We start from the raw sequence: 141951 nt of genomic DNA, 5'->3' as shown, positions 1-141951 counted from the left end.
TTTCCTATCGATACTATGGGCAAAGTTAACTTTGACGTAATCCAGATAAACCCCCATACGAGGAGTGAGACATCTACATACAATCTAATGGAAAAAACCACCAAGGGCAAGATTCATATTGTCTAATTCAGGAGCCATGAACGACCCGGAATAAAGTTTCTGGACTAAACCATATAAACTAGCAATTATTCTATGCTTACACTCATGACGAAACAATTAAAGGTGGTCTCATTTGTACAACAACCACAAATCATATGGTGCACTCCGCCATTTTGCTATCAATCTGATCGACGGTTTACACAAAAAGGGGGCATGTGTGTATACATGTGCGTACATGAACAGAGAATATGCGAGATAGAAGATGACACCAAAGGGTGTACAAACAAAAATCTGACATCTTAATACCGTCAAACCTGGCCGGCTGTTAACAGCTGTTCGCGTGAGGACCTGCGTTATTTGTCATACAAAATTTGAATTATATATATTTCCCAGAGTTGTCAACGTCAGATGCAGCAGTGGTAACACTAGGAGACGATGAAGCATACCTGGCATCACTTTTTCTGCCTTTCAACTCTCCGACACCGCCACCCACGTCGGAACTGCAACGTTGGCGAAAGCAAAACAGACAGGAAACGAGGTACTAATAGGGTGCGATGCGAACTCTCACCACATTTCGTGGGGTAGTACCAATACTAATAAGCGGGGCCAAGCCCTGGCAGAGTTCTTGAATACAAACATCATAACACTTAATATTGGTAACACCGCTACCTTTTTTAATAGGATTAGGGAGGAGGTATTAGATTTGACGACATGTTCGGAAAATTTAATCGATGGGGTTCAGAATTGGAGGGTCTTCATAGAATACTCTTTCTCTGACCATCACATCTGACGGCCAGCGCCGAATACGATAAGCTTACGGAATAAGTGAAAACCAACTGGACAAAACTCGGAAATCTACTCAGAAAAAGACTTGGGCAAGATTATTTAGATTGTCCAAGCATAGAAGACATTGACGAAAATGTCAACAGGATAACGACTGTAGTGGTGGGGTTTATCGAATATTATTGTTCGTGAAAGGAAATCAGCCCAAGAAAACCCCTGGATGACCGGGGAGATTCGCAATATTACAATAGGAAAGAGGTCCGCAGACTTTTTAACAGAGCACGTCGTAAAAAAACTGAAGTTTATTGAAATGTGTATTATACACTACTCAAGGAAAACAATAAGATTACCAGAGCGGCAAAACGTGGCTCCTGGAAGCTTTTCTGCCTTTCTCTCAAAAACCTATGTCCAAACTGAAACTTTAGGAAATAACAGAGACAACGGAAAACATTTTCCACAGGGTACGACAGGACTCACGGAGACACCGAAATCTTGGAATAATGATGTTGATCAAAGGTTTATAATTATGGAATTCATGGTGGAGGAATTCTTGAAGAGCTTCAAACCATTTAAGTCACCCGAACCTGATGGAATATTTCCGGCGCTACTACAGAAAAAAGCACCCTATCTGGCGCCCCACCTGGCCAATATTTTCACAGCGTGCCTGGGACTTGTATATACTCCGGTTTTTTACTCAAAACCATGGAACGTATTGTGGACACCATGATAAAGAGTAGAACATCAAATACAAACAGCATGACCATGTCAAGAGAAGGTCGGTGGAGACTTCCCTGCACGAGGTTGTGCATAAAATAGAAAAATCCTTCGATGTCAAAACGTACATACTGGCGGTATGCATTGACATCGAGTAGGGATCTAACAATTTGCGGACCGACACGCTGGTTCAATCCTTAGACCAGTACCGGGTGGACCCGGTACTTAGAGACTGGATAATCCATATAACCATAAATGATATATTACGGATGCTGACCGAGGAGGGATTTGAGCCCGTCTGCTACGCAGACGATGTTATAATACTTTTAAAGGAAATGGATCCGGACCAGCTATGCATAAGGGCCTAATGGGACTTGCATATGGTATATGACTGGGCTATACCCAGAGGTCTCAATGTTAACCCAGAGAAGACTGAAATATGCCTGTTCACGAGGAAGACGAAGGCGGGCCAATTTAACGCACCACATTTCCTCAATAAGACGATTTCGATATCTGACAAATAGTAAGGTGTGATCTTGGACAGGAAACTGAACATTCACATTCAGAAGCGTACTGAGAAGGCTCACAGATGTTGGGCACTATGTAGACGTGCCGTAGGCTCGAAATGGGGCCTGAATCCGAGGATAGTCCACTGGCTCTAGAGGAGCGTGATTAGACCAATACTTTCTTACGCCTCCGTAGTTGGGTGGACTGCTATGTAGAAAAAGTGCAACATAAGGACCATATAACAGGTTCAGAGAAAATGTTGTCTTGGTAAAGGCGGAGCGACGAGGACCACGCCCACATAGGCAGTGAAGACTATTCTAGATATCCGGCCCATTGACATAGAGATAAAGTGTGAGACAGCCACTGCGGCTATGAGACTTAAGGCAATGGAAGAATGGATAGAGGATGGGAGCAGCTTATACCATCGCGGTATAATCGAAGCGACGATAGGAAACCTAAGAGGACGACATTTCCGATCGGAAACCTGGAAGCTTCGTGCCAGCTTCCAGTGCGAGGCACTGCTGCCAGCGGCACAGTCTTGCATTGACGGAACCATAGTATTGCCATCTGGAAAATCATGTTACACGGGTGGATCAAAGCTAGAGGACAGATTGGGCCTGGGGGTCTACATTGAGAATTCAGGGACTGAGATATGTTTTAGACTGCCTTATACGGTCCTGCGTGAGGTTGTGTAGTGCTAACGCGAAGATGTCGAGTGTGAACGTCCTTACGGAAAGTAAAAGTATTCTGTTCAGCTTTTCAGGCGGAATGCTGTCAAACTCCATATAAAAAAACGTCGGCGAAACGCTGGAGGAAATAAGGTAAAAAAGAAGTACTCTGTTTATAGTGAGGAAATTGGCAAACAAAATTTTAGTGGCAACACTTGACATCATTGTCGTCATCATTTTTGTTTTATTGGTGACAATGGCTCGTTTTTTCTTTTCTTTTTTTTTATTTATTTGTGAAAAAATAACAATAAAACCATAAGTGCCGATAAAAAACGTTTTTTGATATGATAATAAAAACAAAACACAACTGTCAAATTCCGCTCGCTAAAAAATTAAAGATTTCCCCGACTATTCCGAAAGCAGAATAGAATAGCAACCCTACGAGATTTACGCCTTCTCTGAGGATCCGCATCGTTTGGGTGCCGGGCCATAAAGGAGTAAGGGGAAATGAAAGGCAGACGATTTGGCGGTGAAGGCCAGAGAACTGCCCATGACATAATTACCAGGTGGTGTACCGTAAACAGATGAGTTAAATTTTTTCTAACGAAGTACACTATCTGTCAACGAGTTTTTCTTGTGTGTGTGTATTATAGTTAAGAACCATAGCACACACAAACAACGAAAAATGGCGGGAACTAGTTACATACACACTTATCACTGATTTTGACAGATAGTGCACTCAATATTTTGTTGTGGGGCAATTACCACTACCTGTAAATAAATATATCTTGGAACTGCCGTCAATCAAGATATATTCATTTAGATAGTGGCAGTTGCCCAACAACAAAATATTGAGCCCACTGGCTGTCAAAACCAGTGATTAGTGCAACTCTGATTTTGTGTATGTTAATTAGTGAAAATCCAACGGGTGTGTTCTGCCAGATTAATTTGGTAGAAAATCAAAAGAAAACAGTCGGCAAAAAATCGGATCATTTATTTCAAAAACAAAACGCAGTTCCAATGAAAAAATAAGTAAAAACGCCTTTAGTTTGGCTTATTTTTTCATATCATTGAGAGCTCGGTCTATATGGCAGCTATATCCAAATTTGGATCGATCTAGGCCAAATTGAAGAAGGATGTCAAAGGGCCTAAAACAACTCACTGTCCCACATTTCGGTGAAATCGGACAAGAAATGCGCTTTTTTTGGGCCTAAGGCCTTAAATCGAGATATCGGACCGATCGGGGCCAGTCTTAGATTTTTACGACGATCAAGAATATATATTCTCGGAAATGGATATTTTGATGTGTTGCAAACGGAATGACAAAATGATTATACCTCCATCCATCGGTGGTGGGTATAAAAAGACCAATAAATCAACAGAATAATTTTTTGTATACCCACCACCATAGGATGGGAGTATACTAATCTAGTCATTTCGTTTGTAACACCTTGAAGTATTCGTCTAAGACCGCATAAAGAATATATATTCTTGATGGTCTCGACGTTCTGAGTCGATCTAGACATGTCCGTCCGTCTGTCGAAATCACGATAGAGTTCGAACGCGTAAAGCTAGCCACTTGAAATTTGGTAGGTCGTTGGGGATTGCAAATTGGCCTTATCGGTTCAGATTTATATATAGCTCCCATATAAACCGATATTCCGCTTTAACCTCTTGAGCCCTTACAAGCCGCAATTTATGTCCGATTTGTCTGAAATTGAGCATGTAGTGCATTGTTATGACTTTCAACAACTGTGCCAAGTATGGTCCAAATCAGTCTATAACCTGATATAGCTCCCATGTAAACCGGACGCCAAAGCCGTCATCATCTTCGAAAACATTAGGAGCATCACTCTCAATTTATTTTTTGTGGCATTAAGTATTAGTTTATCAACTTCCTCAGTAGAATTTATAACTTTTGCATTACATATCTCACTACGTTTGTAGAAGACACGGCCATTTCTCGCATAAACGAACCTATATCCATAATTTGTTAGTGCCTCATCATAGTTAAAAAAGTCCAATGTTTTCTTACACAGTGAGTTGTTGATATAAACACTGGTGGTAGATTCATTTAACTGGGGGAACTATTCCTTCTATAGCCTATAAACTTCCCTTGGTTACAATTTGGCAACATACTTTTGCCAAACTCGGATGGTCATGAATTGAGCCATTTCAACCTTTTGTCGGCCATTTTATTTCAAGTAACGATTCCATTCGATTGCTCCTGACTCCTAGCAGTTACACTCGTTAACGAATGCCATAATCTCGAATATCGATAGTGCTTATTCGTTAACGAATGTGGTAATGGCAAAACAAAAATTTTCAAACTATTTTACTCGTTCACGTATGCGGTAATTCGACCCCTGATGTCGCCGTACTGTCGTAAACTGACCAGGACATAGCACGCATGCCATTCTCGAAGAATTAGGGGTGGAAGTCGAGGTTCTCGAGTTGCTGAAATTATCATTTACAGTTTTGTATCCTTTAGCTGATCTGAAATTATTACTCGTGCCTTTGAGTTCGCTAAGGCATGTTAATTTCTGAATTCTTTCCGTGAGAAAGAGATCCATTTCCTTCCATGTTGACAGAGCGGACTGATTCCGTACACTTTAATCCCAAAGTGTTACAAAGCAATTAGACAAACGTTGAAAGCACATAAAAACGATTAAATGATCCCACATATCAACATGATAGACTGACATTGCAGATAAACGACTCTTAATACCGTGTTGGAAGTTCTTCAATCCCGACGTAGTTTCTTGATCCAAAATAGGTAAATCGAAGAACTTTCTCAACTGGCCGTTAACCAACACACGTAGTTTTCTCGAAGGGCATCCCAGGCTAAGGCAAAACAGCCGTTCGTAAGAGGAAATCGCGAGACGATTTCTCCGGCCTCACCACTTGTCTTTGTAACCAGATGACAAAGCATCTCTATATCGGATAACCGCGCGTTATTTATATAAACCGCAGTATTTATATAAACCTCTAGATCAAGCGTATCAAGCGGATATAGACAACATTCAAGCAGACACGGTAGCAGATACGATGAATAGCTACCGGGTGAATGTGGTCCTTGGAGAATGACCATCTCTCATTGCACCTGAAGAAATTGACCTCCCCCGGCAAACCAGAGAACTTCTGGCTCAACTACGATCCGGCAGATGCAGCCGCCTCAATTCCTACAGAGCAAGGATTGATGCCAACGTGTAGGATGTATGTTGCGATTGTGACCAGCGACCATACGACGCACGTCACCTGTTTACCTGTCCAGCCGGACCCACTCAAATGAGACCCAGATCCTTCTGGACGCACCCCATCTTAGTCGTAGAGTTCCGGGATCAGGTCACTCAACAGAATCAAGCAGACGAAAGATAGAACACACACCACACAGGCTGGAACAATGAGCTCCAATATATGTGGTGTTAATTGCTGTCACGAGAAGCTTGGTTGCGAGCTACCGGGCGCGTCCAGAGGTTGCGGATAGTGGAATGCTCCATACGGGGTAGCTGCAACGGCAGTCGCGGACAATCAGTTGCATCGAGCGGAGAGTCATTTAAATTTCCTAAAATTGAGAAAAAAAAGAATACAAAAACATATATTTTATAAATTATTTAACAATGGCATTTAAAAAAAAGTGCGCTATTTGCACCTGTCGTCGTTCGACCAAAACAGTTTGAGGATATTAAAAATTAAATGGAATTAGTCTTGTTGTGGTCATATAGATAAACACAAATGTAAAAGTTGTACTTTTCAATTAATATTTAATAGCATCAATCTTCCGAGAAATTATCAATCATCATTCTCAGCGGCACACATTCAAAATAAGAAATTACCGTAACGCAGAGGTTAGCATGTCTGCCTACGAATCTGTTCGCCTGGGTTCGAATCCAAGGGACAACATCAGCGGTGGTTATCCCCTCCTATTGTTGGCGACATTTGTGAAGTACTATGCCTTGTAAAAACTTCTCCCCAAAGAGGTCCCTTGTTATTGAGCTTAAACTTGAATCGGACAGCGCTGTTTATCTCTGTTCCGTAATGGAATGTTCATTGGCAAATTTGCACTTGCCATGTATGTAGATCGGTCGATTAGACTTCCAGAATTCATTTATTGTAGCAGGTATTTTTGCCTTAAAATACGGAAATTTGTTATACAGAGTGGTATTAGAACACTGACACCTATCCCAAATCCGATTTAAATCGGACCATATCTCGATTCATCTGTCATACGGATCTACCTCGCGATTTTATAAATGAAGCATTTTTATCTGATTTCGCAGAACAAATGGAAGATTGGGCTATATTGTGCCTCTCTATATCCTTGCTAAATATAGTCAAAGCTGGAGATCACATAAGGCGTATTTTATATCCTGATATGAAAAAATAAGCCAAACTAAAGGCGTTTTTACTTATTTTTTCATTGGAACTGCGTTTTGTTTTTGAAACAAATGATCCGATTTTTTGCCGACTGTTTTCTTTTGATTTTCTACCAAATTAATCTGGCAGAACACACCCGTTGGATTTTCACTAATTAACATACACAAAATCAGAGTTGCACTAATCACTGGTTTTGACAGCCAGTGGGCTCAATATTTTGTTGTTGGGCAACTGCCACTATCTAAATGAATATATCTTGATTGACGGCAGTTCCAAGATATATTTATTTACAGGTAGTGGTAATTGCCCCATTGTATTATAGTTAAGAACCATAGCACACACAAACAACGAAAAATGGCGGGAACTAGTTACATACACACTTATCACTGATTTTGACAGATAGTGCACTCAATATTTTGTTGTGGGGCAATTACCACTACCTGTAAATAAATATATCTTGGAACTGCCGTCAATCAAGATATATTCATTTAGATAGTGGCAGTTGCCCAACAACAAAATATTGAGCCCACTGGCTGTCAAAACCAGTGATTAGTGCAACTCTGATTTTGTGTATGTTAATTAGTGAAAATCCAACGGGTGTGTTCTGCCAGATTAATTTGGTAGAAAATCAAAAGAAAACAGTCGGCAAAAAATCGGATCATTTGTTTCAAAAACAAAACGCAGTTCCAATGAAAAAATAAGTAAAAACGCCTTTAGTTTGGCTTATTTTTTCATATCAGGATATAAAATACGCCTTATGTGATCTCCAGCTTTGACTATATTTAGCAAGGATATAGAGAGGCACAATATAGCCCAATCTTCCATTTGTTCTGCGAAATCAGATAAAAATGCTTCATTTATAAAATCGCGAGGTAGATCCGTATGACAGATGAATCGAGATATGGTCCGATTTAAATCGGATTTGGGATAGGTGTCAGTGTTCTAATACCACTCTGTATAACAAATTTCCGTATTTTAAGGCAAAAATACCTGCTACAATAAATGAATTCTGGAAGTCTAATCGACCGATCTACATACATGGCAAGTGCAAATTTGCCAATGAACATTCCATTACGGAACAGAGATAAACAGCGCTGTCCGATTCAAGTTTAAGCTCAATAACAAGGGACCTCTTTGGGGAGAAGTTTTTACAAGGCATAGTACTTCACAAATGTCGCCAACAATAGGAGGGGATAACCACCGCTGATGTTGTCCCTTGGATTCGAACCCAGGCGAACAGATTCGTAGGCAGACATGCTAACCTCTGCGTTACGGTAATTTCTTATTTTGAATGTGTGCCGCTGAGAATGATGATTGATAATTTCTCGGAAGATTGATGCTATTAAATATTAATTGAAAAGTACAACTTTTACATTTGTGTTTATCTATATGACCACAACAAGACTAATTCCATTTAATTTTTAATATCCTCAAACTGTTTTGGTCGAACGACGACAGGTGCAAATAGCGCACTTTTTTTTAAATGCCATTGTTAAATAATTTATAAAATATATGTTTTTGTATTCTTTTTTTTCTCAATTTTAGGAAATTTAAATGACTCTCCGCTCGATGCAACTGATTGTCCGCGACTGCCGTTGCAGCTACCCCGTATGGAGCATTCCACTATCCGCAACCTCTGGACGCGCCCGGTAGCTCGCAACCAAGCTTCTCGTGACAGCAATTAACACCACATATATTGGAGCTCATTGTTCCAGCCTGTGTGGTGTGTGTTCTATCTTTCGTCTGCTTGATTCTGTTGAGTGACCTGATCCCGGAACTCTACGACTAAGATGGGGTGCGTCCAGAAGGATCTGGGTCTCATTTGAGTGGGTCCGGCTGGACAGGTAAACAGGTGACGTGCGTCGTATGGTCGCTGGTCACAATCGCAACATACATCCTACACGTTGGCATCAATCCTTGCTCTGTAGGAATTGAGGCGGCTGCATCTGCCGGATCGTAGTTGAGCCAGAAGTTCTCTGGTTTGCCGGGGGAGGTCAATTTCTTCAGGTGCAATGAGAGATGGTCATTCTCCAAGGACCACATTCACCCGGTAGCTATTCATCGTATCTGCTACCGTGTCTGCTTGAATGTTGTCTATATCCGCTTGATACGCTTGATCTAGAGGTTTATATAAATACTGCGGTTTATATAAATAACGCGCGGTTATCCGATATAGAGATGCTTTGTCATCTGGTTACAAAGACAAGTGGTGAGGCCGGAGAAATCGTCTCGCGATTTCCTCTTACGAACGGCTGTTTTGCCTTAGCCTGGGATGCCCTTCGAGAAAACTACGTGTGTTGGTTAACGGCCAGTTGAGAAAGTTCTTCGATTTACCTATTTTGGATCAAGAAACTACGTCGGGATTGAAGAACTTCCAACACGGTATTAAGAGTCGTTTATCTGCAATGTCAGTCTATCATGTTGATATGTGGGATCATTTAATCGTTTTTATGTGCTTTCAACGTTTGTCTAATTGCTTTGTAACACTTTGGGATTAAAGTGTACGGAATCAGTCCGCTCTGTCAACATGGAAGGAAATGGATCTCTTTCTCACGGAAAGAATTCAGAAATTAACATGCCTTAGCGAACTCAAAGGCACGAGTAATAATTTCAGATCAGCTAAAGGATACAAAACTGTAAATGATAATTTCAGCAACTCGAGAACCTCGACTTCCACCCCTAATTCTTCGAGAATGGCATGCGTGCTATGTCCTGGTCAGTTTACGACAGTACGGCGACATCAGGGGTCGAATTACCGCATACGTGAACGAGTAAAATAGTTTGAAAATTTTTGTTTTGCCATTACCACATTCGTTAACGAATAAGCACTATCGATATTCGAGATTATGGCATTCGTTAACGAGTGTAACTGCTAGGAGTCAGGAGCAATCGAATGGAATCGTTACTTGAAATAAAATGGCCGACAAAAGGTTGAAATGGCTCAATTCATGACCATCCGAGTTTGGCAAAAGTATGTTGCCAAATTGTAACCAAGGGAAGTTTATAGGCTATAGAAGGAATAGTTCCCCCAGTTAAATGAATCTACCACCAGTGTTTATATCAACAACTCACTGTGTAAGAAAACATTGGACTTTTTTAACTATGATGAGGCACTAACAAATTATGGATATAGGTTCGTTTATGCGAGAAATGGCCGTGTCTTCTACAAACGTAGTGAGATATGTAATGCAAAAGTTATAAATTCTACTGAGGAAGTTGATAAACTAATACTTAATGCCACAAAAAATAAATTGAGAGTGATGCTCCTAATGTTTTCGAAGATGATGACGGCTTTGGCGTCCGGTTTACATGGGAGCTATATCAGGTTATAGACTGATTTGGACCATACTTGGCACAGTTGTTGAAAGTCATAACAATGCACTACATGCTCAATTTCAGACAAATCGGACATAAATTGCGGCTTGTAAGGGCTCAAGAGGTTAAAGCGGAATATCGGTTTATATGGGAGCTATATATAAATCTGAACCGATAAGGCCAATTTGCAATCCCCAACGACCTACCAAATTTCAAGTGGCTAGCTTTACGCGTTCGAACTCTATCGTGATTTCGACAGACGGACGGACATGTCTAGATCGACTCAGAACGTCGAGACCATCAAGAATATATATTCTTTATGCGGTCTTAGACGAATACTTCAAGGTGTTACAAACGAAATGACTAGATTAGTATACTCCCATCCTATGGTGGTGGGTATACAAAAAAATATTCTGTTGATTTATTGGTCTTTTTATACCCACCACCGATGGATGGAGGTATAATCATTTTGTCATTCCGTTTGCAACACATCAAAATATCCATTTCCGAGAATATATATTCTTGATCGTCGTAAAAATCTAAGACTGGCCCCGATCGGTCCGATATCTCGATTTAAGGCCTTAGGCCCAAAAAAAGCGCATTTCTTGTCCGATTTCACCGAAATGTGGGACAGTGAGTTGTTTTAGGCCCTTTGACATCCTTCTTCAATTTGGCCTAGATCGATCCAAATTTGGATATAGCTGCCATATAGACCGAGCTCTCAATTTAAGAGTTTGGCCCCATAAACGACGCATTTAAATCCGATTTCGCCGAAATTTGGGACAGAGGATAGTGTTAGTCCGTTCGACATCCCTCTTCAATTTGGCCCAGGTCGGTTCAGATTTGGATATAGCTGTCATAAAGATAAATCTCTCGATTTAAAGTCCATGGCCCCATAAAAGGCGCATTTATAATCCGATTTCGCTGAAATTTGACATAGTGACTTGTGTTAGGCTTTTCGACACCCTTGTCCTATATGATTTAGATCGGTCTGTATTTGGATATAGCTGCGAAAAAGACCAATATTTTATTCAATAAAATTTAACAGTGACTTCCAAATCGGACCATGGCATACGGGGGCATAAATTATGCTTTTTTTTCACCGGATTATGACGAAAGGTGGTTTACATATATACCCGAGGTGGTGGGTATCCAAAGATCGACCCGGCCGAACTTAACGCCTTTTTACTCGTTTTCGTTTTTATTTAACTTTGTTGCAGGAACTTTTTGAATTGAAATGCAAACTACATTTTGTTCAGCTATGGAATATTATTAAGTACTAGACTAAAAATAAAACCATGTATCTGTACTTTACACTTAAATTTCTTTTGAACAGTTTTTCTCTGAATCAATAAAACAATGTGGATATGGCGTAAAGGAAATTCTATGAAAATTAATATGGTGCTTTCCTCTTTGCTGATTCTAAACAATTGGGAATTTCTCCAAAGCCACTGACAACCTCAAGTGTAAATGTTTTTATTTGAATTGTTAATATATATGAAATACATATTCGCAAAGTGTATACACGAAAAATATTAATAAACAAAAGACAAGATATAAATAAATAAATGAATAAAAAACAGAATTTCAATACAGGTAAAAGCGTGATAAGTTCGGCCGGGCCGAATCTTATATACCCCCCACCATGAATCGCATTTGTCGAGTTCTTTTTCCGGCATCTCTTAGGCAAAAAAAGGATATAAGAAAAGATTTGCTCTGCTATTGGAGCGACATCAAGATATGGTCCGGTTTGGACCACAATTAAATTATATGTTGGAGACCTGTGCAAAATGTCAGCCAATTCGAAGAAGTAAAATAGAGAGATGGATTTATATGGGAGCTGTATCGGGCTATAGACCGATTCAGATCATAATAAACACGTATGTTGATGGTCATGAGAGAATACGTCGTACAATTTCAGGCAAATCGGATAATAATTGCGGCCTCTACAGGCTCAAGAACTTAAGATCCCAGATCGGTTTATATGGTAGCTATATTAGGTCACGAACCGATTTGAACCTTATTTGACACAGTTGTTGAAAATAAGAAACCGGGTAGGAATTGCGCCCTCTAGAAGCTCAAGAAGTCAAGTCCCCGATCTGTTTATATGACAGCTATATCAGGTTATGAACCGATTTGAACCATACTTGGCACAGTTGTTGGATATCACAACAAAATACTTCGTGCAAAAATTGATTCCAATCGGATACGAATTGCGCACTCTAGAGGCTCAAGAAGTTAAGACCCAAGATCGGTTTATATGGCAGCTATATCAGGTTATGGACCGATTTGAACCATACTTGGCACATTGCACACAGTCGTGCAATATTTCAATCGGATAAGAATTGCGCACTCTAGAGGCTCAGGAAGTCAAGACCCAAGATCGGTTTATATGGCAGCTATATTAAAACATGGACCGATATGGCCCATTTACAATACCAACCGAGCTACACTAATTAGAAGTATTTGAGCAAATGTCGCCACGATCAAGAATGTATATATACTTAATGGGATCTCAGACGAATATTTCGAGTAGTTACAAACAGAATGAGGAAATTAGTATACCCCCCATCCTATGGTGGAGGGTATAAAAATAGAAAATAGTGCATCTACAATTAAAATAATTATTTCGGGCGAATTAGTTAAAACTAAACGGAATAAAAGTAGAGATTTTGCAATTTATTTTTGCATTTTTTTTTTGCAATGCATTTTATTCCATCAATTATTTTGAGTTCAGTTAAAAATGTAATACACAATGGTTCATCATATGCACCGAATAAAGAATAGTTTATTTCCATTTAGTTAACATAACACCATCACGAAGTTCATATGAAGTAATTACGAACTGAAAATGTCTGAAGTTTAACTTTATTCGAAAGTAGTTTATTTTAACTCAACCATGGGTTCACTTTTTTTGAGTGTGGAAAATCCGCGGTGGTTTTAGGTGATACCAATATCCACCAATTTTCCAGTGATCGTTTTAAAAATCTGGAGAATTTCTTTTTGTGTTGTAACTGTCATAGTTGTCAAGACTTATAACGAGGCCTGCAAGTTTTACTTCTATTGATCACGTCTTTTGTAATGCACCCGATAAGCTGTATGTGGACGCAGTCGTGTGCAAACGAACTGATCATAACCTTATTATTCTTGTAAAATTAATCACAGATCGGAAAATTATGTTGAGAAGTCCAGTATTTACTGCGACCTGAATAGGTTTAGATATACTTTGGATTCCAGGTTATCTATAGACTTTAACTCTTTTGGTACAAATGACAGCATAAAGATATTTGTTAATATTTGGAGTACTTCTAACACTGAGGCGACAAAGGAAAGTACAGATACAGATACAGGAAATTATCGCAATTCGAATTGACTCCATGGGTTAATACAAATTTACGGAATTTGATACTTTGTAAACAAAAGTTACTTAGACTCAGAATGAAGACAAAGGATTTTAAGCACGGCAATACGTCAAGACTAGTTAGCAACACTGTGAGGAAGGCTTCAAAACGATCTAGAAAAATTATTATCGCGGCTGTATTATGAACAGGAGGTGGCTAGAAGAAATGTTGGATGTTTTTAAATAAGGCACGTGATACAGATCTATATTCATTTGACGGTGTTTCAGTTGATGATGACCAGGAGAAGGCATATTGTTTCAAAAGTTATTTTATAAACTCAGTAAGTGAGATGAGACAAAATATGTAGGCAAATTCTGGGGATCATTGGAATGGACTTGGGACATTACGTGAAACATGTTGTAGATTCATCTTAGATGAGGTAGATAATAAGGATATACTCGATATTACATTTTCGTTGGATCATTCCTCTTCGCCAGGTTATGACCTAATACGGGCTAACGCCGTCAAAGAATACAGAAATCTAATTATTTCACCAATGGTAGAAATCTTTAATAATATCTTTCAATCATCTATATACCCAGATACTCTGTAGCAGTTTCGAAGACAACAAAACCAAAGTTAGTGAAAGAATACAGGCCAATATCAATTTTGCAAATAGTGGATAAGATTTTAAAGAAGATAATTTATAAGAAATTAGTGACGATTTTAGATACGAACAATCTTCTGTATAACTACCAATTTGGCTTCATGAAAGGCTGTGGGACGGAAGAAGCTGTTGTTAATGTTGTGAACTTTATTTGCACGGGCTTGGATTGTGGAATGTCTGGAGTTGCCGGACTACTTAGATTTTTCGAGAGATATGATCTTGTGGATCACGACATACTGCTTAACAAGTTGTCATATTATGGTGTTTGTGGCAGTGAGCTATTATTTTTTAAAAGCTTTCTGTCAGGGTGCATTCAATACGTTGAGGTCTGTGGGGTCATGAGCAACATGGCAGCGGTGGATTGTGATGTGCCACAGGCAAGTTGCCTGGGACCACTGCTATTTTTGATATATTTGAATGACTTGTCGAATTTTAAGTTATCTGAGCGTCTTTTTATGTATGCGGATGATGTATCTTTATTCTAACCCTACAAGGATGTAAGGGCGTTGAAAATGTGTATGGAAAGGCATCTTTGATAACGGAATATGCCAGATTAAACAAGCTTGCTTTAAATACGACTAAGACTAAAGTAATACGTTTCAGGCCTAATTGTAATATCACGGGGTCACCATTTAGTATTGTTGTAGGTGGGGACACAATTGAAGAAGTTTGCATGGTGAAATGTTTAGGTTTAACGTTCCAAAGCAATTTGTCATGGGATACTCATTTTTCAGGTATAAAGAAGAAAATTGCACCAGCCATAGGTATCTTAAATAAAATGAAATACATAATGAATACTAAAGTGAAATTGTGTTTGTATCGTGCCCTAGTTCAAAGTCACCTTGACTACTTTGTATCCATGTACGGTTATAAGAATTCGAAAGCCGGGCAATGACAAAGGAAATGCTCCAACGTCTCATCATCTTCCCCGCGTGCCCTACACATGCTATCACTTGCCGCACCGATTTTACATACATAAGTGAGCTCGTAGTCGTATGTGTCTCGTTATGATACCAATAGCTATACTGACCTCCTTTTTGCTTCCTTTCAGTAATAGCCTCGTCTTCTCACGATCTGGATCCCCCCATAGGATTTTCGCCGTCCTACCAACCGTTTCGCTGTTCCACAATGTTGCATGCGTATTCGTCGCCCACTCCCTTAACTCGGACTGCGTCGACCCGAAAGGCTTCAGGTTAAGGCTTCAAGTTTATTGACGGCAGTCCTCTGGCCTTCACCGCCAAATCGTCTGCCCTTTCATTTCCCCTTACTCCGTTATGCCCCGGCACCCGAACGATGCGGATTTTGCCATCCTCAGAGAAGGCGTTAATCTCCTTCTTACACTGCAAGACTGTTCGTGACCTTATCGTCCTGGTTGTTATTGCACTTATGGCAATTTTACTGTCAGTAAAGATGTTTACAATCGACGTCCTCGCTTTAGCATCACACCACTTCACGCATTCTGTGACCGCCCGGATCTCTGCCTGTAGGACCGTATTATGGTCAGGCAGTCTAAAACTGATCTCAGTCCCTGGGTTCTCAATGTAGACCCCCAGGCCCACTCTCTCCTCTAGCTTTGATCCATCCGTGTAACATGATCTTCCAGATGGCAATAATAGGGTTCCGTCAATCCAAGACTTTGCCTCTGGCAGCAGTGCCTCGCACTCGACTTCTAGGTTCATCTCACGTATCCGATCGGAAACCTCTTCCCTTCCTTCCAGGTTTCCTATCGTCGCCTTGATTATACCGCGATGGTATGTCAGACATTGAAATCGTCTTACATATTTCAGTCTTCTCTGGGTTAACATTGAAACCTCTGGGTCTAGCCCAGTCATATGCCATGTGCAAGACCCTTTCGGCCCTTCTGCATAGCTCGTTCGGATCCTTACCCCTTAGAAGTTTTATAACATCGTCTGCTTAGCAGACGGGTTCAAATCCCTCCTCAGTCAGCATCCGTAATAGGTCATTTATGGTGGTCACCCACAGGAGTGGCGATAAAATTTGAGCAGTTCGCTGGATGTCATACTCTTTATCATGGTGTCCACAATACGTTCCATGGTTTTGAATAGAAAGGATGTAAGCTTATGGGTCTGTAGGCCTTCGATGTCGCATAACTTGCCTTGCCGGGCTTGGGTTTGAACACCACCCTAGCCTCCTGCCAGGCTTTCGGAGAATATGAAAGTCCTATGCACGCTGTGTTTTTGGTCAGACGAGGCGCCAGATAGTCTGCCTCTTTCTGTAGTAACGCCGGAAATATTCCATCAGGTCCGGGTGACTCCGGGTTTGAAGCTCCTCAAGGATTCCTTCACCATAAATTCCGTTATTATAAACCTTCGATCAACGTCATTATTCCAAGATACCGGTGTCTCCGTGAGTCACTTCGTATCCTGTTGAAAATGGGGTTTCATCAAAAGCCTCAACATGCCCTCCCTTGTCTCTGCTCTCACTCCCATGTCGTCTACTAAAGTTTCAGTTTGGACATGGGTTTTTGAGAGAAACTTTTTATCTTGGCGGCGTCATTAACGCTATCGACCTGTTCGCAGAAAAGCTTCCAAGAGGCACGTTTTGTCGTTCTGGTAATCTTATTGTATTCCTTGAGCCGTGTGTAATACACATCCCAATAAACTTCCGCCTTTTTACGACGTGCTCTGTTAAAAAGTCTGCGGACCTCTTTCCCAATATTGCGAATCTCCCCGGTCATCCAGGGTTTTTCTTGGGCTGATTTCCTTTCCCGAAGAGGACAACTGTCTTCGAAGGACCCCACCAGTGCAGTCGTAATCCTGTTTACATTTTCGTCAATGTCTTCTACGCTTGGAAAATCTAAATTATCTTGCCCAAGTCTACTTCTGAGTAGCCTTCCGAATTTTGTCCAGTTGTTTTTCAACTTATTCCGGAAGCTTATAGGATTCGGCGCTGGCCGTGCTATTCTAAACCTAATGTAGCGATGGTCAGAGGAAGAGTGTTCTATGGAGACCCTCCAATTCTTAACCTCATCGATCAGATTTTCCGACCATATCGTCACATCTAGTACCTCCTCCCTAATCCTCTTAACAAAGGTAGCAGTGTTACCAATATTTAGTATTATTAGGTCGTTAGTATTCAAGAACTCTGCCAGGGCTTGGCCCCGCTTATTAGTGTTGGTACTACCCCACGAAATGTTGTGAGAGTTCGCATTGCACTCTATTAGTACCTCGTTTCCTGTCTGTTTTGCTTTCCTCACCAGCCGTTGCAGCTCCGACGTGGGTGGCGGTGTCGGCGAGCCGAAAGGCAGATAAAGTGATGCCAAACTCACCACTGTTGCATCCGACGTTGACAACTCTGGGGACAGTATATAATTCAAAGTTTTATGACAAATAAGGCAGGTCCTCAGCTGAGGACCTTATGGTGTGTTAGCATAGAATAATTGGTAGTTCATATGGTTCAGTCCAGAAACTTTGTTTCGGGTCGTCCATGGCTCCTGTATTAAGACAATATGAATCTTGCCCTTGCTGATTTTCTCCATCAGAGCGTGTGTAGCAGTTTCGCTCCGGTGGAGGTTTATCTGGATTACCTCAATCATTGGTCCTCCAGTGAATGGGCGCCTTGGGAGTCGGTGATGACCTCATCGTCTGCTCCCTGTTCTCTAGACTGACTTTCCTGTCACTGCTTTGCCTGATGTAATCGTTTTAGGTTCTTTGCCTAGTCGAGTCTTCCGACTTTTTATAAAGTCGGTAATGGTTCCATCGTCGGGTCCCTGTTCGTTAAGCTTTATTGGGTTTCCATTCCCTGTACAGCCTGATGTTTCAATACTAGGATCTTTGCCCATCTTAGCCTTCCAAATCTTAAGTAAATGGGCTTCTTGGGAGTAGGTGATGGTACCATCATCGTCTCCCTGTTCGTTGGGATGCATTGAGACTCCTGTCGCTGCCTTATGTTTCAATTTTAGGATCTTTACCTATCCCAGTATTCCAAATCTTTAAGTCGGTGATGGGTCCGTCGTCGGGTTCCTGTTTGTTAAGCTGTGTTGGGTCTCTCGCCACTGCACTACCTGATATTTTAGTATTAGAATCATTGCTTCTCCTGGTCTTTCCAATATTGAGAAATGCCGTTATTGTCTCGTTGTCGGCCCCCTGTTTGTTGGGCGTTGTTGCACGGCCTGATGTCGCAGAACGAACATTTCTGCCTATCCTAGTCTTCCCAATCTTAAAAAAGACAGCTTTGCTCCCGTAGTGCGCCATGCCTTTAGTCTTAGCCAAACTTGTCACGGAGAGTTCCTTCCTCCTTCTCCTCCCTGTGGAAGACCTCCCACTTCTCTACGACCAAACCTTCGTTTTGCTTGCCCAAGAATCCCAATGAAGACCTTAGCCTTTGTGAGCTGTGGGATATTCATCTTTTTCACTAGGTCGAGCTTTGCGCCCTCCCAGGGAGCGTGAATACCTCTAACGAGCTGTTTGACGCGACGCGCAACGCAGCGTAAAGATGTCCCCTCTAAACTCGCAGCTCATCATTTGTATAAGTGGACCTTTTACAGAGTTCCACACATGTTCAAAAATCCGATCGTTAACCAGATCCTCCACTTGGGATAGAATCCTATCGGATGCATAGCCGATATTGTGCTTCCTTGCCGCTCTGGCGTAAGAGGGCGGCTCCTTACCATTCTCAGAGACTATCTTCCCATTTCGTGATGGCTGTGGCCTCCTTTTGGAAGTCACAGTCCTTCATAAAGACTCAGGAGCCGTGCGCGCGTCCTTCGTTTCTGTTCCAACTTTGTCTACCTCCGCTGGACACTGTCTGGAGTCTCCATTGCGGGATGGCTGGCTTGGTTTTCCCAGAGTACTTGAAAGCGGGGAGCTCTTTTTCTCTTCAGCATTTTTGCAGTGTTATGCTCTTCGGGAGATCTGATTCTTTTTCCAGCTTCCGTAGAAGTGCTTGGAATGTTAGTTCTATCCCTTCCAGCATCCTGCACTTGATTACGCTGCCGGTACATACTCCTCTGTCTCCTTCGTTGTGCATCGGATCGCTTTCTCGGTCTGCTTGTAAGCTTAGCAAAGCCATCGCTCACTTCTGCTGTCATCCCGATGCCCTCATCCTCGATTCGGCTGCAATGTCTGTTTCCGAGTCAGAAACACCACCTTTACTTAAAGGCTGGGGACGAACTGTGCATCCCTCTGGTTTGTATGTCTTTTCCTCATTAATCACTCTGACGACTAGTTGTGCGCTTGAAGCATAACTCTCAACTACAGGTGTCAAGGCACCCACACCTATAGGAGGGGAGAACAACACGCTACGGTTTGACGCCACCACCGCAGATGTTGAATCTTTGGAGTCCATTTCTAGCCTACTCCAAAAGGCTTTACAATTTTTTCGTAATAGGTAGTACCAATTCCGAGATACGGATATATATTTATTTTTTCTTTGAGGAGCGAAATAAAAACACGTACGCTTCATTCAACGGCTACCCCCGTACGCTTCACCCAACTGAACAACTATATTCTAATATCTGTAAATCTGTTTTGCCAATACATACCCTACATACGGTATAAGCTTATGATATATGTTTTTAAAGTTTTACACTCATTAAGTTATCATACTACGTTTTCTCAAAATCAAATTGCATTTGCAACAAGGAATCATCGTGATATAAGAGTAGTAAGATGTAGATAGGAGTTAGAGAAACAACGTATTGAGTTCACCGAATCATTTGATTTATCCATTTGCCACAGAATATAAAGTTTGATAGTTGCATATAAAATTTCAAAGTAAATTTAAAAGCTTCCTTACAAAGTAATTGATAATATGCTTCTGATGTGACATTGATAGTTAAATTTAATCTTTTATATAAACTTCCCTTAATTCTTGTAAATATATATTAATGTCTTGTAATAACTGCCAGCTTGCCTCAATTATGCCTATTGGGCGCTGAGGCCACAATTCTTTTGTACTTAATGTACAATAATTGAAATAGATATTGAATTACAATAAAAAATTACTATGGGCCAAGAATGGTAAATCTTGGGTAAATGTAAGAAACAGCCAATTGCACCTTTGGTGGTACCACGGTTGACATAAGCCCTTTGAAGTTTAGATCAAACCAAGTCGAATCAGCCAAAGCAAATGAAATTTGTTATCGGGAAAACACGTTGCTGTTTTAGACCCGTGGGCAACAAATATTTCGGTTGTAGACAATGGATCTGCCAACAAGACTCGGCACCGTCACATAGCGTGTTAACCAAGAATGGTTAAAAATTCATATTCCACACTTAATTTGTCCACAATTACGGTCCAATGCGCCAGATGCCAATCCGACGAAATGTTCTATTTGGTCCACTTTTGAGAGCAAGTTAAGGCAGAATGTGGTCAAATCAAGCAAAAGTGAATGGATTCAAAAAATATAGCTTATTTCCACACATTTTTGTACATTGAAACAATAAAAAGAATATTCACAAAAGAAAAACAAGTAAAAAAGCGTTAAGTTCAGCTGGGCCGAACTTTGGATATCCAACACCTCGGGTATATAAGTTAACTATCTTTCGTCAAAATCCGGTGAAAAATGCATACCTTATGCCCCATAGCAGCTACATCGAAATATGTTTCGATTTGTACTAAATGCTAATAAGTACAAGTCATTGTTCAATTGCGTATAACAAAATATTGATCTTTTTAGTAGATATATCTAAAAATAAACCGATCTGAACCATTTACGATACGGATGTCGAAAAGCCTAACACAAGTCAATGTGTCAAATTTCAGTGAAATCGGATTATAAATGCGCCTTTTATGGGGCCAAAACTTTAAATCGAGATATGGCAGCTATATCCAAAATCAGAACCGATTTGGGCCAAGTTGCAGAAAAATTTCGAAGAGCCTAACACAACTTATTGTCCCGAATTTCAGCGAAATCGGAGCCAAAACCTTAAATCGAGAGATCGGTCTATATGGCAGCTATATCCAAATCTGGACCGATCTGAGCCAAATTGTAGAAGAATGACGAAGGGCCCAACACAACTCACTGTCCAAAATTTCGGCGACAATGGACAATAAATGCGCCTTTTATGGGCCCAAAACTCTAAATTGAGATATAGCATCTATATGGCAGCTATATGCAAATCTTGATCGATCTAGGCCAAATAGCTGATATATGTCGAGGGGCTTAACTTAACTCACTGTCCCAAAATTCGGCGACATCGGACAACAAATGCGCTTTTTATGGGCGCAAGACCTTAAATCGAGAGATCGGTCTATATGGCAGCTATATCCAAATCTGGACCGATCTGATTGAAGAGGGATTTCAAAGGGTCTAACACAACTCACTGTCCCTAATTTCAGCAAAATCGGATAATAAATGTGGCTTTTATGGGCCTAAGACTCTAAATCAGCGGATCGGGGCCATATCAAGATATAGTCCGATATAGCCCATCTTCACAATTAAGCTTCCATAAGCAAAAAAAGAATCTGTGCAAAGTTTCAGCTCAATATCTCTATTTTTAAAGACTGTAGCGTCATTTCAACAAACAGACGGACGGACATGGCTAGATCGTCTTAGATTTTTACACTGATCAAAATTTATATACTTTATAGGGTCGGAAATTGATATTTCAATGTGTTGCAAACGGAATGACAAAATGATAATTTTTCTGCGAATAGTTATTGTCTCTTTTATAATCAGAGGACGAAAACCGCAACAAAAGGAATGTAAACATGTTTTCTAATTTACAAATTCATGTTGGTTTCCAAAAATTTAGATAAATTCACATTTTTTACAAAGGCCGTGTTGTTTTTTTTGGCACAAACATGTTGAAATCAACTCTGATTTGAATAATCGGTAACCATTTGAACAATTTCGATATAATAGCTTTCGAGTGAGATACAAAAGCGTACTCGATCACGTATGCGGTAAATCGGTCCCAGATCTGTACAAATTGTTTATCTCGTACGCATGAGGCTACAAATTGTAGAAGTGTATACAACATTCGATTTGCAATTGTCGCCATCGTATGCTTTTACACGAGCCCTCATCATTCGACCCCTCAGCAAGTACTTCGAGCTGGTCTTGTGCAACGTAATTGGTCGGGGGGAAACAGTAGTCACAATACTTCGTTCTCGTCACCTACAAATAATCGTACGGAGTCTCGGCAAGTGTTTCATACTTCTCAAAAACATCCAATACTTTTACCGCAAGTGTGAATATAAAGCATTGCGGAATGTTGTATCCGGTTCTTGCCTTAATTGACTCCGCTTCTGATACAACGGCTTAACCGGCATTAATGGTAACCGAACTTTCAGTTCAACTAAAAATTGTTCCTTTGACATATGCTCGCCTCTCGAATGACAAAAATCTCCGCATGTTAACGCGTTCGTGGTTCCAATGATTTCGAATAACATGCCAACTTGTCTAATTAATTCCGATATCATCTACAGTTTCGTAGATTTGCAATTGGCAGATAATCTGGAAAACCGTTTAGTTGATCTTTTGATTGGAGCAGATCTTTACGCCCATATTATAATGGATGGCGTTAATCGAAGTAAATCGGGTTCATAACTTGTGCAGAAAACAATTTTCGCTTTCAATTTTTTCACTGAATTTCCTCTTTATGGAGAAAACTTTAATGTGGATGAAACGCCCCTTACAAATACTTACATCTAATATTTATTTCTTTATTTCAAGAAGATTTCCAAATTTCTGATGGATGTTTGATCAAAAACAGAAATTCTGAGCTACACTATACAGAATCCCTTTTTCGAAGATTGGCTATACAGAAAGAAAAATGTTTATGACATTAATGATTTTGTCATAACATTTATGAAAAAAAAAAGTTTAAATACGTCCCAATGAAACTTTTCATAACATTACATATGAAACATATGAAAATCAAACATATAGTTTATGAAAAGTTGTCATAACATTTATGAAAAACTTTCATAAATTTTATGAATATTTTCCATAACATTTAAGAAACATTTTCATAAAATTTATAACAATATTTATTATAGTTATGGAACCCTGTTCTACTGTTTATAAAATGTTTTCATGTTTTCTACATGTGTTAAAAAGAAAAATAAAACCAAAAGTTTGGATTAAGTTAAATTTATTGATATAAAATTTATAGATAAATCTATTCCTGAGTTGTTGCATATGGGAGGGGGGCAGCGATTCTTGACCAGCCTCTGGGAAGGATGGAGCGTACCGATAAATAAAACCGACGCTTTACACGAACACAAGTATTCCACAGTTGAAAAAAATATTGCTTCACAGTTAACTTTTCTGATTAAATTTTGATGGTCTATCAATGGCTTCACTTCGTTCTAAGGTCTTCATTTCAATTCCACGTACAGGCGATAGTTCGCTCGGGATGATCCTAAAAATGTTAGATTATGGAATGAACAACACAGCACAAAAAACACTATATTATCGGCAGTACTTACCTTTTACCCATTTCACTTTACTGCAAAGTTAAAAACACACAATACCTTCACGGTTTTACGTAAAATGAATGACGCTGAGTAATGTCCCTGCAGGAAGTTTGGGGAAAATTAACCCCTATTAACACAAATTACCGGTCATATCACCAGTCGTTCTAGTCCATTGCGTACCTGCTTTGGCTTATTTTTCTTTACATAGAATAAACCGGTTAATACATCCACTTAAATGTGTCTATTAACACAATTTATCGGTCATATCACCAGTCATTTGAGTCAATTGCTTGGCTACTTTTGCGTTTTATCTTTTGTATCTATGTTAGGACAGTTCGTTTTTATACCCTCCACCATAAGATGGGGGGTATTCTAATTTCGTCATTCTGATTGTAACTACTCGAAATATTCGTCTTAGACCCCATAAAGTATATATATTCTTGATCGTCGTGAAATTTTATGTCGATCTAGCCATGTCCGTCCGTCTGTCCGTCCGTCCGTCTGTCTGTCGAAAGCACGCTAACTTCCGAAGGAGTAAAGCTAGCCGCTTGAAATTTTGCACAAATACTTCTTATTAGTGTAGGTCGGTTGGTATTGTAAATGGGCCATATCGGTTCATGTTTTGATATAGCTGCCATATAAACCGATCTTGGGTCTTGATTTCTTGAGCCTCTAGAGTGCGCAATTCTTATCCGATTGGAACGAAATTTTGCACAACGTGTTTTGTTATGATATCCAACAACTGTGCCAAGTATGGTTCACATCGGTTCATAACCTGATATAACTGCCATATAAACCGATCTTGGGTCTTGTCTTCTTGAGCCTCTTGAGTGCGCAATTTTTATCCGATTGGAATGAAATTTTGCACGACGTGTTTTGTTATGATATCCAACAACTGTGTCAAGTATGGTTCAAACCGGTCCATAACCTGATATAGCTGCCATATAAACAGATCTTGGGTCTTGACTTCTTGAGCCTCTAGAGTGCGCAATTCTTATCCGATTGGAATGAAAATTTGCACGACGTGTTTCGTTATTATATCCAACAACTGTGCCAAGTATGGTTCAAATCGGTCCATAACCTTATATAGCTGTCATATAAACCTATCTTGGATCTTGACTTCTTGAGCCTCTAGAGGGCGCAATTCTTATCTAATTTGAATGAATTTTGGCACGTAGTATTTTGTTATGATATCCAACAACTGTGCCAAATATGGTTCAAATCGGTTCATAACCTGATATAGCTGTCATATAAACAGATCTGGGGACTTGACTTCTTAAGATTCTAGAGGGCGCAATTCCTATCCGATTTGGCTGAAATTTCGCAAGACGTTTTTTTATTGTTACTTTTAACAACTATGTCAAATAAAGTACAAGTCGGTTCATAACCTGATATAGCTGCCATATAAACGAATCTGGGATCTTGACTTGTTGAGCCTCTAGAGGTCGCAATTATTATCCGATTTGCCTGAAATTTTGTACGACGGATTTTTTCATGACCATCAAAATACGTGATTGTTATGGTCTGAATCGGCCCATAGCCCGATACAGCTCCCATATAAATCGATCTCTCTATTTTACTTTTTGAGCTCACAAAGAGCGCAATTCTTATTCGAATTGGCTGCATTTACACAGGTCTCCAACATATAATTTAATTGTGGTCCAAACCGGACCATATCTTGATATCGCTCTAATAGCAGAGCAAATCTTTTCTTATATCCTTTTTTTTGCCTAAGAAGAGATGCCGGGAAAAAAACTCGACAAATGCGATCCATGGTGGAGGGTATATAAGATTCGGCCCGGCCGAACTTAGCACGCTTTTATTTGTTTTTATTGGTCTTAAAATCTCATTGAGATTCCATTGCAGGATATTGTCCGGCTTTAGACCATTGTTTAATGCTTTCTATTCGAAGTATACTATAGCAAAAAATATTTACAACTTACTATAGTTGGAATGGTTGCAAAGCACCTCGATCCGTTTGACAAATCCTTCTGATGTTTTTTCTTGGTTGAAAATGAAATCGCGATAAAGAAAACCATTCAAATGCGTCTAGCAACAACACACTGCTGACTTTTTAAATGTTTTTTGCTATACTATTCTTCGAATAGAAAGCATTAAACAATGGTCTAAAGCCGGACAATATCCTGCAATGGAATCTCAATAAGATTTTAAGACCAATAAAAAAAGCCTAAAGGACAGACCAAACGAAAGGCACGTCGCATAGCACTGGCAGAATCATCCGTTGGGCTATCGCCGTGCGGAGAACAAAAGAGTTTTGTAAAAGATGTTTGTGTTTGTTGCTATAAGCATCGATGGATTTGAATAAGGGAAGTAAGATTTGATTTGTTTTCTATTGCGCTTATGAAACAAGTCGATTTAAAGAGCCCTGTTGAAATTCAGATGTGTGCTTTACAACTTACTCTAGTTGGAATGGTTGTAAAGCAGCTTGATCCATTTGACAAATCCTTCTGATGATTTTTCTTGGTTGAAAATGAAATCGCGATAAAGGAAACCAGTCAAATGCTTCCAGCAACAACACACTTTTTGCTAACTTTTTAAATGTTTTTTGCTATACTATTCTTCGAATAGAAAGCACTAAACAATGGTCTAAAGCCGGACAATATTCAGCAATGTTATTAATAATTATAATGTGGATGGAATCCATGGAAAATCATCTCTAACAAACATGTACAATGTAATAATAGGTAAGTTATACAAAATATGTGTTAAATAATGCAATATTCAAATGTATTTTATTTTTTTTTTAATCCTTTGTAAAAGCAATTCCACCTTCCATACAAGACGAAAGGCCAGAGCAGCGATTAAGGAATGCAATACATTTGATGAAAAAATATACTTAAAAATAAAAAAATAACTTTAGATTGTAAGTTTTAAAATATCAGATTTTTTTAGTTCTGAATTGTTTTACATTCTTAATTAATTATAAGTTGTTTTGCTTTCTTTTGTAATGAATTACTTAATTTAATCAAAAACCATTTAACGAAAAAAAAATATTAGATTTTATTTAGTTCTGAATTGTTTTTCTTTTTCAATTAAATTAAGTTGTTTTGCGTCGTTGTTATGAATTACTTTATTTTTAATTTAATTTAATAAACAAATATCAAGAATTATAAGTTCAGGCGTTTTTAACTTTAAATTAATATTTGATCAGGTGATATGTGTTCGTCTAAACCGGAGAAATGACGGGTTTCTTTATCCGCTGAAATGACTGATTTTTGAAATGAGTGAAGTGGTTGGATTTTTTAGCAGGGAAAATGACTGATTTTTCAAAACAGTGAAATGACCGACTTTTTCAAACCGGTGAAGTGACCAATATTTCAAACCAGTCAAATGACAGATTTTTTTTAAACCGGTGAAATGACAAGTATTTCAAACCGGTAAAGGGGCCAGTCCAAAGTTATTGACCACCTCCGGCGACTAGTCCATGTTAAACCAGGGACCAGTCATTGATCACAAAAAACCGGTAAAGTCACTAGATTAGGACCGTCCTATGTCCTGCAGGAATAAAACCTGCATATAGGTATGCGTGTGTGCGTTTTTTCATTATTTCTTTTGCACACAACGAGCAAAAATGGACAACAAACGAGAAATTGTGGCAAAATGCTGAACCTCTTCCATGTATACATTAAGTAGTTTACTTGACTTAGAAAATTCCCCGCATTAAATTTTCATAAATGAGATATTTTTTATTGTAAACCTACGTGGACATATTTCAATAACATAATGTTTATATTTATGATTAAAATTATTAATATTATGAAAAGTTTCTTTACATGTATGAGACAAAGTTTTATAAATATAAGAACTTTTTTTTAATAAACGATCATATTCATACATTTTCTTTCATTAAGAATTTTCATAATATTTATGATTTTTTCATTAATATAAAAAAACTTCAAAATAATTATGAGCAAAAGGTTATGAAACCCGATCATTACATTTATGAAGGAAAATTCTCTCTGTGTATCTCCAAAACTAAAAATTGTTGCGGATTGTATAGCCAAGAGAGATTGTCAATGTCAAGTTCAACAAGTTCGAATTCGCTATTCAGAAGCGATTGCCTTTTACTTCATTAATTTATATGGAATTGTATTTTAAATTTAAATAAAGTTTGATCTTATTATTTTTTCTTATTGCAACATGTCAGGATGCTGCAAGGCAGGCGGCAATGTTTAGGTTAATATCGTATAGTTGATCGGTTACTAATGTATATTTGCATACTGCAAATCTCACAAACTCCTCGGTATTACATCCTTGCTCGAGCGTACCAGTTATGTCAATGTCATTGACCTCACAAGTAACTTTGCCGCCTTCCCCGTCCTTATCATTCGTTTGTCGTTCAAAAGCCGGCGATCTATAAGCATCTAATTGTTCAAAGGTAAAATTATTTACTACAATAAATACACCAATACACACTTTGCATATGTCTCCTCCACGCAACTGTACAGATGCAATGCCCGATGTTCCAGGCAGTGTGGAAAGGAGCCAAAAAAGTAACGTACCACTATACCACTGATAGAACCCATTGTATCTACAATGTCCCTGACAATAGAAGTTACACAGACTTCTATATGGATCGTTCCAAACTAGACAACCAGCTGGGCTTTGGGGTGTACTCTGAATAACTTGGACAAGGCAACGTTTATCAAGCGGAGATTCTTGCAATAAAAGAAGTGGTGGAATGGCTAGGATATAATGTCATTACGACGACTGGCATAAATATATTCTCAGACAGTTAGGCAGCCATTAAAACGTATAAACGTATTTCTGAATTCAAAGACCGCCCTCGACTGTTGCAGATCTCTCAACGAGATAGCTGAACCGTTCAAAATTCACCTGTTCTGGGTGCCGGGCTATAGAGATATCCCAGGGAATTGTAGAGCGGACGAGCTTGCGAGACTAGGAACTACCTTACACATTCCAGTGAAACTGGAATCTGTGGGTATGCCTTTAGCGACATGTAAGCCAATTTTTCAGGATCAGGATCGAAGGACAATGAATGATATATTATCACTTTTGTTTCACTTAGTTATAGAATCAATAAATTGAAACTAAATTAAACTAAATATATACTATCAAATAGCTGGCCCGGTGTACTTCGCTATACCCTGAAGTGAAGTGAAGTGAAAATATGTATTTTATATTTGCATTTAACTCTCAAATACCTTTCATTAGAATCCCATATTGCCCCGTTTGGTAGACATGTCCATTCGTTGCGAAATTTTGCGGTGGGGCGACCCCCTGGGAATTGGTCTAAATTTGTATATAAGTTTCGTATTCTATTCTCATTTACCTTTCGTTTGAGTCCCAATTGTCCCGTTCGGTGTACATGTACTTTTGGGGCAGGGTGACCCGCCTGAGAATAGACTCCAAATTTTTATGTTAGTTTCGTATTTTTCTCTTTGTTTGGGGTTGGTTTTGGGGTGGGTCGGCTCCCCTGGGACTTGACAGAAAATTTTTATATGAGTTTCGTATTCTACTTCCAATTACCTTTTTTGATACCCATATTGCCGCAATCGGTAAACATGTAATTTTCGGTCGTTTTTTGGGTGTGAAGTGGCGGCCTCCAACACTTGGGTTCAAATTGTTACATCAAGTTCGTACTTTAACTTTCATTTGACATCCATATTGTCCCAATCGGTAAACATGTTCGTTTGGGTGGTTTTATTGAGCGCGGTTATTTGAGCCCAAAGTTGTATACCAATTTTATGTTTTTGGGTTACCATAAGGGGGCATACAAAATTTCTATTAAATCGATGCAACCATTTCGGAGTTCTGTCGTTTTTAAAATTTGGGTTAGGGGACGCTTCGTCCCCCTCGGGGATATCGCAAAATGAAGTACCCGGGGGCCAAACTCTACTAGTGTGAACATTTCATGGAAATCGGTTCAGCCGACACTTTCATTTTTATATTATAGATAAATAAAGAAATTAATTGAGGATGTATATAAATGCAAATGTCCATTGTTTATTTAAGTTATAAAAAGGTAGTATACACATGTTTACCTTAAAACATTTTTATATCGGTGCGTCTTTCTAAGACTTCAATGCATGTTTTCGGTTTGAAATTGACAATGCCCAATTCCTTTAGAGCCTTCATTTTGTCCTCTAAGCAATTATCTTCGCTCTGCAAAGATTCATGTAGCAGAAGGGCTGTACCGCGAGCCGCATTCAACAGTTTGTTAGCGTCATGAATTCTGGTAGAGATATCAACAACAACAAAAAAGAATTAACTATGTGGGCTTTGTTGATCTTAAATTTGTATTTTTACAGTTACGCAGTTCGGCTTTAGGTCCGTAATTAAAAGACACAAATATGCGTTTAATTGTAAACTTTATTTAATATTTCTCAATAATTCGATTATCTTCCGTAGATCTGTTTACATAAATAACAATTAATAACTAATTCTCTTTTATTTCTCTTCGGAGGCGAGCTCAATGACCTACGATTTTTTTTGCAATGGAAAATAAAGTCTGCTTATGGAAATCCCATCGGATACTTTTAGCTGTGAAGGCTTAAAGGGCCGTACGTTGGTAGGTTGTACTTATATCGAAGTCATTGCGAAAACGCTTTTATGATATGAGCACGACACTAACCAAGCTCGGCACCCAGTTTGCTAGCTGTTATTTATTTTTCCAATGCATGTGTTTTTGTGTGATGTATTGATAGAGTTTTTGTTCACGCAACTAATACAATGACTCCCAAGGTATTCACATGTTTCTGATCCAAAGTACTTCTGGATCAATTACGTTCTGGCAGGTGCATCCGCCTCAACTACTACAGAGCAAGGTTTGATGCCGACGTGCAAGATGTATCTCCCGTTTGTGACCAGGAACCACAAGACACACATCACTTATTTAACTGCCCAGCCGGACCCACTCGACTCAGACCCAGATCCCTCTGGACGCACCCCATCTTAGTTGCAGAGTTCTTGGATCTGAACACTCAACAGAAGCAAACAGACGAAAGATAGAACATTACAAAATGTTACAACAGCAACATAAAACCGACACAAAAACACGCTCTTAGATGTATCGACAACACACCTTAAGCAAAGACGGACGAAGAAAGCACTAGTAGACATTTTCAATTTATTTATAAAATATTTCCGTATTCGTTTGGGTTTGTTACTAAACTTAATAATTGTTGTCTGTTTGCGCTCCTTTATTTTGATCTTTAAAATCTTTTCGTGATTTTTCGAATATCTTCTAGCTCTAGACCATATTCAATGCATTCTATTCAAAGAATAGTATAGCAACCCAGTGAACTAAATTTAGGATGTCAGACATTAATGTACTAATTCTGAACTCTTCTGACAAGATCTTACTGAAATCGTTCTGAATTCTTAACAAAAATTATGGAAATCTGGAAGGAAATTTAAATTGTCGTTAAGACTTCTTACGGAATTCTGATGTTGAGTCTTAATGAATACGGATGTGTTTTCCGACTTGTTTTATCGATTTCTGAACGAAATCTGACTCGTCGTATCAATTTTTGACCGAATTCTGGAATAAAAATTTTTTGAATTCGGATGTGCTTCTCGACTTGTCTTATCGAATTCTAACCAATTCTGAAAGAATTCTTACAGTATTCAAAAGTGTTTTCCGACGGTTCAAAATGCAAATTTGCTCTTGAACATGCCTTTAAGAATTTTCTTTTTATAGCCGAGTCCAAAGGGGTGAAGTTTTTACATGACATAGTGTCTCACAAATGTCACACACATGAGATAACCACGACCGAAAATGTTTTATGATGTTCTCGCCAGGATTCGAACCCAGGCACTTAGCGCCATAGGCGAGCATGCTAACCTCTGTGCTACTGTGGCATCCAATTGTTCACAAACAAAAATATGCAAACAAGCAAGCACAAAAAAAAAGACAAAAACATTCGACAACGAGTTCAGACATCGTTCAGAATTCCTTCCGAACTGTCGGTAAATATTTCTACCGGTAAAAAAATATGACACAAAAAGCAAGCACAAGAAAAAGAGAAAAAAATACGATATTTCCTATTCTATTGGGTTGCCCAAAAAGTAATTGCGGATTTTTCATATAGACGGCGTTGACAAATTTTTTCACAGCTTGTGACTCTGTATTTGCATTTTTTCTTCTGTCAGTTATCAGCTGTTACTTTTAGCTTGCTTTAGAAAAAAGTGTAAAAAAGTATATTTGATTAAAGTTCATTCTAAGTTTTATTAAAAATGCATTTACTTTCTTTTAAAAAATATACGGTCGAAAAATTAAAAAAAAAACCTCCTTCGAAAAGACGTTTAGAAATCGTTCGGAACTGTGGGAAATAAATCCCTTAGAAAATCAAACAGAATTCGAAACGATTTTGGTAAGATCTTGTCGGAATGTTTCACAACTTGTACACAAATGTCTGACATCCGAAATTTGGTTCACTGGGAATATGATCCGACTTTGTCTGACGTCCGACAAATCTGCACATAGTTAGACGAAAGATACAACAGTTCTTACCAAATCCGGAAAGAAATCGGTTCGACAAGTCTGACGGACTTTATTTTTTCTATTCCGACATTTAAGAACGAAATCGTATCGATTTTTGTACGGCGTGTCGGAGAGATGTTTTATTTGGTTCCTATTTAATTTTGCGTAGCAACATTTCGTTGCCACGTGCGTGGTACACAAGTGGTGGAGGGGGATTTTTTATTTTTGGTTTTTTGGAATTGCTTGTGGTGCCGTTAACTGAAACCGTCTAACCGTCAAGGAATCGGACCGATTCGTCTGTAAAATCATCCTCATTTTGTAAGACATTCGTCAAGAAATCAGTCCGAAATTGTCTCCGAATTCGGTCCCAATTCGGTACGACATAAAATTTCCCATCAGAATTTTCCTGAAATTTTGCTCCGACATCGTTACTATATGGCGGTCAATATATCAGATATCCGTCAGCCGTGTCGTTCCGAATACATGACAACTACTCTCCTTTTTAGTTGAGATGTTGGTAAGACATCGGATCCGATATTGGATGATTATACGATTGTCGGGCCGATGTTGGATCATGAGAATTAGAGGGCTTATTAAGCCCTGTTTCAAGATAAAAGCGTGGTCTACACCGTACCCCTTTGGGTATGCAGGGCACCTTAATCAATTTGTCAAAGGTGTTAATGAAGATACATGATGCACCAAACCAGTCAAAGTATTTTGAATAAAAACACACACTTGCTCAACTTTTATAAGTTCTTTGCTATGCTATTCTTTGAATAGAAAGCATTGAATGTGATCTTGAGCTAGAAGATGTTAGAAAAATCACTTAATGATTGCTGCTTATGTAAACAGATCTCCTGAGGATGATTTATGATGTCAATCGAAACATCGAGAAATATTGAAAAAAGTTTGAAATTTAGAGCATATTTATTTTAATTGTCCGAGAAATACAAAATCTCTTAAGGTTAGCATAAAAGTGATTCTATTACTTACCTTTTAAATAATAAATCTGGTCTACGACAATATTGGCCAAATAGGGCAAATAAATTGCGTGTCATATCATAATTGAATTGAGCCGAACCAGCCGGTGAAAATTTTGTATTCATTATCATGCTATCTAAAATATAAGTGTCGATTTGTTGGGCTATCAATCGAAGTGTCAAGTTGAATAGATTCGATGATAGTTCTCGTTCCAAATTGTGCAAGACTGTTACCATGACTTGAAACATTTCACCAGCACTAGGCGACAGTATGAAAGGCTCCTTATTGTTCTGTTCGGGCATTGTGGTCCAGCAGTCGTGCCTGTAAGGCATAGATTTTGCCTTAATCTCATTTACAGCTTTGGTGGCTAAATTCTTTAAGAGCTTCTCTGTCCAATGTTCGAGCTCTGAAACTGGATTTTCAAAAACTGAGTTTATTTCTTCTGCATTGGGCCCCACTAAAGCTGTGTGTAAGTGCAGATAGTGAACATTTTCACCCCATTCGCTTAGAACCATTTTTATGTAATTGATTGCATTCAAAATTGGTATGCTGTCCACCATCCCACTGCTGTGCAGCTGGACCAGTCTACGTCGAAAATTATCTATTAATTCCAATTGCAGACTAAGAAATTGTAGTTGATGACCAGGTTGTATTAGAGAGTAATAACGATCTTTAATAGCCTCCAGCAGACGTATGAATTGATCAGCACATTTTGGTATTTTCAACTCGTCCTCATATATGTTTGGGTCAATTAGATGCCATGGGTTTTCATCTTGAAGAATTGCATCCATTTTCTCCGAACAAACTTAAAATGAAAGTTTTGCCATTTTGCGATTATTACAAAGCTTCAACAAACTTACATCTTTCTTCGAGAGAAATCCATTTCAACAAATACACAGGCTGTGTTACAACACATATAGCACTGGGAAAGCTAGCTGGATAGCCGAAATTATCCCTTAATTCTGCTTCAAATGCCAATGTTTCATCTAACAAATGTGCAAACAGGTTTTCATCCCGACTTATCTCCTCTATATCCAAAGATAATTTCTCAATTGTCAGTTGCACCAGAGCTCGCATAAATTCAAGCTGTAAAAAACACTTATTATGAAAGACAGCTTGGAGATAGCTATAAAACGTACCCTGATATTGAAATCTAATTGGCCTGCCTTTACCGCAGATGTTTGGAATGTTTTGCCAACAAACAAATGAGATTCTTTACCCCAATTTAAAATTTGTGTAAAAAACCACTCTGGTTTATCCAAACGGTTTGTTTGACGCACCCCGGTAAAATGATACATAAATCTGAAATATCAAAAATATAGATTTATATAATTTGATTTTGTCAACATTTGGATAACCTTTGTCTATAGGGAGCCACCAAAAATGTTGTAACTGTTGATAGTGGTTGGCACACAATGCTAGGTGTTATCATTTGCAACTGTTCGGCTTCCTCAGCTGGCGATTTTAGCTAAAACATAACGCAAGCAAATACTTAATAAAGTCAACAAATCAAATTCAAGCAAGTCTTACTAAAAATAAATACTCAGCCAGCAGTTGAGCCTTGTTTACGTAATCAGGAGATGGTTTGTATGTGAGTGAATCTTGTTCCTTTTGTCCCCATTTTAGGGATTTTAAAGCATTCTCAAATTCCCTATAAAAAGCTTAAGTAAGGATTTTTAGTGCAATTGTATCATACTGACCGTACCTCGAAAATTTTTCTTTCAGCAGGCCATGCCAGTGGATGGCGGTTTGTGTGGCGAATGATTTTAAATATGGTGCTTCCACATTACTAAGACGTCCGATAACACTGTGTTCATAATCATTTTCTTCATATAGATTTAAGTAAAGATTAACCATTTTAGCATCATCCTTTCCCTTTATAATGTGTGAAAGGGAGCCACTGTAAAGAGATTATAAAAGAGAAAGTCGGAAAAAGTATGTTTGATGCCTTTGTGCGTTCAATAAAACTCATTTTTGGGATAAGATACTGTATGCTTGGGTAAAATATTGCCAGCACTTTCGTGCCTTGGCAATCCTATTACATTTAACCGAAAAAGTACAAATCATTTGAAAGGATTCCATATCTATACTTTATTTGCCCCGATTTGTCGAAGCCAAGGACGAACTCTTGGAGAGAACATATTAGACGATCACTACCACGATGGAGATGGAGCTTTACAACGTGTACATTAGGGTAATGACCTTTTTATAACCTCATATCCCTGTATCATATTTGGAGGAGCTTTTATTTAAGATGCGATCAAATCTTACTTATAAGGTGATTCGATAAAAGAAAAAATGTACCCACAAAAAGATTTTAACATTTTTATTTCAGCATTAAAGTCACTGCAAGCAGTTATATAATTGAACACAAGCTTTAGAGCCACATACAGATATGAAACATTATATAGGATCATCAAACACACAAGGAAGCTAATATTCACGTTGTCATTGAAGAGAAAGCATCTTAGTGCGAGGTTGTCCTTGTTGCGGAAGAAGTCGTTTAAGTTTTACATAACTTTGATGGCACGTTCACCGCACTGATTGTTTCGGGAAATGTTGGTTGGAGATTTATCTTTTTTCGAGTGGGTCTTCAAGCTTTACAGATAGTCCTTTGAAATCCATAGTGCATAACAATTGATTACTCAACCAACGATCAGCCCATGAGTCAGAAATTTATGAACAGATTTTACGCAACCTGTTCCGGGTTTCAGACTTCAAAAGAGCTAGAGATTGAATGGTACTAGAGTGCCAGCGTGTATTGCAGATATTTGGGATCTACTTAAACGTTACAAAAGGGATGCCACTCCTCTCAGACAAGTGACGGGAGACACGAGCGAGGTGGCCCGGCACGGGACAGCTGTGAGCACCACACAGGTCAGATAGAACATTGAGGTCCTATCCGTGTGGTGTTCATTGCTGCTACGAGAAGCTTAGCTGCGAGCTACCGGGCGCGTCCACAGGTTGCGGATAGTGGAATACATCATACGGAGTAGCTGCAACGGCAGTCGCGGACACTCAGCGGTATCAGTAAGAGGCCGGGGGGCACCGTCTCTTGCAGAAATACTAAGTGCCAATATGACAAGGCGGGTTGTTGGCGCCTTTAAATATCCAATGGCCATTGCTCATCTACAGGAGCATGAGCAATGGAGCAAATGGCGCCGCCGCCACATGCTAATGCGATTACAATAACAACAACGAGTGATGTGGAAGAGAAACTTTATGTCATCTCTTCAGCCCACGATGGCACCAATGACCAGTTTCAGAGGCATAAAGTCAATTTTTGAACTGGAATTATAACTATATATATACGAATGTATAGTGCATCGACAGAGATATAATAAAAAAAAAATGAATAAATAAGGTGTTAAGTTCGGCCATGCCGAACTTTGGATACCCACCGCCATGGATATATTAAACATTTAATTTTATTTTTATTTAATTTAATTTTTTATTAAAACTCCACTACCATATTCATAGTTATATCTTAATAGGGGCTGGTCTGGATCATATTTGATTGAGGTCCGGAGAACTCTTATACAAGTAACAGTTTCAGCGAAATCAGGCAATAAATCCGCTTTTTATGGAATAAGGACTCTAAATTGGAAGATAGGTCTATAAGGCAGCTATGTATAAGTAAAGTCTGATCTGGAGCATATTCTGGATGGATGACGGGAGGCTTAATAGCCACTGTGTCAAAACTCCAGCAACATCGGATAATAAATGCGTCGTTTGCCGGATTTAGGCACTATGTCGGCAGTTCGGTCTATATAGCAGCTATATCGGGAACTATAAGAGTGTTCAATGACAGGTTGAGGACAGTGGTAAGGTACTCAACTCCAGGTGAATCCAGATTCTTCAGCATCAATGTAGATTCCGTCGGGGCCCAACGCCTTGGAAGATTTGGCGCCACGGATGACATTCGTAACTTCGCCCACGGTAAATTGTGATGGCTGTTCATCGCCGTATTCGGAGACAACGAATACGGCGAATGGCTCTCCTCCTTGCCCTGTCTCTCTCGGGATGCACAATAAATTGACGGTTGAACAACCTGGCGCATCTCTTCGGATCAGTCACGGTTATCTCGCCAAAAGTGACTGAGGTCCTGTCGTCCCGTCTACCGGGGTTCGAGAGAGACTTAACAGTGGCCCACAGTTTGCCTGCACCGGTGCCTAAGTTACATTGCTCCAAGTGTTCCAGCCACAAATTCCGCTTATGTTCGTTGACTACCCTGTTTATTTCTAGATTCAGCTCGCTGATTCTGGGGTTAGCGGGGTCCATAGCACGAATCCCATCACGCTTATCTGCGAGTACCACTGCTTGCGCCGGGAAATTGGGCCGCACTTGGGGTATTCGACCGGCTGGTATAAAGCGAGCGGCTGCTGCGTTGATGATGTCTCGGAATTTCCTCTCGGCCACAAGCACATCAGAGGGGGGTGGCAGTTCATTGAAGCGGCGATTGGTATACTCTCTGAAGCCAGTCCAATCGGCCTTCTTATAATTGATGAACGTCCGGCGCTCAGAAGTTATGAAGTCGGGTGGTCGGTCGATGGTGAGAATTATGGGGAGGTGGTCTGACCCCAAAGAGATGTCGGCTTGCCAGGATACGTCACTCAGGAGATCAGGGGATGCAATTGAGATGTCTGGCGAGCTGCTGCACCTCCTCGTAATCCTAGTGGGGGCATCCTCATTCACCGTGCAAAACGTGGAGCTATCTATCTGCTCTGCCAAAGCTATGCCACGCTGGTCGTTACCTAGGGGAGAATGCCATGACGTGTGATGTGCATTAATATCCCCCAGAACCAGGCGACTATGGCCAGATAGCAACCCACTTATGTCGGGGTTGTAAGCCTGGCCATTAATCGAGACACAGCTACCAACCGGCGGTATATACACGTTGTATATCTCTATCTCGGCAGTACCAGACATGACTGCTACCCCCATACATTCCATGCATGGGTCACTAGCGTCAAGCGCAGGCGAGATGGAATGGTGTATAACGAAGGCCAATCCCCCACCTCCATTCCTTGAGCGATCCTTACGTAGCACATTGTAACCGTGACAACTGTGCAAGCTGCAGGTGTTGGTCAGCTTTGTCTCCTGGATCGCTGCGACCGATATGCTCTTCCGACTCATAAAATCTACGATCTCATCAATCTTGCCACGCAGTCCGTTGCAGTTTAACTGCAAGAACGATACACTTCCCGGCACTGGCCTGGCAATAGTATGGCTAGGGTGCTTTCGTTGCATAAATTGCCGTACGGGAGAGGTCGGGGGGGGGGGGGGGGGGGGGGGTCACATAGTCCGACGACGAGGACGCCGACGACGAGGACGCCGAAGGCGACTACGGCGACGCTTGTGACCCACTGCTGACTATGTTCGCACAGCACCTAGCGACATAGCCAGTATGACTATACTCTCGTAGCGAAGTTAGGCCAGAGCAAGAACGGAAATGTACCCACTCTATGCATCGGTTACACCTCACCGACACCGACCGATGATGAAGGCGGTTCTGGCAAACCGAACAGAACCAGGGTCCGGGGTTCTTTTCAATCCCGGCACGGACCAGAAGCGTACGGAGAAGGCACTCCGGGATGTGCCTCTCCCATGACGAAAAAAGACGAACACGGACACTGAGGCGGCAGCCCTTGCCGATGAGGATTCCATCGGGTCAATCCGGTGCGTACAACCGGCTGCCATGGGATTGAAGTTGTTGTAGCAGTGTGTTGTTCACTGCGGCGCCAGCCCTTGCCAATGAAGCACTCCATCGGGTCAATCCGGTACGTACAATCGGCTGCCAATGGATTGGGTTTTTTAAAGTAATCTGGTTTGTTCAACGGTAGGAACTAGAAGGCATCTTCCTTCTCCTGTTCCTGTGGTATCCAACGACGTCTAATTGAGTCTGTTGGCAGACTGCCCCTTAAACCTAACCTAACCTACCTCTCCTTCGCCTGGCGCGTTGCTATTGACTGTAATGTTGCCTTGTATTCCGCATTTTTGGCTTCAGTCGTTTTATGGCACTCCTGGTCGTGTCATGGTTTCCTTGGGGGAGGCTTTTGTTACCCAAGTACGGATGTTACTGCACTTTCCATGAAGTACGGATGTTACTGCTCTTTCTAATAACTCGCCCTTCACATCGAGCATCATAGGCGCTCAGTATTTATGCAAGAGCCGGTGCCGGCCGACTCGATACCGCTGATTGTCCGCTACTGCAATTACAGCTACTCCGTATAGAGCATTCCAATATCCGCAACCTGTGGACGCGCGCGGTAGCTCGCAGAAAAGCTTCTCGTGATAACAATGAACACCACACAGATCGGACCTTAAAGTTTCAGCCTGTTTGATGCTCATAATTATCCCGTGCCGGGGGAGTATGCCGTTGCCACCTGTTGTTTTGGCAGTTTTCCGATGTCTTTAGTGCATTGTCAGATCGTACATTTCTCGCTACACTAACACGGGTGCGAACCGTTGCTGCAACGAGGTAATGAACCGAATCGATATTCGCCCTTCAGATCGATCGTACATCGAACACGCTTGTTTAATGCCTTGCATCTATCACAACGTGATCTATTTGGTTTCTCGTATTTTGATCGGGTGATGGCCAAGTGGCCATGTGAATCCTATGATCTTGGAATCTGGTGCCGCTAACCGACATGTTCTTTGCCGCGCCAAAGTCTAGTACTCTCAATCCATTACCGAAAGTTTCTTCGTGTAGGCTAAATTTTCCAACTGTTGGGTCATAGTACTAAGGCTGATGTTGAATAATTTGGCCTTTATGGAGACCCAACTCGCAAATCCTGCCGGAGAGAACACCTTAAAAACATGTTTCCGCAGTGGTTACCTCCCACCAAATGCTGGCAACAATTGTGAGTATTTCAGCCATGTACAACTTTTCAACAAATATGTTGTTATTTTTGTTGTAGCAGTGTGTTGTACACTGAGGCGGCAGTCCTTGCCGATTAGTGATTCCATCGTGTCAATCTGGTACGTACAATCGACTGCCATGGGATTGTTCAAAGCCATTCAGAATCGATATAAAACAGGAAGCTCCGACTAACCACAAATCCACAGCCAAATTGATGCCTCGTTTCATGCCAGCTATAATAAAGGGCGTCACCCCTCGGTATTGTTGTGGAGCCCGAGCCATTACACTGCACCCTTTCTATAAAGAGTGCGGACATTCCAGGTGTAGATATGCAAATCATGGTCCGCAAAACTTTTGAGGGCGTCTTCAACATAGGGTGATCCGTTTTCAACCTTCATCGTTTTTCTTCTTCAATTTGCTGAGCGATGGGACTTACCCGACGCTCCAACCCATCTTTTTATTTTACTACAGATAAACTCGTGGCACAGACAGACAGACCTCCCCGCGGTGTCACCTGGGGGGAGGTCTTATCCACATTTGAGATGAAGGAAGATCAAGATACGCCTGAATTTTGCCAAGTCAAAACCAATCAGAACTGTTGCTTGGTCTCCAACATCCCCATCATGTGTTACGGGTCATTTATATTAATTATGTGAATATTTTATGTTGAATCTTACCTAATTTCCTGAATATCCTGCACAATGCGCAAATACTGGATTAATTGCTGCAGCTTCCTTACTTGTTCCAAATCGGGTTTGACGCCTTCAAGAACTTTGTGGGATTCTTTGATGCGTTCTGCCAACTTTTCACCGAATTGTTTTAGTTTGGCCATTTGAAAGTCAATACTATCACAAGTTTGACGCTCACATTCAAAGGCTGATTTGAAGCTGGTTATATTCTTAGGATCTTCATAGTCCAACTGTCAATAAATATATAAATAATTCATTATTAGCAACACTCGTAGAAATGGAATGTCGAACTACTCACTTTGTCACGCAACTTTTGAAGACGAGATTTGTATTCCTCTACAAGAAATGCGGCTCTGTGCAATTTCTTGAAGTCATTTCCAATCTCCTTGTTAATTCTATCAAGGACTCGTTGTTCTATTTCAGTTTTTGTTTGCATTTCACGATAAAAGGATAAACTTTGTAGTATCTGAATATACGTTCGTCCCGTCTCTAGTCGTGCGTTTACACTTGGGTTTTAGCAAAGCACCGTAAATAGTAGTCCTAAACCAAAGCCTGATGACGTCGACTTTCTATTTGGGTGTTGGTTTAAAGCAAAAGCGTCGAAACGTTGAATATCTTCTGTGGTGTTGGAATAATGAATGGATCTTCTGAGTGGTCTTACCTCATGCAATTATTATTTATAATTTTTTACTATTACTTTTAAATTCGGCTAAAGGATTTGATTTTGTTTTGGTTTTAGCTTCCACCTATTCAGGGGAATTGACAGCATTGCCCGGATATCAACTTCAGTGATTGCCCGAAAAGTCTGATTAATGGAACAATGGTTCGTTCACACGAAACATTTGCAAAATGAATGTTTTGTGTGGAAATTTCCATTCGGTAAGGTTGAAAAGAGGGTGCAGATATTAATCCGCCCCATGTCACTAAGGATATACACCTAAGCCAGTAATCGTCTTGTTGTGCGTTCTAAAAACTATATATATATATATATATATATAAGTAACCTCTAAAAAGAAATTTTATGTTAGAAATTCTGTGCTACTTACAAAATCCTTACTTAATTAATCCTTCGGCTTAACCAAGTTTATTGATGGCAGTCCTCCGCCCTTCACCGCCAAATCGTCCTTTCATTTCCCCTTACTCCGTTATGGTCCTGCACCCAAACGATGCGGATTTTCCCATTCTCATAGAAGGCGTTAATCTCCTTCTTACACTGCAAGACTGTTCGTGACCTTACCGTTCTGGGTGTTATTGCTCTTATGGCAATTTTACTGTCGGTAAAGATGTTCACACTCGGCGTCCTTGCTTTAGCACCACACCACTTCACCCATTCCGAGATCGCCCGGATCTCCGCCTGCAGGACCGTATTATGGTCTGGCAGTCTAAAGCAGATCTCAATCCCTGGGTTCTCAATGTAAACCCCCAGGCCCACTCTGTCCTCTAGCTTTGATTCATCCGTGTAACACGATCTTCCAGATGGCAATCATAGGGTTCCGTCAATCTAAGACTCTGTCGATGGCAGCAGTGCCTCGCACTCGACTTCAAGGTTCATCTCAGGTATCCGATCGGAAACCTCTTCCTTTCCTTCCAGGTTTCCTATCGTCGCCTCGATTATACCGCGATGGTATGAGCTGCTCCCATCCTCAATCCATTCTCCCATCGCCTTAAGTCCCATAGCCGCAGTGGCTGCCTCACACTTAATCTGTATGTCAATGGGTCGGATATCTAGAATAGTCTCCAGTCCTAAGTGGGCGTGGTCCTCATCGCTCCGCCTATGCCAAGACAACATGTTCTCTGAACCTGCTGTATGGTCCTTATGTTGCGCTTTTTCTCCATAACAGTCCACCAAACTACTGAGGCGTAAGTCTAATCATGCTCCTGTAGAGCCAGTGGACTATCCTCGGATTCAGGCCCTATTTCGAGCCTACCGCCAAGCATAAAATTTTTTAATTTTCGTCACTGTGCTTGTCAAACTTGTCATTGTTTATGTTTTTCTTACTTTAGAATTAAAGGTGGTCTCATTTGTACAAAAACCACAAATCATATGGTGCAATTCGCCATCTTCCCATCAAGCTGATCGCCGTATTTTCAACACAGGTAAAGAAATTTGTGTGCGTGTGTGTATACGTGTGCGTACATGAGCAGAGAATATGGGAGAAAGAAGATAACAACAAAGAGAATGCAAACAAAAATCTGACATCTTAATACTGTCAAACCTGGCCGGCTGTTAACAGCTGCTCGTGTGAGAGCACCTTATTAAATCCACCTAGGCACACAAACGCACAGTTTGTTCAAATTCAAATCCAAATTGAATTAATAAAATACAAAAAATTAAAATATTTCAAACCGTATTTGGAAAAGATGTGAAATAAAAAGAAAAAATAATGAGTGGATGTGCAATATACTTAATAATGTAAGAGAAAAAAAAATGCCTACTGACATTTTTTAACATTCACAATAGGCAGATTTTGACGATCTTAATGATTTTCATGGTTATTGATTGAACCGTTGACTGGAGCGGACGTTTGGTTATTTCGCTCTGCAAGAAAATTTTCTTTTAAGCCTAGTACTGACTTCGACATTTCTTCGAAACAACTGTCAAAACGCGTTATAAAAAAATTGTGATGAAGAAAATGCGAACACTTTTCGCGGAAGTGATACTGAGTTCTTTGAGCAAAATACCAGCGACACGTCGTTGCGTCAATACAATTTTTGTCTCAATTCAGTGCAAGTGCAATTAAATGCTCACGAACTGGTTCCATGCAACTCTGTTTCATCGTAGTTGCTTTTGTTGTGTAGCTTTGCTTGTGTTACGTCGTTCAATATAATGCGGCATATTTCACCATCAATTAATAGACAAGTTTAGTATGAATGAAGTTAAGGCGCTATTACACGGTATGTAGATGTCTTATGACATGTCACTTTTTGTATTCACATGTAATTGAAAATTTTTGTCAAAATCGTCAATTACATTTTAGCTATCACACCTGTATGTTATGCATTTACACACAACACAATTGTTAAAGTTGTGAGAAAGTTGGTTAAATCATAAATTTGTGAAAACAATTTAATTTGGGTTTTCTTTCAATTGACTAACAACAAAAAAAGCTTATTTCTTGTTTGTTTTTGTCAGAAAGAATAGAGCACGCTCTAATCGAAAAAAAATTACATGTGCTATTTTTAGAGCCTTTAGTACTAGGATTAAGGGTTGGTATTCTATTCTGCTTTCGGAGTAGTCGCGGAAATTTAGAATTGTTCCGCGAACGGAATTTGACAGCAGTTAAATGTTTTTGTGTCCATACCAAAACATGTTTTTTATCTGCACTTATTGTTTTCTGTATTTAATTTATGTTTTTGCAAATAAATAAAGAAAGACGAAAGACCATTGAAACCAATAAAACGTATAAAAATTATGCCGGCAATGGTTTCAAGTGTTGCCATTTGATTTTTTGTCATTTTCCTCACTATAAGCAGACTGATACTTTTCCGCTTATTGTTAGCCAACATTGAGTTTGAAAACATTTCGCTTGAAAAGCTGAACAGAATACTCAGCTTAATACGTAATAGGTCATAATTTTTTTTTTTGAAGAAAAAGTCACTCAACGATAGCTACGATAGTTTTATCCATTAGGCGGTTGATGATCTGCGTCTGTTTCAAGTGGAGCGGCAGATCTAGAGCCCGATAGTAGGCTTAGAATGGACTCCAAAAACCCTACAGCTGCGGTGGTGGTATCAGGTCGTAGCTTGTTGTCTGCTACTGAGACCTTGACTGGTGGAGTAGCAGCTCCAGGCTTCACTAGCCGACAGATGACTGGAACCAAACCTTTCTTCGCATGCCTATAATTTGCCTAGACCTTCGGCCTTTCCCGGCAAACCAACACGCTCTTTAAGAGGTAGGAATAATAGAAGGCGCATAGCTCTCAGGTTTATTAAGGGGCTTGGTGCGTATGATCCTCAAACTCTCACTGTTAGCGAGAGAGACTCCCTATAATAGGCTCGGGGATTCGCTGCACAGGCTTCTCCAAGGACTACTCGTCTAGTGTCGGAAACTGCACCGCAGTCAGCCAAAAGGCTGCGGTCACCTGGAAGGCATCCCATGCCTAAAAGGACTTGGGTGAACAATAGTAAGGTGGGTCCCAGAAACTTTTCTAATGTCGCTGGCGGTTGTCGACAAGAGAGAAGAACAGGGCTGCATACCTAGGAATAATTGGAGTGGGATAGTCAATCGACTGTCATCAGTATATTCCTTTTTTTGCGGAATTTCCTGGGACTCATTCAGTTTGTGACGATCCAGGCTGGTATCGGGGCCGATATAGACTAATTGCCTTCGGGGATCAACGCTCAGTTTGAATGGCGCGGCATTGGATTTAGTGAAGAAGGAAGGACCAATGGCGCATGCTGGGATACCAAGGATTCCCTCAGATCCTGAATCCATACTTAGAAGACTAAGGGAATGTACTCCCAATTTTTAATCACCGACTGAAAGATTGGTAGGTTGGATGAATCTGACGGTGACCGGAGACATGCAGTATTCGTACTTAACTCCGACTGTCTCGCAGACCCCAACAAGTCTGAAGGAGTTGTATCCTACGGATTCAACAAGTTGAAACTGAAGGTTTATAGAAGCGGTGGGGTTGGGGAAGCATGAGACTACCCAGCAGTTGTTGCTGAACACTTGCCTGAGGAACTATCGACCACATCGCTAAAGTCTGGCGGATTGCAGGAGACTGAACATCCCCCTGCCACAATCGAAACAGGAGGGGTAAGCATCGAAACGGACCCGACAAGCCCTGTTTGGGTGAGTCATCCAGTAGGACTGGGCTTAAGTTGTACGCCAACAGGGAAGCACGGAAATCACAAGATACTTCGACAGCAGCAGCTAGTGAAGCATCTTAGGAGGAATTGTCTGTAGGCCTTTGGTGTTGCATAACTTTCCTTGCCGGGCTTGGGTATAAATACCAGCCTTGCCTCCTGCCAGGCTTTCGGAATATATGCAAGTCCCAAGCACGCTGTGAAAATATTGGCCAGGTGGGGCGCCAGATAGTCTGCCTTCTTCTGTAGTAACGCCGGAAATATTCCGTCAGGTCCGGGTGACTTAAATGGTTTTAAGCTCCTAAAGGATTCCTTCACCATTAATTCCGTAATTATTAACTTTCGATCAACATCATTATTTCAAGATTCCGGTGTCTCCGTCAGTCCCGTCGTACCCTGTGGAAAATGGGTTTTTTATCAAAAGTTTCAACATGTCCCCCATTGTCTCTGTACTCACTCCCATCTCGTCTACTAAAGTTTCAGTGTGGATATGGGTTTTTGAGAGAAACTTTTCGCCTGTTCGCAGAAAAACTTCCAGGAGGCACGTTTTGTCGCTCTGGTAATCTTATTGTATTCCTTGAGCCGTATGTAATGCACATCCCAATAAACTTCCGCTTTTTTTTTCCCAATATTGTGCATCTCTTTAGTCATCCAGGGGGTTTCTTGGGCTGATTTCTTTTCCCAAAGAAGACAACTATCTTCGAAGAACCCCACCAGTGCAGTCGTAATCCTGTTTACATTTTCGTCAGTGTTTTCTATGCTTGGACAATCTAAATTATCTTGCCCAAGTTTTCTTCTGAGTAGTCTTCCGAATTTTATCCAGTTGGTTTTCAACTTATTCCGGAAGCTAATCGGATTCGACGCTGGCCGTGCTATTCTACACCTTATGTAGCGATGGTCTGAGATAGTGTTCCATGGACACCCTTCAATTCTGAATCTCATTGATTACATTTTCCGAAGATATCGTCCCATCTAATACCCCCTCCCTAATCCTATTAACAAAGATAGCGGTATATTGGTAACAACATTGTCGGAGAGTCGAAAGACACATAAAGTGATGCCCGGTATGCTCCAACGTCTCTCTGTCTCACCACTGCTGCATCCGACGTTTCATTTCATTTGGCAAAAGTTGGGGGTTTAGACCGCGTGTCATGCACTGGGTATATACTGCAGTTGTCAGACCTATAATGCTGTATGGTGTTGTGGTCTGGTGGACGGCGCTTTCAAAGTCCACCTACTGCGCAATACTAAACCGGATCCAAAGGATGGCTTGCTTGTGCCTCACAGCCCCATTGAGGACGACACCATCTGATGCACTGAATTTAATGCTACTTCTTATGCCTCTGGACATTGTGGCTAGACAAATTGCAGCGACCACTGCCGTGAGGATAAGGGAGCATTCTCATTGGTCATGTGGCGGTTACGGACACTGCGTTATCCTTGATACAATATCCGATGTTCCCGGCAGTTTTGAGTATATCCTACCTGAGCCGCTTTTTGATAAAAAGTACTGTACCACTATTCCCGATAGAACCGATTGGAACTACGATATCCCTGGTAATAGAAGTTACTTAGATTTCTATACGGAAGGTTCCAAACTAAACGATCAGGTGGGCTTTGGGGTGTACTCCAAAGATCTAGAACTGGTCATATCTATGAGGTTACCCGATCACTGCAGTGTGTATCAAGCGGAGATCCTCGCAATTAAGGAAGTGATGGATGGCTAAGATATAAAACCATAACGACGATTGGCATACATATCTTTTCCCTGGATAATGTATTTCTGAACACAAAAACCGACCTCGACTGTCGCAGATCTCTCAACGAGATTCAAAATTCACCTGTTCTGGGTGCCGGGCCACAGAGATATTTCAAGGAATTGTAAGGTGGACGAGCTTGCGTACACATTCCAGGGAAACTGGAATCTGTGGGTATGCCTCTTGCGACATGTTAGCTAAGCATTCAGGCTCAGGCAGAAGGGCAACGAATGACAGATGATCACAAAGAGGTAAGCATTCCAAAACTATGTGACCTAATCAAGACTTGAGGAGGTCAACCGCTTTGCTGTCTTTGGCTAGAACAGACGTCTCAGTTATTAAGTCCGTCATGACTGGTCACTGTCTAATCGGAAAACATGCTGACAGACTGAAGGTAGCCAATAACGACTTTTGCAGAAGCTATGAGAACATCGAAGAGGAAGAGACTATAGAACACCTTCTGTATGTGTGTCCCGCACTGGCTGTCAGAAGGAGTTCCACATTAGGTTCTTTTTTCATTGAGAACCTGTCTGATTTAGCGGATGTGAACATTTGCAAGTTGTTTGGTTAAAGCGATCTGGGTGGTTCTGCAATAGAAACTTCCTCCTTCTGTTCCTGTGGTATCACAATGGACATAAACGTCTAAGTGAGTCTGAAGGCTGCCAGTCTGGGGCCTATCCACTTATTGTTATTGTATTAGTGAATCCTGATAATCGGCTTGAAGTACAATCAAAATATTTATGAATGGAACTCGCCTTTGTTCATATGGCCACCGCGGGCACGTTTGCATCTGTCAATTAGAGGCCTGCAACAAATAACACTAGTGTACAACCGACTGTTTTTTATGTCATTCATAAATTGTTATGTTTTATTTTAGTCTTATCCACTGCAAGTCAGATGTTCTCGATAACATACAGGATTCACTAATAAACTGATAATTCTGTTCAGCTTTTCAGGCGGAATGCTGTCAAACTCCATATATAAAAAAAGTCGGCGAAACGCTGTGAGGAAAATTGCAAAAAGAAATATTAGTGGCAACACTTGACATCTTTGTTGGCATCATTTTTGTTTTATTGATTTCAATGATTTGTTTTTTCTTATTGTTATTTTATTTACTTGCGAAAAAGAAATAATAAAACTATTAGTGCAGATGAAAAACGACTTTTAGAATAAAAATAAAACATAACTGTCAAATTCCGCTCGAGGAACGATTAAAGATTTCCGCGACTATTCCGAAAGCATACCAACCCAAAGAGGGTTAGGTCACTTGCGAAAACATAAAGTGCTAGGCTTCAAGAACATCATTGAGGATGTCAAATCTGTCGGTTGAAAATGTAAAACGTAAACAAAGAATGAATGTAAAAAGAGAACAAGTTGACATCCTAAAAGCCAAGTACTGCCAAAAATTGTATGTCGGGTAATCGCTTAGCTTAACCTTATTCAGTGAAATCTGGATAAAATATTAGTGTAAAGTTGTACTGGTAAATAATCATTGTTTACAGATCTTGCTCTGTGAGAACATTTTAACATTTGGGTCGTTTTATATACCATTCTAGCGAATTCGCTAGCTTATGGATAAATAAAACACTCTTCCCGCTAAATGCTTTGTACTTTAAACGTTGGCTGCACTGACACACATCCAAAATAATCAAATATCAACAAAACAAGTCATTTTAATTTAGATTAATGTTTCTCGGAGTTCTTAAATGTGATTTTGTTAAAAACCTAAGAAATTTTTACATTCCGGAACGATGAATCATTGAATATATATGTCACGTTCTGCCTCGTTTAGTTTTGTCATTCAGATTGAATGTTGACACCACATGTTTAAATAAACGACGATAAGATTAGCCGCTTAGTCAATCGGGGATAACATTTTTCTCCATAAAAAACTAAGCGAGACAATAAATAAAACACAGCTATTATATTCAATGTCAGAATAGGTTAGTAGCATCTCTACATTCAATGCGTATGAGAACAAGACGATTATTGTTCTAAGAGTTATGTTAACAATTCGTGATAATACATTCTTACTGAATAGAAAAATACTCACATGGTAAATCCTAAAATCTTTGACCACAACCACAAATCATATGATGCAATCCGCCATCTAGTCATACAGATGCCATTTCAAAACCCAGTTGTGCGAGGGACTAACGAAAAGCTTGTATTTTCGCTAGCTCTTCACGCATTACCGCTAGTCCCAGCTTAATCCACTACCCACGCTTTTAGCGGCGATTGACCCCTTATTTCTTTAACTGTGACCACCCAAAGGGTCACCGACGTGCGTCTACATTTATTGGTGCCATCAAAGGACGGATGGTGCATAGTGTTGCCAAACGGATAGAGATATGCCCACGAAACTTTCTTTACATAGTCAATGTTGAGGACCCTAGTGGGTCCAGAGGATGATCCATGGGGCTTGAAAGTTGGACCGGTCGGATTCTTTGCACTAAAGGGGCAGAGGAAAACAGTAACGAATTGACTTACGTATGTGGAATAGAAGTTTATACAGGGTTATGCATAGAAAATTTTATCAAAGGAAAAAAATTGACTCTTTCAGAACACTGCAGTGGGGAAATGGCTAACGAATAAGGGTACCAATTTCTGCCATAAATAGTACCTACGAGGGGTTAAGCAAAGAGGTAGAAATGACGTAGCATACCATAGCGCACATCACAAGTATAAATCGTGTAAAATAGTTGAAGCTTTCGCCCATCCTTTTTGGAAATGTGGGAACTACTGGAGGGAAAAAGAGAAACACAAACAAAGAGAACGTGCAAAAAATGGGGCTGTTTGCTGTGAATGTTAACACAGAATTGGCATCTTAATACCGTCAAACTGGCCGGCTCTTTTCGGCTATTCATGTTAGGTAGTATTGCAGGCATTCTGCAGCCTACCGACGTCGTACGTAGTACTCTACTTATAGTGAGGAAAATGACAAAAAAAAATCAATGTGGTTGTAGCATACAACGCTAGGTCTAGTAAACCCCAAGATGGTCTGAAATGTTTGAGCTGAAATCAGCAGCACGCAGCTAGCTTCCGGCTTCTGTCTCGTCGGCAATGGGGAGGTTCTTTAAGGCTGAAAACTCAAACTATGGGATGTCTACACTATATTATTTTAAAAGTGTGCGTGCTAAAGATAGAAGAGAGGGAGAGAGAAATAGAGAGAGGAAAGTAAAAAAAAGGGGGAATTTTCAAGAGAGGGTTTTGTCTACCACCGATGCAGAGATGTTCACATCGTAATACGCCCGCCCATCCATGACCAGGACTAAAACCCAAAGTTATATCATATTTATCCATTGGTCCCACTGTACCTACCCTTCAAATGTTTGTAGCCCCGGAATCACAAAACGGAAATTTAGCTAATATTCATTATGTTGTTTATTAAACAAAATCCAAAATAATCCATTAAAATTCTAGAAAAAGCTAACTTGAACTTTCACATAACCTTAATCCTAAACAGCATTAATAAATTCATTAAAACAATTTCCAGATAATTAACGTTCATTGTGGCCTAGACCAAATCTAATTCAAGTAACAATAATTATTTAGATAGCAACTAGTCCAATAATAATTTAGGCAACAATGATTCTAAAAACAACTATCCCTTTACTTTAAAAACAGGAAACAAAACTAAAAGGCTAACAGCCTAGCTAAATGACAAATAAACCTAACCGGTGTATGTGCAATTTCAAAGAAGAAAAAAAAAAAAAAAGCTGAAAGAAATATATCCCATTCGGATATCATGGGGTTAATTTAAATCAAATGTGCATGCAAAATTTAAAAATAAAAGAAAATGTAAAAGAAAAGTTAATGGCAAAAACTTTAATTAAGAATGAAAATCCATTTAAATTTTCATTCTGGTTCGGGGATATGAACCTGCGACCCACTGTGCCGTGGTGGATTACATTCGAAATGCATTGGATGTATGTATGTAGCTTTAATCAGAATTATTTCTCTGTATGGTACATTAAAGTGCACCAAGTGCTTCCTCTTCCTCCCATATACTGCCTTACCCACGAGAGTTACCAAACAAATATCATCCAAACCAAAATGGAATTATTTAAAAAAACAAAAATTATTGATCTAATTAATTAATTAGACAAAAAAAAATAAATTTTGAAAAGAAAAATTAAATGACCGAACCCGGGCTCGATCCCACGACCTCTCACTTCAGAGTCAGCGACCCCCACCACTGAGCCAACCAACCACTTGATGGGATGATGGCTAAGCGGCCATTTGATCACTTTGAATGATATTTGCTTAGTTACACCAAAAAAACAAGGTGAATACCACGTTGAACTTCGGTGGGTATTAAAATCTAATCAAAAAGGGTGTTTAATTACTCACTTTGAAAAATGTCCCCCGTTGAAAGATCTTTCAAGTGTTCCGGTTCCGGGATATTTACCAACACAGCGATTCCAAGGAGGTATTTAAAAGCAGATATGGACAGGAAATTGGTGAAATCAGCAACAAAGCACTTACACACTCACGCATTCAATGTCTATGTTTTTTTCCTTTTTTTTTTGTCTTTAACCACTGTCTTTTACTTTCTTTTTAAAAAAAATTTTAATTTTTAGCACAACAGTTTTAGCTATTTTTCTTTATTTTATTTGTCTCTAGACTTTTTTTCTTTTTACCATTGAAATTGCACAACACTTACAAAAGTTTGAGTTCTAATTTTTTTCTATCAATATTTATAGCTATTTTTACTTTAAATAATACTTTTTTTTTTTTTTTTTGTCTTTAACCAATTTTGATATATTCTCCTTAAAAATTTTAGTTCTGGACGTTTGAGAGACTTAGTCAGCAAAATTTTACACTTTCTAAAACACTTCTTGGTCTGGTAACCAGACGCAGGGCCAAGTTTTCACAATCTTCACAAATTACTCGATGAAATGCCCAAAAGCCGTCGGCGAATTTCTCCCAAATTCATCATCGAAAGGATATGCGGGTTTGTCGATGAGGGTTTCCCGTTCCCAAAAAAAAGAATCGGCCTTTGATGGTCCAAACAGCTAACATCAATCTCAAACAAAGCTAGTCCAGCCAGGCGAATGGGGATCAACCAAAAAAAAGGTTAAAAGTTCCAAAAAAAAATTGCAGCAGGAGCAGTCAAGATGCAATAGTAAAAGGCTCCAATAAGTGCAGCAGAAAAAAAATATATTGCCCTTAAATGGCTCCAGAAAATTTATTGAAATAGCCAATTTCACTGAGCCTAACTTCTATTTATAAAATAAAAAGCCTTGGAAATAATGCGCTAATTCAGCTAATTTTCGTTAAATTGTTGCGGGAACTGCGTATACGTATACGTACTAAAAACCAATACAAAAATAAAACCTTCCTCAACACAATCAAGCCAATGCTAATATGGATCTCAAGGCCCAGATCAAGCCCCACGGAGGTCCTATACAAGCACTTAGAGGAAAACCACAACTCCGACAGACCCACCCACACTATAGGAATAGCCTAGCGGTTAGTGACGTCGCCTTGCAATCCGGAAGCCCAGGTTCGAATCCCGGACCGGTCGAAACAAATTTTATTGTTCTAACGCCTGATGTTATTCAAACGCGTGAAAAAAAAAATAAAAAAAATAGAAAATAAGAGAAAATATAACAAAATTTGTAGCTAAATTGTAGCAAAAAAATATAAAGCAGAAAGCAGAAAACCAGCGACAAGTCACCCTACAATCCCCCCCACCAAAATCAGGTTTGGGGGTTTCATAGAAGACCACAAAGCTGACAATGCCTGGAGCTGATTGAAATTTCTCTTACATACGAAGGTCCTTTGCATGATAAATACCAATTTTCTTCCCACTTAAGTCCTCTATTTCGTAGTAGCACGTTCCTATCTTCTTCCGGACTCTAGCTTTTAAAAATGGTGGTGCCAATTTGGAGTTATACCCCTTTTCAAAACAGCTTTGAGAAAAATTTCTCCTGTAGACCTCTTGACCTACAATGAAGTTAACAAGCCTAGATCGCAAATTGTAATTACGTTCATTCTGCTGCCGCCGTTTCTCCATATTTTTAGAAGCTCTATCTCTGATTATATCGAAGTTATCTCCACGATCAAATTTAATAGCCCTGTCTTCTAGCATCTCCAGTTTTCTGAGCAAAGAATAGGTATGCCCATGAGTTACCATGTGTTGACCGAAAGCCATAAAGTAAGGTGTAGTGCCTATCGAAGTGTGTATCGAAGAACGTAAAGAGCAAGCGATGCTGCTGAGGTACTCATCCCAATTACTTTGATCGTGTTTCAAGTAAGCCCTTATTGCGGACAGAACTGAACGGTTGACCCGCTCAGAGGCATTCGATTGGGGCGAATGAACAGCCGTAAAAACATGACGGATTCCGAAACTTGAAAGAAATTTGGAAAAATTACTCGACTTAAATTGGGACCCATTATCTGAAACAATTGTTTCAGGCGTTCCAAATACATGAAAAATCTTCTGCTCCAGATACTTGGTAACCACATCAGTGGTGAACTTCTTAACGGGTTCTAAAAAACAAAATTTGGACAAATGATCGACGGTAATAAAAATACCAACATTTCCAGACTTCGATCTAGGGTAAGGACCTAAAAAGTCTATAAACAGCTTTTGAAAACATCTTTCCGTTTCCGGTGTCTTTCCCATCGGTGGACGCATAACGATGTTCGGGTGTTTAGTTCCCTTGCAAATTTCACACTTATTAACGAAGTTCCGAACGTCATTTACTAGATTCGGCCAAAAATAAAATCTTCGAATTCTTTCCAACATTTTGTTTATGCCGCAATGAGACGATATGGGGTCGTTATGCGCTTTAATTAACAAGTCGTTAACCATTTCCTTGGGTATCCATAATTTCCAGGCGAAGTTATCCTGTAACTGCTCTCCGGTGCAGTGCTCCGCGCGTCTATAAAGGTAACCGTCAATAACTCTCAGATCCGGTGTCTTTACAATCGTCTTATTGACCGTTTCCAACAACCCGAGGTAATGTTCGCTCTTGAAGTGAGGCGATTCTAGATCGACAAATAATCCGGACCCATCTAAAGCCGTAGTCTCAATTCCGGACAGATCCTCCGTGTTGGCACGGGATAGTGCATCTGGAACTACATTTCTGCTACCTTTACGATGCTCTATATTGAATCTAAAGCCCTGAAGTCTCAAAGCCCATCTTGCCAACCGAGAATTGAGGTCAGTTTGGGACATGAGCCACTTCAATGACGCATGGTCAGTGATCACTGTGAACTCATGTCCTTCCACATACGCTCTAAACTTTTTAATGCTTAGCACGGCGGCTAAACATTCCTGTTCGGTGACAGAGTATTTGCGTTGGGCTTGATTGAGCTTCTTCGACATGAAGGCGATGGGAAACTCGTCGCCCTCCGCAGTTTTTTGCACCAGCACGCCTCCTATACCAGTACTGCTAGCATCACAGTGTATGTAAAACGGCTGTGAGAAGTCAGGACTATGCAGCACTGGGGCAGTGGACAAAATGGACTTTAATTCATCGAAAGCTAATTGCGCATTATCGCACCATACAAATCTACGATTAGTTTTGAGCAAATCAGTTAAAGGAGAGGTAATAGAAGCGTAGTTCCTAATGAACTTCCGGTACCAACCGGACATACCCAGAAACCGTCTTATTTGTCGGACCGAACGCGGCGGTGGAAATTCAACAATGGCAGATATCTTGTCAGGATCTGTTCGTATTACCCCGTTTCCTACGACGTGGCCAAGGTATTTGACTTCGGGAACGCAAAATTTCGACTTTTCAATATTAATAGTCAAGCCCGCCGACCGAATTCTATCCGCCACTTCCTTTAAAACTTCTATATGCCGATCGAAGGAGTCAGAGATTATCAATAAGTCATCCAGATAAACAAACACTTCCGTTCTCAAATGCGCCGGTATCACCTTGTCCATCAACCTTGACATGGTCTGTGGCGCGTTACAAAGGCCAAAGTGCATGACCTTGAAGTGGTACAAGGGTCGGCCAGGAACGGTAAATGCTGTTTTATCTTTCGACGACTTATCGAGGGGAATTTGCCAGAACGCATCTTTGAGGTCCAAGCTCGTTATGTACTCGGCGCGAGGAAGTCTACTCAGGATGCCGTCTATGTGGGGCAAAGGATAAGCATCCTTGACCGTCACTGAGTTTACCTTCCTGCTATCCAAGCACAAACGAACTTTCCCAGGCTTGCGAACTAACACCATTGGCGAAGACCAGGCACTTTCCGATTCTTCGATAATGTCCATCTCTAACATCCTATCGATTTCGGCATAAATAAGTTTTTCTATGGCTGGTGAAACCGGAAAGTGTCGTTGTTTAATCGGAGCTACGTCTCCAACGTCTATAACATGCGATATGACATTTGTTCGGCCCAAACCTTGCTTCGAAAACGATGGAAAGCTATTAATGGTAGATTGCAAACGACCACGTTCAATATCTGTCAAAGTTCCTAAGGTAGAAATCTCCGAAAGAACCGGTGAAAACAATCGGGTATTAATTTCCGATACGAGACCCATAGGTAATAAATCAAAAGCGCGCCAAAAATCGATGCCTAAGTACAAATCTTGCGACAGACCGGGAACAATATATAGTTTAATTGGCTTGGAAAGGCCTCTAAAAGAAATGGGGGTACTGATGACACCAGAAACAGGCTGACATTTGCCATCAGCTGTCTTTACAAAAGAGCTAAATTTCTTAATATCCTTACTTGACTGTAAAGCGTATAATGCAGCATTTGAACCTAAGCAACTAACAGAAGCTCCTGTGTCTAAAAGGCCGTTAATCATCTTACCAAGCAGTTCAACTTGCGCGTAAGGTCTTATATCATTAGGTTTGTCATATATGGAACTTAGCAGCAAATGCCGCGTATGATTAATTTGTCGCCAAAAATTCCTCATACGTCCGGTGGACCTCACTCTTCTAACAGAGCTAACTGCCTTACCAAAAATCTCGGCTCTTTTCGCATTATATTCCGCTAAGCGGACATGAAATGGTTTAAAATATGTTGGGGGATGTGGAGAAGATTTAGGTGGCGAACTGAGTTTTGAATCAGAACCAGAACGTAAAACTTTAACATTGTTGTTCGGGACTAAATCGCATTTTCCAGTCGGACTAATTGGACTATCATTCAGAGTTGTCAAAATAGAAGGTGTAGAATTGGGTTTAAGATCAGGTTGATTGTCGACAGTATTAACAGGGCTTAATCTGTGCTCGCACAAGGATTCTTTAGGGGTTTGCACGCACCTTTCGGTGCATTCGCTGAAGAGTTTTTTGAACTACAAACAGAACACTTTGGTCTATAAACATTTGAAGCACCGCATCCGTAGCAAAACACCCTGCGATCTTCCATACAATCGTGGTAGCGGTGCCCAGTTTTCTGGCAATTCCAACAAACCAGAGAAATAGCAGAAACCTGCTCCTCATTTTCCTCAGAAGATTCCAAAGGGGCATCCAAAATCTCGTTAATTTTGCCGCGATGGCCAACTGGTTTAGAAAAAGTCTGTTTCCTGGCAACATCTTGCATGAAAAACTCCCTACGGCGACAAATTTCACGTAAATGAGAAACAGAAGAAATGTGTAAATTGAGAATTTCATGTTGAATCTCCGGCAGAAGATTCCTTCTTAAAATTTCGACTAAAACATTCTCAGATAAAGGTTCAGATAATTTATCGGCAATGCTAACAATGGCCTCATAAAAGGTGTCAAAGGACTCACCAGACCGCTGCTTCCGGTCCCTAATCATCTCACGGAAGTCGACATCGGTGCGAGTGTCACGGTACTGTTTCCGTAAAGCCCTGCATAAATCCAGCCAACGAATCCTAGAAACCGACCTGTGGTACCGCCAGTAAAAATCACTAGCCTTAGCATCAAAAAGGGTAGAAATATGGCCACAAAGTAAGTCAAAATCACCATTCAGGGTTTGATTTGTCAATGCCTCAACTCTATATAAGAAATTGTCGATGGACATGCCATTAGAATCACCTGTAAATTTAATTCGCCAATTAAGAATAATATGTCCAGCCTTATCTGGACGTAAAGAAACATACGAATGGGATGATGGTTGTCGATCAGACGTAGGACCATGCCTCCTATCCTGGGAATGATTCAAAGGATTACCCCTATTATCGTCATTGTTATTCTCTGGCAAACCTAATAACCTTTCAATGGTTCGAACTTCAACAGGGGTTGAGGGTGGAGGAAAAACATGTCGGGACGAAATATTGTCCTGGGGAACAGTATTCAACCTACTAAAGCCTGCAGCCAAATTAGTCTCGATGAGACTCGACAATCTTTGACTAACAGTCGCCAACAGCTCATCATGCTGTGCCCTCACTGCCTCTTCAACCATGCTCCTAATTTGATCAGTCTGACCGGCATCAAAATTCTGGGAAGTAGACGGGTTATCACCCTGATTCATTACAGTCGCAGCTACATCTGCTTCCTCATTACTGTGAGGAGAAGTCGTATTTTGAATACCAGAAGGAGAAGTCGTATTTTGAATCCCAGCTCGAGAAGAATCAAATTCCCTAGCTCTTTGTGTCTGTGACCTGGTACCCATGGGTGATGGAGCAATTCCTGCATGTGCCGCTGTGGACATACTAAGTGAAGTCAAAACGGTGTCACAAACAGGGCAATTGGGGCACGTCTTAGTGTGATTTGTGAGACATGACTTATGAAATACGTGTCCACAAGCTGTAGTGTAAGAATAGGCCGCCTTAGCCACCGATGTACAACATATGCCGCACTCTGGATGACGACCAGTGTTCGACAAATCTTCCGAACTATGACGTAAAGGCATTATAAAAACCAAAATGTACGCAAAAAAAAAGTTATAGTATTGATCGACCTTCACTATTCGAATCCGACTACAAATTCTAAGTAACTGCCACAATATTTCGACTTCGTTCAAATATAAATAAAAAATATACAGTAAAACCACCAAGAAATAGCTCTTTCCTGATCCCGGGGAAATCAAAAAATTTTGAAGGGTATAAAAAAAAGTAGAAAAATCACCAATCTCTTAAAATTCAGAAGAAATAGAAAAGAAGAAGCAAGAGTTGAGTTTAGACGGTACTAATTTGAACTTAAGACAAATAGTCTATTCCGGACTAAACTAAAAGAATATTTAGGGTATCAACATCATTAACAGCACCCTAACCGGTCTGGCACTAGCAAAAAAAAAGTCCAATGACAGCATTTCCAGATTAAAGAGAAGTCAATGTTGAAAATACAAAGGGATAGATTGGGGGATGAGTTGCGTATAGGTCGGCCTGACAATAGCTTTCAAATCCATAGACAGCTTCCAAACCTATACAACAACCAACCGATAGATATAAACTGAAAAAAAAAGATCTCTAGAGGGAAAATGAAATATAGTTAAGGACCCACACTGCCTATTTGGAATAAAACCCAAAGATGGAAAAAAAAAAATAATGAATAATTTGTGTGTCGGGCCCCACGTTGGGCGCCAAAATATAATGTAGCATACAACGCTAGGTCTAGTAAACCCCAAGATGGTCTGAAATGTTTGAGCTGAAATCAGCAGCACGCAGCTAGCTTCCGGCTTCTGTCTCGTCGGCAATGGGGAGGTTCTTTAAGGCTGAAAACTCAAACTATGGGATGTCTACACTATATTATTTTAAAAGTGTGCGTGCTAAAGATAGAAGAGAGGGAGAGAGAAATAGAGAGAGGAAAGTAAAAAAAAGGGGGAATTTTCAAGAGAGGGTTTTGTCTACCACCGATGCAGAGATGTTCACATCGTAATACGCCCGCCCATCCATGACCAGGACTAAAACCCAAAGTTATATCATATTTATCCATTGGTCCCACTGTACCTACCCTTCAAATGTTTGTAGCCCCGGAATCACAAAACGGAAATTTAGCTAATATTCATTATGTTGTTTATTAAACAAAATCCAAAATAATCCATTAAAATTCTAGAAAAAGCTAACTTGAACTTTCACATAACCTTAATCCTAAACAGCATTAATAAATTCATTAAAACAATTTCCAGATAATTAACGTTCATTGTGGCCTAGACCAAATCTAATTCAAGTAACAATAATTATTTAGATAGCAACTAGTCCAATAATAATTTAGGCAACAATGATTCTAAAAACAACTATCCCTTTACTTTAAAAACAGGAAACAAAACTAAAAGGCTAACAGCCTAGCTAAATGACAAATAAACCTAACCGGTGTATGTGCAATTTCAAAGAAGAAAAAAAAAAAAAAGCTGAAAGAAATATATCCCATTCGGATATCATGGGGTTAATTTAAATCAAATGTGCATGCAAAATTTAAAAATAAAAGAAAATGTAAAAGAAAAGTTAATGGCAAAAACTTTAATTAAGAATGAAAATCCATTTAAATTTTCATTCTGGTTCGGGGATATGAACCTGCGACCCACTGTGCCGTGGTGGATTACATTCGAAATGCATTGGATGTATGTATGTAGCTTTAATCAGAATTATTTCTCTGTATGGTACATTAAAGTGCACCAAGTGCTTCCTCTTCCTCCCATATACTGCCTTACCCACGAGAGTTACCAAACAAATATCATCCAAACCAAAATGGAATTATTTAAAAAAACAAAAATTATTGATCTAATTAATTAATTAGACAAAAAAAAATAAATTTTGAAAAGAAAAATTAAATGACCGAACCCGGGCTCGATCCCACGACCTCTCACTTCAGAGTCAGCGACCCCCACCACTGAGCCAACCAACCACTTGATGGGATGATGGCTAAGCGGCCATTTGATCACTTTGAATGATATTTGCTTAGTTACACCAAAAAAACAAGGTGAATACCACGTTGAACTTCGGTGGGTATTAAAATCTAATCAAAAAGGGTGTTTAATTACTCACTTTGAAAAATGTCCCCCGTTGAAAGATCTTTCAAGTGTTCCGGTTCCGGGATATTTACCAACACAGCGATTCCAAGGAGGTATTTAAAAGCAGATATGGACAGGAAATTGGTGAAATCAGCAACAAAGCACTTACACACTCACGCATTCAATGTCTATGTTTTTTTCCTTTTTTTTTTGTCTTTAACCACTGTCTTTTACTTTCTTTTTAAAAAAAATTTTAATTTTTAGCACAACAGTTTTAGCTATTTTTCTTTATTTTATTTGTCTCTAGACTTTTTTTCTTTTTACCATTGAAATTGCACAACACTTACAAAAGTTTGAGTTCTAATTTTTTTCTATCAATATTTATAGCTATTTTTACTTTAAATAATACTTTTTTTTTTTTTTTTTGTCTTTAACCAATTTTGATATATTCTCCTTAAAAATTTTAGTTCTGGACGTTTGAGAGACTTAGTCAGCAAAATTTTACACTTTCTAAAACACTTCTTGGTCTGGTTACCAGACGCAGGGCCAAGTTTTCACAATCTTCACAAATTACTCGATGAAATGCCCAAAAGCCGTCGGCGAATTTCTCCCAAATTCATCATCGAAAGGATATGCGGGTTTGTCGATGAGGGTTTCCCGTTCCCAAAAAAAAGAATCGGCCTTTGATGGTCCAAACAGCTAACATCAATCTCAAACAAAGCTAGTCCAGCCAGGCGAATGGGGATCAACCAAAAAAAAGGTTAAAAGTTCCAAAAAAAAATTGCAGCAGGAGCAGTCAAGATGCAATAGTAAAAGGCTCCAATAAGTGCAGCAGAAAAAAAATATATTGCCCTTAAATGGCTCCAGAAAATTTATTGAAATAGCCAATTTCACTGAGCCTAACTTCTATTTATAAAATAAAAAGCCTTGGAAATAATGCGCTAATTCAGCTAATTTTCGTTAAATTGTTGCGGGAACTGCGTATACGTATACGTACTAAAAACCAATACAAAAATAAAACCTTCCTCAACACAATCAAGCCAATGCTAATATGGATCTCAAGGCCCAGATCAAGCCCCACGGAGGTCCTATACAAGCACTTAGAGGAAAACCACAACTCCGACAGACCCACCCACACTATAGGAATAGCCTAGCGGTTAGTGACGTCGCCTTGCAATCCGGAAGCCCAGGTTCGAATCCCGGACCGGTCGAAACAAATTTTATTGTTCTAACGCCTGATGTTATTCAAACGCGTGAAAAAAAAAAATAAAAAAAATAGAAAATAAGAGAAAATATAACAAAATTTGTAGCTAAATTGTAGCAAAAAAATATAAAGCAGAAAGCAGAAAACCAGCGACAAGTCACCCTACATGGTAACACTAGAAACCATTGCCGGCATCACTTTTGAATGTTTTATTTGCTTCAATAGTTCGTCTTTCTTCATTTATTTCCGAAAAACCATATTAAATGTTTAAAACAATAAGTGCAGATAAAAAAGTGTTTTGCTATGGAAACAAAAACATTTGATTGCTGTCAAATTCCGCTCGCGGAACAATTTAAAATTTCAGCAACTATTCCAAAAGCGGAATATAATACCAACCCTAAGAGAATGTATGGGGGGAATCCTTCAATAAAACTTAGGCAAAACAAAATACTTGAATAGCGATGATGATGATGGCAAAGGTAAACTTGATAACAACACCATATGAGAATGCTCGTTATACCTCAGAATTGGGGAATAACAAGCGTATAAAAAATACAGCATCGATTGTGTTAGTAGAAAATAAAAAACAAGAACACAGTGATATTTTCAGTAAACCATATAACGTTGATTTTATTGCAATAATAGGGTTTGTGGGTTACATATTTTTATTGAGTTAGAGCTAGATAGAAGAGAGTAAGAGAAGAATTAGTGAAAAGAGGCCTTACCGATCGAGCGCTGGAGAATAAGTGATCGATCTTAAGTTGGTAAAGGTACCATCACACTACATGTTCTTGTCTTATGACATGGCAAATTTTGCTATTGTTAAAGTTGCACACATAAAAAAATTTCATTTTGTTAGCCAATCGACTATTTTTCTAACACTGACAAATTTTGACCTTTGTCAAAAATCAAAAGTAAATAAGATGTGAGTGCCACATAATAACACAGGTAAATGCCAGGAATTAATAATTATTTGCATTATAAATATTTTTCAAAAATATTTTCCATTACTGCTAGCAGTTATATTGCGAATGCGAACGCATGGCGAAACAATTAAAGGTGGTCTCATTTGTACAACAACCACAAATCATATGGTGCAATCCGCCATCTTGTCATTAAGCTGATCGACGTTTTGCTAACACACACATTAAAATTTGTGTGAGTGTGTGTATACTATACTACTGTATACAACAAAAAGAATGCAAATTACAACTGACATATTAAAACCGTCCAACTTGGCCGGCTGTTAACAGCTGTTCGTGTGAGACCACATTGATGCGAACGTTGCAATCATGACATAATTAACGCGTAGTGTACCGTAAACAGCTGTGTAACATTTTTTTTCTCGCGAAGTGCGCTATCTGTCAACGAGTTTTGGTGTGTGTGCATTGTAGTTAAAAACCATACACACAAACAACAAGAAATGCCGCTGACTAGTTACACACACAAAATCAGAGTTGCACTAATCGCTGATATTGACAGATAGTGAACTCAATATTTTGTTGTTGGGCAACTGTCACTACCATTAAATGAATATATCTTGGTTGCAATATGGAGATGTTTACATGAAAATGATCATGACATAATTACCAGGTAGTGTACCGTAAACAGCTGAGTACAATTTTTTCTCGCGAACAACAACAAAATATTAAGTGCACTATCTGTCAAAATCAGTGATTAGTGCAACTCTGATTTTGAGTATGTTACTACTCTGGCCTTTTTCGTTGTTTGTGTGAGTTATGATTCTTAACTATAATACACACACACATCCAAAACTCGTTGACAGATAGTGTACTTAAACGATGTCACACATCGGACCATAAATGCGCTTTTTGCAGCCCAAACAAAATTGGGACGAGGTGACCAATTTTGAAAGTCTATCGATGGGCTCCGGACCTTTTAGAGTACATAATCTGGTTTACATCTCAGCTATACTCATTGAAAATTTCGTGAAGATATCTCTATCCGATTTAAAATGGCAGATTTTTTTTCCACAAAATTTGTTTGCATCCCACTGTGCGTCATTGAGTTATCCTAGGTGTATAACTCAATATTATCCTCATAAAAACTGAACTCCCAAATTCATTTCTTGTCAACCTGGAGGGTGCAATAATTATCCGAGATAAATAAGTTATCAGTTTCTGTTCATAAATAGTACCAAGAACTCGGCAAATGCCGTGCTAAAGGGTACATAAGATTCGGCCCAACCGAACATAATCCGTCTTACTTGTTATATTTTCTTTAATTTGCATTGTGCACTTCATCAGGGCCAGATCTAAACCGCAAAGAAATAATTGCTTTGGGCAGTATGAATTTATCTCCTATAGCCAAGTAATTTCAGTCTATTAGACGGGTCTGAAGAAAACGTTCATTAGCGGAAAGTGCAAAAAAACTAGTGTTAAATCAAAATTTGCCACAAATCTTTCACTTTTATGGAAAAAAGTTGTCATTATTAAAGTCAGAGTATATATACAAAAAAAAAAAAAACAAAATGGAGAACACGGTGCAAATTTCATCTAAGACCAGCGACAGTAGCTCTGAACTTTTTAACATGTAAGCTAAAATGAAAGCATTCTTTGTTTCAAAAACATTAAACTGACATGGTTCTTCAAGTGCTATCGTCGTTAAGCAACGCATGTTTAACAAGTAAAAAGGTGTTAAGTTCGGCTGGGCCGAACTTTGGATACCCACTACCTCGGGTATATATGTAAACCACCTTTCATTCCGAATCTCGATCGATCTGGACCAAATTTACGAAGGAAGTCAAAAGGCTTGACACAACTCACTCATAAATGTGGCTTTTATGGGCCTAAGACCCTAAATCGGCGGATCGGTCTATATGGGGGCTATATCAAGATATAGTCCGATTTAGCCCATCTTCGAACTTAACCTGCTTATGGACAAAAAAAGAATATGTGCAAAGTTTCAGGTCAATATCTCTATTTTTGAAGACTGTAGCGTGATTTCAACAGACAGACGGACGGACATGTCTAGATCGTCTTAGATTTTTACGCTGATCAAGAATATATATACTCTATAGGGTCGGAAATGGATATTTCGATGTGTTGCAAACGGAATGACAAAATTAATATACCCCTATCCTTCGGTGGTGGGTATAAAAAGGAAAGCTTGATCTCGGTGAATAAATGTACATTTATGAAATTATTCATGCAACTCGCATATAATGAGAAAAAATCTTATTTTTAGAAATATTTGTAAGAATAAGTATTTATAACACGTTGTGATATCGTGAACAGATTATTATTGTTATTCGAAACTGTGATCTTGTGGTTTTAAATTCCAGCTGTCATAGCGTCATTGTTCGCCGTGAAATAAAACAAGATACCACGTTAATTGCTATGTATATAGAAATGATTTAGAAATGTTTATTAATAAAAAAGATTTATAAATGGCAACTTAAAATGCATAGTGGAGTTGCATGTTGGAGTGGGATTGGATGCGTCCTCTGACTGCAGAAAGAGGATTTGCCCGGTAGATATACAGTGTAGGTGGAAAATAAAATACCTATCGCAATCAATAAATAAATATAACCTGAATCCACGAGACGGCTGACTCAGAATTAGTGGCTTAAGGGAGGCGTCCTTCGTAAGAATGCTTGCTCAACTATAAACCCCAGCAGCTGAATCGGGGCAGTAGACCAATCATATGCTCGCCTTAAAAATGGTTACAGAAGCCGTTCCCAAATATAGACAATCGGATCAATAGGTGAACATTTCTAACCTTATATACAGTGCACGAATTGGAGACTGGAGACTTCTTTTATTGGGTTGCCCAAAAAGTAATTGAGGATTTTCTAAAAGAAAGTAAATGCATTTTTAATAAAACTTAGAATAAACTTTATTCAAATATACTTTTTTTACACTTTTTTTCTAAAGCAAGCTAAAAGTAACAACTGATAACTGACAGAAGAAAGAATGCAATTACAGAGTCACAAGCTGTGAAAAAATTTGTCAACGCCGACTGTATAAAAAATCCGCAATTACTTTTTGGGTAACCCAATATATAAAGAAATCAATTTGTGTTTGTTTGTCGGTTTGTTTGTGTGTTCCTTATAGACTCAAAAATGGCTGAACCGATTTTCTTGAAATGTTCACAGATGGTGCATAATGATCTCGTGGTGAAAAAAGGGTATTACATTTTTTGATACCTGGGGAGAGAGGCGGGGGGGGGGGGGGGGGGGGGGGGTGTGTTTACCCTCCCCCTTACCCTAATTTTCAGATACGCCAGATCTCGGAGATGGGTGGTGCGATTTAAGCGAAATTTTGTATGCTCTCTTATAGTAACCTAAAAAAAAATTTGATATCCAGATTTCGGATGGGGTACCTAGGGGGCCCTACGAAATATATACATAGACCAATCACGACAATATGGGACTCAAATGAAAGGTATTTAAGATTAGAACATGTACCTTATATCCAATTGTCGAACCAAGTGCTTGGGGAACCACCCCAACCCCCAATACATCCCTAAATCGGGCATATTTACCGACCATGGCAATATGGGACTCAAATGAAAGGTATTTGCAAGAGAATACGAATCTGATACACAAATGTGAGGAAGGGTAAAAATTTAACGACCATGCCAATATGTGGTTTAAATGAAAGATATTTGAGATAAGAAAACAAATTTTATAACCAATTTTGTGGTCAAGTGTTTGGGGGACGCCTCAACCTATAAATTCTCCTTAAATCAATGGCAATTTGGGGTATAAATAAATGGTATTTGAGAGAAGAGCACAATGCTGATATTTTTTCAGGGCCAAGTATTAGGGGCACCACTTCACCCCCGAAAACACACCTAAATGGGACATCATGAGAATATTGGGCTGAAATAAAGTCTTTCAAGAATAGAGTACATCTAACATCCCAACTTAAATGGCATTAAACCTCCGAGTAAAATTCGTAGCCCAATAAAGATCAAATGGAATTCAGATAAAGGCACTTATACGGTTATACTGTTGGTCAAACGATATGCATGTACTGTTTTCGTAGCATGATATTTCACTAAAAGCTCTTTAATTGTTGAAAATTAATATTCAAAGGATAATTTTATTCCATATAAAGTAAAAGAAGGCGCTGCGGAGCTGGCCCGGTTCAGCTAGTACTTTAAGTAAGTTATTAATTGCTTTGATAATGGTTTCCTTGAAATTCCATTTGCCATTGCATCATCACATGTGTTTGGTAAAAAGACAAATGTTCAACAAACTTTTAATTGCACGAATTAAAATTGTTATTTATAACATAAACGGTATGTATCCGTTTCTAGAAAAGCAACACGGTATTGTGTGCTCTTTCACACACATGCAATGCGAAAATGCATTCTAGTGTAATTGAAGAGAAATTTTCAATTAAATATTAAATTGAAAATAAAATTGTTTTCAATTAGACAATTAATTGATTCAATCATTTTTTAATTTAATATGATTTTTTTTAGCGACTGTGTCTGAAGTTTATGCCACTTTGAATTTAAACAATAACTGATTCAATTAATAATTGAACCTAAAACTTTTTTCAATCACTATCGTACGGTATGGAACACACTGCTTCGACAACAACAACAAATCTATAGGGCACCCCTACCTGACACCAGAAATTATTTGGAGAAACTCCACGGGGGAGTTTTTTTATACGGGTGTAATCGGGCCTTTGCCAAAACAACGCATCTCAAGTTCATATTCCAGGAGGTAAACATCTGTGTACCTAACATAGAAATTAACACAAATTTTCAAAAAAACTTCAATCATTTTTTAATAGGGTCAATCCAAAAAATAATTGAAAATTTCATTCATATTTTTAATTGAATCAATTTAAATATTTATTTATATTTTTTCTTTCAATCGTTTTTATTCCCTACACCACTACTGTAGTACAGGTACATTATAACTAAGTGATTTATTTGTAAAACCCAGAAGAAAGAGTGATAGACCCATAGATAAGTATACCGATCGACTCAGAATCACTTCCTGATTCGATTTAGCTATGATCGTCTGTCTGTCTGTTCATGTTAATTTATGTACAAAGTATAGGTCGCAATTTTCATCCGATCGTCTTCAAATTTGGCACGAGCATTTTCTTCGGCCTAGAGATGAAGCCTATTGATATATCTATATGTTCGTCCGATTTGGACTAAAATTGCAATTATATCGTCATTTGTAAACCGATTCTCATGAAAGTGTGCACTAGTGATTCTCCTATTAGTCGCGACATTATTGTTGAATTTCATCGAAATCGGTTCAGATTTAGACACAGCTCCCATATATATATCCTCTAAGCTGCTATATTCGTCGTTCCTATCAATGTGGGACTCAAATGAAAAGTATCCGGCAGTAGATTACACATATGACATAAAAATTAGGTCCAAGTAATGGGAGGTCGCCCCACCCCCCAATTTACCCCCCAAATGGGCATATCCGCCGACCATGGCTAGAGAGTAGAAAACGAATTTGATATCCAATTTGGAGTACGCCCTAAATCACCCCTTAAACTGAACATTATTTCTGACTATAGCAATATGGAGCTCTAATCAACTGTATTTGAGAGTAAAGAACGAATTTGATACCTATTTTCAGGGCAAAGTGCCGGTGGCTGTCCCAGCCCCAAAACACCCTCCAAACCGTTCATACTTACCGATGGTAATATGGGGCTCAAAGTAAAGTGATTTGGGAGTGGACACGAATTTGATATCCATATTTGAGTTGAAATGTCTCCCTAAAAAGCACTTCTCATTACCCTAATTTCGAAAATACCAAATCTCGGAAACTTGTAATGCGATTCGTTCGAAATTTTTATACCATCCACCATAAGATGGGGGGATACTAATTTCGTCATACTGTTCCTCGAAATATTCATCTAAGACCCCATAAAGTATATATATTCTAGATCGTCATGAAATTTTAAGTAGACCTAGCTCTGTCCGTCCGTCCGCTTGTCTGTCGAAAGCACGCTAACTTTCGAAGGAGTAAAGCTAGCCGCTTGAAATTTTTAACGAATACTTCTTATTAGTGTACTAATCGATCCATGTTTTGATATAGATGCCATATAAACCGATCTTAGATCTTGACTTCTTGAGCTACTAGAGGGCGCAATTTTTATCCGATTTGGATGATGGTCCAAATCGATATATAACTTGATATAGCTGCCATTTAAACCGATCTGGGATCTTGACTTCTTGAGCCTCCAGAGGGCGTAATTAAAGGGTGATTTTTTTGAGGTTAGGATTTTCATGCATTAGTATTTGACAGATCACGTGGGATTTCAGACATGGTGTCAAAGAGAAAGATGCTCAGTATGCTTTGACATTTCATCATGAATAGACTTACTAACGAGCAACGCTTGCAAATCATTGAATTTTATTACCAAAATCAGTGTTCGGTTCGAAATGTGTTCATTCACCGTTCAGCGATGAGGCTCATTTCTGGTTGAATGGCTACGTAAATAAGCAAAATTGCCGCATTTGGAGTGAAGAGCAACCAGAAGCCGTTCAAGAACTGCCCATGCATCCCGAAAAATGCACTGTTTGGTGTGGTTTGTACGCTGGTGGAATCATTGGACCGTATTTTTTCAAAGATGCTGTTGGACGCAACGTTACGGTGAATGAACACATTTCGAACCGAACACTGATTTTGGTAATAAAATTCAATGATTTGCAAGCGTTGCTCGTTAGTAAGTCTATTCATGATGAAATGTCAAAGCATACTGAGCATCTTTCTCTTTGACACCATGTCTGAAATCCCACGTGATCTGTCAATTACTAATGCATGAAAATCCTAACCTCAAAAAAATCACCCTTTATTATCCGATTTGGTTGAAATTTTGAAATTTTCTCCCATGACCTCCCATATAAACGAATCTCTCTATTTTACTTCTTGAGCTGCTAAATGGCACAATTTTTACTGAAATTGGCTAAAATTTTACACAATGACTTTTACTATGGTATCCAACATTCAATTCAATTATGGTCCAAATCGGATAATAACTTTGTACAATTGTGAGGTTTTCTGCAATAGTGGACTGTATTTTAGTGTGAAACTCACAATTGTAAACCCATGCAAATAGAACAAAAAAAATAGAAAAAGCCAGAGTTAGGTTTATGCAATTCAAAGTTTATTTTTTGGTCTCCGTAAAGAGCTTCGTTCTTACCGTAGAGTAAGCTGGTTTCTTTTTAAGTGAAGAGACAAAGTATTTCATACATAGCAAAAGGGCTAATTCAGCGCAAGGTGAATTGGAATATTATTTCAAGATGGAAACTATTGGGCAATTTGAGCGAAAGCTCTAGCCTTTGGTGAGGTTGATTGTGCCAAGGGTTTCCATTGATGCAAACTAGCTAATATTTTAACCGTTAAATTCAATTTAAAAATCCACATTCATTATAAGAGTAATTCATTATTAACTTATTATTAAACTTAACCTACTTTGTTGAACACAGTTCAACATGGCGCCACCTCTTGCCGCAGTGCAAAATTAGAGAGTACAAGCTCCTGAAACCACCCAACCGAAAATGGTGCTTTGTAATACTGGCATATTCTTTGAAGTCTGTATAAGACCAGCCCGTAGAACGGAGGCCACCAAGTCGCTACCAATAATTATTTCGACATCCTTGGGATTATAAAAGTGAGGATCGGCTAAGTCGATTATGTGGCCATATATGCTTTGGAATTTTTTATCGGAGGATGTTGGTGGCATAGTAATTGATAGGTGGTTTTTAACTAAACCGCGCACCTGCAATTTGGTCGTATGGTCGTGGTATGACAGAAGATACACAATACAGAACTCTTTATCGTCGGCTATAGTTGTTGGAAGACTTAAACGATGTACAAGCGACTTTGCAATGAGTGTTTGTACTTGACCGGAGCTTATCAATAATCTTGCCTTTTGGGGTCCCTCTGTTGTAATAATTTTGGCCAAAGCGGTTGGCATAAAAACATTGGTAGGTAATTTTTTGCCTAGTCTTTCTTGGACTGGTTTTCTAGTCCCCTGTTCCTTTTTCGACATGGAGTTCTTACATTGTGTGACCGGGTTGGACAGATTTTTACTTCGGTTTTCCTCTGACTGTTGTTGTATTTTGTCGGTATGAAGCTTAGTGTGGTGCGCTTTGTTACATACTTCACATTTATTACGAGAGCGACACCATTCCCGAGTATGTGATAGGCAAAGGCAATTAAAACAATAGCCACGGCTTTTGACAGCTTCCCATCGTGCTGCTACTGACATTCGATTAAAATCAGGACACAATCTCAGATGATGTTGACTTGAACATACTCGACATTTGGCTTGGCTGTTGAGGAAATTAGGGTTAAGTTTGAAAAGAAAAGAGACAATACGGCTTTATAAATCAGGCAACTGGCAAAATACAAAGCTTGGTTAATGGTCGAGTGACGAGTCCATTTTGAGTCCGGATTTCTGCTACTCGAACCCTGGAATCAGAACCCATAAAAACTCTTTCAACCCTTCCTAGTCGCCATTCTGTTGGCGGCAAAAGATCATCTTTCACTACGACGAAATCGTCCTTCTTCAAATTAGCCTGAGCTGTTTTCCACTTATACCGCCTTTGCATATCCGAGATGTACTCGTTTTTCCATCGTTTAGCAAAATGGATCTGTAAGATCTTTAATTTTTGCCAACGGTTGATGAGCGACAAATTGTCTGAATAACATTCCGGAACAGCAACTAATGGTGCTCCTTTTAATAAATGCCCAGGCGTCAGCGGAATGAGCTCAGAGGGATCTTCGCTTATTGGAGAAAGTGGCCGGGAGTTAAGGACACTTTCAATGCGTACCAGTAGGGTCGTAAATTCCTCAAACGTAAATTTGATATTTCCAGCAGTCTTCCTCATATGAGATTTCATACTCTTTACTCCGGCTTCCCACAACCCCCCCATGTGGGGTGCGTGGGGCGGAATAAAATTCCAAGTGAACCCATGTAAGCCAAATTTATTCACAATATGTTCTTCGGACTTCTGAAGAAACTGGCGATACTCTCTTTGTAGCGCCCGGCTGGCCCCAACGAAATTGGTTCCGTTGTCCGAAAATACTTTAGCAGGTAGTCCTCTCCGTCCAACAAACCTGTCAAAGGTTGCAAGGAAGGCCTCTGATGTCAGTTCCGAACATGATTCTAAATGAATAGCGCGTGTTGAAAAACAAACGAATATGGCGGCGTATCCTTTCTGTATCTTTGAATTTCTCAATCGAGATGTTTTGACATCAAACGGCCCAGCAAAGTCAATACCCGTATAGGTAAAAGGTAAAGAAAACGTGCAACGCTCAGGGGGTAAGGCGGCCATGATTTGATTATGAATCCTATGTTTGTAAATCGTACAAATCTTGCAATTTCTAACGCACTGTTTGACAGAATTTTTTAACCGTATAACGTAAAATTCTTGTCGAATTGCTCGAAGCATCAGGTTATTTTCCGCATGAAGTAAAACCCTATGGGTAAATTCTATAAAGAGTTTGCAAAGTCTAGCCCTTTCCGGCATTATAATGGGATGCCTTTCATTGAAGCTTAAGTTGGAATCAGATAAACGGCCGTTAACTCTCAAAAGTCCTTCTTCGTCACGAAACGGATTTAGTGTCAGCAGCCTACTTTTTTGACTGATAGGTAAGTTATTCTCTAGGGCCCTATATTCAGAAGGGAAATACGCAATCTGTGCCAATTTTACCAATCGGTACTTCACAAACAATAATTCAGCAGCGGTGATGTAGTCCTTCCGGTTTTCCAACAATGGTTTGCGCTGGCATCTCTGTGCAAACCGAAATACGTAACAATAGACGCGCAATGCCCTATTGTAAGAAGAGAACCTTTCCAAAATGTCCTCTTGGTCGCTCTGTATGGTAAATGCCTTAGTTTTCCTTTCGCAATTAACTTCAGCTAATGTTGGCTGTTCTGGCCACTCCGTTGGTTCTTTCAGCAACCAATCAGGTCCGTTCCACCAGAGTCGTCTGTTTCTCAACTCCACGGCCGTACATCCTCGAGACCCAATATCCGCTGGGTTGTCACCACTTGGAACATGCATCCAACTAGCATTTCCAACATTGTCCAAGATCCTTGAAATCCTATTTGCGACATAGGTATTCCATTCGAAGGGGGGTTTTCTTAACCACGACAACGTAATGGTCGAATCTGACCACAAAAAAATATGGCAGTCTTTAAATTTTAAATTCTCGCCAATAGACTTTATAAGCCTTGCCAACAAAACAGCACCGCATAGTTCAAGCCTCGGTAGGCTAATTGTCTTCAAAGGCGCCACCTTGCTCTTGGCCACCAAGAGGAATGAAGAGTTTCCATTGTCCCCATTCGACGTCTTTATGTAAACACAGGCGCAATATGCCTTCTCAGAAGCATCGCAAAAACCGTGTAGTTCAACATTCTCATTCTGAGTGCAATGTACCCATCTAGGGATTCTGAAATCGGCGATATCACAAAAATTCTGAACGAATGATGCCCATCTCTCCAACGAATGCGGCCTGACTTCCTCGTCCCAGCTGGTACCATCAATCCATAACTGTTGTAATAGCATCTTGGCAACAATAATGATTGGTGATAACCATCCAGCTGGGTCAAACAATTTCGCCACCAAAGACAGAATTGTTCGCTTTGTGATATTCCGCGGAGGCAGATCAATAGCGCAAACGCTATAGAAAAAGTCGTCAGTCATAGCGTTCCATCGTATTCCCAAAATTTTCGTCTCACTACTATCTTCAAACATCAAAAAATCTTCGTCAAAAAGATCGTCTTTTGGAATTCCTTCTAGCAACTTCGTATTATTTGCCATAATCTTTTTGAGCGGAAATCCCGCTGACTCCAGTACATATTTCAGCTCGAAGAGCGCTGTCCTTGCTTCCTCCAAACTATGCCCACCAGACAGTATGTCATCAACATATGTCTGATCTTTAAGGATAGCTGCGGCCACAGGATAACTTTGAATGTTGTCCTCACTTAGCTGCAGCAGTGTCCGTATCGCCAAATATGGAGCGCAATTAACTCCAAATGTGACCGTCTTCAAAGCATAATCTTTAACTGTATCAGAAACAGACTCCCGGAATAAAATCCTCTGATATTGATGGTCCCTTTCATCGACAAGTATTTGCCGATACATTTTCTGGATATCTCCTCCAAACACAAATCTAAATAACCGCCATCGTAAAATGACGTTCATAAGATCATTTTGTAGTGCCGGACCCGTATAAAGTACATCATTCAAGGAAAAACCACTAGTAGTCTTCTTCGAAGCATTGAAGACTACTCGAATTTTTGTAGATCTACTTTCCTGTCGTATAACGGCATGATGTGGGAGGTAGAACGAAAAATACCGCGCACCATCGGTAATCTCACTAGAATCCGTCAAGGTCATGTGATCGAGCTGTAAATACTCGTTAAGTACGGCAGAATATTCGTGACCAAGATTGGATGAATTCCGCAAGGATTTCTCCATTCGGAAGTATTGGCCCAAGGCCGTCCTACGGGAACTACCCAAGTGAACATCCCTTGGAAATCCAGGTTTAAATGGCAACCGAACCACATACCGTCCATCATCACGACGTATTGTCGTTTCTCGAAAATACTTCTCGCACCATAGTTCCGAATCAGATTTCTGAATTTTTTCAGGAATCTCTTCCGTCTCCCAGAACTTTCTCACCGCCTCGTCCAAAGACACATCTGAAGTCCACGTCGCAAATGAAGTCACAATTCTCTCCTCTGGAGGACCACTCACAAACCATCCGAATTCAGAGTCTTGTGCCATGAGTCCACCCGAGATATTCCGGCGAATACCTGGTTTCAATATCTGTGGCAGAATATCACTGCCAATCAGTAGGTCTATTTGGGCCGGCTTATAAAAATAAGGATCCGCTAACTCCAAAGATTCCAGATCACTCCAATCAGTGATCCTAGTATGTTCGGTTGGCATAAAATGATTCAGACTCCTAATCACAACAGCCGTGGCCGGTAATGAGAAGTCGGATCTACGAGACCTGAGATTTATCCGACATACTCGTGAAGAGTTCTCAAGGGGTGTACCGCCAAGGCCGGATATCCTTGTAATTGATCTCATCGTAGGGATTGAAAATCTCTCAACGACCCCACTCGCCAAGAATGTCTCCTGAGAGCCTTGGTCAATAAAAGCACGTACCGTAAACCGGTGGCCCAAGTGGTCGATATCCACTAATGCAGTAGGAAGTACAGTACGATGCCCCGACTGAGACAAATTAACCTGCACGTCATTATCGAGACCCGAATGAGACATTATCTCGGCCGGAGGTCCGTCCTGATTAGAATCAAGATGAAATGACTGGGATTGAACCTGAGAACTCATAGAACGGGTTTGATACCGTCGAGAATTTTGAGTCGATTCAGCATGCAAAAAGGTGTGGTGTGTCGCCTGACAAACCTGACATCGGCTACTACTACGACAGCTGTTCACACTGTGTCCATGTGTCAAGCAATTAAAACACACCTGGTTCTGCTCAGCATATTTCCTCCGCTCGGAAACTGTCATAGCCTGGAATTGAGGACACTTTCTGAGTCTATGCTCCTCACCACAGATTCTACATTGGCGATATGTACCGTCAGAACTGACATGATGATTTTGGGACCGTTGCACCCCCGCGTTCGAGTTCGACCCAGGTCTGCGAATATCGGATATAGACTCCAATAAGTCCAGTCTCTTCGATATAAATTCATTCAATCGGTTCCATGAAGGCATCTCCTTATGGTCATCAATGGAATTTTCCCATGCCGTCAGTGTCTCCTCCGGCAGCTTCGAAGACACCCAATATACCAAAATAGGATCCCATGCCAAAACAGAAATGTTATATGTCCTCAAAATCGAAATCGAGTTATTCATAGTGTATTGCAAATTCCGTAAGGATTTGCTTTTCTCAGAAACTACATTCTCCAGGGCAAAAATCTTCCTCAATTGGTTATTAATGAGAATTCGTCTATTCTCATATCTCTGTACCAACGCATTCCATGCCAATCTATAATTGTCGTCCGAAAGGGCGAATTGTTTCACTATTTGGCCGGCCTCTCCGCGTGTCTTAGCTCTAAGGTGAAACAATTTCTGAGCGGCAGATAGCTTTGGGTGCTTATCGTAAATAGCCGAGAACATATCGCGAAAACTTGGCCATTTTTCATATCCCCCAGAAAAGATCTCCGTATCACACGGTGGAAGCTTCAACGAAAATGATGTGTCAAGTGGAGATGCCCCAGCAGTCTCCGAACCGATAGGCACCTTGGTCGCCTTTTGTCTTTCAATCTGAAGCAAATCCAATATCTGTGCCTTACATCCCTTGTAGGTTTTACATGATACAGAAAATTTTGAATGAGTCGATTGCCTCATCTCTTTTGTATACGCCGGGTCATCTGACGTCATCTCAGACTCATATATCTGCACCAATTGACGCCATCGACGTTCTAAATCATCCAACTCTACTTCCAAACTAGAGGTCGTATGATCTTGAATTGGTATGTCAGCGAATGCCGCGCAAAATGTGACCACTTGGTCCGAAAAGAAAACGAATCTTTGTGAATTCATCTCTTAAGTATCTTGTCTCCCTTTACCCACAATAACAGAAATATCAACCGTATAGTTGATCAAATTATCAAATAAGGGATTTTATCTAAAAATACTGCGTAAACAGTATTTGTGTCAGGCCAGTATCCCTCTTATTATCCAATACAATATCCACCTTAAATCAGCTATATCCGTTTCAAAATTATGTCGCCTAATACAATCAAAGCCGACTGGGTATAAAAGTATCTAAGCGTAGTGCTATCCTAGAAAAATTCTAGCCCGAGTCAGGAAAGGGGTATTCAATGCAGTTTGAACTGGCGAAATAAAGAAATGAGCTAAAAAATCATTTCTCTTAATATAAGGTCATAAAATCAAACAAAATTATAAAAAAAAATTTCCACCAAATATCCGACAAGGCACTGAAATGGTTTCTATATCAAGAAAAATAAATCGTTTTACCTTTTACTTTCGCAGCAGGTAAAATCAGAGTATCTATTCCTCAAAACCTAATTCCAAACAACTTCTGAAAGAAAGATACCAAACAATTTCTCTTCCTTTAAAAAGCTCTTACTCGGCTTTCTCAGCGAATAAATCTAATATAACCGTCAAGTTTTGATCACAGCAGGTGTAAAATTAGCTTCCAATCTACGTTCCTGAAAGCAGTTTCTTCTCGACAGACTAATAGGCGTACGAATTCGCATAGAAATGCATTTCTATCATTTGGCCTCAAACCAAATATAGGTATTTAATTTAAACCTAGAATAGGTTTATTAGTAAAATAGAACAATCTATTTAAGCATTCCACTGTTCGCATATCTAACATTGAACATAGCTGTCGCTGTTTCTTCTACCGGGTAGCACGCTCCGAATGTGTTTTCAAATCCAATCTTCTATGGTAATGCCACATAAGAAACCAATATTTCACGTATAATTCAATGCACTCATCTCGAGACACTAGGTATTTAAGAAATTCATCAGGCCTTCCTTCTAAGTCAAGAAAATCTCTTCCACTTTCGTCTCTCAAAGGTCAAGGAAACATCAATCCTCTTCCTCTATTTAATACCAATCTTCTAGATATACTCTGGTTCATAAATTCGCATAAGATGGAAAACCAACATATAACTTTGATAAAATTACGTATAAAATAACTTGTTCATTTATAATTCCAGATCCAAATATTTATTTACAGTTAAAATTCATAATTCTTGCAAAATATTTAGTACTTCAAAGTTCTGACCCACCTTATGGTACGGAGCCAAATCTCTTTCGCTGGCTTGGTATACCTAATTTTCGTGGACAGAAAATTGTTGACACTTCCTCCTCATGAATTCGATGGGCAAAGCAAGCTGCCAAACTGTATGCATCAATCCTCTCGCTCTCCTATGTATATGCACTTGTTCATTCAATCGCCACTAGTTACACTCATTAGTGTAGTCTTCACTATCATTCACTTTCAAATTAATTCTCCCTCTCTAAGCTGTTGCGACATATAGTCTTAAAATTTTGTCTCATTCCACTTAATTAATAAATTAAAACTCCACAAATCAATTTTGGCATACTTGTCATTCACACGTGAAACGATGGGTGCAGTGGAGACCATAACCGTCAAACCAAGCTGTCAACTGACATTTACTTCATAAACGCCCCCAAAGGTCTTCGCTCAACTGCGAAAGAATAGAAGGAGGAAGTAATAGATAAAGCGCAAAAACAAAATAACTATGCATAGATGGAATAACAATTTAAACTCAGTCACAACAAAAAACCGGTTACGTTATCTGAACCAGAGTAACAGTGTCGATGAAAATAAGAGACGACAGTAAGATCTCTTGCCAACAGTGACTCCTACATCAAGCAATCAGTCAACCTCTTAAAGAGCAAACCAGACGGACATGCACTAATTACCAAGAGAAAATGTAAGAGCTTCCGCACGAGGGCATTTAAAAAAAATGTTGCTAAACATTCAGATATGATGCGCCAAATTCTAAATTACGCTGATTACGCTCTTTAGGTTCGTATCTCTTTCCTTAGCAAGGCTATGATGTAACATTCGTAGAAATGCACATGGATATGTAATCCAGATTTTTTTTTTAATTTTCTCGTTTCGTAAAAAACAATTAAATGAGCGTTCAAGGGGTTACCATAACACTTATATTTTGCCGAGTTTGCCAAACCGTACTATTCTTTTTCATCCAAACTTAACGTACCTGTGTTTTTGGCTCATCTCCAAATATAAGTAACTTCTATTTATTAGCTGTCAATTTCCTCGTAAAAGGCTCGAAAAGGACCATGTACAATTGTGAGGTTTTCTGCAATAGTGGACTGTATTTTAGTGTGAAACTCACAATTGTAAACCCATGCAAATAGAACAAAAAAAATAGAAAAAGCCAGAGTTAGGTTTATGCAATTCAAAGTTTATTTTTTGGTCTCCGTAAAGAGCTTCGTTCTTACCGTAGAGTAAGCTGGTTTCTTTTTAAGTGAAGAGACAAAGTATTTCATACATAGCAAAAGGGCTAATTCAGCGCAAGGTGACTTGGAATATTATTTCAAGATGGAAACTATTGGGCAATTTGAGCGAAAGCTCTAGCCTTTGGTGAGGTTGATTGTGCCAAGGGTTTCCATTGATGCAAACTAGCTAATATTTTAACCGTTAAATTCAATTTAAAAATCCACATTCATTATAAGAGTAATTCATTATTAACTTATTATTAAACTTAACCTACTTTGTTGAACACAGTTCAACAAACTTGTTTGCACTATAACAGTCTCCAAAAAACAACATGCTTTCTATTGTTGGGGGCAGGTGCTGCCCAAAACCCGCCAAATGGATATATAGACCAGTGACGACAATATAGAGCCATGTGTTTGGGGAGCCGCCCCACCCCAAAATACATCCCAATTATATAAAAGCTATTTGGGGTGGAAATTTATTGATTTTCGGGAAATTTATATTAATTATCTGGGCAAAGGCCCTGGGGTCCACCCCACCATCAAACACAACTTATTTACCGGTCATGCCATTATGGGACTCATATTAAATGTTTCTGAAAGTAGAGCACGAATTTTATATTTACTTTAATGGTCAAGTGACCACCTCCGAAATAGCCCCTAAATCCGAAATATTTACCAATATGGTAATATGGGACTCAAAAGAAAGGCATTTGGGAGTAGAGTAAAAGATTGGCCAGCAACCGAGCAGGGGCAAAATTCTCACTCATCAATGAGTGCTTTCCGATTCAAGTTGAGTTTATCAACGATAAGGGACCTTTTTTATAGCCGACGAGTCCGATTGGCGTGCCGCAGTGCGACACCTCTTTGGGGACACCTTGCCATCATTAAGAGGGGATAACCACCGCTTTAAATTTTGTCCGAAGTTCCGCCAGGATTCGAACGCAGGCGTTAAGCGTCATAGGCGGACATAGGCTACAGTAGCACGAATTCGATATCCACATTCAGGGCGAAGTGTCCCCACCCTAAAAGATATTAGAGGGTTTAAGAAGGCGTAGAGGAGCGGGCCCTGTCCAGCTGGTAAGAAATAAATAAAGCTATGTATAAAAACTTACTTCTTATTTCCTTTTAGCAGTAGCCTCGTCTTCTCACGATCCGACCGTTTCGCTAATGGATGCGAGTTCGTCAACCACGTCCTTAACTCGGACTGCGTCGACCCTATAGGCTTTGGGTTAACCATGTTTATTGACGGCGGTCCTCTGGCCTTCACGGCCAAATCGTCTGCTCCTTCATTCCCCCTTACTCCGCTATGACCCGACACCCAAACGATGCGAATTATGCCATCTTCAGAGAAGGCGTTAATCTCCTTTTTACACTCCAAAACTGTTCGTGACCTTACCATCCTGGTTGTTATTGCCCTGATGGCCATTATACTGTCCGTAAAGATGTTCACACTCGACGTCCTTGCGTTAAACCACACGGCCTCTTGCATTCCTTGACCGCCTGGATCTTTGCCTGCAGGGTCGTATTATGGTCAGGCAGTCGAAAGTACATCTCAATCTCTGTAATCTCAGGTATACGATCTTCTTTCAATCGAACCGGGTATTCTGTCGTCGCCTTGATTATACCATTGATAGGATAGTATCGCCTTTAGTCTTATATCCGCATTGGCTTACTCAAACTTAATCTGTATGTCAATGGGTGGGATATCTAGAATAGTCTCCAGTGCCCTAGTGGGGGGTGGTCTTAACTCCACCTTTACCAAGACAACATGTTCTCTGAATCTGTTGTATTATTCTTACGTTGCACTTTTTCTCCATCACAGTCCACCAAACAACTGAGGCGTTAGTAAGTATCAGTTTAATCACGCTCCTGTAGAGCCAGTGGACTATCCTCAGGCCCCATTTCGATCCTACTGCCCGTCTACATAGTGCCCAACATCTGTGAGCCTTCTCAGAACGCTCCTAAATGTGACACTTCCAATTAAGTTTCCTATCCAGGATCACACCTAAGTATTTTACCTTGTCAAATATCGAAATCGTTCTATTGAGGAAACGTGGTGAGGCCCACCTTCGTCTTTCTCGCGAACAAGCAGATTTCGGTCTTTTCTTGGTCAACATTGAGACCCCTAGGTCTAGCCCAGTCGTATGCCGTCTGTGAGACCATTTCAGCCCCTCTGTTGTATAAAATCGTCTGTCTAGGCGGGTTCAAATCTCTTCTCTGTCAGCATCCATAATAGATTATTTATGGTGGTCACCCATAGGAGTGGAGATAAAATGCAACCTGTGCCATTTTTCCCTTATATTAATGTCATGGGATCCACAATTCATCCATCTGTTTCTTAGCATATGGTTTATGAAGGCTCTTAGGACCCGATCCACCCGGCACTATAGATTGGATCAGTGTGTCGGTCCGCACATTGTTAAAAGCCCCCTCGTTGTCAATGCATACCGCCAGTATGAATGTATTGGCATCGAAGGATTCTTCTATTTTATGCACAACCTCGTGCAGGGCAGTCTCCACCGACCTTCCCTTGACATAGGCATGCTGTTTGTATTTGAGCAGTTCGCTGTATGTCCTACTCTTATCATGGTGTCCACAATACGTTCCATGGTTTTGAATAGAAAGAACGTAAGGCTTATGGGTATGTAGGCCTTTGGTGTCGCATAACTTGCCTTGCCGGGCTGGGGTATAAACACCACCCTTGCCTCCTGCCAGGGTTTGGGAGAATATGCAAGTCCTAGGCACGCTGTGAACATTTTGGCCAGACGAGGCGCCAGATAGTCTGCCTCTTTCTGTAGTAACGCCGGAAATATTCCATCAGGTCCGGGTGACTTAAATGGTTTGAAGCTCCTAAAGGATTCCTTCACCACAAATTCCGTTATTACAAACCTTCGATCAACGTTATTATTCCAAGATTCCGGTGTCTCCGTGAGTTCCCTCGTATCATGTGGAAAATGCAAAGCTTCAGTTTCGACATGGGTTTTTGAGAGAAACTCTTTTATCTTGGCGGCGCATTAACGCTATTGACCTGTCGGCAGAAAAGCTTCCAGGAGGCACGTTTTGCCGCTCTGATATTCTTATTGTTTTCCTTGAGCCGTATGTAGTACACATCCCAGTGAACCTCCGCTTTTTTACAACGAGCTCTGTTATAAAGTCTGCGGACTTCCTTCCTAACATTGCGAATCTCCCCGGTCATCCAGAGCTTTTCTTGGGCTGATTTCCTTTCTCGAAGAGAACAATTATCTTATAAGGATCACTATTGCAGTCGTTATCCTGATGACATTATCTTGCCCAATATTTTTTCTGATTTGTCTTCCGAATTTTGTCCAGTTGGTTTTCAACTTATTACGGAAGCTTATCGGATTCGGCGCTGGCCGTGCTATTCTAAACCTGATGTAGCGATGGTCTGAGAAGGAGTGCTCCTTGCCGACCCCCCAATCCTCAACCTAATCGACTAGATTTTCAGAACATATTATCACATCTAAAACTCCTCCCTGGAGCTCACCATAGCGTAGAGGTTAGCTTGTCCGTCTATGACGCTGAACGCCTGGGTTCGAATCCTGGCGAGACCATCAGAAAAAATTTTCAGCGGTGGCTTTCCCCTCCTAATGCTGGCAACATTTGTAAGGTACTTTGCCATGTAAAACTTCTCTCCAAAGAGGTGTCGCACTGCGGCACGCCGTTCGGACTCGGCTATAAAAAGGAGGCCCCTTATCATTGAGCTTAAACTTGAATCGGACTGCACTCATTGATAGGTAAGAAGTTTGCCCCTGTTCCTAAGTGGAATGTTCATGGGCAAAATTTGTATTTGTTGTAAAACCTCCTCCCTAATCCTACTAACAAAGGTAGCGTTGTTACCAATGTTAAGTGTTATTATTTGGTTGCCCAAAAAGTAATTGTCGGAAATATAGTAGTAATATAGTCGGCGTTGACAAATTTTTTCAACGGCTTGTGACTCTGTAATTGCATTCTTTCTTCTGTCAGTTATCAGCTGTTAGTTTTAGCTTGCTTTAGAAAAAAAGTGCGGGAAATTCTGTTTACATTTGTTTGTTTGACGTCAATTTTAATATGGGTACCACATGTATTGAAAGAAACTCATTTAACAAACCGAATCAACGCTTGTGATATGCACCTTAAACGCAATGAATTCGATCCGTTTTTAAAACGAATCATAACTGGAGATGAAAAATGGATTGTTTACAACAACGTTAGTCGAAAACGATCATGGTCCAAGGATGGTGAACCAGCTCAAACCACTTCAAAGGCTGATATCCACCAAAAGAAGGTTATGCTGTCTGTTTGGTGGGATTGGAAGGGTGTGGTATATTTTGAGCTGCTTCCAAGGAACCGAACGATTAATTCGGATGTTTACTGTCAACAATCGGACAAATTGAATACAGCCATCAAGGAGAAGCGACCAGAATTGGTCAATCGTAAAGGTGTCATATTCCACCAGGACAACGCTAGACCGCACACATCTTTGGTCACTCGCCAAAAACTGAGTGAGCTTGGCTGGGAACTTTTGATGCATCCACCATATAGCCCTGACCTTGCACCATCAGACTACCATTTATTTCGATCTTTGCAGAACTCCTTAAATGGTAAAACTTTCGGCAATGATGAGGCTATAAAATCGCACTTTCAGTTTTTTGCAGATAAAGGCCAGAAGTTCTATGAGCGTGGAATACTAAATTTGCCAGGAAGATGGCAAAAGGTTATCGAACAAAATGGCAATTATATATTTGATTATAGTTCATTCTAAGTTTTATTAAAAATGCATTTACTTTCAATGTTGGTACTACCTCACGTAATGTGGTGCGAGTTCGCATCGCACCCCATTAGTACCATTTTTCTTGTCCGTTTTGCTTTCCTTATCAGCTGGTACATCTCCGACGTGGGTGTGAGGCAGCCACTGTGGCTATGAGACTAAAGGTGATGGGAGAAACAGAGGATAGGAGCAGGTCACATATCGTGGTAGAATCGAGGTGACGATAGGAAACCTGGAAGGAAGGGACGACATTTCCGATCGGATACAGCTGCCAGAGGCACAGGTGGTGCGGTGTTCACTCGAGGACGTCAAGTGTGAATATCTTTTCGGACAGTAAACTGGCTATCAGGGCAATAACAAACAAGACGGTATGGTCACGAACAGTCTTGCAGTGTAAGAAGGAGATTAACGCTTTCTCTGAGGAAGGCACAATTAGCATCGTTGTGGACTAAGGGGGGATGAAAGGGCAGACGATTTAGCCGTGAAGGCCAGAGGAGTGCCGTCAATAAACTTGAAGCCTTAACCTGAAGCCTTTCGGGTCGACGCAGTCCGAGTTGAGGGAGTGGGCGACGAATGCGCATGCAACATTGTGGAACAGCCCAACGGTCGGTAGGGCGGCGAAAATCCTATGGGGGGATCCAGATCGTGAGAAGACGAGGCTATTACTGAAAGGAAGCAAGAAAGAGGTCAGTATAGCTATTGGTATCATAACGGGACACATAGGACTACGAGCTCACTTATGTAAAATCGGTGCGGCAGGTGATAGCATGTGTATGAAGATGATGAGACGTTGGAGCATTTCCTTTGTCATTGCCCGGCTTTCGCGTCCAACAGATACCGGTACTTAGGTGGAGACCCAATATCAGACATGAACCAACTTAGGAGTGTGGCATTGAAAACAATTAAGGATTTTGTAAGTAGCACGGAATTCTTAACTTAAATTTTTCTTTTTAGAGGTTACTTTATAGTTTTTAGAGCGCACAACAAGCCGATTACTGGCTTAGGTGTATGTCCATAGTGGCATGGGGCGAATTAATATCTGCACCCTCTTTTAAACCTAACCTAACCTAAGGGGAATGAAAGAGCAGTCTATTTGGCAGTGAAGGCCAGAGGACTGCCGTTAATAAACTTCGTTAAACCGAAGCATTTCGTATTGACGCAGTCTGGTTTATGGGCGTGGTCGACGAACGGTCGGTGGGACGATAAAAATCCTATGGGTACTACTGAAAGGAAGTAATAAGGAGGTCAGTATAGCTTTCGGTATCATAACGGGACACATATGACTACGAGCTCACTTATGTAATCATTTTTTAACTAAGAGAGATACAGTTATGTGCGAAAAAATAGGAACAGGGGCTAGACAGACAAATAAAGGATTCTAAAGCGCGAAAGGTGAGAGCTGAATATATGGTTTATAGCCAATTTTTATTGCATACACACTGCAAAAACAATTCCTGTTACGAAAATGTAAAACATGTTCTGATATTACACATGAAAGCTCTGTTGCTACAAAGGTTATAGACCGATTTGGACCGTACTAGACACAGTTGTTGGAAGTCACAAGAGAACATTGCATGCATAATTTCAGACAAATCGGACAAAAATTGCGGCTTGTAAGGGCTCAAGCAGTCAAATCGGGAGATCGGTTTATATGGGAGCTATATCAGCTTAAAGACCGATTTGGACCGTACTAGACACAGTACGTTGAAAGTCATAACAGAACACTATATGCAAAATTTCAGCCAAATCGGACAAAAATTGTGGCTTTCGGGCTTAAGGAATCAAATCGGAAGATCGGTTTACATGGCAGCTGTATCAGGTTATAGTCCTAATCGGACCGTACTTGGCACAGTTGTTGGAAGTCATAACAGAAGAAGAACAAGAAGTCAAATCGGGAGATCGGTTTATATGGGAGCTTCATCTAAATCTGTACCGATATGGCGCATTTGCAATCCCCAATGACCTTCATCAATATTAAGAATCTGTGCAAAATTTCAAGCGGCTAGGTTTAGCGCTATGGTGATTTTGACAGATGGACGGACATATCTAGATTGACTCAGAAAGCCGAGACGATCAAGAATATATATATTTTAAGGGGTCTTAGACGAATATTTCGAGGTATTACAAACGGAATGATTAGATTAGTATACCCCCATCCTATGGTGATGGGTATAATAAAAAGCAGTTATTTCTTCGTAAATTGCAAATATTTGCAAATTTTGCCCATGAACATTCCACAGGAACAGGGGCAAACTTCTCACATATCAATGAGTGCAGTCCGATTAAAGTTTAAGCTCAATGATAAGGGGCCTGCTTTTTATAGCCGAGTCCGAACGGCGTACCGCAGTGCAAGACCTCTTTGGAGAGAAGTTTTACATGGCATAGTACCTCACAAATGTTGCCAACATAAGGAGGGGAAAACCATCGCTGAAAATTTTTTTCTGATGGTCTCGCCAGGATTCGAACCCAGGCGTTCAGCGTCATAGGCGGACAAGCTAATCTCTGCGCTACGGTGGCCTCCGTTATTTCTTCGTAGAAATGTTAAAAGAAGAGTTTAGATCAAACTTTTTTTATACCCTCCATCATAGGATGGGGGTATACTAAAGGCGCTATTACACGGCATGTAGATGTCTTATAATATGTCACTTTATGTATTCACATGCAATTGAAAATATTTGTCAAAATTGTCAATTTACATACGACTCATAATTTTTGCTATCACATCTGTAAGTCATTTTCTTATGACATAACCTAAAAATTTGAGCAAAAGCTTATTTTTTATGCGTAAAAATAGTTAAAGTTGTGAGAAAGCTGGTTAAATCATACATTTGTGAAAAGACATTAATTTGGGGCTGCTTTTATTCGACTGACAACAAAAACAGCTGATTTCTTTATGTTTTTGTTAGAAGGAATACAGCACGCTCTAATCGAAACAAGTAAAAAGACGTTTGGATACCCACCACCTCGGGTATATATGTAAACCACCTTTCATCAAAATTCGGTGAAAATTTCATACCTTATACTCATATACCTCATACGATCTGAACTATATACGACACGATGTCGAAAAACCGAAGATAAGTCAATGTGTCAAATTTCAGTGAAATCGAATTATAAATGCGCTTTTATGGGGCCAAGACTTTAAATCGAGATATCGGTCTACATGGCAGCTATATCCAAATCTGGACCGATTTGGGCCAAGTTGCATAAACATGTCGAAAAGCCTAACACAAAGCACTGTCCCAAATTTCGGCGAAATCGGACAATAAATGCCTTTTTTATGGGCCCTAAACCTTAAATCGAGAGATCGGTCTATATGGCAGCTATATGCAAATCTGGACCGATCTGGGCAAAATTGAAGACGGACGTCGAAGAGCCTAACCAAACTCAGTGTGTCAAATTTCAGCGACATCGGACAATAAATGCGTCTTTTATCGCCCCAAAACCTAAAACCTAGATATCGGTCTATATGGCAGCAATATCCAAATCTGGACCGATCTGTTCGATATTGCAGAAGTATGTCAAGGGGCTTAACTTAACTCACTGTTCCAAATTTCGGCGACATCAGACAATAAATGAGCATTTTATGGGCCCAAAACCATAATTCGAAAAATCGGTCTATATGGCAGCTATATCTAAATCTGAACCGATCTGGACCAAATTGAAGAAATATGTCACAGGGCCTAATATAACTCACTGTCCCAAATTTCAGCAAAATCGGATAATGAATGTGACTTTTATGGGCTTTACACCATAAATCGGAGGATCGATCTATATGGCAGCTATATCCAAATCTGGACCGATTTGAGCCAAATTGACGAAGGATGTCGAAGGGCCTAACATAACTCACTACCCCAAATTTCAACAAAATTGGATAATAAATGTGGCTTTTATGGGTCTAAGACCCTAAATCGGCGGATCGGTCTATATGGGGGCTATATCAAGATATGGTCCGATATAGCCCATCTTCGAACTTAACCTGCTTATGGACAAAAAAAGAATCTGTTCAAAATTTCAGCTCAATATCTCTATTTTTAAAGACTGTAGCGTGATTTCAACAGACAGACGGACAGACGGACGGACATGTCTAGATCGTCTTAGATTTTTACGCTGATCAAGAATATATATACTTTATAGGGTCGGAAATGGATATTTCGATGTGTTGCAAACGGAATGACAAAATGAATATACCCCAATCCTTCGGTGGTGGGTATAAAAATGACATGTGCTTATTTGAAAAGTGATTTTCATATGTTAGTTTCGTTTGTAACATACGACATGTGCATGTGCGTTATTTGACATGTCATAAGACAACTACATGCCGTGTTATAGAGTCTTAATTTAGTCATTCCGTTTGTAAAACCTCGAAATATGCGTCTAAGGTCTTATATTTTAAGTCGATCTAGCCATGTCCGTATGTCTGCCGAAAGCACGGTAACTTTCGAAGGAGTAAAGTTAGGCGCTTCAAACTTTGCACAAATACTTCCTATTAGTGTAGATCGGTTGGGATTGTAAATGGGCCAAATCGTTCCATGTTTTGATATAGCTTTCATATAAACCGATCTTGGGTCTCGACTTCTTGAGGGTGCAATTGTTATCCGATTTGGCTGAAATATTGCATGCGGTGTTGTGGTATCACTTCCAACAATTGTGCTTAGCATGGTCCAAATCGGTCCATAACGTAATATAGCTGCCATATAAAACGACCTCCCGACTAGACTTCTTGAGCTTTTGAAGGTTGCAATTCTTATCCATTTGGATGAAATTTTGCATATGTCGTTTTGGTATGACTCCAACAACTGTGCCAAGTATGGGGTAAATCGGTTTATAACATGATACAGCTGTCACATAAACCAATCGATCTCCCTATTTAACTTTCTGAGCTTCTGTAGGCCGCAATCATTACTCGATTTGTCTGAAAATTTAACAATTACGGTTCATAACTTGAAATAGCCCATATATATTTGAAAAAGTCATTCAAAGAACTTGATAAATACCATCTACTTGTGGCTGAATTGCTTACGGGTTCAAAAATTCTGTAAAATGGATACCCAAATCAGAAACATGGATGAAGAAACTAAATACTGAGAGGTGAAATATAGAACGATCAGAAAAAAATGTCTACATCGTCTAAACAAAAAACAACTTTGTTAAATATTAAAATTGTTACTTCAATTCTTCGGCAAAAATTTATTCGTTAAAGTTTATGAATAAAAAGGATGACTATATTGTCAAAATAGATTATTCAACAAAGGTTGATATACTCCAAATAGTCAAATATGATGTTTTGAGCTGGCTACAAGCAAAATGGTGCAATATTCTGTGGTCTAATAACTAAAAATAGGGGATAACATCATATAATGAGGCCGGCTAAAGTCTCAGCAAACCCCAAGTACACCGTATAAACCGTCAAACATTTGGTTGGCAATTTCATGATTTGGGGAATGTCTCCAAACGATGATTCTAGCCATTTTTGAACACAAGGGATCGCAATTTTCGTTTCCCTATTACCGAAAATGGTCTAGGTATAAATCCGTGCAAGACAAAAGTAGTTCTTTTTAGCAGGAGATACAAGTTGCCTACTGTGGAACCTGTCTCTTTGGGTGGTGAGAATGTTCCATTTACAGAAAGTGCAAAATACCAGGTTGTATTCCAGGGCAGGAAATTGAACTTTAAATCCAACATTTTGGAAAGGGCAAGAAATGCAACTCTTGCTGAGGGTTGAGTTGAGGGTTTAAACCGCGTGTCATGCAATGAGTATATACTGCAGTTGTCAGACCTATAATGCTTATGGTGTTATGGTCTGGTGGATGGCGCTTGAAAAGTCCGCCTACTGCTCAATACTTTACCGGATCGAAAGGATGGCTTGTTTGTGCATCACAGCCGCATTGAGGACGACACCATCTGATGCACTGAATTTAATGTTATATCTTATGTCTCTGGAAATTGTGGCTACCCAAATCGCACTGACACTGTGTTATCCTTGATACAATATCCCACATTCCAGGCAGTGTGGATAACACAAAAACCGCTCTCGACTGTAGCACAAAAAGCGCCCTCGACTGTAGCAGATATCTCAACGAGATGGCTGAACGGTTCAAAGTTTATCCGTTCTGGGTGCCGGGCTACAGAGATATCCCAGGGGAATTGTAAAACGGACGAGCTTGCGAAACTAGGAACTACCCTACCCTGAAATCTGTGGGTATGCCTCTAGCGACATGCAAGCTAAGTTTTCAGGACCCAAAGGAGCATTGTGAGCATTCCAAAACTATGTGGCCTAATCTAGACTTGAAGAGGTCTACTGCTTTGCTGTCATTGGCTAGAACAGATGTCTCAGTCATTCTGTCCGTCATGACAGATCACTGTCTAATCGGAAAACATGCTGACAGGCTGAAGGTTGCCAGCAACGACTGTTGAGAATATGTGAGGAAGAAGAGACTATAGTTCCACTTTAGGTTCCCATTTCTTTGAGAAGCTGTCTGATTTAGTGGATGTAAACATTCGCAAGTTATTGAGCTTTTTAAAGTGATCTAATTGGTTCAACTGTAGCAACTAGAAGGTACATATCTTCCTTCCTCTGTTCCTGTGGTATCACAATGGATGAAAACGTCTAAGTGAGTCTGATGGCAGACTGCCACTTAAACCTCCCCTAACCTGTCTGCTGCCCCTATTTTTTCATACATAACTGTATATATCTGAAACGAAAAGAGAGAAGATTTCAGGCTCCTAGAAGGTCTGGGTCCAATTTGCGTGCCCTCCATCACCTATAAATTTTTGTTTGCACTCCGAAATATTCATTTATGCTCCGATTTCCAAAATTATACTTATAATATTTATATTCAACTTATAAAATTATATTTAAAGAGGTTGACATCGTATTTTGGGATTGACAAAGAGACTTGTGAAAGGATTTTAAAATGATTCATAGATTTAGATTGTTTAGAAAATCTATTATATGAACTCAAAAGTGTTTGTTCAGAATAGACTCGAAAACGGCTGAACCGATTTTCTTAAAATTTTCACAGATTGTGTAGGTTGGTCTGGAAGGAATAATAGGATACACAATTTTTTGATATTGGAAGGGGGGCGGACCCTCCCTCTTACCCCAAAAGCATCAATATGTGTCTCAAATGAAAGTTATTCGGGAAAAGAGTATTAATTTGATAATAAACATTGGGTCCAGGTACCTAAGGACCGTCCCGATCTAAAACCCCCACAAAATAGGCATATTGGACGATAATGACAATATAGGACTCAAATGAAAGGTATTAGGGAGTAGATTACAAATATGGTCTGCAAGGAGCAATAGGGTATAGAATTTGTTGATATCGTAAGGGGGCGGACCCTCCCCCTTACCCCAAAAGCACGACGCAAAAATAAAAATTGGGCCGATCGGGACAATATGGGACTCAAATAAATAGTATTCGGGAGTAGAGTATTAATTTGAAAATAAACATTGGGTCCAGGGAGGGGCATCCCGGCTCAAAACCTCTCAAAATAGGCATATTGGACGATGATGACAGTATAGGACTCAAATGAAAAATATTAGGGAGTTGATTACGAATATGGACTGGAAGGAGCTATAGGACATGTAATTTGTTGATATTAGAAGGGGGAAGTCATGACAATAAGGGACTCAAAAAACCATCTTCAAATGGGAATGTTTGCCAATCATGGCTGTATGGGAAACAAATAAAGGGTATAGTGTTTGGGAAGAATCATATGGTATTTGAATATTTTTCGCGTTCTCTTGAAGAAGCCGCAGCGGAGCACGGTATACCATAATTTTGATGCATCATTTTACCATATCTGTATATTTAGTTAAAAGTTATGCGGGTTAGAAATAAACATAAAGCTATCTTTACAACATTTTTAAGGTGTTAAAAGACCATTAAAGATATTCCGCGCACAAAAGCATATTTTTTGTAAGGGGTTTCGAGCATTTCCCAGCAAAAAACAAATTGGAAAATCGGACCATAAATGCTCTTTTGGCCGAAGTGAATAAATTTGTAGACCCACCAATGTGTCCCCAGGCCTGTGGTCTGGTTAACACCTTAGCTATATACAAGTTTGCCCATGAACATTCCATTAAGGAACAGGGGAAAACGTCTCATAAATCAATCAGTCAGTCAGTCAGTTCTGTCCGATTAAATTTTATGCTCAATGATAAAGGACCTCCTTTTTATAGCCGAGTCCGAACGGCATGCCGCAGAGCGACACCTCTTTGGGGAGAAGTTTTTACATGGCAAAGTACGTCACAAATGTCGCTACCATTAGGAGGGGATAACCACCGCTGAAAATTTTTCGGATGGTCTCGGCAGGATTCGAACCCAGGCGATCAGCGTCATAGGCGGACATGTTAACCTCTGCGCTACGGTGGCCTCCAACACCTTAGCTATAACAATATTTTTATAACCGAATAATATTTCGTGCAAAATTTCTATCCAGTCCGCCCCATGTCACTATGGAAAATCTAATTTAGGAATTCCATGCTAGTTACAAGATCCTTAATTGTTTTCCATACCGCGTGCCTAAGTTGGTTCATGTCTGGTATTTGTCACCTGAGTACCAGTGTCAGTTGGCCGCGGGCAATGCCGGGCAATGGCGCATGGCATACACGTGGGAAGATGATGAGACTTAATACTACAACAAATAAAAACTTCTCTTAAAATTCATAAAAAATAATTATTGTTTTGCAGTGAATTGTCTGAAGGGATTAGCGACTTTGTTGTCCAGTTTGATGTCCTACATGATAGACGGCCATCTGTGGAGCCTTTAAGTCTACAAAGTTGGAATGGGGTCAATATAAATTCGCACATAGATGTCACGCAAGCGATATTAAAACAGGTAAGTCGGCAGATCCGGCAGATCTGAAAATAAGTGTAACCGGTTCATCTCAATTTCTATTTAAGCTCGAAAATTCTAATCAAGAGACTGCATTTCTCAATATACTACAACATTTACTGAGCATTGATTCTAAACATGATTCAGCCAACATTATATGGAATACCATAGAAAAGTTAGTTCACCGTGCAAAGTTAATAGAAAATCAATATGATTCCGAATGTTTGCTTAGAGGCGCCATAGAGCATAAGTTAACATGTCCAAATTGCAATTATAATGATGACCGTTGCTCGACCTCAATCTTGTCCAATCCGCCACGTGAAACAAAGACAACATCCGCATCGACCACACAGCAATTGCTAGCTCAGCCTCCTTCGCTGCAGGGAATCCCACCGCCACCTACGCAAGCAGTACAATCTATGTCCCCACCACCGCCACCTTTTATGCCACCTCCGCCATCTATGACCGGAATTCCACCTCCCCCACCAGCTTTTATGCCACCTCCGCTATCTATGACCGGAATGCCACCTCCCCCACCTATGCTTGGATTAGCACCTCCGCCCCCTATACCTGGTATGCCACCCCCACCACCACCAGGAGCTCCACGCAATACTTTAAATTCCTTATTGCCACACCAAAATATACCACGTCCAATAAAAAAAATGAAGACCCTTAATTGGAGTAAAATTCCGCCAATAAAAATTCTTGGAAAACAAAATATGTGGACCATTATGAACAACATACAGCCTCAGTGTATTGATTTTCAAGAACTGGAAGAGTTATTCTGCCTACAAACCAAAACGGAGGTGGCAAAATGTTCCGACAATGTTGACGGCAAGTCGAAAAAGGACACGACCACCATTCATCTAATCGATGGAAAAAGAAGTTTAAACATAAACATTTTTCTAAAACAATTCAAAGGGTAAAATCAACTATTTATCTAATAATAACAGGTTGTATTTGAACATTATGGTTAGTTTTGGAGTATGTTAATCTGCAAACCTGGCCAAGGGTTGAAATTTATTGACCAAAAGTTCATATCTTCGGTTATACCTACCACTAATTCTAATATCGTCATTCTGTTTGTAACTACTCGATTCTTGATCGTCGTGACATATGATGTCGATCTAGCCATGTCCGTCCGTCCGTCTGTCTGTCGAAAGCACGCTAACTGCCGAAGGAGTATAGTTAGCTGCTTGAAATTTTGCACAAATACTTCTTATTAGTGTAGGGCGGTTGGGATTGTAAATGGACCATATTGGTTCATGTTTTGATATAGCTGCCATATAAACCGATCTTGGGGCTTGACTTCTTGAGCCTCTGGAGGGCGCAATTCTTATCCGATGGGAATGAAATTTTGCATGACGTATTTTATTATGACTTTCAACAACAACTGTGCCAAATAGGGTTAATAACCTGATATAGCTGCCATGTAAACAGATCTGGGATCTTGACTTCTTGAGCCTCTAGAGGTCGCAATTATTATCCGATTTGGCTGAAATTTTGTAAGACGTATCCTCTCGTGGCCATCAAGATACGTGTTTATTATGGTCTGAATCGGTCTATAGCCTGATTCAGCTTCCAAATAAATCGATTTCTCTATTTTACTTCTTGAGCCCCCAAAGGGCGCTATTCTTATTCGAATTGGCTGACATTTTACACAGGTCTCCCACATATAATTTAATTGTGGTCCGAACCGGACCATATCTTGATATCGCTCTAATAGCAGAGCAAATCTTTCGTTTTATCCTTTTTTTTGCCTAAGAAGAGATGCCGGGAAAAGAACTCGACAAATGCGATCCATGGTGGAGGGTATATAAGATTCGGCCCGGCCGAACTTAACCCGCTTGTACTGTTTTTTTTTTGTTTTGCTTTTTTAGTGCAGAAAGGCGATTAATGAAAAGAATCAACGCATTCTGTTGCATCTTGCAAGAAAAAAAGATACAGGACATGATGATGCAAGGTGGCTAGCTCAAAATGTGACGCGGTTCTCTGATCCAAATCTCATCGTGCATAATCATAGTGGTTGAACATTTCTATATAAAGCCACTCAGTTTGAGAATGTAAATTTCCTTCAAATAATACAACAAGTTCTGCTACAACGTGTACACAGAAAAAAATAACTCTTAAAAAAAACCAACTACCGAATTTCTATGCCAACTTTAAATTCTCAACGAATTTTAGCATTGAATCGAAGACATTATTTGTTGAAGTACGTAAGTAAGACTCTACCAGAGACTTGACAGACAAAATTATTGAAATTTTGTTGACTTTCAACAAGTTCTATAGTGCGGGGCGTTGTAAAAATATGCATACTACCATGTAGATCACATAACTCCCATGCCATTCATGACTTGCAAACGTAGGTAAGAGTCCCCCGGCCGGCCAAAAAAAAATGTATTATTTTTTCTATTAAACTTAATTTAGAAAGGTCGGCATAAAAAATATGAATTTCGTATTCAGAAAAAAAAATTTTTTTTGAGTGGTTTTTACCTTTTTTATACCCTTCTCCATAGGATGGGGGAATACTAATTTTGTCATTCTGTTTGTAACACCTCGAAATATGCGTCTAAGACCCCTACGGTATATATATTCTTGATCGTCATGTCATTTTAAGTCGAACTAACCATGTCCGTCCGTCTGTCTATCGAAGGAGTAAAGCTAGGCGCTTGAAATTTTGCACAAATACTTTTTTTAGTGTAGGTCGGTTGGGGTTGTAAATGGGCCAAATTGGTCCATGTTTCGATATAGCTGCCATATAAACCGATCTTGGGCCTTGACTTCTTGAGTCCCTAGAGGACGCAATTATTATCCGATTTGGCTAAAATTTTGCATGAGGTGTTTTGTTATGACATTCAACAACTGTGCTAAGAAAAGTTCATAACCTGATATAGCTGCCATATAAACCGACCTGGGATCTTGACTTCTTGAGCCACAAGAGGCCGCAATTATTATCCGATTGTGCTAAAATTTTGCATGAGGTGTTTCGTTATGACATTCAACAACTGTGCCAAGTATGGTTCAAGTCGGTCCATAACCTGATATAGCTGCCATATAAACCGATATGGGATCTTGACTTTATGGTATGAATCGGTTTATGGCCTAATACAGCTCTCCTATAAACCGATCTCCCTATTTTACTTCTTCAGCCCCTTAAGTGCGCAATTCTTACTAGATTTGGCTGAAATTTTGCAAAATGATTTCGACTACGGTCTCCAATATTCTTTTATCCTTTGTTTGCCTAAAAAGAGATATCGTGGAAAGAGCTCGACAAATGCAATCCATGGCGGAGGGTATATAAGATTCGGCCCGGCCGAACTTAGCACGCTTTTACTTGTTCATTATTCTTTGTTTGCCTTAAAAGAGATTAATTAATTTAATTTATTGAGACACAGTACTTGTTGATATATCTCTTTCATATATGTAAAAATCAATTTGATTTGTTTGTAGGTTTGTTTGTTTGTGTGTTCCTTATAGACTCAGAAACGGCTGAACCGATTTTCTTGAAATTTTCACAGACTATGCATAATGATCCCGTGGTGAAAATAGGGTACTAAATTTTTTGACATCTGAATGGGGGCGGATCCGCCCCCTTACCCTAATTTTCAGAAACGCCAGATCTCGGAGATGGGTGGTGCAATTTATGCGAAATTTTGTGTGCTCTCATATAGTACCCGAAAAAAAAATTGGTATCCAAATTTCGAATGGGGTACCTAGGGGGCCGCCACGCCCTAAAACCTACCAAACATATATTTACACCAATCACGACAATATGGGACTCAAATGAAAGGTATTTAGGATAAAAAAAGTATCTGATATCCAATTGTCGGACCAAGTGCTAGGGGGACCACCCCAACCCCCAAAACACCCCTAAATCGACATCTTTACCGACCCAAAACACCCCCCCAAACGGGACTTATTTACTGACCATGGGAATATGGGGCACAAATGAAAGGTCTTTGGGAGTAAAGCACGAATTTGATATCAATATTCGGGAAAAAGTGTCTATGGGGCCACTCCACCCCCACAACACTACCCAAATAGGAAGTATTTGCTGACTATTGCAATATGAGGCTCAAATAAGAGGGCTTTTAGAGTGTAACACGAATCCGATATATATTTTCAAGGCCAACTCACTGAGTGGCCGCCCATCACCCAAAACACCCCCCAAGGCGGTCATGTTTGCCGACTTTGGAAATATGGGGCTCTAATTAAAGGTATTTGGAAGTAGACCACGTATCTAATATCAAGATTAGGGACCAACTGTCTAGGGGACGTCCCACCACCATAACAACCCCCAATAAGACAATTTTGGTCTTAAAGAGAGTGGAACTAAATTTTATAGTTTTTGGGGCCAATAACCCAAACCGGACATATTTGCTGACTTTTGCAATAAGGGGTTTAATGAATGGTATTTGAGACTACAAAACGAATTTGATATCCAATTTTGTGGCCAATGGCAATACTAGGTTCGAATAAATGATATATATAAATGAGAATAGAATACGTTGCTGATATTCTTTTAAGGCTAAGTGTTTGGGGGACCACCCCACTCCCCAAAACACCCCTAAATCGGGCATATTTACAGACCATGTCAATGTGGGGCTTAAATGAAAGGTATTGGGGGTAGAGAAAGAATTGATACCCACTTTCAGGACGAATTTTCTGGGGGACTACCCTTTTCCCAAAATACCCCACAAACAGCAATTTTTTACTGACCATCACAATATGGATCTCAAATAAAGGTATTTGGGAGTAGAATAATAAATTTGTATTAATGGCATCACCCATTCCCCAAAACACCCCTCAAAGGGTAACAATGACAATATGTGTCTCAAATGAAAGGTATTTGAGATTGGAAAATTAATTTGATAACCAATTTTGGGGCTATGTGTTTGGGGTACGCCTCATCGTGCAAACTCCCCTAAACCAATGCCAATATGGGGTTGAAATAAATGTTATTCGAAAGAAGAGCACGATGCTGATATTTTGTCTGGCCCTGAAACCCCCGGAACACCCCTTAATCAAATATCATGAGAATATCGGGCTGAAAAAAAGTATTTTAAGAATGGAGTACACCTTACATACAAACTTAAATTCGTAAACCAATAAAGAGCATATGGGGTTCCGATAAAGGCACTTATATTGTTAAACTGTTAGTCAAGCGTTATATTATTTTCGTAGCATGGTATTTCACTAAAAGCTATTCCAAGGAAACTTTTGTTCCATATAAAGTAAAAGAAGGCGCAGCGGAGCGGGCCCGGGTCAGCTAGTTTCATCATAAAAATGATGAAGACTACCAAACATGAGGTCATGAGTTGTAAACTCTGCGGCACCAAAATTATTAAAAATTTTAATTTAATGGTAATAGTAGAGAGTGACAGAATAAACTCCGAGAGTAGCAGTAAAACGAACGAGACAAAGCAGCGCGAACCGAACAAAGAAAACAGCAAGTAAAAGCGTGCTAAGTTCGGCCAGGCCGAATCTTTTTTTTTCTCGGCATCTCTTCTTTTGGAGGCTCAAGAAGTAAAATAGAGAGATCGATTTATATGGGAGCTGTATCGGGCAATGGACCGATTCAGACCATAATAAACACGTATGGTCATGAGAGATCCGTCGTATCAAATTTCAGGCAAATCGGATAATAATTGCGCCCTCTAGAGGCTCAAGAAGTCAAAATCCCAGATCGGTTTATATGGCAGCTATATCAGGTTATGAACCGATTCGAACCTTATTTGACAGTTGTTGAAAGTTAAAATAAAATATGTCATGCAAAATTTCAGCCAAATCGGATAGGAATTGCGCCCTCTAGAAGCTCAAGAAGTCAAGTCCCCATATCTGTTTATATGACAGCTATAACAGGTTATTAACCGATTTGAACCATACTTGGCACAGTTGTTGGGTCATAACAAAATATTACGTGCAAAAATTCATTCAAATTGGATAAGAATTGCGCCTTCTAAAGGCTCAGGAAGTCAAGACCCAAGATCAGTTTATATGGCAGCTATATCAGGTTATGAACCGATTTGAACCATACTTGGCAAAGTTGTTGGGTATCATAACAAAATACTACGTGCAAAAATTCATTCCAATTGGATAAGAATTGCGCACTCTAGACGCTCAAGAAGTCAAGACCCAAGATCGGTTTATATGGCAGCTATATCAGGTTATGGACCGATTTGAACCATACTTGGCACAGTTGTTGGATATCATAACAAAACACGTCGTGCAAAATTTCATTCTGATCGGATGAGAATTGCGCCTTCTAGAGGCTCAAGAAGTCAAGACACAAGATCTGTTTATATGGCAGCTATATCAAAACGTGGTCCGATATGACCCATTTACAATACCAACCGACCTACACTAATAAGAAGTATTTGTGCAAAATTTCAAGCAGCTGGCTTTACTCCTTCGAAAGCGTGCTTTCGACAGACAGACGGACGGACATGGCTAGATCGACATAAAATGTCACGACAATCAATAATATATATACTTTATGGGGTCTCAGACGAATATTTCGAGTAGTTCCAAACAGAATGACGAAATTAGTACACCCCCCATCCTATGGAGGAGGGTATAAAAACACCACCACCCGAAGCAAAGCACATGCGTTTGCTGATTAGATGGGTTTCTGCCTTGCTTATGGATATATTGTTGTTGTTGTTGTTGTTGTAGTCGAGACGGCAGCCCTTGCCGATGGAGGATTCCATCGGTTCAATCCGGTACGTACAACTGCCTGCCATGGGATTGTTGGATATATTGTTGTTGTTATATGTTGGCTTGCAAAGAGTGACTTTCAACAATAAATTTGTACTTTGGTCGTTGAGATGCAGAATAAATTGTTGCAGGAAAATTAAGAACTTTCGTATGGTATTTAAGCACTTAAGCACTAAAATTTTTTTTAGACTACCCCAATAATGTATCACTATCTGCGGATCAAATTTTACCTGACTGTCAACATTTATTTCCGATAAAACTAGTTAAAATGTGTTAAGTTCGGCCGCGCCGAACTTTGGACATCTACCACCATGAACATATCAATCATCCTATTCTATTATAACTCCACTACAACCACTATAAATAGTTATATCTATTTAAATAGTGGCTAGTCTCGATCATATTTTATTCAGGTCCTGAGAAATCATAAACAAGTACAAGTTTCAGCAAACTCAGGCAATAAATCCGCTTTTTATGGGATTAAGCCCCTTAATTGGAGGATCGGTCTATTGGCAGCTATATCTATATAGTCTGATCTGGATCATATTTAGGTTGGATGATGGAAGACTTAAAATAACTCACTATTCTCAATTTCAACAAAATCGGATAATAAAGCTTTTATGGGCTTCAGACCCTTAACCGCCAGATCGGTCTACATGTAAGCTATATCTAAATATCGCCCGATCTTAACCATATGCGGGTCAGATGGCAGGAAGCTTAAAACAACGCACTGATTGAAATTTCAGTCAAATCGTGTAATAAATAAAGTTTTTATGGGCCAATCAGGCCAATATGGGATCAAAATGAAAGGTATTCAAGAGTAGAATACGATTTTCATACTAATAATTGGGTCCAAATAATTGGGGGTCCGCCCCCTAAAATAGGTTCATTGAACGAGCAAATGGTCAGGAAGAAGAAAAATGCTTTATAATTTGTTGATGTCGGAAGGGACGGACCCTCCAAAAATACTACCCCGTTACCCCTAAAATACCGCCCAAAATCACAAGTGGACCGATAAAGACAATATGGATATCAAATGAAAGGTATTGAAAATGGTATTAAAAATTGGGTTCAAGTACCCAGGAAGTCGCCCTACCCCCAAAATATCTAAAAACAGACAAATTGGTCGTATATATCAATATGGGGCTTAAATGAAAGGTATTCGGGAGTAGATTACGAATCTGGCATACAAAATCAGATCGAAGTGTAGGGGTCACCCCACCCACCAAAAACGCCCCATCATGACTATATGCGACTCGGTTTGTTTGTTTGTTCCGTAGAATCAAAAAAAGGAAACAGAGGTTATATAATTTTCAGATATCGGATGGTGGCTGACCCTCCCCCTTACACCAAAAACAAAAGTGAACTGTTAGGCACAATATGGGTATCAAATGAAAGGTATTGGAGACTAGTAAATGAATATCGTATTAAATTTTGGCTCCAAGTACCCAGCGGGTCGCCCAACCCCAAAACTCCTCTAAACAGATATATTCGACGTTTCTATCAATATGGAACTCAAATGAAAAGTATCCGGCAGTAGATTACACATATGGCATTAAAAATTAGGTCCCAGTAATGGGAGGTCGCCCCACCCCAAATACCTCCCAAATGAGCATATCCGCCGACCGTGGTTATACGCGATTCAAATGATCAAGGTGGCGCTTTTCCTCCTCAAAACACGCCGAATAGGTTAATTGACCCATTATGGCAATATGGGACTCAAATGAAAGGTATTTGAGAGAAGAAAACGAATTTGATATCCAATTTTGGGGGTACGCCCTAAATTACCCCTTAAACTGAACACTTTTTCCGACTATAGCAATATGAAGCTCAAATCAACTGTATTTGAGAGTAAAGAACGAATTTGATATCTATTTTCAGGACAAAGTGCCGGTGGCCGCCCCAGCCTCAAAACACCCTCCAAACGGATCATACTTACCGACCATGGCAATATGGGGCTCAAAGTAAAGGGATTTGGGAGTGAAAACGAATTTGATATCCATATTTGAGTCGAAATGTCTCCCTAAAATTATTTCTCATTACCCCAATTTCAAAAATACAATATCTCGGAAATGGGTAACGCGATTCGTTCGAAATTGTTTGCACTATAACAGTCTCCAAAAAAAAAAATGGTTTCTATTGTTGGGGACGGGTGCCACGGGTGCCGCCCAAAACCTGCCAAATGGATATATAGACCAGTCACGACAATATAGAGTCATGTGTTTTGGGACCCGCCCCACCCCCAAAATACTTCCCTATTATATAAAAGCTATTTGGGGTGGAAATTTATTGATTTTCGGGAAATTTATATTAATTATTGGGACAGAGACCCTGGGGTCCACCCCACCGTCAAACACAACTTATTTACCGATCATACCATTATGGGACTCATATTAAATGTTTCTGAAAGTAGAGCACGAATTTTATATTTACTTTAATGGCCAAGTGACCACACCCGAAATAGCCACTAAATCCGAAATATTTACCAATACGGCAATATGGGACTCAAAAGAAAGGCATTTGGGAGTAGAGTAAAAAATTTGTCCAGGAACCGAGCAGGGGCAAACTTCTCACTCATCAATGAGTGCTTTCCGATTCAAGTTGAGTTAATCAACGATAAGGGACCTCGCAAATGTCGCCATCATCATTAAGAACCACCGCTTTAAATTTTGTCCGAAGTTCCGACAGGATTCGAACGCAGGCGTTCAGCGTCATAGGCGGACATAGGCTACAGTAGCACGAATTCGATATCCACATTCAGGGCGAAGTGTCCCCACCCTAAAAAGATATTAGAGAGTTAAAGAAGGCGCAGAGGAGCGGGCCCTGTCCAGCTACTTTATGATAACGTTTTAATAAAAGTGTTATGTTACCAGTGTCCCTCCATCCCAAAGATATATATGGCATGCTGATACAAGCAGAGTATATATCCCTTGAACAAGGAACCAGTCTATCAGCCACAGCTTGTAATTCAACCGGTGATATATCATCTGGCCACTTAAAGGAGTCCAAACTTTTTATCGCCAGAAGGATTTCGGCGCAGATACAATTTCCCTCGCCAAATGATTTGAAAAATTTCACAAACATTTAATTTTAGAGTAGTTTGTTCGTGATCATTTTTAATCTTCTTTTATATATATAAAAGAGCTCCGCGAATGACTGACTGAACAATGCCCAGCCCAAACGTCTAAAGCTAGAATCATGAAACTTGGCACGAATGTGGGTCTTGGGGCATAGTAGCGTGGTAAAATGGGATTTTGTGATATTCGTACTTTTAGGTACAGAGTTGTACGAAATGGTGAATGTTTGCCCAGCGCGAACGGAAAGGGCTAGGAGAATGAGTTGAGGCTCAAATTAAAGAATAAGGTTTTGTGTAGAAAATTTTCCAATATAGTAACGGTAGTGAAAAAATAATGCCATTAGTGCCGCAATTGGTACTATTTGGTATCTTTTTTACGGATTGAGCTAGAGCTTTGAACTTTGGTACTTGGGCACATGGCAATCTAATTTTGGGTGACTATATGAATTTTTGGAAAAAGGTACAATTAGGTACCAAAAAAGGTACAAAATTTGTGAACGCTGAACAGGGCGAACGAATAGAGCTAGAATTTTGAAATTCTGCTTAAAGGATCATGTTGCGTAAAATTGGCGTTGGAAACGTGAAAAAGTGGAGAACTGTTTTCGAAACGACAGAAAACGTACGTTTAGTACCGCATTTAGTACAATTAGGTACTTTCTTACGGATAGAGTTAGAGCTTTGAAATTTGGCATGTAGGTACAACTAGGAAATATATAATGGATGGCTAAATGATTCTTTCTTACATTTTGGTACCAAAAAGGACAAAATAGCTAATCTTCGTCCGCAGCGAACGGCTAGGAGATTTTATTGAAATTCGACTATTTAGGTACTACAACATACAAAATTGTACTTTCTATACGAACTGAGATAGAGCTCTGAAATTTGGGATACTCGGTATACATTGAGAATATATTCGGCCGATTAGAAGTATTTTTACATTAAAGTTCTTAGTACATTAAAGTTCTTAAACGTACAAAATCCTACTTTATTATTGGGTTGCCCAAAAAGTAATTGCGGATTTTTCATATAGTCGGCGTTGACAAATTTTTTCACAACTTGTGACTCTGTTATTGCTTTTTTTCTTCTGTCAGTTAACAGCTGTTACTTTTAGCTTGCTTTAGAAAAAAGTGTAAAAAAAGTATATTTGATTAAAGTTCATTCTAAGTTTTATTAAAAATGCATTTACTTTCTTTTAAAAAATCCGCAATTACTTTTTGGGCAACCCAATACTTGATTGAGCTATAGTTCTCAAAATCGGAATACCGTTACTTCATATATTTATATCCTGATATATAAATATATGATGTAACGGTACAATGGAACTAGGGGATTTTTTTTTTTTGAAAATCGAACATTTACTAACACGTACAAAATGGTACTCTCCTTATGGATTGAGCTAGAGCTCTGAAATTTGGTAAGCAGGCACACATTGGCGGTATAATCCGGCGACTAGGAGATTTTTTGATATTAGAACATTTAGATATTAAACGGGGAAAATAGTTATTTCTTTACAGATTGAGTTAAAGCTTACACCTTAACATAGTTTATCGGCCGACTGGAAGATCTTTTGAAAATCGTACATTTACTAACACGTACAAAATGGTACTTTCTTTACGGATTGAGCAAGTGGTATGAAATGTTCAGTACAAGTACACAGTGAGAGTATAAAACGGGCGACTAGACAATTTTACTTTCTTTACTGATTGATCGAGAGGTCTGAAATTGTCAATACAAGAACACGTTGAGAGAATAAACCGGGCGATTAGGCAAACGTACAAAAGTAATTTTTTAAGGATTGAGCTAAAGCTCTCAAAATTTGGACACAGTAACCCTTAGACAGTATGTATTGGACGACTCGGAGATTTTTTTGAAATTAGTACATCTAGGTACTAAATCGTACAAATTGGTACTTTCTTTGCGCATTGAGCTAAAGCTCTCATAATTGGGATACAGTTGCTCCATGCCAGTATATTGGGCACTAGAAGAGCTTTCTGAAATTCGTACATTTAGGTAATAAATACCACAAAATAGGACATTGTGATTTATCTTATTCTACAATGTCAACGTAAACAATAGGGCAGAAAAAGACGTACGGAAAATGGAAAAAGGTACATTTAGGCTGAAAATTTGGGATATAAAGGGTGATTTTTTTGAGGTTAGGATTTTCATGCATTAGTATTTGACAGATCACATGGGATTTATTACCAAAACCAGTGTTCGGTTCGAAATGTGTTAAAATTTTGACAAATTTTGTTCAGCGATGAGGCTCATTTCTGGTTGAATGGCTACGTAAATAAGCAAAATTGCCGCATTTGGAGTGAAGAGCAACCAGAAGCCGTTCAAGAACTGCCCATGCATCCCGAAAAATGCACTGTTTGGTGTGGTTTGTACGCTGGTGGAATCATTGGACCGTATTTTTTCAAAGATGCTGTTGGACGCAACGTTACGGTGAATGAACACATTTCGAACCGAACACTGATTTTGGTAATAAAATTCAATGATTTGCAAGCGTTGCTCGTTAGTAAGTCTATTCATGATGAAATGTCAAAGCATACTGAGCATCTTTCTCTTTGACACCATGTCTGAAATCCCACGTGATCTGTCAAATACTAATGCATGAAAATCCTAACCTCAAAAAAATAACCTCAATAGAATGGGCGACTAGAAAGTTTTTTCGTACATTCGTGTACTAAAACGTACAATATGGTACACAAAAACCGCTCTCGGCTGTCGCAAATCTCTCAACGAGATGGCTGAACAGTTCAAAATTCACCTGTTTTGGGTGCCGGGAGACAGATATATCCCAGAGAATTGTAAAGCTCTACACATTCCAGGGATACTGGAATCTGTGGGTATGCCTCTAGCGACATGTAAGCTAAGTTTTCAGGACCCGGCCCGAAGGACAACGAATGATAGATGGTCACAAGCAGGGGGCTGTGAGCATTCCAAAACTATATGGCCTAATCTAGAGGTCTACCGCTTTGCTGTCATTGGCTAGAACAGCCGTCTCAGTCATTGTGTCCGTCATGACAGGTCACTGTTTAATCGGAAAACATGCTGACAGACTGAAGGTTGCCAATAACGACTTTTGCAGAAGCTGTGAGGACATCGAAGAGGAAGAGACTATAGAAGATCTTCTGTGTGTGTGTTTTCCGCACTAGCAGTCAGGAGAAGTTCCACTTTAGGTGCCCATTTCCTCTGATTTAGCGGATGTGAACATTCGCAAGTTATGGGGCTTTTTAAAGCGATCTGGATGGTTCAACGGCAGGAACTAGAACGCATCTTCCTTCTTCTGTTCCTGTGGTATCACAATGGACGAAAACGTCCAAGTGAGTCTGATGCACCGTGCAGTATATATCGGCCGACTAAAGATTTTTTTGCAATTCGTACATTTGGGCAATAAAACTGACAAAATGTTATTTCCTTTACGAATTAGGCTAAAGCTCTTACAATCGCGATACAGTTACTCCTTGACACTGGGTGTACCATCGGGAGTAGCGAAGCGACCGGGCGCATACTAGTATTTTAAGAAAATAAGCGAAAATACCATAAAGGACTAGGCATCGCTGGTTTACAATCAACTTCTTACAGAAAAAATATTCTTACTAGAACCGAAGTTATGGACTATTGGCCAACCCTCGTCAACTGTGAGCCATAATCGCTCAGGGCACTTGGATAAAGAGATCAGATCTCGTTGCATGGAGTATTATATTTAAGATAAAATCACAAGAACCGCACTAGGGAGAAGTTAGTACATTAAAAATTGTCGTTTAGATTGTTAATGCTCTCAGAATCGTCTCAAATGTTTTGGCTACTACCAACAATTGAACTAGATAAAACCACAAGACATTACTTAAATGTATAGGGACTTTTTTGTTTAAATTATGCATTGCAAATCATATTAGATAAATTTGTTCATTAACACTTTTTGCTTTACAGATACGATACAAATGATGCTATTATCACACTCCTAACTAACGCAAATCATAAAGCCATTGGACCAGAGAGATTAAAAGGACTTTTAAAACTTCTGCCAGAGGCCGAAGAAATTGAGACTTTGAAAAGTTTCGACGGCAATCATCAACGCTTGGGGAGCGCTGAAAAGTTTTTACTTATGCTGATTAAAATTCCAAAGTAAGTTCACAATGTGACTTTTAGTATACCCAGAAAAATATGTTTGCTGATATCAGCAAACACTGTCTGCTGATTTAAAATTTTTTAGCGCTAGAGTAAGCAAAAACACAAATCAAAAAACTGTTTTCATACTTCAATGTAGTTTCCCGGATAATGTCTTTCAATTAGAGGAGGAAATATTGGATAAATTAAGTAGAGTTAAAGTAAAAATCACCAAATTTTAGGCCTCGAGCTTGAGTTTTAATCAATACACAAAAATCTAACTTCACAGGCCGATGATTTACTTCTTTGGTTGGAAACAATAATTAAAACCCGATGTTTGAGTTTTTGAAAATCCTTTGTTTGGTAATAATCGAGCTCGAGGTCTTAGTTTGTAGCATGACAAAACTACCAGGTAGTGTACCGTAAACAGCTGAGTAAAACTTTTTCTCGCGAAGTGCACTATCTGTCAACGACTTTTGGTTGTGTGTGTGTGTGCTATATACAAAATCAGAGTTGCACTAATCACTGATTTTGACAGATAGTGCACTTAATATTTTGTTGTTGGACAACTGCCACTACCTGTAAATGAATATAAATATCTTGGTTTGTAGTTTATATTTTATTTTTATTCGATATTTCGACTACCCATGGAAGACATCATCTGGAATTCTGTTTAAAATAGGAAAACATACATACAAATATATTTAAAGCTAAACACAAGACGATTTCTAATGACAAACATACGAACAAATAATTTGTACTATAGCGCGTTCGAGTCTTGCGTTGTTGGCAGTGCGATACATACTAAAAATTGTATTTGTCGTATTATTGCATTTCCCCCCTCTTTCTTATTAGACTTCTGTAGCTGTTTGCAAGGTTCTCTGTGTAGGGCTTGTAGTTTATGCTTGTAGGTGTGTCCAATATGGGTAACATCTCAATCGTGAGTCTTTTGTTGTAGTTGTTTTCACACTACAAAACTGATACTCTCTCCAACTAGGGATTGTGATGCTGAGTTGCACAGTGTTTAGCATGTGCTGTTTTCTGCGTGTTATTTTGTGACCTTAATTTCGTATCCGATCTATGCCCCGACGCGTTTTTAGTTTGTTTTTGGTTGTACCTATGTAATATTTGTCGCATGTTTCAATTTCATTTTATTTTTTGAATTAAAGTCAACCGGAAAATATCAGGACTTATTGCGAATAATTCGCTGCTAACAGATTTTCAATCTGGTTTCCGGCCAAAGCAGAGTTGCACTACTGCACTGTTGAAGGTAGTTGAAGATGTAAGAAGTGATATTGACAGCGATAATGTTACCTTTCTTGTTCTTTTAGATCATTCGAAGGCATTTAATTCCGTTGATCCCAATATACTTTGCCTTAAACTCAAACATTTATTTAAATTTTCTGAAAGAACAACGGATCTTATATTTTCCTATCTTTCGAATAGAAGGCAATCGCTATGTGTTGATAGCCGGTGTTCTGTTCCGCAGGGGTCTGTATTGGGCCCACTCCTTTTTTCCTTATATAGCAATGACCTTCCTGGACAGTTGCGCAACTGTGGTATTCATATGTATGCCGACGACGTACAGCTGTATATGAGCTCTTCGCCGGGGAGGCTGATCGATGGCGTACTTCGTCTTAATAGTGACTTGAATAGTATAAACACATGGGCAAACGCCAAAGGACTACTTTTAAATCCAACTAAGTCTAAGTGCCTTGTGATTGGTAGGAATCGGGTGACAATGCCGCTCAATCTTGATGTGGCAATTGCTGGAGTCCCAATTGAGACTGTTCATCTGCAAGAAAGCTTGGGTTGGAGTTTGATGATAGACTTTCATGGACGAATCATGTCAGTACGACAGGGAGCAGGACCTATGGCGTTTTACGAAACTTATGTATGAGTCGACAGTATACCCCTTTGCCAATAAGAATGCTTTTGGCTAGGACATTTATTCTGCCGGAGCTATTATACTCTTGCGAAGTTTTTTACGGTTGTGATGTAACTCATTGGAAAAAATTGCACGTGGCATTTAACGATGTCCTTAGATACATTTTTGGTTTGCGTAAAAGAGAATAGGTATCTGACTTTGCCAGACAAGTATATGTACAAGTACAAGTATATACCTCTACAAGAGGTAGACAAGTAATACAAATACGTCATCAATATCGTGTATCTGAACAACAGTTCTTTGTTAATGCTATACGTTTCTGGAATAATCTTCCCAATAGTATTCAAATTATAAGTAATGAACGACAGTTGAAATCTTCGATTTATAGTCCTTTTAATTAATTATTGGTTTTGTTTTTTTTTTATAACTATTTATTCATTTATTTTATCGGTTACTTTGATTAAATTGTTAAATTTTCTTTAAAGTTTCTTTTTCTCCCTTTTTCAATTTTTTTAAACCTTTTTTTTACTTAAATATTGTATCAGTAGCTTTGCTTAAATTGTTAAATATTTTTTTACCAATTATTGTTCTATTTAAATGAAAACTTGTTGAACTCATTGTATTTATGAATTTACCAACCCATGCTTTATATAAGACATTGTCTGTTGTATGAGTTTTAGCATAATAAAATACAAATACAAATTCGATTTTTCCATGTTTTCTATTTTCGGTTTAAGTTTCGTGAAGAGCTGTTGTAGAGCGTTGGTGGTTTTTGAAGCGATTGAGTAGGTTTCCTTGTCAATGCAGTTGGAGTTTTGAAATCTCTCTGTAAGGTGTGGGCTATATATCATTGATTTGTAGATTTTTGGCTTTTTTATACCCTCCACCATAGGATGGGAGTATACTAATTTCGTCATTCTGTTTGTTACTACTCGAAATATTCGTCTGAGACCCCATAAAGTATATATATTATTGATCGTCGTGACATTTGATGTCGATCTAGCCATGTCCGTCCGTCCGTCTGTCTGTCGAAAGCACGCTAACTTTCGAAGGAGTAAAGCTAGCAGCTTGAAATTTTGCACAAATACTTCTTATTAGTGTAGGTCGGTTGGTATTGTAAATGGGCCATATTGGTCCACGTTTTGATATAGCTGCCATATAAACAGATCTTGTGTCTTGACTTCTTGAGCCTCTAGAGGGCGCAATTCTCATCCGATTAGAATGAAATTTTGCACGACGTGTTTAGCTATGACTTCCAACAACTGTGTTAAGTATGGCTCAAATCGGTTCATAACCTGATATAGCTGCCATATAAACCGATCTTTAATCTTGACTTCTTGAGCCACTAAAGGGAGCAATTCTTATCCGATTTTAATGAAATTTTGCACGAAGTTTTTTGTTATGATATCAAACAACTGTACCAAGTACGATTCAAATCGGTCCATAACCTGATATAGCTGCCATATAAACCGATCTTGGGTCTTGACTTCTTGACCCTCAACAGGGCGCAATTCTTATCCGATTGGAATGAAATTTTGCACGACGTGTTTGGCTATGACTTCCAACAACTGTTTTAAGTATGGTTCAAATCGGTTCATAACCTGATATAGCTGCCATATAAACCGATCTTTAATCTTGACTTCTTGAGCCACTAGAGGGAGCAATTCTTATCCTTATATAGCTGCCATATAAACCGATTTGGGATCTTGACTTCTTAAGCCTGTAGAGGCCGCAATTATTATCCGATTTGTCTGAAATTTTGTACGACGGATTCTCTCATGACCATCAACATACGTGTTTATTATGGTCTGAATCGGTCTATAGCCCGATACAGCTCCCATATAAATCGATCTCTCTATTTTACAACTTGAACCCCAAAGGGCGCAATTCTTACTCGTATTGGCTGATATTTTACACAGGTCTCCAACATATAATTTAATTGTGGTCCGAACCGGACCATATCTTGATATCGCTCTAATAGCAGAGCAAATCTTTCGTTTTATCCTTTTTTTGTCTAAGAAGAGATGCCGGGAAAAGAACTCGACAAATGCGATCCATGGTGGAGGGTATATAAGATTGGGCTCGGCCGCTTTTACTTGTTTCTTCTCTATTCCTCAGCTCATTTTTATTCTGTTTGATAAGTGATTTGATTGTATCTTTGGGAAATCAGTTTTGTTCCAAAATACCTTTAATTTTCTGCGAATTATTGTTGTGTGTTTTCGAAAATCGTTTCATTTTTATTTTTAATTTAATTTGATCTCATGTCTTATTTTATTTTATCTATTATACTTTAGTCTCCCCATCGTGATCTGCATGCCTTTTCATTAAACGACAGGCTTTTTTTTACCATCCAAGTAAAATAAGAAACTTGATCAAAGGTGTCTAATTAGCTGTCCAAGCAACAGTTGGAAGGAATCTCTCCTTTTTATGTTTATTATGTTTAACTCAGCAACACCACACACTTTTTCAAACTCGAAAAATTTCCATAATGCCTCTGTTACTGTGAAATTGGTAAAAACACTTCACATTTGTTATTGAAAATAGTGATCGCTACTGGGTGCAAGAACTGATCCATCGGCTGTGACATTTGGTCATAAAGTGAGACCAACTCACTATTTATAGACCGATCATAATCTTTTAAATACTTAAAATTGTGCTTGTTTTTGCGAATATATTAGTTTTTTAGTCATAGTTTCGGCGAATCAGCTTCGGTATCTTGATAACATTTTTTCTTGTGCGCTTATTTTAATTTCCTCTCAAACTAGTGTTATGAATTCACCAGGCTATTGTTTGACTTTTATTTCCATGAAATTGTACGCAAACAAACTGAACAGGAAGCAACTATAATTGTAAAATATTCAAAAAAAAAAATGTTTTGACTAATTTTTATGAAGAGCCATCTACATTCTACTCAAATGTTGTCGCTAAATTCCCCTACGAACTTTATTAAAATCGATCGAAAATCCGTTTTTGATGGAAAAGATGACCGGTAAAAATTGGATCCATTAATTGCCGCAAATACAAATTTGCCCATGAACATCCCATTAAGGAATAGGGGCAAACTTGTTGTTGTTGTTGTAGCAGTTTATTGTGTTCTATCTTTCGTCTTCTTGATTCTGTTGAGTGTCAAGACCCAGGAACTCTGCGACTAAGATGGGGTGCGTCCACAGGGATCTGGGTTTGAGTCAACAGGGTATGGCCGGACAGTGTATCGTGCGGTCCCTGGTTACAATCGGGACATACATCTTGCACGTCGGCATCAATCCTAGCTCTGTAGGAATTGAGGCGGCTGCAACTGTCGGATCGTTATTGAGACAGAACCACTCTGGTTTGCTGGTGGAGGTCGATTTCTTCAGGTGCAATGAGAGGCGGTCGTTCTCCAAGGACCACATTCACCGGGTAGCCAATTACCGCATCTACTACCGTGTCTGCATGAATGTTGTCTAGGCCTGCTTGATATGCCGCTTGATCTAGAGGTTCTCTCTTGTAGCGCTGAACCTCGCGTTCTAGATCACCCTAAGGCTTCTGGGCTGTGGATATCTATCCACAAGATGATGATTTGGACGGTCTCTGCGATAACAGCCCAAAAGGTATTGCTTAGACAGCATGTAGTTATGTCTTCGCACTGATAGGATCTTTGTCTCCTGATGGAGGTGGTCCACATAAGAACTGAGTAGACAGCCCGTCGCAGTTCGGAGGGCGGCATTCTGACAGATCTGTGACGAGAACACACTGGCGCTGCATAACTTACCACAGACCGGCCAATTGCTTTGTACGTGGTCAACAAGGTTTCTTTGTCTGCACCCCAAGTGCTGCCAGCAAGTGACTTGAGGACCTTGTTTCTATTTTTGACTTTATCGCAAATTGCTGTGGCATGTGAGGAGAATGTGTAAGAGCTGTCAAATGTGACGCCAAGTATTTTGGGACACTTGATGGTCGGAATCATTTCTCCATCGACCATCACAGTCAGCTCAGTATTCACCTCACGCGTATTTGTAGTGAACAATGTGGCTGAAGACGTGGTGGCAGAAATATGAGGCAAGTTCGTTGAGGTAGACGTTCAACCTATCGCAGATGTCAACAATGGGTGGGGGCCTGATGCCATGATCGTACAATCGTCTGCATATGATACGATCTCTACGCCGTCTGGAGGGGGTGGAATGGAGGATAGGTAGAGGTTGAACAGTGCCGGAGATATCACCCCACCTTGGGGAACTCCCTGTTTCACTCTTCGATGCTTCGACTTCTTATCCCTAAATTCCACAAATAACTGGCGACCACACAGATAATTCGCGACCCATCGTTTCAGGCCTGGCTGGAGGGACGTGTTGGCGATGTCCTCAAATAATTTGGCATGGCTGACCGTGTCGAATGCCTTCGATAGATCCAGTGCCACGAGGACCGTCCTATAACATGGCCTGGACTGATTGAAGCCACGGCAAATGTGTGCGGTGATAGCATGCAAAGCTGTTGTTGTGCTGTGCAGTCTTCGAAATCCATGTTGATGCTCGGCGAATGGAAATTCTCCTACGAAGCTCGGGAGGAGTAATGCCTCAAGCGTCTTTGCCACTGGTGATAGAAGGGAGATCGGTCTGTACGACTCCCCCAGGTTTCAGTAGCGGGATCACTCTGCCCATTTTCCAGACATCGGGAACTATAAGAGTATTCAATGACAGGTTGAGGACAGTGGTAAGGTACACAACTCCAGGTAAAATCAGATTCTTCAACATGAATGTAGAAATTCCGTCGGGGCCTAACGCCGTCGATGATTTGGCGCCACGGATGACATTCGTAACTTCGCCCACGGTAAATTGTGATGGCTGTTCATCGGCTCGGAGACCACGAATAGGGCGAATGGCTCTCCTCCTTGCCCTGTCTCTCTCGGGATGCACAATAAATTGACGGTTGAACAACCTGGCGCATCTCTTTGGATTAGTCACGGTTATTTCGCCAAAAGTGACTGAGGTCCTGTCATCCCGTCTACCGGGATTCGAGAGTGACTTAACAGTGGCCCTCAGTTTGCCTACACCGGTGCCTAAGTTACATTGCTCCAAGTGTTCCAGCCACAAATTCCGCTTATGTTCGTTGACTACCCTGTTTATTTTCAGATTCAGCTCGCTGATTCTGGGGTTAGCGGGGTTCATACCACGAATACCACCATGCTCGTCTGCGAGTACCACTGCTTGCGCCGGGAAATTGGGCCGCACTTGAGGTATTCGACCGGCTGGTATTAAGCGAGCGGCTGCTGCGTTAATGATGTCTCGGAATTTCCTCTTGGCCACTGGCACATCTGAGGGGGGTGGCAGTTCACTGAAGCGGCAATTGGTATACTCTCTGAAGCCAGCCCAATCGGCCTTCTTATGATTGAAAAACGTCCGGCGCTCAGAAGTTATGAAGTCGGGTGGTCGGTCGATGGTGAGAATTATGGGGAGGTGGTCTGACTCCAAATAGATGACGGCTTGCCAGGATACGTCACTCAGGAGATCAGGGGATCCATTGGAGATGTCTGGCGAGCTTCTGCACCTTCTCGTAATCCTAGTGGGGGTACCTCATTCACCATTCATCGCAAAACGTGGAGCTTTCAAAGCTATGCCACGCTAGTCGTTACCTAGGGGAGAATGCCATGAAGTGTAATGCGCATTAAAGTCCCCTAGGACCAGACGATTATGGTCAGATAGTAACGCACTTATGTCGGGGTTGTAAGCCTGGCCATTAATCGGGACACAGTTACCAACCGGCGGTATGTACACACTTTGAGAAATGTTTCTACGTTTGAAAGGTTGTAATCGTTTTGGGGATATTTGAGAGCGGTTTTAGCTGTTTTGTCAGCCAGTTCGTTGCCTCATATCCCGCAGTGTCGTGAAACCCATAGCAGAAGGTTAGGCTAGGTTAAAAAGAGGCTAAGCCAGTAATCGGCTTGTTGTGCGCTCTAAAATCTATAAAGTAATCTCTAAAAAGAAAACTTTAAGTTAGGAATTCCGTGCTACCGTGTACAAAATCCTTAATTGTTTTCAATACTACTCCTCCAAGTTGGTTCATGTTTGGTACTGTGTCTCCACCTAAGTGCCGGTATCTGTTAGATGCGAAAACCAGGCAATGACAAAGGAAATGCTCCAACGTCTCATCATCTTCCCCGCATGCCCTACACATGCTATCACTTGCCGCACCGATTTTACATAAGTGAGCTCGTAGTCCTATGTGTCCCGTTATGATACCAATAGCTATACTGACCTCTTTCTTGCGTCCTTTCAGTAATAGCCTCGTCTTCTCACGATCTGGATCCCCCCATAGGATTTTCGCCGTCCTACCGACCGTTGCGCTGTTCCACAATGTTGCATGCGCATTCGTCGCCCACTCCCTTAACTCGGACTGCGTCGACCCGAAAGGCTTCGGGTTAACCAAGTTTTTTAAAGACAGTTCTCTGGCCTTCATGGCTAAACCGTCTGCCCTTTCATTCCCCCTTAGTCCGCTATGACTAGACACCCAAACGATGCGAATTGTGCGTTAATCTCCTTCTTAAACTGCAATACTGTTCGTGACCATACCGTCTTGTTTGTTATTGCCCTGATAGCCAGTTTACTGTCCGTAAAGAAAGTCACACTTGACGCCCTCGAGTGAACACCACACCACCTAACGTATTTTGTGATCCCTCGGATCTCTGCCTGCAGGACCGTATTATGGTCAGGCAGTCTAAAACAGATGTCAGTCCCTGGGTTTTCAATGTAAACCTCCAGGCCCACTCTGTCCTCTAGCTGTGATCCATCCGTGTAACATGATCTTCCAGATGGCAATACTAAGGTTCCGTCGATCCAAGATTGTGCCTCTGGCAGCTGTATCCGATCGGAAACGTCGTCCCTTCCTTCCAGGTTTCCTATCGTCGCCTCGATTCTACTGCGATATGTAACCTGCTTCTATCTTCTGTTTCTCCCATCACCTTTAGTCTCATAGCCACAGTGGCTGCCTCACATTTAATCTGTATGTCTATGGGTCGGATATCTAGAATAGTCTCCAGTGCTCTAGTGGGCGTGGTCCTAATAGCTCCGCCTATGCCAAGAAAACATGTTCTCTGAACCTGTTGTATTATCCTTACGTACATGCCTCCACCGGAGCGAGACGGCGACGCACACTCTGATGGAGAAAATCAGCCATGGACGACCCGGAACAAAGTTTCTGGACTGAACCATATCAACTACCAATTATTCCATGCCAACACTGCTACTCGCCCAAGGACTTTCGTTATTTGTCATTAAAAAAAAATAAACAAGTAAAAGCATGCCGGGCCGAATCTTATATACCCTCCACCAAGGATCGCATTTGTCGAGTTCTTTTCCCGGCATCTCTTCTTAGGCAAAACAGGATATAAGAAAAGATTAGCAGAGCAAATCTTAGAGCGATATCAAGATATGGTCCGGTTTGGACCACAATTAAATTATATGTTGGAGACCTGTGTAAAATGTCAGCCAATTCGAATAAGAATTGAGCCCTTTGGGGGCTCAAGAAGTAAAATAGAGAGATCGATTTATATGGGAGCCGTATCGGGCTATAGACCGATTCAGACCATAATAAACACGTATGTCATGAGAGTCCGTCGTACAAAATTTCAGGCAAATCGGATAATAACTGCGGCCTCTACAGGCTCAAGAAGTCAAGATCCCAGATCGGTTTATATGACAGTTATATCAGGCTATGAATCGATTTGAACCTTATTTGACACAGTAGTTAAAAGTAAGAATAAAATACGTCATGCAAAATTTCAGCCAAATCGGATAGGAATGGTGCCCTCTAGAAGCTCGAGAAGTCAAGTCCCCATATATGTTTATATGACAGTTATATCAGGTTATGAACCGATTTGAACCATACTTGGCACAGTTATTGGATATCATAACAAAATACTACGTGCCAAAATTCATTCAAATCCGATAAGAATTGCGCCCTCTAGAGAGGCTCAAGAAGTCAAGATCCAAGATCGGTTTATCTGACAGCTATATCAGGTTATGGACCGATTTGAACCATACTTGGTACAGTTGTTAGATATCATAACAAAAAACTTCGTGCAAAATTTCATTCCAATCGGATAAGAATTGCGCACTCTAGAGGCTCAAGAAGTCACTAATAAGAAGTATTTGTGCAAAATAGTTAGTGTGCTTTAGAAAGACAGACGGACGGACGGACAGACGGACGGACATGGCTAGATCGACATAAAATGTCACGACGCTAGCTTTTCTCCTTCGGAAGTTAGCGTGCTTTCGACAGACAGGCGAACGAACAGACGGACGGACATGGCTAGATCGACATAAAATGTCACGACGATCAAGAATATATATACTTTATGGGGTCTCAGACGAATATTTCGAGCAGTCACAAACAGAATGACGAAATTAGTATACCCCCCATCCTATGGTGGAGGGGTACGTCGGATGCAACAGTGTTGAGACGGGAGACGGTAGAGCATACCTGGCATCACTTTATCTGCTGACTTTCGACTCTCTGACACCGTCACCCACGTCGGAGCTGCACCAGCTGGTAAGGAAAGCAAAACAGACAAGAAAAACGGTACTAGTGGAGTGCGATGCGAACTCGCACCACATTTCGTGAGATAGTACCAATATTAAAAAACGGGGTCGAGTCCTGGCAGAATTCTTGAATACTAACAACCCAATAAAACTTAATATTGGTAACACCGCTTCCTTTGTTAATAGGATTAGGGAGGAGGTATTAGATGTGACGATATGTTCGGAAAATCTGATCGATGAGGTTCAGAATTGGAGGGTCTCCATGGAGCACTCTTTCTCTGACCATCGCTTCATTTGGTTTAGAATTGCACGGCCAGCGCCGAATCCGATAAGCTTCCGGAATAAGTTGAAAACCAACTGGACAAAATTCGGAAGGCTACTCAGAAGACGACTTGGGCAAGATAATTTAGATTGTCCAAGCGTAGAAGACATTGACGAAAATGTAAACAGGATTACGACTGCACTGGTGGGGTCCTTCGAAGACAGTTGTCCTCTTCGGGAAAGGAAATCAGCCCAAGAAAAACCCTGGATGACCGGGGAGAATCGCAATATTGGGAAAGAGGTCCGCAGACTTTTTAACAGAGCACGTCATAAAAAGGCGGAAGTTTATTGGGATGTGTATTACACACGGCTCAAGGAATACAATAAGATTACCAGAACGACAAAACGTGCCTCCTGGAAAATGAAAAATTCGGCAGAGCCCGGCCAGGATTCGAACCTGGGCACACGGAGCAACAGCGTGAGCTATTGCCGTTGTCTTAGCGTTCGAAGCCATCAATACAACATCCAACAGATGATCAAAATCATGTGTGGTACGGAAGAAGTGTAATTTACCACAGACAGAATGTCTGCCATTACACAAAAACAAATGCATTGGAAAAAGTACAGCTAATAAGCAGGGTTGTCGAGATTGGTTAATGTGGTAATTGTATCATAGATGCGTTTTCGCAATTAAATACGATTCAAATACAGCATACCAACGCACGACCCTTGAAGCCATCACACCTAATATGGTTGAAAAATCTTCTAACCAAAGACGAAACGCGTCCCATAGTGGTTGGTGAGTGTTGATATCTTTGGCTTTCCTTTTCCATTTGCATCTCCGATCATTGAGCTCGTCTCGAAAGAGAAACAAAAAATATGTATTATTTGTTTATATATTATTATGCCTGGGGGATTGCTGGAAACTAAACATTTCCTGGATACGATCAAAACAGGAGGGAAAGGCGTCGAGACGGAACCCGATAAGCCCTGTGTGGGTATGTCATCCGGTTGGATAGGGCTCTAGTTGAGCGCCAGCAGGGAAGGACGGACATCAAAAGATACTTCAACAATAGCAGCTGGTGAAGCATCTATGGAGGAATCGTTCACACCGAAAGTACCCAGTGTTCTGAGGAAGAGTGGTTCCACTGCTTTCTCAGCTCATCATGACATGATCAAACAAATGTTGTGAGGATGAACTCCTGGCCGACTCAGAAGACGAGGCTACGCAACAGTGGTGGAAATTCTGAATCCTGACTATGCTCCGGTTTCCGCTAAATCTTTACCATTGTAAGACCGTCTCGACGCGACTAAACGACCTTCTGATGGCAGGAGGATTTGACGTGTTTCTTATCCAGGAGCTATGGGTGTGCGAAAGAATGGTTCGTGGAATAAGAATTCCTGGATTTAAACTACTTAAGGGTACGGGAAACGGGAGACACAGAGTGTGCATTCTTGCAAAGAGTAGTCTAAATGTTTTTCTTCCTCCGTCTCAAAGCAATGCAGATTCAGAAGTAGCAAACCTTGAAATAAATAAGTCTCATTACAGGTTGGCTTCCCTTAATGTGACACACGATTCAGAGATGCCCCCTTCAAGCCTTAAATTGCTGGTTGAAGCCGCTTCTGCAGGGAAAAGAGCCTCATTGTAGGAAGTGATGCTAGTGCACATCACCAGATATGGGAAAGTTCAGATATCAACGAAAGGGATGAACTGCTTATCGAATCTCAAATGACTCAAATGAAAGGAACTTAAGATTAGAAAACATTTCTGATATCCAATTGTGAGATCAAGTGTCTGGGGGACCACCCCAACCCCCAAAACACCCCTTAAACGGACATATTTACCGACCAAAGCACTATGGGACTCAAATGAAAGGTATTTGCGAGTAGAATACCAATCTCATATTTAAATGGGGGACCAAATTGCTGGGGGTCCACCCCCTCCCCAAAACAACCTCAAATAGAACTTATTTACTGACCATTGTAATATGGGGCTCAAATAAAAGGTATTTGAGTGTAGAATACAAATGTGATACTAAGTGTCTAGGGGCCCAATTTGTAAGCCAATGGCAATTTGTGGTTCAAATAAATGATATTTGAGAGTATTGCAACATGCTTCTAATTTTCAGGGCTAAGAGCTGGGGGCCTCAAATGGAATGTATTGGGGAGTATAGCACGAAATTGATACCCACTTCAGGGACCAATTTTCTGGGGGTCTACCCCTTCCCTTTAACACCCCACATACAGCAACTATTTACTCACCACCGCAATATGGGGCTCAAATAAAGGTATTTGGGAGTGGAATACGAATCTGATATCCAAATGTGGACCATGTATTTCCCCAAAACACCCCCCAAAGAGTACAAATTTACCGACCATGGCAATATGTGGCTTAAATGAAACTCGGAAGGACATGCGACTGGGAAGTATTGGATCACCGCGGCTTCTTTGATCATCAAAATATTAGATTCAGCCTGAAAATTCTGCAGATGTGGTCCCTCGACTAAACAGAAGAAAGTTGGGCTGGAATTAATTTCGACACACATTCTGCACGACTATCCCATCTAGACCAGAAAAAGGAAGTAGAAACTGCGGCGAACATAGGCATAATGGTTAAGCGGATCACGAAGGCCCTGAACGATTCGCTTGTGTCATGTCCATGCCAAGGTAAGGGACAAAAAACGACATCCATGATGGAACCCAGAACTGGTTGGTCTCAGGAAGGTCTGCGGAAAACTCTTCAACAGGGTGAAAGCCACAAGGGCACCATACGATTGGGACGTCTACAAGGCTGAACTAAGAAAATACAAGGCGAGCTAAAAAAGCCTCCGAACAAATCCTGGGTGGAATTCTGCAGTTCCGCGGAAGAAACATCTGAGGCCCCTAGGTTAAGGAAGTCCCTATCCTAGAAACCTTATACGGTGCGATATATTCAGAAGTCAGCGAATGTATGGACATTGCCTAGCGAGTAAACACTAGGACTACTCGTTGAAACACATTTCTCGGGAAACTCTCCAATAGATAACATGGCGCCAGAAGAGGTTGTTACAGGAATGCATTCGTCGGAAGTTATTGGGTAAATTGTGTCTGAGCCAAAAATCCTTTGGGCGATAAAAGTTTCGACTTCTTTAAGTCGCCAGGCTCTGATAATATATCACCGGTTGAATTACAAGCTGTGTCCGATAGACTGGGTCCTTGGCTTAGGGAGATATACTCTGTTGTATCAGCATGTCGTATATAAGTGTGGGATAGAGGAACACAAAGGTCATTTTCATTCCAAAAGCAAAAGGGGAAAGATTTTCATCCTATTATTGTATCATCCTTTATGCTGAAAACTCTAGAGAGGTTTATATAAACATATCTTAAGGCAAAGACCCCTGGATATCACTTCTTTAGGCACCACTGACACAGCCCTTCACAACCCAATTGCCTAAATCGAAGGACGCTCAAGGAATACACAATGGTAACATTTCGCAGGCCACCGTAGAGCAGAGGTTACCATGTCCGTCTTTGACGCTGAACGACTGGATTCGAATCCTGGTGAAAATATCAAGAAAATATTATCAGCGGTGGTTTTCCCCTCCTAATGCTGACAACATTTGTAAGGTACTGTACCATTTGGTATGGCAGCCATGTAAAAACTTTTCCACAAAGAGGTGTCGTACAGCGGCACGCCGTTCGGACTCTGGTATAAAAAGGAGATCCCTTATCATTAAGCTTAAATTTGAATCGGGCAGCACTCATTAATATGCGAGAAGTTTGTTCCTGTTCCTTAATGGAATGTTCATGGGCAAATTTACGACAGTCTTGGGATCTGTAGATCTATCAAGATGGGTCAGCAGAGAAGAAACCCAAGGAGGGATACAGTCCCCCCTACTTTGGAATATAGCCATTAATAATATATTATTTTTTCTGGAACAAAACGGTGTAAAAGTATTTGCCTATGCTGATGATGTGTCTATTGATTCTAGTGGAATTTTCCCAGAACTCTTAGAGATATACTGGTCAAGGGGCGAATACTGACACAGTGTTATCCCTGATACAATACCCGATGTTCCAGGCATTGTGGATTACACATTGCCTGAGCCGCTTTTCGATAGAACTACTGGATCCCTGGTAATAGAAGTTACAAACATTTTTATACGAATGGTTCCAAAGTAGACGACCACGTGGGCTTGGGGTGTATTCCGAAGAACTTGGACTGGTCATACCGAGGAGGTTACCCGACCACTGTAGTATATATCGAGCGGAAATCCTTGCAATCAAAATAGTGTTGGTTTGGCTTAGATGTAATCATAACGACGATTGGAATAAATATTTTGGAGAACGTATTTCGGAATTCGAAAACCTCCCTTGACTGTCACTGAACTCTCAACGAGATGTCTGAACAGTACAAAATTAAAGTTTTTTTTTTGCCTGTTAGGGCTAAGATAATTTTTCTTTAGAATATTTTCGTTTGTTTGTCTTTCGAGACGAGCTTAATAATCGAAGTATTTAGCAATAGAAAAGGAAAGCCGACAATACACCAACCACTATGGGACGCGTTTCGTTTTTGGTTAGAAGACTTTTCAACCATATTAGGTGTGGAGGCTTCAAGGGCCATATACGGATAGGTCGTACTTATATCGAATATACCGTGTGTCTACGATGTAAGCACGACACTAACACAAGTTCGACACCTTTTACACTCCACCTATAAAAATTAGTCTGCTGATATCAGCAAACCTTGTCTGCTGATATTAAATTAAAAATGTTGAACTTTTGAATAAATTCATTCAAAATTTTTGAACTTCGAAACAACAATTGAGGCATTTGTTATAATTTAGTAAAAAAAATGGAAATTTTTGTCGGTTATTTGTTGTTCAAAAGCATATATTAAAAAGTAGTAGTTATTTTGTCTGATGTTATTTAAATTCGACCAAAAATTTGCAAATTATAGAAAATTTTAAGTTATATGGTTGTAAAAAATTGAATATGGTTGAAATATTGAGATTCCATTGCAGGATATTTTCCGGTTTTAGACTATTGTTTAATGTTTTCTATTCAAAGAATAGTATAGCAAAAAACATTTAAAAGTCAGCAAAAGAGTGTTATTGCTAGAAGCATTTGACTGGCTTCCGATATCGCGATTTCATTTTCGAGAAAGTAAAATCATCAGCGGGAGGTGTCAAATGGATCGTGCTTTACAACCATCCCAACTAGAGTATGTTGTAAAGCACACATCTGAATTTGAACAGGGCTCTTTAAGACGACTTTATTCAAATCTTACTTCCCTTATTCAAATTCAACTTATCCAACTAATTTGAAATATTTACGACGTTTTTGATCTTTTCAAAATTTGAAAACAGCAGAAAATATTTGCTGTTTTAGCAACAAATTACTGCAATCCTATTTTCAGCAGCCGTTCTGCTGTTTCAGCAAACATTTTAGCTGTTTTAAATAACAAATTTGTATGAGTGTAGCTGTTTTCTTCCACCGCATGTGTTTTTCTTTGTATTTATTTTCTACACGACTACATGACCTAATGTCATAATGACGATTGGCATTGGTTGCGAACATTCCAAAATTATGTGGCCAAATCTAGACTTGCGGATGTGCATATTCGTAAGTTGCTATGCTTTTTAAAGCGATCTGAATGATTCAACTGTACACTCAACCAAATTTGTTATTCAAAACAGCAAAAATGTTTGCTAAAAAAGCAGTTTTTTTTTTTGCTGAAAATGGGAAAACAGTGATTACTGCTGTTTCAGCAAACATAGGGCTGCTGTATTAGCAAACACTTCTTACTGCTATTTCAACTAATAAAATCTGCTGTTTTGAATACACAAGCCTGATGAAAAAAATATATGCTACTTTTTATGTTTGCCTGTTACACGTTTTGATTACTTTAAGCATTTTTTAGAAATTATGCTCGAAGAGATGATTTCAATTTGTGGAAAATTACTGTAAAAAAAGCAACCAGATCCATCCATTGGTAAAATGCAAATTTTGCCCATGGACATTCCACTAGGGAACTGGGGCAAACTTCTCACATATCAATGAGTGCAGTCCGATTCAAGTTTAAGCTCAATGATAAGGGGCCTCCTTTTTAAAGCCGAGTCCGAAGGGCGTACCGCAGTGCGACATCTTTTTGGAGAGAAGTTGGTATGGCATAGTACCTCACAAATGTTGCCAGCATTAGGAGGGGAAAACCACCGCTGAAAATTTTTCTGATGGTCTTGGCGGGATTCGAACACAGGCGTTCAGCGCTAAGGCGGCCTCCATTCATCCATCCATTGGTACCCATTTCGAAATGTGGCTGAGCTAGCTCTAATTTTTTGTTATTGCCCTACTAATTTGCACATGACTGGCATGGCCTTTTGTATCTAAATTTAAAGAAAAAGGGTTATGGAAAGTGGTGAACATCCACTGAGACACACATTTAGACATGTGTTCTATTTTTCTTCTGAAATCCCCTTCATAATTAAGCAGCAGTCATTTTCAGCAAACAACAGACTTTTCAGCAGTAAGCCTGCTACTCTGAAATTGCAGTACTACTGCTGTAATAGCGGAACGACTGCTACAATAGCAGAAAAATTACCTACTAATATTCAGCAGACAGTGTTTGCTATTTTCAGTAAACTTTGAATGTAGGAACTAGAAGGCATATTCCTTCGCCTGTTCCTGTGGTATCACAATGGACGAAAATGTCTAAGTGAGTCTGATGACAAACTGCCACTTAAACCTAACCTATCAGAAATGTTTCAAGTGTGTTTGGTCTTAAGCGGTCAATCACTTAATATAGCTTTCATATAAACCAATCGCCTGATTTTGACTTCTGGAGCCTCTAGAAGGAGCAACTATTTCCCGACTTGGCTGAAATTTTGCACGTGGTGTTTTGTTACGACTTCCAATAATCATGCCAGTGTGATAAAAAATAATCCAGAACCTACTATATCTCGCACATAAATAGATCTTCCGACTTTACTTTGCTGAAATGTTGAACGTGGTATTTCGCTATGACTTCTTACAGCCATGACAAGGGCGGTCAGTTTATTGGGTAAATACCCAATAAATACCCTATTTTGTGTACTTATTTGGGTATTTATAATTTTGCAGTTATACGTAGCCGCTATATAGACTGATCTCTAGACTTAAAGTCTTGAAACAATAAATTGGTCACTTTTCATCCGATTTCGACGAAATTTGGCACAGTGAGTTCTGGTAGACTGCTTCCCATTTCTGTGAAGTGCTGTTCAGATCGGCCGACCGATCTCCCTATATCGGGAGATCGGTTGGTCTATAGGTAATAAGTTCCATTTATTACCCGAACTCGATAAAATTTGGCACAGTGTGTTCCGGTAGACCCTTACCCATTCCTGTCAAATGTGGTCCTGATTGGACTATATTTCGATATAGGTGCAATATAGACCGATTTCCCGATATAGTGTAATGAGCCAATAAAAGGAGCATTTTTATACCCACCACCGAATTCATTTTGTCATTCCGTTTGCAACACATCGAAATATCCATTTCCGACCCTATAAAGTATATATATTCCTGATCAGCGTAAAAATCTAAGACGATCTAGACATGTCCGTCCGTTTGTCTGTTGAAATCACGCTACAGTTTTAAAAATAGAGATATTAAGCTGAAATTTTGCACAAATTCTTTTTTTGTCCATCGGCAGGTTAAGTTTGAAGATATCTGACTATATCTTGATATAGCCCCATATAGACCGATCCGCCAATTTAGGGTATTAGGCCCATAAAAGCCACATTAATTATCCGATTTTGCCGAAATTTGGGGCAGTGAGTTGTGTTAGGCCCTTCGACATTCTTCGTCAATTTGGCTTAGACCGGTTCAGATATAGCGGTTCAGATTTGGATATAGCTGCCATATAGACCGATCCTCCGATTTAGGGTCTTAGGCCCACAAAAGCCACATTTATTATCCGATTTTGATGAAATTCGGGACAGTGAATTGTGTAAGGCCCATCGACATCTTTCGTTAATTAGGCTCAGATCGGTCCAGATTTGGATATAGCTGCCATATAGACCGATCCTGCGATTTATGGTGTTAGGCCCACAAAAGCCACATTTATTGTCTCATTTTGCTGAAATTTGGGACAGTGAGTTGTGTTTGGCCCTTCGACATTTTTATGCAACTTGGCCCAAATCGGTCCAGATTTGGATATAGCTGCCATGTAGACCGATATCTCGATTTAAAGTCTTGGCCCCATAAAAGGGGCATTTATAATCCGATTTCATTGAAATTTGACACAGTGACTTATGTTAGGCTTTTCGACATCCGTGTCGTTTATAGTTCAGATTGGTTTATTTAAGATATACCTAGTGTACTTATTAGTATTTAGATATAGCTGGAGTGCTTATTAGTATTTGGCCCAAATCGGAACATATTTTGATATAACTGTTATAGGACATAATGTATGAAATTATCACCGAATTTTGATGAAAGGTGGTTTACATATATACGCGAGGTGTTGGGCATCCAAAGTTCGGCCCGGCCGAACTTAACGCCTTTTTACTTGTTCATCCTATTTCCATGAAATTTGGTACAGCGAGTTTTGCTACCCCTTTAAATCGTCCAGATCGGGCCATATTTGGATATAGCTGCCATATAGACCGATCTCCCGACATAGAGTATTGAGCCCATAAAAGGAGTATTTTTCATCCTATTTTGATGAAATTTGAAACAGTGCATTTTGATAGACCTCTACGCCTTTGTGTCGAACATCGTCTAGATCGGACCATATCTGGATCGCATTTGTCGAGCTCTTGCCACGGTATCTCTTTTTAGGCAAACAAAGGATAAAAGAAAAGAATTGCTATGTTATTGGAACAATATGAAGTTATGGTTTATTTCGAACCATAATTGAACTGAATATTGGAGACCATAGTAGAAGTCATTGTGCAAAATTTCAGCCAAATCTAGTAAGAATTGCGCAATTTGGGCGCTGAAGAAGTAAAATAGGGAGATCGGTTTACAGGGGAGCTGTATTAGGTTATAAACTGATTCATGCCATTTTCGACACGTATGTTAAAGATCATGAGAGAAACCGTTGTACTAAATTTTAGCTAAATCGGATAATAATTCCGCCCTCTAGTGAGTCAAGAAGTCAAGACACCAGATCGGTTTATATGGCAGCTATATCAGGTTATGGACAGATTTGAACTATCTTCAGCACAGTTGTTGAAAGTCATAACAAAACACCTCATGAAAAATTTCAGCCAAATCGGATAATAATTGCGTCCTCTAGAGACTCAAGAAGTCAAGACCCCAGATCGGCTTATATGGGAGCTATGTCAGGTTATGGACCGATTTGAACCATTCTTTATACAGTTGTTGGAAGTCATAACAAAACACGTCATGCAATATTTCAGCCAATTCGGATAGGAATTGCTCCCTGTAGAGGCTCAAGAAGTCAAGACCTCAGATCGTTTTATATGGCAGCTATATCAGGGTATGGACCGATTTAAACTATTCTTGGCACAGTTGTTGTCAACTGTCATAACAAAACACCTAATGCAAAATTTCAGCCAAATCGGATTATAATTGTGCCCTCTAGCGGCTCAATAAGTCAAGATCCCAGATCGGTTTATATGGCAGCTTTACCAAAACGTGGACCGATATAGCCCATTTAAAATCCCAACCGACCTACCCTCATAAGAAGTATTTGTGCAAAATTTCAAGCAGCTAGCTTTACTCCTTCGAAAGTTAGCGTGCTTTCTACGGACAGACGGACGGACATGGCTAGATCGACTTAAAATGTCATATCGATCAAGAATATATATAAAGGGTGATTTTTTTGAGGTTAGGATTTTCATGCATTAGTATTTGACAGATCACGTGGGATTTCAGACATGGTGTCAAAGAGAAAGATGCTCAGTATGCTTTGACATTTCATCATGAATAGACTTACTAACGAGCAACGCTTGCAAATCATTGAATTTTATTACCAAAATCAGTGTTCGGTTCGAAATGTGTTCAAATTTTGACAAATTTTGTTCAGCGATGAGGCTCATTTCTGGTTGAATGGCTACGTAAATAAGCAAAATTGCCGCATTTGGAGTGAAGAGCAACCAGAAGCCGTTCAAGAACTGCCCATGCATCCCGAAAAATGCACTGTTTGGTGTGGTTTGTACGCTGGTGGAATCATTGGACCGTATTTTTTCAAAGATGCTGTTGGACGCAACGTTACGGTGAATGAACACATTTCGAACCGAATACTGATTTTGGTAATAAAATTCAATGATTTGCAAGCGTTGCTCGTTAGTAAGTCTATTCATGATGAAATGTCAAAGCATACTGAGCATCTTTCTCTTTGACACCATGTCTGAAATCCCACGTGATCTGTCAAATACTAATGCATGAAAATCCTAACCTCAAAAAAATCACCCTTTACTTTATGGGGTCTTACACGAATATTTCGGGGAGTTACAAACAGAATTACGAAATGAGTACACCCCCATCCTATGGTGGAGTGTATAAAAAAACCAAAAAAAAACCTCAAAAATGTTTAAGATGTATTATAATTCAATGGTTGTTTTTAATTTTTCAGCTATAAGTTGAGAATTGAATGTATGCTACTAAAAGAAGAGTTTGCAGCAAATATCACCTATCTAGAACCCTTGATAAATGCGGTCATTGAAGCTGGCAATGGTATCTTAACAAATTGAATTCTTACATTGCCTAAAGAGTTTGAGATAAATTTAATGAAGATTTCAATTTTAGAACTGATTAGCAATAAGACACTGATTGATATCATCTACATAGTAGTGACTGCCGGAAACTTTCTAAATTCTGGAGGATACGCTGGAAATGCAGTCGGAGTTAAGCTGTCTTGCCTTACACAACTGACTGACATACGTGCCAATAAGCCCGGTGTCAATTTAATGCACTTTGTGACAACACAAATTGAAAAATGCAATCCAGATCTTTTACACTTTACGGACGATCTTAAATTCTTAGACAATGTTTCCAAGTAATTGTAGCTGCATTATTTACTTCTCTTTATTACAGTTCAATGGCTTTCTAATTAATAATTTAGAATTAATCTTGAACAGATATCAAATGATATAAAGGATCTGGAGATGCAGTTGCAAAAAATTCAAATACAGGTTGAACAGCCCAATATTGATAAACCCATCAAGGATCAGATGGATGAATTTTTGCAGAATGCCAAGGACAAAATCAATCAATTAAAATTATCTATGGATCAGGTGGAATCAATACGATTGAAGGTTGCTGATTTCTTTTGTGAAGATGCACCAAAATTTCGTTTGGATGAATGTTTCAAAGTATTTTCATCTTTTTGTGCGAATTTTTTAGCGAGTCTCAAGGAAAATGAAAAACGCCTGGAAACGGAAAGAAAAATCCAGTTGCGACAAAAAGAAAGGGATAACCTAATGAAACTGAAGAGCACATTGAGTAAGTACAAAGTAAATGGAATAACATCACAAAATATTATTTATTACAAACCTTTTCCACGCACAAGAAGAAGCTGCACAAGGACATTGATTTTGATCATTGGGGGAATGCTTGGATTTAAAACCTGGCGCATCGAAACAACGGACAAAAATTTTATCTGTTGCTATATGCTAGAATCATATAGTAAAACTTCTCTACAAGGAGGTGTCGCTCAGCGGCAAGCCATTCAGGCTCGACAATAAAAAGGTGGTCCGTTATCATTGAGCTAAAACTTGAATCAGACAGCACTCATCGATCTAAAACAAGTCTCACCGAAGTTGCACAAGTCTCACTGAAGTTGCACACGGGCCCTGAGTCTTCATGGAGGAATGTGACTTCCAAAAGGAGGCCACAGCCATATGCTAGATGCTCTCTGAGAATGGTAATGGTTACGCCAGAGTGGCAAGGAAGCACTACAGAGATGAGCTGACTTATGCAGTCATCAATATGGGCTGTGCATCCGGTAGGATTTCACCAGATCATCGGTCCCAAGTGGAGGATCTGGTTATCGATCGGATTTTTGAACATGTGTGGAACTCTGTAGAGGGTCCACCCATAAAAATGATGAGCTGCGAGTTTAGAGGTGACATCTTTACGCTGCGCTTTGCGTCGGCGGAATGTTTTGATACTGTCAAACAGCTCGTCAAAGGTATTCACGCTCCCTGGGAGGGCGCAAAGCTCGACCTGGTGAGAAAGATAGATATCCCCCAGCTCACGAAGGCTACGGTCTTCATCAAGGGATGGGGCAGTTGATTTGCGACGGAACGCATGTTGGGATTCTTGGGCAAGCAAAACCATGGTTTGGTTGCAGTGAAGTGGAGGTATTCCACATGGAGGAGAATGAGAAAGGAAATCTCTTTGTGATTGCCATTGATCAAGTCTCCGTGACAAGTTTGGCTAAGACTAAAGGCATGGCGCACTACGGGAGCAAAGCTATCTTTTTCAAGATTGGGAAGACTAGAATAGGCAGAAATTTTCATTTTGCGACAGGCCGTGCAGTGGCAGGTGACTCAACACCGCTCAACAAACAGGGGGCCGACAACGAGATAATCGCGGCATCTCTCAATATTGGAAAGAAATATCAGGCAGTGTAGTGGCGTGAGACCCAACACAGCCTAACAAACAGGAACCCGACCCGGATAGGTAAATATCCTAATATTGAAACATTAGGCAGCGCAGCGACAGTAGTCTCAATGCAACCCAACGAACAGGGAGCCGATGATGGTACCATCACCTACTCCCAAGAAGCCCATTTACTTAAGATTTGGAAGGTTGAGATAGGCATTGATCCTAGTATTGAAACATCAGGCAGTACAGGGAATGGAAACCCAATAAAGCTTAACGAACAGGGACCCGACGATGGAACCATTACCGACTTTATAAAAAGTCGGAAGACTAGACTAGGCAATGAACCTAAAACGATGACATCAGGCAGTGCAGTGACAGGAAAGTCAATGCAGTCTAAAGAACAGGGAGCAGACGATGAGATCATCACTTACTCCCAAGAAGCCCATTTACAGATAAACCTCCACCGGAGCGAGACTGCTACACACGCTCTAATGGAAAAAATCAGCAAGGGCAAAATTCATATTGCCTTATTTCACGACCCGAAACAATGTTTCTGGACTGAATCATATGAACTACCAATTATTCTAAGCTAACTTTGGTACTCGGCCGAGGAACTGCGTTATGTGTCATAAAAATTTGAATTATATGTTTTTCCCAGAGTTGTCAACATCGTATGCAACAGTGGTGAGACAGGGAGACAGTGGAATATACCTGGAATCACTTTGTCTGCCTTTCGAATCTTCGACACCGCCACCCACGTTGGAGCTACAACGGCTGGTGAGGAAAGCAAAACAGGCAGGAAACGAGGTACTAACAGGGTACGATGCGAACTCTCACCACATTTCGTGGGGTAGTACCAACACTAATAAGCGGGGCCAAGCCCTGGCTGAGTTCTTGAATACTAACGACTTAATAATACTTAATATTGGTAACACCGCTTCATTTGTTAATAGGATTATGGGGGAGGTATTACGACGATATGTTCGGAAAATCTGATCGATGAGGTTCAGAATTGGAGGGTCTCCATGGAACACTCTTTCTCTGGAAATCGCTACATTAGATTTAGAATTGCACGGCCAGCGCCGAATCCGATAAACTTCCAGAATAAGTTGAAAACCAACTGGACAAAATTCGGAAGGCTACTCAGAAGAAGACTTGGGCAAGATAATTTAGATGGTCCAATCATAGAACAGATTGACGAAAATGTCAACAGGATTACGACTGCACTGGTGGGGTCCTTCGAAGATAGTTGTCCTCTTCGGGAAAGGAAATCAGCCCAAGAAAAACCCTGGATGACCGGGGAGATTCGCAATATTGGGATAGAGGTCCGCAGACTTTTTAACAGAGCACGTCGTAAAAAGGCGGAAGTTTATTGGGATGTGTATTACACACGGCTCAAGGAATACAATAAGATTACCAGAGCGGCAAAACGTGCCTCCTGGAAGCTTTTCTGCGAACAGGTGGATACCGTTAATGACCCTACCAAGATGAAAAAGTTTCTCTCAAAAACCCATGTCCAACCTGAAACGTTAGTAGACGACATGGGAGTGAGAGCAGAGACAAGGGAGGGCATGTTGAGGCTTTTGATGAACACCCATTTTCCACAGGATACGACGTGACTCACGAAGATACCGGAATCTTGGAGTAATGACGTTGATCGATGGTTTATAATAACGGAATTTATGGTGAAGGAATCCTTGAGGAGCTTCAAACCATTTAAGCCACACCGACCTGATGGAATATTTCCGGCGTTACTACAGAAAGAGGCGGACTATCTGGCACTTCGTCTGGCTAAAAATTTCACAGCGTGCCTGGGACTATACTCCGAAAGCCTGGCAAGAGGCAAAGGTGGTGTTTACACCTAAGCCCAGCAAGGCAAGTTATGCGACACCAAAGGCCTACAGACCCATAAGCCTTACGTCCTTTCTACTCAAAACCATGGTACGTATTGTGGACACCATGATAAAGAGTAGGACAAACAGCATGCCCTGCACGAAGTTGTGCATAAAATAGAAGAATCCTTCGATGCCAAAACGTACACACCGGCGGTATGCATTGACATCGAGGGGGCTTTTAACAATGTGGGGACCAACACACTGATCCAAACCTTAAACCAGTACCGGCTGGACCCGGTCCTTAGAGACTGGATAATCCATATGCAAAGGAGCAGGTGGATAAATTGTGTGTCCCATGACATATGTATAAGGGAGAAAGTGGCACAAGGCACGCCATAGGGGGCATTTTATCGCCACTTCTATGGGTGACCACCATAAATGACCTATTACGGATGCTGACTGAGGATGGATTTGAACCCGTCTGCCAAGCAGACGATATTATAATATTCTAAGGGGTAAGGATCCGAACGAGCTATGCAGAAGGGCCGAAAGGGTCTTGCATATGGCATATGACTGGGCTAAACCCAGAGATCTCAATGTTAACCCAGAGAAGACTGAAATATGCCTGTTCACGAGGAAGACGAAGGTGGGCCAATTTAAAGCACCACGTTTCCTCAATAAGACGATTTCGATATCTGACAAGGTCAAATACTTAGGTGTGATCTTGGACAGGAAACTGAATTGGAAGTGTCACATTCAGGAGCGTACTGAAAAGGCTCACAGATGTTGGGCAATATGAAGACGGGCCGTAGGCTCGAAATATAGCCTGAATCCGAGAATAGTCCACTGGCTCTACAGTCGCGCGATTAGACCAATACTTACTTACGCCTTACTTACTTATTTGGTGGACTGCTATGGAAAAAAAGTGCAACATAAGGACCATACAACAGGTTCAGAGAACATGTTGTCTTGGCATAGGCGGAGCGATGAGGACCTCGCCCACTAGGGCACTGGAGACTATTCTAGATATCCGATCCATTGACATACATATTTAGTGTGAGGCAGCCACTGCGGCTATGGGACTTAAGGCGATGGGAGAATGGATTGAGCTCAGCTCATACCATCGCGGTATAATCGAGGCGACGATAGGACACCTGGAAGTAAGGGAAGAGGTTTCCGATCGGATACCTTAGATGGACCTTGAAGTCGAGTGCTAGGCACTGCCGCCATTAGCACAGTCTTGGATTGACGGAAGCCTAGTATTTCCATCTGGAAGATCATGTAACACGGATAGATCAAAGCTAGAGGACAGTGTGGGCCTGGGGGTCTACATTGAGAATCCAGGGACTAAGATCTGTTTTAGACTGTATGTCTATGGTGGCATGGGACAGGTTAATATCTGCACCTCCTTTCCAACCTAACCTAACCTTACCTTTATGAATAAATAAACATTTTACGTCAAATACGCATGGAACAGAACCGTCCGTTCAGACAAGACTTCTTCTCATAAATTGTTAATATATGCACAATAATCGATTTAATAACATTGTTAAAGAAAGTTAAATCTTATATATACAAATAAATTTGTATTGGTTTGTTTGTTTATATGTTTCTAAAGCTTCAAAAACGGCTGAACCGATTTTCTTAAAATTTTCACAGATGGTGCAGTGAAAAAATCTGAAGGGGGACGGACCCTCCCCCTTAGCTTAACTTTTAAAAACACCATGTCTCGGAGATGGGTGGATCGATTCATGCGAATTTTTGTTTGCACCTAAAGCAAAAATGGGCAAAATGGGATGGGTCACACCCATGGGAGCCGCCACACCCCCAAAGCCCGCCAAATGGATATATAGACCACCCATAACAATATGGGATTCAAATGAAAGGTATTCAAGAGTAGGAAACAAATCTGTTATCCAATTGTGGTGCCAAATGTTTGGGGGCCGCTCTAACCCCAAAACACACCCAAAGAGGACTTATTTCCTGACCACGACAATATGGGGCTCAAATAAAACGTATTTAAGCGTAGAGTACGAATCTGACATTTGTTTGAAGGGTAAATCTTTTGGGGTCCAACCCATCCCCCAAAAGATCCCATAAACATGACTTTTCTACTGACATTGGCAATATGGGGCTCAAAACGAATCCTTTGTCTACTTTCAGGGCCAAGTGTTGCGTGGCCATCCCACCAAAAACGGAAGATAAATGCTGTTCATGAGAAATACATACATTACCTTTGCCGCATTGTATTTAACTACAAGCTCTTAAAAAGATGAATAAAAATAATCAAATGAATGTGTTTTCCTTAAATTATAAAAGAAGACGCATCCTCCAACACTTCCAAACGCTCATTACTGAACACCACGGTGGCATACCTTTAAACGATGGGTTATATTTCCAATGATTATGGAAAATTTCCCACGAACAGGGAGTCTTCTCGAAAATTAAAGAGAAGTGCTCGATTCGCGTTTTCTGAATGATAAGGGGCCTACTTTTTACAGCCGAGTCTTTAAGTAAAAACAACTGCCAACATTTATTACAAATATGTTTGCTGAAAAAACAAACAGTGTTTTTCGTAGCCACTATTGTTTGTCAGTTCAGCAGCAATATGTGTCCAATATTGTAGCAGTTAAATGTTCCGCTCTTTTGAAGCTTCGAAAAGTCGAAAACATTTGCAATTGTTGGATTTTCGAACACTCATATCGATGCTTCAAGTTTTTCATAAGAAATATAGCTCAATTTTTTATAGCTACCATCATAGAATTCCGATTGTAGCACCTCGAAATAGTGATCTGCGATCCCATCAAGTAAATATATTGTTGATCGTCTCGACATTCCGAGTCTATCTAATCCATGTCCGTCCGTCTCTCTGTCTGTCGAAATCAAGCCCCCCGAAATCTTGCACATATACTTCTTATTGATGTAGGTCGTTGGGGATTGCAAATGGGCCATATCGGTTCAGATTTGAATATAACCCCTATATAAACTGAGCCTTGGTTTTGAATTCTTGAGCGCCTAGAAGTCTTAATTTTCACCTGATTTGGCTGTTATATGGCACAAAGACTTGCGTTTTGTTTTTCAACATCTGTGCCAAGTATGATTCGAATCGATATAAACCTATCCCCGGATTTTACTCCTTGAGCTCCTAGGAACCTAAATTTTCACCTGATTTGGCTGAAATTTGGCACAAAGTTCTGTGTTGTGACTTTCAATATCCGTCCCATGTATGATCCGAATGAGTCAATAAACTGATATAGCCCCCCTGTAAACTGATCCTCGAGTTTGACAACTTGCCAATAAACCTCAATCAACACCCAATTTGATTGATTACAAAATAAAAATTCAAATTCAATTCAAACTGGGTTAAGATTCCGCCCAGCCAAACTTAGCACGTTTTTACTTGTTTCATATTTTCACATTTGAAAGTCCTATTTTAATATTTCTAAACTTGCAGGTTATTCAAAAAGCTTCCCAGCAACAAAGCGAAAAAAAACAAGAATCAGTTCGCTTGACTCAAAGACAATACGAATTGAAGTAACCGGTTCAACGGTCCATCCCGAGCATAAAGATGACTCGTCCAAATATAAAGATGAACTCATGGATTATTTGGCAAACAATTCCAACAATGGTTCGTTTTTCTCCTGACTTAAGACAATAAAGTCGAATTGTCTATATAAAGCACATTTGGCTTAAAAACTTCATAAACTTTTCTATGTCACAGCCCAAATACCGAAGCGTAAAACCCGCATTGGAATTTCAGTGAAAAGGAGCATTGGGTCTGAAAGGGAGTACTCCGTTATGTCAGCAGCATATGAGAAAGGAGAAGTTGAACCCGTTATTGATGGTTCTAAACTGCCAACGCCCATTTCTGAGCAGTTGTAAGTTACAAATTGTGAATGCAAGGGGCTAAGAATCTAACACGCTTGACGAATTTATTTCTAGAACTATAGCAGAGATAACGCAAACTGGAGAAGAGGACAGACAACGCACTAGGCCTCATTGTAAAATTTTTCAGAGAAGCCATTCTCTTCAAATCGAAACAGGTGAGTGAAACTAAGAAAATTTTTCTTTAAATTTTTCTCTTTTTATTCGAGACTCTCTTTTAGTCTAGATTCTATTGATATGTTTATATCTTCTCTATATTCAGATTTGGAAACCTTGCCAGAAGGCAAATGCTTCGATGGCAAACAAAAATATGGGCGATTCACTTCGGTCGCTGAAAATAGAACATTGAAAAACGTTGAGCTTAAGCAACCGATCTTTTTTTTTGAGGAGACTACCCAAAAACTGCAGAAGGTAACTGATGAATTGCATAAAGAGGATGGTGCTGCACTTGCTAATATTTCAATCAAGCCCATCTCACCTGTTTGTGACACCAAAAACATAGAAGTAAAGCGTGAATCCGTTGCAAGACGGACAATACGCCAAAAGGAGCTACCAAAACTGGATGTTTCAAAAAAACTTCCTATAGATGAGGCACCGCAGAGGGCGACGTCAGTTAACATTGGTGGTGTATCGGCAGATCTCACACGTCGCCCAATCTCACTTGGAACCTTGACCCATGTGGTAGTGGCAGGAAAGCGCTTCCGTGGTCTTAACCAAGACGGCTTACGTGCAACTTTAAAAAGCTTAAAAACACCAGTTACAGTTCCAGATTGCATTTGGGGTGCTCACAACGAAAGACTAAATTCAATGCGCGGAAGCAGTATTATAGATGCTTCAGAGTTCACATTTCCAAATGAAACAACTACGGAATATAACAATGGCAATGAGGATGAGGATGATGATGATGTATTTGAAAAAACTACAGAATTGGAGAAAGTTGACTCGAAAGGAACTTCAATGAATAAATCTAACATCGAAAAAGGCATTGCTTCCAAGATACAAAATGGTAAATCGATCGATAAAGTAAATGTAGAAGTGTCACAGCAAGAAGCAAAGACGAATTTAATTCAATTGATCGATAGTAACCTACAGTGGACATCCCCGAGCAATGCTTGTAAAACATCAGAAAAAATTACCAAAGATTCTAGTCCAACATCAGTGTTATCAAATGACAATTTTAATACACATATTTTATCATTTCAAGAACAGCCAGCAGATGGTCTTCATAGCTACTTGAACCATAATCATCATCACCCAGTTATGGGTGAAGATGATCCTAAAAAAACCAATTATTGTGGTAGTCAAAGTTCATTAAACTTGTCAAACCTCAAACATATGGCATCTGCCAATAGCAAAGGGGATTCTGGGGAGAATATTCAATTTAGCCTGAACAATATCAATGGACGGCTGACGGCTCAAGCGCAACAAGGGGGAGACCTTAAAGCGCCCCCTAACATTAACTTGGGACCACAATGCAAACAAGACATGGTTGAACCAAACAATTTTTGCGAATCCATTAAAGACAATGCTCATGCAACACCAATGGACTCAAAGGAGATCATGGGCCACATATCGATTATGAGAAATAAGCAAATTGATGACATTGATGTAAACAGGGTTAAAAGCGACACTCTTTCAAATCAATACGCACCATCTCTAGACTTCGTTAATGACAAAACAACGGCAAAACCAAGCAAATCAAATAATAAGATGGCCAATAAGAATATTTTCAATGAAAATATAACGCAAGACGATCAGTACCACAATTTCATAGCAAACGAATTCCATGACACGAATTTTGAGCAGGCAAACGAGAACCGAAATGAACTTGCAAAGACAATTGTGGGGGTACAACCAAATCTTTCAAACAAATCAGAACATGGAGTGCTTCTAAAAAAATCTTCAAAAAGTCACCAAAGAATTGATCAAGCCGAAGGCCATACCTATAAAAAACTACCAGATATTGTTCCAAAGGCGAATTGCCAAAACGATTCATCGGCACCAAGAAATTCTGAAGCTAATCATCCGCTTCAAGCCAATGATGTTGCCTTGAATGGTGATTCAGACAAAGTCCAGACAAATTCAAACGAACAGCAGACTTCGTCACCAACCCCAGTAAAACGATTACCCAAAGCTGATAATGCAGACAAAAAATCATGCGACTCCACAACTGGCCGCTTTAAATTAAAACTTTTTTCAAACAAAGCTAAGCCCATCGCCAAGAAGGAAAATAAAATTCAGTCTTCTTCCACCAACAAAGAACTTTCAAAGCCTACACAGCAACCAGCACCTAAAACTTCGACATTGAAAAAACTCTCATCAAGTTGGGCGCAAAAACTGAACTTGACCAAATCAAAAGATGATGCCAATGCAAGCAGGAGTACAACTATTAATACACCCAACAAGCGCACCTCATCCGATCGCCATAACAGTTTTCGATCTTCTCGGACGTCTAGCGTAAGTTCTGCAACAGTAAGCATTAACGGTGCCACAATGAGAGCGCGCTTTTCAAAAAATTCCTCAAAGCCCATTGCTGTGGCGCAAAACAGGCGAAACACTAATGCCTCCGATGCCTTTAAGACGTCCCCCAAATTCAAAGATAAAAACGTAGACAGCAGCACTAGCTCTAATCGAAGCAAAGGCGTTTACATTGAGAAACGATCCTCGTTAACATGTCTTAATAGAGACAGTTTTAAAACATCAACTCCTTTCAATTCTGTTAGCACAAACAATTCTACGACTACTACCGCAAAGAATGTTTCCCATGGAAACACTTTCACCTCTACGTCACAGAGGAATATCAGCAACAATTCTCATATCCAGAGAGGTTCCTTAAGTGCGTCAAAAAATTCAAACTCCAGACAACAAAGCACAATTTCTACCTATTACCCATTGAGCTCAAAGTCCAAAAACGATTTGTCAGCAACTACGAGCATTCCTAACTCCCCACAAAGAAGTTTAAATGTACATAGTAGTTCAATATTGACTCCAAAATCAAAACCAGGTTCCCGCTGGAAATAATGGATTATTGACTACTGAAACAGTGCCAAATACTTATATAGTTAAAAATATTTCTCATTTTATTAGCTCAAGCCTCTTATTGGCTAAGGGACTACATTTCAGTTTATTTTATCACTGGCCAAACAAAAACAAAACGCCAAATCCTGCTAAAACAATTAGTTTCAAAAATGAAAATAACTATTAAATTTATTCACTAATTTGCAATTTAATTAAATTCATTGAGACTTGTGCCCTTAATTGCATAATTTATATAACACCATGGCAATCCTGGAGACAGATGTACTACATAAAGGCTGGTACTATGTTCGTTGTTAACCGTCGAAAACCCATGTTTTTCGCTATTACTTTTTTGAAGCACTGCACAAATAACAATTTTACTAAAATTTTATCATATCTAATGAGGAAATGTCCTACTGAGTGAAATCAGCCGGTTAGTTTTTGCCCTAAAATCTATTATTAAAAACAAAAAATGACTGGCGAAAAATATCGCGAAAAACTTGATTGTACTTGATAGTTGTCACTTCTCTAAAATTATTACTGCACTACACTGTATTGTACTGAATAGGGATATCTAACACTAGCAGAAATTGTATGTTTAATTATTTCGTTAGCGCCTTAGCAATTTAATGTGGTGCAATGTAAAGATTTATATATGTATATACATATATATATATTACATCGTTTCAATAAAAAATCTTAAAATGTTCTTATTTACAAAAAATTCTATTTTATTACCCTAACAATCCATCACCTACTCCCAAGAAGCCCATTTACTTAAGATTTAGAAGGCTAAGAAAGGCAAAGATTCTAGTATTGGAACATCAGGCAGTACAGGGAATGAAAACTCAATACAGCTTAACGAACAGGGACCCGACGATGGAACCATTAGCGACTTTATAAAAAGTCGTAAGACTAGACTCGGCAAAGAACCTAAAAGGATGACATCAGGCAGTGCAGTGACAGGAAAGACAATGCAGTCTAAAGAACAGGGAGCAGACGATGAGATCATTGCCTACTCCCAAGATGCCCATTTACTGGAGGACCAATGATCGAGGTAATCCAGGTAAACCTCCACCGGAGCGAGACTGCTACACACGCTCTAATGGAGAAAATCAGCAATGGAGAAAATCGAAACAAAGTTTCTAGACTGAACCATATCAACTACGAATTATTCTATGCTTACACTGGTACTCGGCCGAGGACTTGCGTTAAGTTATATATTGGGTTGCCCAAAAAGTAATTGCGGATTTTTCATATAGTCGGCGTTGGACAAAATTCGGAAGGCTACTCAGAAGAAGACTTGGGCAAGATAATTTAGATTGTCCAAGCAGGATTACGACTGCACTGGTGGGGTCCTTCGAAGATAGTTGCCCTCTTCGGGAAAGGAAATCAGACCAAGAAAAACACTGGATGACCGGGGAGATTCGCAATATTGGGATAGAGGTCTGCAGACTTTTTAACAGAGCACGTCGTAAAAAAGCGGAAGTTTATTGGGATGTGTATTACACACGGCTCAAGGAATACAATAAGATTACCAAAGCGGCAAAACGTGCCTCCTGGAAACTTTTATGCGAACAGGTCGATAGAGTTAATGACGCCGCCGAGGACCAATGATCGAGGTAATCCAGATAAACCTCCACTGGAGCGAGACTGCTACATACGCTCTAATGGAGAAAATCAGCAATGGAGAAAATCCAAACAAAGTTTCTGGACTGAACCATATCAACTACGAATTATTCTATGTTAACACTGGTACTCGGCCAAAGACTTGCGTTAAGTTATATATTGGATTTTGCGGATTTTTCATATATTTTGGATATTGCGGATTTTTCATATAGTCGGTGTTGGACAAAATTCGGAAGGCTACTCAGAAGAAGACTTGGGCAAGATAATTTAGATTGTCCAAGCAGGATTACGACTGCACTAGTGGGGTCCTCCGAAGACAGTTGCCCTCTTCGGGAAAGGAAATCAGACCAAGAAAAACACTGGATGACCGGGGAGATTCGCAATATTGGGATAGAGGTCCGCAGACTTTTTAACAGAGCACGTCGTAAAAAAGCGGAAGTTTATTGGGATGTGTATTACACACGGCTCAAGGAATACAATAAGATTACCAGAGCGGCAAAACGTGCCTCCTGGAAACTTTTATGCGAACAGGTCGATAGCGTTAATGACGCCGCTAAGATGAAAAAGTTTCTCTCAAAAACCCATGTCCAAACTGAAACTTTAGTAGACGACATGGGGGTGAGAGCAGAGACTACGAAGGGCATGTTGAGGCTTTTGATGAAAACTCATATCCACAGGATACGACGTGACTCACGATGACACCGGAATCTTGGAATAATGACGTTGATCGAAGGTTTATAAAAACGGAATTTATGGTGAAGGAATCCTTGAGGATCTTCAAACAATTTAAGTCACCCGGACCTGATGGATTATTTCCGGCGTTACTACAGAAAGAGGCAGACTATCTGGCGCTTCGTCTGGCTAAAATTTTCACAGCGTGCCTGGAACTTGCATATACTCCGAAAGCCTGGCAGGAGGCTAGGGTGGTGTTTATACCTAAGCCCAGCGAGACAAGTTATTCGACACCAAAGGCCTACAGACCCATAAGCCTTACGTCCTTTATACTCAAAACCATGGAACGTATTGTGGACACCATGATAAAGAGTATGACATCCAACGAACTGCTCAAATACAAACAGCATGCCTATATTAAGGGAAGGTCGGTGGAGACTGCCTGAGGTTGAGACTCATGAGGTTGCGCATAAAATAGAAGAATCATTCGATGCCAAAAACGTACACACTAGCGGTATGGATTGACATCGAGGGGGCTGGTCCTGATATTGAAACCATATGCTAAGGAACAGTTGGATAAATTGTGTGTCCCATGGCATAAATATAAGGGAGAATCGCCACTCATATGGGTGACCACCATAAATGACCTATTACGGATGCTGACTGAGGAGGGATTTGAATCCGTCTGCTACGCAGACGATGTTATACTACTTCTAAGGGGTAAGGATCCGAACCAGCTATGCAGAAGGACCGAAAGGGTCCTGCATATTGCATATGACAGGGCTAGACCCAGAGGTCTCAATGTTAACCCAGAGAAGACTGTTCACGAGGAAAACGAAGGTGGGGCAATTTAATGCACCACCTTTCCTCAATAAGTCGGTTTCGATATCTGATAAGGTCAAATACTTAGGTGTGATCTTGAACAGGTAACTGAATTGGAAGTGTCATATTCAGGATCCGTACTGAGAAGGCTCACAGATGTTGGGCACTATGTAGACGGGCCGTAGGCTGGAAAAGGGGCCTGAATCCGAGGATAGTCCACTGGCTCTACAGGAGCGTGATTAGACAAATACTTACTTACGCCTCAGTACTTTAGTGGACTGCTATGGAGAAAAAGTGCAACATAAGGTTCAGCGAACATGTTGTCTTGGCATAGGCGGAGCGATGAGAACCACACCCATTAAGGCACTGGGGACTATTCTAGATATCCGACCCATTGACATACAGATTAAGTGTGAGGCAGCCACTGCGGCTATGGGATTTAAGGCGATGGGAGGATGGGAGCAGCGCATACAATCGCGGTATAATCGAGGCGACGATAGGAAACCTGGAAGGAAGGGGAGATGTTTCCGATCGGAAACCTTAGATGAACCTTGAAGTCGAGTGCGAGGCACTGCTGCCATCGCACAGTCTTGGATTGACGGAATCCTAGTATTACCATGTGGAAGGATGGATCAAAGCTAGACGGATGTATCAAAGCTAGAGGACAGTGTGGGCCTGGGGGTATACATTGAGAACCCAGGGACTGAGATCAGTTTTAGACTACCTGACCATAATACGGTCCTGCAGGCGGAGATCCGGGCGATCACGGAATGGGTGAAGTGGTGAGGTGCAAACGCGAGGACGTCGAGTGTGAACATCTTTACCGACAGTAAAATTGCCATAAGGGCAATAAGGTCACGGGTCGACGCAGTCCGTGTTAAGGGAGTGGGCGACGAATGCGCATGCAACATTGTGGAACAGCGAAACGGTCG

At 40.1% G+C, this 141951-nt stretch overlaps 3 protein-coding genes and 1 long non-coding RNA gene across 5 annotated transcripts; 2 read left to right on the top strand and 2 right to left on the bottom strand.

The window, feature by feature from the left end:
• Window positions 1-7727: 7727 nt before the first annotated feature.
• LOC106088635 (uncharacterized) lies at window positions 7728-12033 on the top strand. Its single transcript, XR_001221482.2, has 3 exons — window positions 7728-11607; window positions 11684-11739; window positions 11800-12033. It is a non-coding gene; the product is annotated as an uncharacterized LOC106088635 (long non-coding RNA).
• Window positions 12034-29813: 17780 nt separating this feature from the next.
• LOC106088636 (RINT1-like protein) lies at window positions 29814-41623 on the bottom strand. The gene is made up of 10 exons (XM_013254246.2): window positions 41522-41623; window positions 41159-41429; window positions 40849-41090; window positions 35012-35206; window positions 34837-34957; window positions 34665-34774; window positions 34446-34608; window positions 34167-34392; window positions 33319-34111; window positions 29814-30075 (listed from the first exon to the last, which is right to left on the bottom strand). The coding sequence occupies exons 2-10, from the start codon at window positions 41294-41296 to the stop codon at window positions 29886-29888; spliced, it is 2178 nt and encodes a 725-aa protein (XP_013109700.1). The 5' UTR covers window positions 41297-41429; window positions 41522-41623; the 3' UTR covers window positions 29814-29885.
• Window positions 41624-63829: 22206 nt separating this feature from the next.
• On the top strand, window positions 63830-138523 carry LOC106088638 (uncharacterized). The gene is made up of 11 exons (XM_013254250.2): window positions 63830-64014; window positions 91906-92053; window positions 92119-92972; window positions 105783-105977; window positions 127183-127283; window positions 127356-127605; window positions 127672-128051; window positions 134448-134621; window positions 134715-134871; window positions 134936-135036; window positions 135141-138523. Exons 1-11 carry the CDS (start codon window positions 63953-63955, stop codon window positions 137897-137899), a joined length of 5181 nt encoding a protein of 1726 aa, XP_013109704.1. The 5' UTR covers window positions 63830-63952; the 3' UTR covers window positions 137900-138523.
• Window positions 69563-78679, bottom strand: LOC131994218 (uncharacterized). Of its 2 annotated transcripts, none has more exons than XM_059360760.1 (3): window positions 78439-78679; window positions 78195-78296; window positions 69563-70755 (listed from the first exon to the last, which is right to left on the bottom strand). In XM_059360760.1, the coding sequence occupies exons 2-3, from the start codon at window positions 78209-78211 to the stop codon at window positions 69942-69944; spliced, it is 831 nt and encodes a 276-aa protein (XP_059216743.1). In that variant the 5' UTR covers window positions 78212-78296; window positions 78439-78679; the 3' UTR covers window positions 69563-69941. The 2 variants fall into 2 exon arrangements, with proteins under 2 accessions (XP_059216743.1, XP_059216744.1); XM_059360761.1 differs by having other exon boundaries at window positions 78195-78309; window positions 78439-78450.
• Window positions 138524-141951: the final 3428 nt, after the last annotated feature.

This window comes from Stomoxys calcitrans, chromosome 1, assembly GCF_963082655.1.
Source record: "Stomoxys calcitrans chromosome 1, idStoCalc2.1, whole genome shotgun sequence".
Classification (NCBI taxonomy): domain Eukaryota; kingdom Metazoa; phylum Arthropoda; class Insecta; order Diptera; family Muscidae; genus Stomoxys; species Stomoxys calcitrans.
The sequence above is the reverse complement of the archived record's forward strand: the minus strand, read 5'-3'. Positions and strand labels throughout refer to the sequence as shown.

What these genes read in the sequence shown, in the direction of transcription:
- LOC106088638 (XM_013254250.2), top strand. Translation starts at nt 63,953, where the DNA reads ATGGAGAACACGGTGCAAATTTCATCTAAGACCAGCGACAGTAGCTCT. An exon ending in TTCTTAGACAATGTTTCCAA is followed by an intron (nt 127,606 to 127,671) that starts GTAATTGTAGCT and finishes TTAATAATTTAG; the next exon opens with AATTAATCTTGAACAGATAT. An exon ending in GGCAAACAATTCCAACAATG is followed by an intron (nt 134,622 to 134,714) that starts GTTCGTTTTTCT and finishes TCTATGTCACAG; the next exon opens with CCCAAATACCGAAGCGTAAA.
- LOC106088636 (XM_013254246.2), bottom strand. Translation starts at nt 41,296, where the DNA reads ATGCAAACAAAAACTGAAATAGAACAACGAGTCCTTGATAGAATTAAC. An exon ending in TTCAAAAGTTGCGTGACAAA is followed by an intron (nt 41,091 to 41,158) that starts GTGAGTAGTTCG and finishes ATTTATTGACAG; the next exon opens with TTGGACTATGAAGATCCTAA. An exon ending in CAGGATATTCAGGAAATTAG is followed by an intron (nt 35,207 to 40,848) that starts GTAAGATTCAAC and finishes ATCTCTTTACAG; the next exon opens with TGGCTCCCTTTCACACATTA.